Here is a 144,179-nt window from a genome sequence, read left to right as displayed (position 1 = left end):
TATATGTTTACGAGGCTTCAATCGTTTCAAGCGAAAAGAAATCTTTCTGCAAGTTGTTTTTTTTTACGTCTTTATTTCTGCATTTAGTAGGCCGATACCTTGCGGCAGAACTAAGGTGCTTCATGGAGGTTGGGGTGGGGGAGTGGTTAAGGGTGGGGGTGAGGATGGGGGTGGGGGTGAAGGTCGGAGTGCGGGTGGGGGACCGGTGTCCGCTTCTTCCTCGGGGTAGTGTCGTCCCGAGGTCGGCTCCGCGAAGTGATGGCCTGGCCCTTCATCTTCCTTGAAGTAGGAAAGAAAAGTTCGCCAGAGCCGGAGTGCGTCTGATGGCGCGATGTGCGATGGCGGATCGACCCATTCCTGCAGGGTTCCAGGTCGAAGCCCGCCCAGGGACTTGAGTGCTCTCTCCCGTACTGCGTCAAAGGTAGGGCAGCTCCACAGGAGATGTTCGGCCGTGCCTCTGGCAGGGCACGTCGGGCACTGAGGAGTCGGGTATGAGCGCGGGTTTATGAGGTGCAACTTCACTGGTGGTAGAAGCTGGCCGGTCTGGGCTCGGTGAAGGAGCACTGCCTCCACTCTCCGGAATGCGCTATGTGGACGGCGACATAGTTGCTCAGGGTTGGCCAAGTGCTGGAGTATGCTGCGACGATAACGTTGTGCGCGATGCCATGTCTCCGCCCTATCCATATGGGGCGACGACGGGTGCCCAACGTCATCAGGGGGCCAAGAAGCGGAAACGAATGTGGATCCAGGCAAAGTTGCGGAAAGAGTTGCTGCGTGCGCTGCCTGGTGTGCCTTTTCGTTTCCAGTGATTCCTTCGTGTGCAGGAATCCATTTGATAATTAAAGTGTAGCCCTCCTCTCGCAGGCGACGGGATTCTGTTCGAATAGTGTTGAGAACGGCATAGTCAGCTCACCCTGCGCGGCAGGCGGTGTACGCTGCTTGTGAATCTGTGTAAACATGGTAGGTGCAAGGAGCCGGATCTTGTCTTTCTACTATTCGAGTAATGGCAAGTCGTATGGCAATGAGTTCGAGATTGGTGACGGTGTGTTCCTCGGAAAGCCGTTGAACTACAAAGGTATCTGACACAGAATCGTGACAAGCTATAGCGGAGCAATGTTGAAACTGAGCGGCGTCTGTGTATAGTTGGATGGCTCCTTCCTGGGCTAACTTGTATGATGTCTTCTCGTGCCGTTTGGCGGCAGCTTTGCGCCTTTGAGGATTAGCCGAACTCATATTCTTTGGTAATGCCATACCATCTACTAAGTCGATCAGTTCCCATGGCGGGGCAGAGGACGAAAGTGGCTCTAAGTTGTCAACGTTGTAGCCTAATGCCCGCAGGATCTGTCGGCCAGCCGCCGTTGTGAAGAGACGGACTCGCTGGGCTAGCGATTGCTGCTCTGCCAGATCCTGTAGGACATTGATTTTGCTGCATGCGTGTAGGTTCACTACTGGGCAGTACTGCGGCAGACCAGTAACCAGGCGCATCGCCTTGCGATTGATTCGCTCAAGCTGAAGGCGTTGGGTTGCGTTAAGCTGCATGTACGAATATGCGTACAGGATTTTTGATGTTATGAGTGCCAGGGTAATCTGACGGAGCCCCACCTCCTTGATTCCCCATCCACGCGCAGAGACGCGGCGCATAAGTTGTAAAGCCTGATGACAGCTATGCATCGTGTTATGAAGCCAGCTTTTGGCTCCTCCATCCTCGTCAATAAGCATGCCTAGTATACGGATTGTTTGTTTCCGGCAGATAACTGAGTGTCCTAAATGAAGAGAGATAAGTTTGCGTTCGGCCTCGGCTCGTACCCGCGAACCATTTAAGACAACCACATACTCGGTTTTTTCGGGAGAGGTTTCCATTCCACACTTCTTGATGTATTCATGGACGGCATTATCTGCAAGTTGTTAAGTGCTTCGTTTTGCATAAATGTATGAGATGCAGTTTGTTAACTGTTTTTATGTCATTCAGAGCGGCTTCCTCTTCCCCGGGAAATGGCTGCCTTTAATTGTTCTGTTACCCGTTCTCGCAAATTTTCTCGTATTTTAGCACATATACAGAACAGAATGGTCAGTCCTTTTAACGAGGTGGTGCTCTTTGGACTCTAGGAAAACACGCGCGGTGCACTGCGATTCTGAGCCAATCGCTCCTCGCATTTCCTTTCGACGATGCGGGATCGCGTCAGCCCGACACAAGTGTGTCGAAGTGCCAGCACACGAGCTCCCGAACCAATCAGCAACGAAATTGCTTTTCGTTCCAAGCCAGCCGTTTGGGGAGGCGCGTTCCTTCTATACCTGTGGCCACACTGATTTACTACAGGACTGTTTTCCACTGAAGGCAAGCTGCTGTCCTTGTGATCTTGAAAGGGCTCTGCCGGGCCTCTGGGGGTCCGAGGCACGATGGACAAATACGCTGTGGTCCAAGACGCCATGCCTGCTGCGCGCTAAGCGGAGCTTTTACCTTGCTTTGAAAGATCGTTCAAAGCGCTCGCACAGATTTGTTTTCCTTACGTGAATACATTTTTTACCAAAACTTCGGCCTCGATTTCGGCGGTAGTTTCCACGTCTGCTTAGACGACACTTGGGGACAATGTTCTACTGACATTGCTCAGAATTGACTAAAAGCATTTCGCGCTTAATACGACGAGCGTACCCGTGATCGCAAAACGCTAAAAAATATTTACAGCGTTTCGAACGCAATAATTGCAGGGTCGACTACTTTAGACACGAAGCTTTCATGAAGCCAGGAAAAAAAAGACGGGTTCTTAAAGGGTCCCTGAAAGAGTGGCCATGTAGGCAAAGAGAAGTCTAAATACTGTTAGACATTGAACGATTCTTCATCCTGCCGCAAAAATTTTTCATGTACCTTGTGTGGAACCAGAGATAATGGCTATTAAAAATGACCACCAGCCTTTTCCCTCTCAACTCGTACACCGGAGCGAACCATAAAAAATAAAGATTACAGGCCGGGACCATGCTCCGACCACAAATACGTCATCGACGAGATCGGTTTGTTTACTTCCGGTTGACGCGCTCGTTCGCTCCCTCGCTTTCCAGCTGTCTGCTGTGTTCACCTGTGTCTCGCAACCGTCGCTGCGGCTTCTCTCGAACTATGGATCCCGAGCTGAAGGAACGACTTTTGCGGATGAGTGCCGAAATGGGGTTTCAGCCTTAAGGCTGGGACACATGTGCGAAAAGTGTGTGCGATTCGCTGCGGCTCACCGTTGCGAACGACGTCGCAATGACCGATCGCAGCTCTTCGCCTGCATCCAACCTGCTGGATGTCAACGACGAGCCGCGCGCAGCAAGCGCAACGATGGGAAGCGGGAGCCGATACGAGCGCGGAGAGCGGCAGCGTCATGATGGCGTACAGCGCGCTGCTCAGGGCGCTCGGGGCCGAGCCACGCCAGGCCGGCCTGCCAGCCTTGATGCCGGCCGCCGGCGACTGAAAAACGCGCTAGTATTGTTTGTTCTCGTCCATAGCAAGCCCTGGGATAGATGCATGTCAAAAATTCATCATTTCCGACTATCGCTGGCCAATGCCGAGTTGCTGGTAAAAATGATGACTGCGATACAAGCAGATTTCATCCCGCTTTGGTGCTGCTGCTACTTGGTGCGGTTCGCCTGCCGTCAGCTAGCTCCGTTGCTGAAGGCGTTGTGGAAATCGAACATATCTTTTATTATGGAACGAGTTCGCAGTAAATCGATGTGAATAGTAGGCCGTTTATTATAGCGCAGGCGACTTCCAAAGCGCCGTCAGCTGCGGCTTCGATGCGAAACCAGATTGGCCTAGCGACGACTGGGCAACCTGCGCCCAGCGCGCAGTTCGTCGCGCGGTGTTGCCGCAGGCGGTGTCGTTGCCGAAAGATCCACTTTTGCACAGCCATATTGTCGTTGCTCGAATCTAGGAAGCATCTTTTCTGGTATCATGGCTGTTTTGTATTTTCTTGTGCGAACGTGAGGTACGCCGAGCATGCCGGCCGGCCGGCCAGCCTGGATCCCGTCTGCCGGCGTCATAAAAACGAGCTAAAGTGTGTTCTTGACGTAAACAATAAACCCTGGGATAAGAAATGTGAAAAATGTGTCATTTTTGAGGATCGCTGTAAAGGTAACGACTGTGCTGCGAGCAAACTTCTTGCCACAACCGCATCGCACCTGCCGCTGGCCCGACGAAGGGGTCCGGCTCGCCTGGCGCCGCTCGCTTCGCTGCTGAAGGCGTCGCGGAAAGTGACCATACTATTATTTTATTGTGAGATGATGCTGTTGACTGTAAAGCGATGTGTAGAGCAAGCCTTTTATTATAGCTCAGGCGACTTCCGAAGCGCCGGCCACTGCGGCTTCGATGCGAAAGAGGCTATAGGCCTAGCGACGACCACGGTAGCCAGGCAGCAGCAGAGCTCGTCGCCCGGAGCGCCCGCGAGCGATGCCGTTGCTGAAAGCTCGCAACATAAGCAGGCATGCTTTCTCGCTGCTCGAGCAGTCTTTCTGATAACAAGGCGATCTTGTCTTTTCTTGTGATATTTGTACAACATCCCAAGCAGCACTCAGGGCACGGCGGCGAAGTGCGACACCGGTTGTGGGCGTAGCTTGGGTAGATCGGGGCAGCGATGCTCACCGCTCCATGTGTGTCTGCTTGTAGCGGGGCGGAAGTTCGCAAGCGACGATCGGTGCGGCGCGTCGGCCAAGTTTATAAGGACACGCCGTTCAGAAATCCGGCGCTGAACCCTGACGACGACGACAGCTCGCTCGCTTCCATCTTTCGGCAGACAGTGCCGAAGGGCAACATCTTGCCGAACCCTGGCTTTGCCACCAACGACACAGCACGGCCGATCCATTTTGATTGCGCATGCGACGGAGGTCACTACAGAAATCAGTAGTGCAGTGGCTCCAAATCGCACCTCGATTCTCGATTCGGTTCGACGGCGGCGCCGGCGGAGTCACACAAGCGGTACGAGCAGACGACAACATGGTAAACCGGAAGTGGAGTACTAATTTCTTACACCCAACTCACAATAACCGTGTAAACATGCATACAAACGATAACTCTCCTCGCTGAAATGCGAAATGTTCCCAAAAAGAGTAAGAATGTGAAGTACCTAGAGCTTTTAGTTTGTTAAATGCGTGATTTCACGTTGGCACCGCGAACCAATGATAGCCCGGCGCTAGTGACGTAAAAAGTACTAAAGTGACGTATGAGTACGGATTCGGGCGGAAGTTCACCGCCGCTGGTCGCCGCGAGGCTCGGGAGTGGTAGTATTGAAAATGTATTATAAATTATCTACTCGCTCTTGATGTATTGTACGCGGCATGAACGTTCAGTGGCCTACGCTCTACATAATGCAAGTATTTTTTTGGGACCCTTTAAAGATGAATTTTGCGCACTTTAAAGGGCCGCTTGAACGTGGGGAGTCGGCACTACCCGAAGTTAGGACGTCCAAAAAAGTCTCACCCAAGTTGCACTCTGTTATGCGGCACCTGTAGAGATCCCGAACGAAAACAATTTTTCATACAGCGCATTGTTGTTCCTGTATAGCTGCCTCACACACCAGCCGGTGTGTGGCGTTGCCGCACAAGATGGTGGCGCGGGCAGGGGAAAAGTGGCGTCACTCCCTCGGCCGCAGGTCGAGGAAATACGGTGAAGACGATTCGAAGGAAACGGAAGAAAGGCTAAACTATGCACCATTAATTCCTCCGCTCTTGTAGGTTTAGGACATCGCTTCTAAAGGGACTAAAAAACGGTTCTGAAAATTGTCAGAAAAACGCGCTCAATGCGTAGAATGAATGGTTTTGAGCATTCCCGCTAAGCATGAGCAGCGATTTATTATTCATCTTTAAAAATGTGACTTTTACAATTGGCATACCTATTGACCACCGCGTAGTGAGTTTTTGGAACAATTTGCTAAAATGCGTATATGACGAGTGCCGGTTGTTTCATGGCGAGCGACAGGGAGCCTGGTGTTGCCATTTGCTGCTACCATTAAGTCACTACTCCATTTCCGATAGGAAAACAGTCGTCTGCTCTGCACTGGAAAATTTCCATAGTACCGCATCCCTTTCCCCGCGCCGCCAGGATTGAAAGTATGGCCCAATGTTGCCAGAACAGACAGCACGTAGAATCGCATTGAGCGGCGGCCTTCCAGAGCATCGGGACCTCCTCCAGGACCTGCATGAATGTGCAGGGTGCTGCTCAAACGGGTTACAAAAATAATTTTTCCGATTTCTACTCTGTGTTCGTTCACAGTAAGCACGCTCTGCCAACTGCTTATTTTGTCATTTAAAATAACGGCGTTGCGCAGGCACAGGGCACCACACAGGTGATTGTCATGCTGGGAGCGTCAGCAAATGCATTGCCGGCCGCGTACGGTGTGAGGGGAAGGGAAACGACGCACGTGTGCCGCCGCCTCCAGACCCCGGACCTGAGCGAGTACCGTGAGCCCGCCAACGAGTCGCTACTGCCGTTCAGCTCTTCGTAGCCACCGATTTGTTTGCTTGTTCAGTCTATTCTTAGTTCGCTCGACCCCCGCTGGCTCCCGCGTCGGGTGCCTCGACGGCCAGCGGAGGCGACCGGGCCTACCCCCGCGCCGGCAGCGGGTTGTAGCGACTCGTTCCTCGTGTTTGTTGTGCGCCTCCACACCTTGTCTCCGGCCATTTTGCTCGCTGCCAGCCTACAAGCTGAAATCATCGCCAACGATGATGCACTGCTGCGTTCTGGTCTGAAAATCGAGAGGGCGCACAGCAAAGGGGATCTCATTTCACGAGCTTCCCGTAACTGAACTGCGGAACCAGCGGCTCAAGAGAATTTCCCGACAAGCAGAAGGTAAGCTATAGCAACCGTAGGTACCTTCACGCGGCGAAAAATACCTCTGAAAAATTGACTCAAAAGGAATGCGTCCCATTCAGCGAACCTCTTGTGGCATACATACTTACTCACTCCATTTTGACCTCGACATTCGGCACTGCAAAATTTCATACTGGAGTCTACGCTCCAGGCTCTCTTTTCGCGCTCCCGTTACAATTGACGGCCGTGGTGGCTCAGTGGATGTGGTGCTTAACCGGACTAGATCCCGGCCGCATTTCGATGGATCCGTCCACTACAGCGTCCCTCATAGCCCGAGTCGTTTTGGGACGCTAAACACCGTAAAACGAAACGATACAATCAACAGCAATTCGCAAGTCCTGGGAAAAGTCCATGGATTCGTATCGTCCGCAGTAAAGTCTGCAGCCTGCACTTGAGAGAAGACCTCAGAGAAGGCATGAAGATAAAGCTAACCCCAGACGCTGTGCCGTCGGTTTTTCCCCAGTACCAGACGCACCTGCAATGCAAAACCAGTTTCCCCCACACGGAGAGATGCCAAAGCAGAGCGGCAAGTGCTACATTTTAACAATAAATTTTCATTAAAAATTTTAGCTCGATTCGGTGGCTTTCAGAAATCCAATAAACAAATGTTATTTTGCTATCTTTCGTTATTTTCATTCCACGTAAATAAAACTGCATATGATGTTCATGTTTCGGGCTCAATGTAAATATGACTGATAGCTCTCAAGCTGAACTCAACAGCCACTACAATGCCAGCAGCGGACATCCCTGAGCCTCATGAACTGGAAGAAACTACTCAAGGGCTTTCTCTGGAGGCATTCTTGGGATCCAAAAAAGGCATTTTACTTGAGCCAGTACAAGAATCCGCCCACAAAGTTACCCCTGAGAGCACAAAAATGACCAAAATGGTGCATGGAGTGGAGACAGGGCTGACGTTTCCACACGACTTCTAAATGAGCATGCTGATGAGGAAATGCCGGAGACTCCTGAAAAAGATGAGCTCAAGCTGCGCTTACTGTGCTTGGGCGACAGACCAAAAATTAAGAGAACACTTACGACCTGCCTTTAAGGGTATGATGCATTAGCGTTAATGGTGCCCTTCAGCCATTTCTCTTCACACACAGTCACTGTTCTTTGTTCACATTCATCACAATTATCACAAGACAGTTTCCACATTGTTGTGTTTGAACTCTTCCACACTGCACTTTACGCATTGATGTTACTCTAATCAGTACACCTTTTACAGTGCTGGTGGCTCAGTGGGAGGCGAAATCCTCAAGGCCCGTGTACTGTGTGATGTCAGTGAACGTTGAAGAACCCCTGGTGGTCAAAATCATCCAGAACCCTACACTAAGGCGTCCTTTATAGCCCGAGACACTTTGGGACGCTAAACCCCATAAAACCAAAACTAAAAGAAAAATGTTAAGTTACGTGCCAGCAGCTTTCGTCATTTTGTAAACAAACAGAGCTGTGGGGCCATAATCTGTGATGATGCATTTCCTTTCCACTCATTTGATTGATCCTCTGTCTATTGGTCGCTACTTGCACTGACGTAGGGCGCCACAGATATGCGCCCTTAATGCCGCTTGCTCGCACAAGCACATCTTGAGCCCATGTCGCACTGGCGGACCGACGCGAAGCCCACGAATGATGGAACACGAGGGTATGTTTACACATGCACGACGAGAAACTAGGCGTAGTGTGGTTCGTGCGGCTCAACCGGACTGGTTGCGGTGGCAGGAGGCTGGCTAGCGGCAGCACCGTAACCGGGCCGGCTGTGTCGGATTAGCTGTTCGCTTTTCTATACCTGCTGTTGCTTTTGCAGCATTGGCACCAAGGCTAAATAAAATGGAAAATGGAATGGATCATTACAGAATACGACCCTTGGTGAGGGCTCAGGTCTATCCGAGCCATACACAGCCTGTTTTAAAACGTAACCAAAAGCCCCTTTGCTCCTTTAGGTTGGCAAGAGACGAGGCACGCGAAGTGGGTTGCCTACAGTAAGTAGAGGGCATGGACCTGTGGGGTGGACAAGGTCCATGTGTACAGGGGAAGTCCTCGCACTCCGGATAAGTTTGTTTGAAGAACAGAGGAATTCCATGCCTTCCGAAGCTGGTGTGTAGCTTCAGGTACACAGAGAATACAAGCACCCGACACGACTGCAGCATGCACAGGGCATGGTTGATGCACAGAGGAGGTCCAGGCCAGCCGGACCTGCGATGTCCAAGGCGAGGGGTTACGCACGTCCGAGAAAAGAAGTGTTGAAAACATCATGGTCACCCGTCATCTTTCGTGACTTGTGCTGCCACCTGCCAATTGCTTCAGTTACACCACAAAAGGAAGATCGGTGTTTCCATGAGTGACCACAACGGAAATAGAGGTCATTTAGATGTACACATTCAAATGACAAAAAGAACATGGATGAACCATCAGCTCTGTGCGTGCCTTATCTGAAACTGTAGCTTTCAATGTGCCAGCCACGCCAAGTGAGACAGAGTGGACGTAACAGACACAGATGCTGTACCATCAAGAAATTGTGTTTTTAAGTTTAGAGAACAACAGTTTCCGTGACAATAATTTAAAAGCCCACTGAGCTGCAATGGCTAGCAAAAGGCATAATCCGTATGCTTCATAGTCTGCACCATTTCAATAATAAAAGCTCGCATTTAAAGCATCACTTTACATGCCAGAAATGCGTGTCATATGCAAATATTTGAAATCACGTTTAGTTTTACACAGCGTAATACATCGACCAGCCATAAATAGCACTACAAAGACTGCTTCATCTAAAATAACTCGGTACAAATGACATAAGGCTCCATGACCACTAGATGGAACCAAAACACATGCGCTGCTAAGCAAGTCGTATAGTTTCTGTGGGAAAGATAAACGCGGTTTTACAAAGCAGAAAAATAGTATCACTGGGCGTGGATTCACCAGGTGCTCACGGACACCCACTCGTTCATATGTCCAACACACACAGCGGGATCGAGGCACGCATTGGTGGAGTCCTTGACTGCGGTCACTGCGTCCTGGCGAACACATAGTCCCTGGTACGCTCCCAAAGGCGGTACACGAGCTCAGTGTCCAGGTCCGGGTGGCCCAGCAGCGGGGGCCGGCCGTCGCCGCGCAGCCAGGCACGGGCGTCGTCGGCGTCGCGCGCCAGCCGCGGGCCCAGGTCGCGGTGCACGATGCCCAGCCGCTGGGCGAGGATGCCCGTGACGAGGACGTCGTCGACCCAGAAGTAGGGCACACCGGCCGAGGCCCGGTACAGGTCGCGCACCACGTCGGGAGACATGAGGATGGCCCACCCGGAACAGTAGGGCGGGTAGCGGTGGGGCCGGTACTCGCGGAAGCTGACGCGCCACTTGCTGCGCTGGCTGCGTTTGACGTACGGCCTCCGAATGAGGCCGCACATGAGCAAGCCCGGTGGGGCGCGGGGCCCCGTCTCGGCGAGCAAGTGCGCCGTCACTTGGAACAGGTCCATGAAAACGTCGTCATCCGTCTTGAGCACATAGCGCGCCTGCGCGCAGCGGCTCGCCACCCACTTGAGGCCCATGACGTGCTTGTAGGTCAGGTTGTGGTAGCTGTCCACGAAGTTGCCCATCACCAGGTCGCCGTGCGCGGCGCTCTCGGCGCGCAGCGCGCCCTCCAGGCCAGCCGCCGCCCGGCCCACGAGGAAGACGAGCGCCATGGCGTGCGCCGTGGCCGCGGCCAGCGCGCTCGCGTTGCCCCACGTCTCGCGGATGGCGCGCCGCCGGCCGAAGTGCGCCGGCGCAGAGTGCACGAACACGGCCAGGAACAGGTCGGGCTGGTCCCGGCAGCGCGCGCTGTCCAGCACGAAGCTGAAGTCGCGCCGGTCCACCAGGCGGCCAGGCTCGTCCGAGGACACGTTGCTGGGTGCATCCTCCTGCTCCGGCAGCCCGCTGCGCCGCGCCACCGACCACAGGGCCACGAACGCCAGCAGCAGCAGCAGCAGCAGGCGCTCGCGGCCCGCGCCGCGCGGACCCATCATGGCCTGGGAGCAAAAGGAAATAGTGCATTTTCAACAAAGCATTTCGAGGCGACAAAGTTGTTCCCGAGAACTGCCCACTTTCCTTGGGCACGGCAAGCAACAGTGAGACTGAGCGGCACCGCCCTGAATCTGCGGAGGAGCACAGAATCTGTCGCGGTGTCGGGAAACCCAAATGACAATTTTAACACAAGATGCGTTCACGGGGCAAGGCGATCGACCGCGGAGGAAGGTGCTCCCGATCACCTCAGCATCCGAATCCAGTTGAGCCACGCTTCTCGGTTCGCGCCGAGTATAAAAAGAACAAGACTGGACGAAGCGCAATTATTATCAACTGAATTTTAATATGCAAAATGGGACATATAAAGGAAAACATATATGTCCCATTTTGCATATTAAAATTCAGTTGATAGTTGCGCTTCGTCCAGTCTTGTTCTTTTTATACTCAGCGCATTTCTACTACAGCTCAAAAATGAAATACCAACTCGCCCCACTAGTCGCATTGTTGTCTTAAACCACGCTGAAAAAGGCGCACTTAGAGCGACCATTCCGGAGGTTACAGCAGCGCTACCTTAAAAGCCCCGGGACATTATGTATTCATGTAACGCTACCATTACGCGCCCTTACCCTCCCCCTACCTCCTCCTCTCGCGGATGATCAACGGGCCATAGAGGAGCGGGCGCTTTTTTCGTGGACCCTGGCCTCGAGTAAATTTTCTCCCGGGAAATCCTGCTCTGTCCGACAGATTAAAGAACAGCGCTCACCGCGGTGCGAACTACTCAGAGACAACGAACGAAACATGCAAGCGGCGCCGCTGAGCAAGATGAGGTGCTCCTGATGGAAACTCCAAATGGGGGTACAGGCGCACATCTGCCTAGCCGTTGCGGAGAGCGCACTTGTAGCCAGTTTTTAATGACGCCAAGTTCCAGCGAGGTCAAACGTTCAAGAATGTCGGCGTCGGGTGGCAATTTCTGAGAAACAGTTTCAGTTTCCGTAAGGTAGGATCAACTCTGCTATAGTTGAGCGCTTCGTTGACGTCCCATCACCGCGCTGTTCTTCCTTTGTCGCACTTCGCTCCCCCCCCCCCCCCGCCTCTAGAATGACGATGAGCGCTTCGTTACTATCCCTATATGTCCCAACCCCGCGCCGTTCTTCCTTTGCCGCTCCACCCCCCCCCCCCCCCTACCCCTCTTCTTGAATGACTTTGAGCGCTTCGTTGATGTCCCTATACGTCCCATCCCCGCGCTGTTCTTCCTTTTGTAACACTTTGTAACACAGACGACGCCGCCATCCGTGCGTCACAACTTCGAAGGCCCACGTGACCAGAGCTGCTGTTCTTCCCTAGCTGTGACGTCATAGCACACCCCAGCGCTCAGAAACCGAAACCAAAATCGCTCATTATAAACAATGCAGTCATAAATTACCTACCGGGCATATGTGGACCGCGTAGGGTGCATATCACGCGTCCTGGGGCAACACGCACCGTTTGAAACAAAGAACGCTCCAACAGAAAATTTGGTTGGAGCAATATTTTAAACACTTGGCGCGTTTCGTTCGTTTTTAATTGCCTTTACAATTTCAATATTTCCGCCATACTGTTCGACGATCAAAATTCAAATTGCAAAGGCAGTTAAAAACGAACTAATGAAGATAAGTTCCTTAAGCGTCGCACACTCCACCAGTATACTGTCCGCCTCTAGTGGTAAAAATATTGCTGCTGTGTGCCCCGATACAGAGCAGATATTCGTGCCCAAAAGTTTGGTTTATTGGGGTTTAACGCCCCAAAGCAACTCAGGCTATGAGGGACGTTGTAGTGAAGGGCTCCGGAAATATCGACCACCAGGGGTTCTTTAACGTGCACTGACATCGCACAGCACACGGGCCTCTAGAATTTCGCCTTCACCGAAATTCGGCCACCGCGGCCGGGATCGAACCCGCGTCTTTCGGCCCAGCAGTCGAACGCCGTAACCACTGAGCCACCGCGGCGGGGTCGTGGATGGATGGATCGACGGATCGACGGACGGACCGACGGACGGACCGACGGACGGACCGACGGACGGACCGACGGACCGACGGACGGACCGACGGACGGACCGACGGACGGACCGACGGACGGACCGACGGACGGACCGACGGACGGACGGACGGACGGACGGACGGACGGACGGACGGACGGACGGACGGACGGACGGACGGACGGACGGACGGACGGACGGACGGACGGACGGACGGACGGACGGACGGACGGACGGACGGACGGACGGATGGATGGATGGATGGATGGATGGATGGATGGATGGATGGATGGATGGATGGATGGATGGATGGATGGATGGATGGATGGATGGATGGATGGATGGATGGATGGATGGATGGATGGATGGATAGGAGCGCCCCCTTTGAAACGGGGTGGTGGCAATTGCCACCATGCTCAGCTTTTCTTTATTTTTTTTACTGTGTTGGCAATTCTCACTAAAGGGCCACTGACCAGGGTCCGGACATTTTTGAAAAACAAGTCCACTGCATAGATGAGGCATCGAAGATAACCTCTACAAAATACTAGAGCCATGCGCGCCCCGAAAAGCTGCAAAAATTCAAATCAAAGCCCGCTCGTTCTTTCCTTCAACAAAAACGTCTCCGCCCCACTACTCTGAACCCCCTTTACGTCATGGGGGTTACTTTCGCTAAAGGCACTCCATTGGTGCATCGTTCTGACTGACGGGAGAAGGTTGGGCGTAGCCTTGGCGTCGCGTCGTCTGCACAACGCTTTCCGCAGCGCCTTCTGTTTTGGCACATGCTACAAACCCGCATGAAGGAACAACAACAAAAAAAAACTGCGGAGGGAGCGTACGGCGACAGCCTTGAACCCTAGCCATAAAAAGTAAAAAATAGTAAAACTGAGTGAGTTGGCTCGCCCCCCCCCGCCGTGATCACGTCACGAGACGCTCTGCGTGCGCGCTCCCTTCTCAGTTTTTTTTCTTCTACGCAAGCCCCCAAAAACAAGGTTTTAATTACTAGTGCAGCAGAGCCTTTCCCTCGCTAGCCCACTTGACCGCTCCGAACACACCGCTTATCCTTCGTGCATCTTGCGTACGCCTTGACTCCAATGAATGACATGGGCTTTGGAGCGGAGAAGACACACACAGAACACAAACACACATGGAGAAAAGCAAACGGGCGGTTGCCGGGCCCGCGCTTCGCCGTATGTTTCGAACACAACCGACTTCCGCCCTTCCGCTCGTGAAACGGTGTGTAGGCCTAAAAAAAATGAAAAGGTGGCTCGCTAACTGGGAATGACAAACAGATGTATGAAAGGATGCGCTCGCTAACAAGTCTAGCGGCGAAACACCGCGAGGAGACCCAAAGAGCAAAACAAAGAGGAAACCCGCAGCGCCCCCACCCCTCCTCTCGAATAGACCCAGTAGCAAAAACCAAGATAATTCTAGTGAAGGCGGGGCCATGACGTAGACATGTAACGCACTCCCCAGACACCACGCCTCCGGCTAACATCGGAGAAAGAAGGGGTGATTTTCCCTTGCCGAGCCTACTCGACGAGGAGCGGGAGAGAAAAATCTCGAGGACGGAACGGAAGGAGAGAAGGCTCGCTCCACGAGAGGCAGATAGTGTTTTCGACCTGAGGGTGGTCAGTTGCCCTTTAAGATTCGCCATCATCTTTACCTACGGTTTCCTACAATTCTAACCTTATGCCACATCTCTGCTTTCCAGCCACCAATCCTCCAATCGCTTTTTGCTAACTTCCACTGCAGATTTATTTACATGACCATTGGTATCTTTAAACCCTAGGGCCTCAGGAAGAGTGACTGTGGCTGCATCGACATCCGGATGGATACCATCACATTTGATTATGAGGTGTTCAATTGTTTCCACAGATCTACCACACACTGCACATGTGTCATCTTCTTCGTTAAATTTCTTTTTGTAGCTGCGCGTTCTAAGACACCCTGACCTAGCTTCAAAAAGTAGGGCACTGCCTCTTGAGTAATCATAGAAAAATTCTTTCCTGATCTGCCTTTTCCAGTATCGATATAGTTCTACACTATGTTTCTTTTCCATTGAATTCATCCAATTTTTAACTTCCGCGTTTTTACCCTGTCGTTTAATGCTCTTTCTTTCTCCGTCCTCATGACCGGCATACTTACTGGTTAGTTTTCTAGTTCTTTTCCGCCACTGTGAGTCAACGCTCTTTCTGTATAAATATTTAAATGCCTTAGCTGCCCACCTGTTACCGTCCAATTTCCTCAGGCGTTCTTCATATAGTATTTTACTCTTAGCTTCCCGTACTTCGAACGATGCCCAGCCCATATCCCCTTGTACTGCCTCGTTTGTGGTTTTGCCGTGGGCACCTAGTGCTAATCTTCCAACAGCTCTCTGATTTACGTCTAATCTCGACTGAACTTCTGCCCTTAGGCACAGAACCGCATTGCCGAAAGTAAGTCCCGGCACCATTATTCCTTTCGTGCCCAGCGCCGGCTGCGCCGCCTGTCGTCGCTTTTTCGAAGCAGCGACGGGGCTGCTCCCGCTGGCCTTTTGCTGGCGCGTCTCCCGCACAAACTCTACAGAATTGCATGTGCCGCCACAAGCAGGCTTTCGGAATTAAGTGATAATCAGACAAGGCAGCTATTAATCTAAGAGGCGATTCTTTCCTTCCTGCGGAATTCAGGCGCACTGCCTTGTTTACGACTTGAATTGCAACCTACCCCTGGGTAACTATCGTGAAAAAAAAAAAGAAGCTGTTCTCGGGATGCGGCCATCCCTGCCTCAGTTTTCTTTTACGCATGAACACCGTTACGCTGTTAAACACTGTGCAGAATTCCTAACCGTATAGTACACTGGTGCAGCGAGCTTCATTAGTTGCTATGGGTGTCTGCGTCTTATGCTGCCTGTTAGCTCTACCCTATACTGTCCGTGGCATGTTGCGCTTCTGGCTTATTCCTGCAGCGCGCTCTGTTAAACTTATCTTTGCAACATGCGGATGTCAGTTCGAGTTCACCAATATCGGCTTCACTACGGCGCCGGCGCATGATTCTGCGCATAATGATGCCTGACGCTGCTCCGCCGCTCGAAGGGTAAATTTACTGAAGCGTGAAACTCCACAGTGTGCCTATCTACTAGCATGGTTTAGGTCGCATAAGACTAATAATACGCGTACTTTCAAAAGATAGTGATCTCGTTCTGTTTATTTCTTGTGCTTAATGTTGTTTAGTGAGGGGGGAGTGGTGCAAATTATAAACGAGGCGTAACTTGCTGAAACCGCCCGTGCACTGTGAAGGATGGCGGGATCCGAATTAAGTTCGATCATCCGAGGTTCTTTAATGCGCACCGGCATTGCACACTGCGGGAATGCGTTCCGCTTCCGTCGAAATGCGGTCGCCACGGTCAGGATTTGACTTAGGATTTTGGGCTCGTAGCCACGGGTTAGCGGGTGCCTGTTTTGCTGGGCTTTCTGAGCGGCCACACAATGCGTGTTCGTCCACGTCCAGTTGAACAGGGCGTGCCGCGGGCCTCGATTCTGTCACCCTTTTTGTTTAATACGGCGGTGTCGGGGGTGAAATGCAAAAGCCGCCAAGACGAGAAATTTTTGAAGTTTGCTTCCACACTCGGGAACAATGTTATTCCCTAAGTGCGCCACGAAAAACGCTGATATCTCCACGTAACATTTCGTTCATCGGAAGAAATTTCATACCATACTGACTGCTTCCAGCTCTCAGGCGAAAATCAACCACTCAGTGCAGTTGCTACTTTTTTTTTTAACCAAGTACCGAGCGACAAAGGATACAGCATACATTACGCCTACAATATTACCTATACTGCCGTAATTATGAGTTCGAATAGTAGCCATCCCAAACTCTATATTTAAACAGATATGCCTTATTAACCTGAGTTCTTTTTTTTATATTGTATCTTATTGCTGGAAGGCGGTAATGTGGCACTGGGAGAGCGGGTGCACAGCAGTCAGAATATTCCTAGCCGGGATAGTGAGGGCTGGTCCAGACTCTAAAAACTTGACGCGCCCTTCAACTGGTGACCAACACTGTGTGCCCAACGTATCGGTAATGCGCAAGGCAGCCTTCCGCTCGCCTGTGGCCCCCCAGCCCAGATACCTACTACAGCTGTCTCAAAGGGTCACGATAGCGTATCAACAATGGACTCCATTGTACCTAATCGTATCCGTGGCGTCGGAGGCTGGGGCATGATGATTAATCATCCGGACGTATCCCACCCCTGCGTCAGAAGTGCCTCTATTGTGCCCATGCTTGCAATGTGCGTTATCTGAATGAAGTGATACAGGGCAGGCCAGGTCACTCGCACCTCGTCTGGGTAAAGTTCCCAAGCTGTACGTCTCGCAATGAGTATTCATCCATATGGAACGCTTCTACATCATCGACCACCTCGGGGCTTTTCCGCATTTCCAAAGTTGCGCTTCGTTAACCGAAGCAGCGAACGGTGGCAGCTTTGGGGCGTCCTTCATTCTACTGTGGCGTCTTGAAACCGGCAGCGAATAATTCCTTCGGTTACGACGTACAGCCTTTATGAGAATTCGCTTTTAGGGCGTGGGCGTAGCAGGCTGTCAACTTGGGAGCTCCTCTTGCCTTTTGAAAAAGTTTGGCGGTGCATAACGAGCCACACGGCTTGGAGTGTAACGTTTACTCATCCGACATATCAAGAACGCAATGATAGCCAACACCACCAGTGGACGAATGCGCGCAGCCGAGACGGCCACTGGTATCAGCCAAGCCTAGCCGTCGCGGAAACACAATCAAGCATCCTCGGTCGCCGCATGAAAGAGAGCATTTAATGCGCGCTGCTTTTTGCTGTCACTTGACTACTCGCGCACCGGCAGAGCAAAGAGCGACGTAATGCAGTCTGACATTTCTAGCGCTAGGAATGCTTTCTTAGAACCGCTAGCTGTTCACGCTTTTGTTTTTCACACCTTTCGTGAAATATTTGTTTCAGAATAAAGCCAAAAATTTTTCCTGCTTCTCGATGGGTTCACCGGCTGCACGTGCTGCGTCCTTATTCACTGCAACTCCCTCGGCGGATGCACTCAGCGGGGAGGGGGAAGCCCCACGCAGATTTCGCCAGCGCAGGAAAGGACGTACTGCACTTTTTTCCTCTCTACCTTTGCATAAGGGAAAATTTAATACCATTTCCATCGAATGACATCAGTTCAATCTAATACCATTCTTTTTTTTTTTTTTGCGCGCAGCTACAAGGCCAAACTAAGGACGTTTGCAAATAATGGCTATTGCGATGGACAAAAAGAGGCGCACATAGAATATTTTAGTATGCGCTTCAATCTCCACCGCAGTTGAGCGAAAACAAATCTTTACAGCACTTCTGAACGCCTTCTAAGCAGCTTGTAGGCACATCTGCACCAAGTTACTGAACGCGACTAGCTATCACGAGCCAAGCCAAAGTGAAACCATCGAGTGATCGACAGCGCATCGCATCAAGTTGGTTTCCAACGACGGAAGCGTCAAGTTGTTGCTGCCCTTCTGTTTATGGACAGCTGCTGCGACAAATGACCACGACTTACTGTCGTGGTCATTATACATTAGGTCGTGCAAATGACAGAAGGACGTCATCGTCGACACTGCTGCTGCAGCATGTAAACGAACGTGGCCGCCCGACCATAGCTGTTAGCCAGAGCGGCAGTTTTCTATTTCACAATGCTCATCATGTCTAAGACTGACTGCGGAGTTAGACGAACAAAAAAAAATAATATAATGCTTCTGACGCCATCGTAATTTATTTAGGATAGATATTCTCACCCAGTCTCTGGTGTCTCAGCTCGGAGAGCGCAGGGTCCCACAAACTCATTCGATCCCTAGAGTCGGTTTCATCGAATGTCACTTTTTTTTTTCGCGTGACAGCAAACAAATGTCATTTTGAACGAATGTCATACGATAGGAATGGCATGAAATTTTGCCGTGTGTATCAAGGAGTGAATCACATTCTGGGTTCCTGCAAAGGGAGAGAGCTGGCTTAGGCTGGGCGGTTTTTCAGAGACTGTGTCACCCCTCCCCGTCTTTATCGGTCGCCATATCCACAACAGGACCGCAACCTCAACTGTGCAGCCCACCACGATTCGCTGCGGATCTTGCTCTATGTTATCAGCTTAAGAAAACAATTATGACCAATTATTTTTTTTTTTTTTTTGGGGGGGGGGGGGGGGGGCATTCAGGAAAATATGAAGCGGTAAAAAAAGTGGGCCGGTGGAATGAAGGGTTGGCCTGGTGAGACTTTTAAATCGAACAAATTGCACTCTTCACGAAGCACGGTTCCGTGCTAGAGAAACAACTTTTACAACCGGTACGTACGACACGCACGGCGGCCCGAAATATTGTCCAAAGAAAGCACAACGCCAACTGTGCTTTGCACACTGGCATGGGTGGGGCCAGGCGGGACCAATGCGCGTGACCAGGAAATACGTCTCCGGTGTGCGAAAAACATCTTCTGAGAAACCCATTGGGACCAGGCGTGGTTTATCGTTCTTGGATCCCTCGCGGAACATTCCTACTGGCTGTACTGACACTACAGGTGGCCACATTGGATAGTTGTATCCTGACTGCCAAAGGCTTGATTATGCGAGTAAATACGGCACTATATATAGAAACCAGGCCGTGGACATGCATTTGTTTGCTCTGCCCACGTGGCAACCAGAATGGGCAGTTCTTAAATAAAAGTACAGGAAATGCGTATAACTATTGCTACGCTTAGCGCTAACGCTCACATCGTACGAGGTTCGCTTGCCACCAGTACCGATGTTTCATTGCTGATATCCGCACACTCAACCTGTTGCAAACTTGAAAATGGATGCACAGCTCATAGCGACGTTAGCAACAGCCGACTAGACAAAATATTGATGGCTATAGTGCCTTGTGTAGCACGCGAAGAAAGGCTTGAAAAGGCGACCGTTGCTATGCATACGATGTAACAATTCCAATTTTAAAATGATTGCTGAGTCCATTGCACGCGTTCCAACTGTCAATGTATTGTCGCGATCAGAATATTACAGGACGTGGGAAAGCGTGGCAGAACTGCGTTCTGCGCCCCCCCAGCGGCACACCCTCGATCTTTCGCCCCTTGCAGGCATCTCTGTACCGGTGCCGCTTCGATATCTGGCAAGCATCTCCTAAGCCGCTGATGGGTGAAGCAGATGGCGTGTCGCCTTTCGCGCCGCAGCGACTCTTGGTAAAGGAGAGGGAGCGTGTAATTGCGTTTTCTATTTATTTTGGAGCTCCTCGCAGGCGTGACCATCAATTTTCAATGCGCAAGCGCTGAACGAACGGGCCACAAGGCTCCAAATGCCGGGATGACCAACTGCTTATGGTCGCGAAGAGCGTTAGTACACCAAACCCTCAGGGAAAAATGTGGTTACGCGAAAGAGGAAAAGTTTATTGGTTTATTGGGGTTTAACGTCCCGAAGCAGCTTAGGCTATGAGGGACGCCGTAGTGAAGGGCTCCAGAAATTTCGACCACCTGGGGTTCTTTAACGTGCACTGACATCGCACAGCACACGGGCCTCTGGAATTTCGCCTCCATCGAAATTCAGCCGCCGCGGCCGGGATCGAACCCGCTTCTTTCGGGTCAGAAGCCGAGCGCCGTAACCACTGAGCCACCGCGGCGGGAAAGAGAAAAAGTATAACAATGCTCGGCAGGTGTGCTACGCGTGTCCAGCGCTCTGCGAAGCTAATGCCCCGTGAAATGGGCGCCGACGGTGCTTGCTGGTTGTAGTTGAGGGGACGGAAGCTTCAGGAGTCGCCGTTTTGGTGAAATGTCTCTCATAGTGGCAACGCAGGAAAACAAGGAACACGTCACTGCGGGCCCCCTCCCCTTTACGCAAAGCCGCTGCTTCGCGGAAGGTGGCAACAATCTGTTTCGCTCTTCTCAGCTATCCCAGCGGCTGGGGCAGACGCTAGCCGGAGATAGAAGCGGCACCTGGCGCCGGTTCCGATGCGAAACGTAAATTTGACAACGCAGCCCCTTTCAAAGAATTTAGCCTTGCATTACAGAAACTGTCCCCGGAATAACCAACCAGATTTTTCTCATGTACCCCCATTTTTAATTAAACTAGGATCCTGCACAAACACAAAGATAAACTAACAAGGGAAATCAGTGAAGCATTTCATATCCACAATAACATTGACTCGTGTGTGAGCACCCCTCTGTAACAGTTCATGACTGTGAACTAAAGTATCTTGGTTCAGGTGATTGATGTATCACTATGGCTTTGGTGTTGCCATGTGCTCTTGGTTGTCGAAGGAGTATATATTGCGTGTTGTTTCTAATCAACTTTCAGTTGATAGTCAGCACCGGTCCTGCTGTCTTCTTTTTTCTTCGTCCCTCGTCTCAGTGCTGTTTTTTTCCCAGCAGTATGTACCAACTAGCTCAACTCTCCATTTTATTGAACTTTCTTCCATCACTATGCAAGCATCACTAAAACTCTTGCGCAGTACACCTAAATGCTGAAATCATCACACAACTTTCCGAAACTGCTATACGCAAAACCACCACAGTCAAGCAAATTGCTGATGATCTTGGCAAAACACAACACCTCATACAAAGCCTAGCAACCACAATGAAAACCATATCTATCCAACAAACCTAACTTGAACAACAAGTAGCGGCCATCTTGGCCACGCTGAAACACCTCCAGAACCGCCCGCTCCGAACCATTATCTAGGATAAGGGCACTATGGTGGCCGCACCAGAACATTATTGTAACAACGACCTCATCATATGGACATGAAACTGCTGGGGATTCAGAGGCAAAAAGAGCCTTCTGCAAGCGCTCTTTGCCAAACAACCTTCCCAACATCCTACTTCTAAGAAATAAACGGAGCTTATCGCTCAGCAGGTTTCGACAGTTTCACCTAAACCAGCATCGCAAAGCAGAGGCAGACACATGACTACAGAACTTCTCTCTCCCAAACAACCTAACTTGAACAACAAGTAGCGGCCATCATGGCCAGGCTGAAACACCTCCAGAACCGCTCGCTCCGAGCCATTTTCTAGGATAAGGTCACTATGGTGGCCGCACCAGAACATTATTGTAACAATGCCCTCATCATAAGGACATGAAATTGCTGGGGATTCAGAGGCAAAAAGAGCCTTCTGCAAGCGCTCTTTGCCAAACAACCTTCCCAACATCCTACTTCTAAGAAATAAACGGAGCTTATCGCTTAGCAGGTTTCGACAGTTTCACCTAAACCAGCACCGCAAAACAGAGGCAGTCACATGACAACAGAACTTCTCTCTCCCAAACAACCTAACTTGAACAACAAGTAGCGGCCATCATGGCCAGGCTGAAACACCTCCAGAACCGCTCGCTCCGAGCCATTTTCTAGGATAAGGTCACTATGGTGGCCGCACCAGAACATTATTGTAACAATGCCCTCATCATAAGGACATGAAATTGCTGGGGATTCAGAGGCAAAAAGAGCCTTCTGCAAGCGCTCTTTGCCAAACAACCTTCCCAACATCCTACTTCTAAGAAATAAACGGAGCTTATCGCTTAGCAGGTTTCGACAGTTTCACCTAAACCAGCATCGCAAAGCAGAGGCAGTCACATGACAACAGAACTTCTCTCTCCCAAAAAACCTAACTTGAACAACAAGTAGCGGCCATCATGGCCAGGCTGAAACACCTCCAGAACCGCTCGCTCCGAGCCATTTTCTAGGATAAGGTTCACTATGGTGGCCGCACCAGAACATTATTGTAACAATGCCCTCATCATATGGACATGAAACTGCTGGGGATTCAGAGGCAAAAAGAGCCTTCTGCAAGTGCTCTTTGCCAAACAACCTTCCCAACATCCTACTTCTAAGAAATAAACGGAGCTTATCGCTTAGCAGGTTTCGACAGTTTCACCTAAACCAGCATCGCAAAGCAGAGGCAGTCACATGACAACAGAACTTCTCTCTCCCAAAAAACCTAACTTGAACAACAAGTAGCGGCCATCATGGCCAGGCTGAAACACCTCCAGAACCGCTCGCTCCGAGCCATTTTCTAGGGCAAGGTTCACTATGGTGGCCGCACCAGAACATTATTGTAACAATGCCCTCATCATATGGACATGAAACTGCTGGGGATTCAGAGGCAAAAAGAGCCTTCTGCAAGCGCTCTTTGCCAAACAACCTTCCCAACATCCTACTTCTAAGAAATAAACGGAGCTTATCGCTTAGCAGGTTTCGACAGTTTCACCTAAACCAGCACCGCAATGCAGAGGCAGACACATGACTACAGAACTTCTCTCTCCCTAAGTCACCACATATGTGCACATAAACAGGGCAGCAACCCAAGCTGCAACTCACATTAACACCCATACTGCAGAACACGTGACAGTACAAGTGCAGAAGAAAATGCCTTTGCCGTTACTGATGCTGACTGGACACCTTGCAGCCAGACACCCATACTCAATTGGATTCACAAAGACCAACTGAACACACTGACCAGCATTCTCATAGCTGGCGATTTCAACACACACAGCACCACCTGGGGTCACCAAACCTCCACCGAAACAAGTCGCAAACTCGAACACTGCACTGCAACACTATACTCTCCATAACAATATCAGATAATCAACAAGGGTAGGAAACAGTTCTGAACTTCACACCAATACAGATATAAGTTGGTACAAGGGTCCTCTAAAGTGCTCCTGGCACAACACAGGAGAAATCCAAGGATGGAACCATTGTATAATGACTGTATAATGTATACGTGCTCGAGGACGCCTGAAACGTATCCAACACAGTCGAGGGCACACGGATTACCAATACTACTGAATTCCGCAATACCTCAGAAATGGAAGATATGGAAGAAGTACTGAAAGGCCCGTGGCTTCATAAGCAAACTGAAATCACTGAGCCCAGCACAAAAGCCCTTTAACGTCTGAATAAGCCCCACAAATTGACCCACATCATCTTGCCATTGGCAACACAGACACAATGCAGTAAAGACCCTTAAGCTTTGCCTTAAGAGTAGACGCAATATGGCCCTCTCCTCCTTTTTTTTCTCTTTTTATTCCTTTTCTTTCCCATTTCTCACTGATTACCAATCCACAATCACAAAACTGATCCCAGTAATCAATTACAATCACAATTACTGATCACATTACCAATCACCAATCACAATTATCAATTACCAATTTAAAATCATTATCTAGGTTACACTGCATGACATACTACGCACCATTTGTTTGAATACAATGAAGCACCATAACACTCCCTTTTAATTCTGTGCAATTCCCGATGCCTAATTAGCATATTTATATACTTTTTTAATTACTATAACAACAGTACACATCCCAAACCCACATAATCATAACGGCAACAAAAGGAAATTGTATCTGTATTAGCATCCTTGCCTGTGTTTTGAGGATCATGGTGTCAGCTATGACCGTGTTCACGCATGGCTTGCATATGCATCCACTTGTGAGAATGCTACAGCCTTCCAAAGCTTTCCTGGCTCCTTAACTTGCTGCCGGGTGACAAAACTAGTTCACCAAACTAGAAATTCATGAATGCCAACGACGTCGACGGGCGGCCACATGTCCAAATCCATAGTACAGTCATCCGCACATAGAGTGAATGGATCTACGCCGCACTACTTTGCCTTTTGCTCACAGCGCGCCCGACCTTTCAAGCACAGCATTGGCACATACGTTCCGGAAGAAAATGCTGACATCTTCCATACACATAGGGGTGGCGCATGCGCAACCTCGTGCTTGCTTAGCTGAGTGTCGAAGACGACACGGCACTTGGTCAGCCCACTGAAGCCTGGATGCGCGACGTCGACTGCTGCCTAGGACAGCAAAATGGCAGACTACTCAGAATGCATAGCGTCGTCGGTGTTCGTGCAGTCCTGTGGTCACATGCCTTGCTGTGCTTGGCCACTGCGATTTGCTCACTTTGACATTAGCTTTGTGGTGATTCATCCTTTCCGTGAAAGACACTGTTGCCCTAACTTACAACAGGGGCACTCAGAGGAGGCTACTCTTCACACAATGCCTAGGGCCTTTTCTTTACGATGACGGTGTTTTGGGCGAAGCAAGAGGTGTTCAGTGGTGGTAATCAGCTTGAGTATTGTTCGCACCCCTTCCTTTCAGAGAATACGAGCCAAGGTTGTGCTGGCTCCTTTTACGCATGGAAAGTATATGAGTCTTTCACGCTGGCGTAGGCTTGGGCTAGCTGTATATTGTTTTGGTTGCGCCTTTTTTGGTTTCAGGTGATACTTGGAATGAACTAACTGTGGTATCCTTTTCTTTGGAGGTCAGCGAAAATACAGGCTCCATAATTGCTTTTACAACACTACGGAAAGCTGCAATCTCCAATTAACACATCGCCGGATACATATCGACAGCTTCTCCGATCCTCAATCTGTCGTTATGACGTCTTGACAAAGCACAGGTGGTGGCACACTGTGGCAGCATCGGCCACACATTTCTGCTAAAAAAGACAATTCCATTTGTTTTTGCCTAATTTGTGTTCAATATTCGAGTATGCAGCATGAAAAACTGTAGGACACCGTTGCCAGCCCGATTTTCACGAAAAGTACTTCAGTTTCCCTTTAAGGCAGAGTTTAAGTGTCCCCTCCATTTTTTATCACTAGTCACTCCCTCCAGGTTTTCTCCCATGTTAGTGGTGCAGGCACGGACAGACTGACGGATGGATGAATGGGCGGGCGAACGGACAGATGGAGGCTGAACCCTTTAAATCGAGAGGTGGCTCATGCCCACGGTTGAAGAGAGGTGATCTGACAGCAGCACGAGCAGCAGCCAGTTTATGCAACTTTTAATGCACTGCGCGGCCGCAAGGGGCAGTACTGGGGGTCTTTTCTGGAACTTGTTTTGCTGCCGGTTCTATGAGCGTGCCTGGAATGCGCTTGATTTCGATGCATATATGACATCTGCCATCGGAGAGACGCCCCTTTATATCTCCGCCCACATTCCGGACTGTGGTTTGACTCGTGGTCACATGAGTGACTGCTTAATTGGTGATGCTAGCAGCTGCCTTCTCAGCGCACAGTTGCATTCGACTGTAGCTTTCAAGTTTAGGAGAAACTCTTAATATAATGACAGTTACCAGCTACTGACAGCACTCAAGAGAGCATGGTGTAACATGCACTCAGAGGGATGCGAGAGCACCAGATAAAAGCCTACATAGCTGCAGACATGCTGTGCTTTGCTCCAGCTCTCACGTATGTGTCTCGTGTTACGGCACAAACTGAGGGTGTATTAATCATTTTCTGAACACGTAACGCTATAACCAAAGGAAACTTTGTAGTAGCTATTGCTGATTTTTATCTGAAGAAAAACAATGTTAAACATATAAACAGGTCACTGATCCCGTTCAAGGGAACCGGTGTCAGTCTACTTGAATGCTTAAAGCAGAACTTCAAAAAGAGAAAAACTAGAAGCAAAACACAGAAACACAACTAACATCACATATGTTTGATCTCTTTGGCTGACACACGTATAGTACACTGTGGCAAGCTTGGGCCGTATCAACTACCATGTAGCAAGCACATGCCCTTGGTGCCCTCGGTTTTCCAAGGTTCAGTTTTGCGTTACCATATGCTACTGGAAGTATGAAGCCTTGTAGAAACCACAGGCGATAGGCCCTCAAGGATTCCATCAGTCAAAAGTCGGCTGCTTGAACCGAGATCCGTCTTTCACATTTGGTGCCTCAGCTTCCAGCTCAGCGAGCTTTTTCAAGTTGCACAACTTGCTGCTGACAGATCGTTTTTGTTAGCCGAATTGTCGCATCCTCATTGTAATTGAGTAATTTAGTTAGAAGATGTGCTGTTAGATCCACTTCGTTCTCAATGCATGGAATGTGATGAAAGCATTTCATTGATGGCGAGGTTGCACACGTCAGGCTTTGCAGTATGTTTCCAAAAAACTGCTTTGACTGCACAACCACTGTTAACATGCTTTTTACACTGATTTTCACGAAAACACGACTGGTACAAAGAATGGCCTTTCACGATGCTTCCAGGCGAGTTCTGTCTTTGGGAGAGCTGAAAAGTGATACCTGCTTCTAGCAGGCGCGTAGCCGCTGTTGCAGTCAGGCACAAAGAACTTATTGCCAGTTTTAGGACATAACTATGCATTTCTTGCATTAGCAAAATGCACAAAAAAGTGGTAGGAGTTTAACGCAGTTAAACCACATAGACGTGCGAAAGCAGGTGTTCATTCTTCGATTGGAGAGGACACTTAAGCTCTGTATAAAGGGTACGACGTGACAGCTTTAGTGGGTTAATGCCCATATAAGCAAAGTTGGTCATTCTCTACTTAACATTCATAGACAGTGGAGAGTCCTTTAAGCCACTACCAGCGCAGTGGTGAAGTGATGCGCCACTGCACTGGCAGGTGTCTGTTTCTATCACGGCCACCCGTAGGCTTTGTGCAACCCATGCTGCTCTTCCCGAGCAACCTCTCACGACCAATCATTAATTTAACTCCCACCTGCCAGGGCAGGCTATGATGACGCCACAAGGTTACATGACCTAGTGGCGAGATGCCCTCCTAACAGTGACTACAGCGGGCGCGACGCTCCTCCGAACTTACTCAAGCTTCCTCCCACTGGCTGCAAGCTTACCTGAGTAACACGGGTAAGCTTGGGTTAGTTCAGAGCACAACACAAGACGATAAGATTCTTGCTCGGGGTTGATACGTCTGGAGTAGTGCTTTCCCACCAAAAATTCAAGACAGCGGATCAAAGCAACTCGAAGAGAACGCATCACACAGTGCCGCACATTGCCGTACTCCTGTAAGGTGAGCTGCCAGTCACCCAATCAGGGACTGCTATCGATGCCACAGTGTCATGAGACTGCTGTTTAATTGGTGAGACAAAGCAACAAATCACTGTATGTGTCTCCGGTTCTATACACTACAAGGTGTCACGCGTCATCTGCTCGAGCAGACGACACGTCTCTCTGGTAGGAAATCTAAGTACGTGGACAGTAAGCAGTACGAAAGCTTCGACCTGCTCAGAATTGGGCGGTTAAATAAAACAGGCATATACACTGTTTCGGGTCTTTGAAAGCTGACTGAGGTAGCAGATGTTCACTGCATGTGCCACTTCCATAGGAACACCTGCAGAATCGGTGGAAAGGATAGATAGCCCCCTGAACACATACTACCCCTAATGGGGATGGGATGGGATGGAAGAAAGGAGCATTCTTTTTGAAATGGGGTGGCGGCAGTTGCCACCATGCTCGGCCTTTTTTCGTTATTATTTCTTTAATGGTGTTAAAAACCAGTCTACAGCCGCCGCGGTGGCTCAATGGTTATGGTGCTCGGCTGCTGACCCGAAAGACGCGGGTTCGATCCCAGCCGCGGCGGTTGAATTTCTTTGGAGGAGAAATTCTAGAGGGCCATGTTCTGTGCGATGTCAGTGCACGTTAAAGAACCCCAGGTGGTCGAAATTTCCAGAGCCCTCCACTACGGCGTCTCTCATAGCCTTAGTCGCTTTGGGACGTTAAACCCCATAAACCATAACAACCAGTCTACAAATTCGACATCTGCTTTAAATAGATTTTTAATCCTACACTTCTATCCTTATGTCACTACTCTGCTTTTGAGCCACCAATCTTCCAATCGCTTTTCATCTCATGCACCATCTCTTGGCGCAGCAGTGCTTCGCCAAAGTCCCTACACCAATCAGTTGGTGCCATGCCAGCCGACCAATCAGGGATGTCTCGCTCATGGCCAGTATTGTATCCTGTGTCTTCTGATTTAGCAGCTGCGGAAAGAAGCGAAAAAAAGGGTAGAACGATGCGCCATAGAGGACGACTGCTAATCATCGCGTCTTTTGCAGTTTGCGTTAATCAAAGCATGGCCGCGGTGCCTTTATAGTAAGTAAGACAAAAGGCCCAATTTCATCCCACATCCTCAGCAGCTGAGTGCTTAGAAGATGCGGCAGCGAGCTTGGAGTGCACACATGTACACAAAACCAACCACGATCAGCCGCACAGTGTTGGATAAGATATTTGGAAACGACGTATGTAGTGTCGACCGTCTATATTTCACGCCAGAGTTCGGCGATAAATTTTGCATAGTCCTGGAGTATGTGCACGCGACTTTGCATAGTATGTCTGGCAGCGACCAGCACTGCCTTGGATCTCTGGCCATCGTACTGCACATCCAAAGACCATGCGCATGTCTAATACCCGAGCCACATGAACATAAAAATGGTAGTAAATGCTTAAGGTCCTTAAGTTTGTTAATGCCATCATTTTCGGAGTTGGTGCTACATGTCCACGTTTAATGCCATTATCGAAAGTGACGATGATAATGCTTGCAAAGTTTCACCTGAATATAAACAGTGCTATAGAGCAAAATATCTCGGTAAATGTTGTTCAAATGTAATTTAAAAATTACTGTCCAGAAAATACGGCTGCTCTTGCTTATAAAGCCGAAAAAGTAGCCATAAACTCGCACATTGGCACACAAGTTGAAAGTACCTGCCAGGAATTCTGGTAAAAATAGCCTCCTTCACTTTGAAAATGTAGTATGGATACCTCACCTGACAGAAAGTTACGAATTAACCATTTACTACTGGTTAGGAAGTTGTTAGTAACAAAGTTGCATGCTTTTCTGCATGTGGAATGGGGACAAGAGTATGCACTGCGTGGGCGAATGAGTTGTGGCAAACTCAGTAGGTCACGAATGGCAGCAAGGCTAATGCCATTAAATTTACTCATGTGGCACCGCACGAATGCCACTAAAACTTACGGCAGTAAGCGCTTAATGGCATTAAATCTGCCAGTGTAGCACGGTTATAATAGGCTTATTGCCCCCTGCAAAGGTGAAGGTCTGAGCAGGTGGCGATAAGCGGATTAGGCATGCACGCGGCTTTTCGTTGTGCTACGCTCACCAACATGGCTACCATAATACACTCTAGCCGGGACCAGGCACGGACCTAACATACCAAAAGTAGAATGTGACATGACATGCTCCGCAGGCCATAAACCAGCCCGTGGTCCACTGTCCGAAAGGATGGGTCACACAAAGCACACTGGGGCTCTACTGCAACTGTACCGTCTGGGCATTTCTAGAAGTCACTGAAGCTGACATTACTTCTTCCTGAATATGCAATGTTATTTGTATTAAGCACATGTTTACACACTCCTTGAAAGTGCTCAGCTACCCATAAATGCTCATGCTGGGACACTGTTACGTGGCTGGTCTTGAGTGCCCCATTCTCATGCAGAACGTTTTGCCACCAACAGGTAAATCATCAAACGCACAGACCTGCCATTGTGAGATTGGATCCTGGCCGCAGCAGCCCCATTTTGATTGAGGCGAAATACAAAGGCCGCCTGTGTGACGTTCATTGTCAGCGCACCAAAATCTGGAGCCTTCCACTACGACACCTCTTTCTCTATCTCCCTCCTTTCACGTCCTCCTTTATCCCTTCCCTCACAACACAGTTCAAGAGTCTACTATAAATTAGACGATTACTGTCTTACCTCACATGAAAGTCACTGGGCCTTCCCTGCTCTGATAACCAATTATTACTATCCACTGACATGTGCAGACTCTCAAAAACCAGGTTGCAAATCTTTCCGATAATAATCAAATCTTGAAAAATGTGAAGGTTACGAGCAACCAAATGTCAAGATTTTCTACTTAACAATTTGGGTGTTCTTAAAACATGAACTCTATAAATGTCTGCAGTTATCTATAGTTGGTGACACGAGAACATGATGAAAAAGGGCGCGCAGAAAGAGAACAACGATGTCGCCTCTTCCTTATCTTGTTTTTACGGATTTTTTTTTTTTCACGCAAACAGACGAGAGTTCGACTACAAGTGGACTTCCCATATGCGCAGCGGTCAACAGTAGCCCTTCAAATTAAGGATACGACCGGCATTTGCGTCACAAAGACACTAGAAAAGCAGTGGCAGGCTAAGAATGGCGCATGTATTAGAAGTGTAAAGCGACGGAGCTGTCGAGCAGCACGTTTCCGTTGAAAGCTTATTACGGGTAACTAAAGCTGCGCCACGCCACAACCCGTTTCCTAAGGACTGTGTTAACCCGACCACAGGCGTACTTTCAAAGGAAGCGCCTGACGTGACGACGCCGCTGTGTGGACCCAGCCTCGGACGTCGTCTGCTCAACGCCACTTCATCCGGGTTTCTCGCGGTGCGCGCCGGGATTGCACTGCGCTCGCCAACCGCCGGTGCACCACATCAATGCTGGCCACATCGAAGCGACATTGTCACGAGACACTCTGCTTGGCGCTTTACAGGTAAAGGAGGCACAAAACAGACCGTAAGGCGCTCGGTATCTGCGTGCAATCAATCAGCAAAAATGGCAGTTGGCGCGTAAAACACCACTCGCCATGCCTGCTACGTTTTACGCAGTTTCAAAACAGACAGTCGTCACTGAAGCTAGAGGATAATGTGACAGATTCAGTCAAGCGCCGAAAGTCAGAGTGAACATCTTATGCAATAGAGCCATCCTAATATAAAGGACGTAGCGCTACCAAGCGTGGCTGGAATCAACCGAGTGAGGAAGATAAAACAATTGCACACTGGCGACATGCCGGGTAAGCTCCCAGCAATAATCGGAAACACACTAGATCATACAGAAGAGCGAACTGTGGGACTGAAACGCACACGTTTCAATAGACTGGCAACGATATGCCCAAGATGTCATCGCTCCAAACAAACGCACCTCAAACAGTCAGCATGCAAGTGTACTCACTGTGTCAATGTTGCGGTTCCCCGTGGCCGTCCCGCATGGCTGCAGTGTCGACAAAACGCACGACTGGTGGTGCTGGGGCGTCTTCGCGAAGCACTGGTCACCGCTGCTTCTCGCCAGTGGTGGCCGACGCACACGCCCGTAACGCCGCGTCGTCCGAGCCGCGACCGGCTGGCCGGTGCGAGCTTGGGCAAAGCCCCTTCCAGACTCTTCCTCAAAGAAGCGCGCGAATGCACTGCGCGTGCGCCAGCTCCATGGTCTCTGAATGCAGCCACTGGAAGTTCATTCATTGCTATCCAAACGCTGCATAGATGACTACAAGCGCTCCTGCCGGTGGACGCTCGTACTGACAGCAAACGTTGCCGACAGCGAAAAAGTCGGAAAAACGCATTCAAGTGGCGTGTAAAAATATCTTGGCTGGAGTGCGCAGCGGTGCATTGGCTCCGTCTGATCGACATTTTTCTGAAATGGAAACATGCTTAGATTTTTTTTAAACGTCAAGCGCTGCAGGTGCACGCCCACAGAGCGACTTATTACGCGCGAAATTTGATATGTGGCTTCATTTCAACCAAACGATCCCTGCAACACTTTCCTTGACCCATTCAGTTCCTGCGCTTCTTTCAGTCAGTCGTCAGGAGAGGATGGCACACCTTCACATCTGCAAAAGGAAAATTTTCAGAAAAATGCAAACGCAGCGGCCGATGATTGCGGGATTTGGGCAAGTCGTGCGATGAAGGATTTTCGCAGGAATCGTAAGCTCATGTTTCACATGCAATCGTTCAAGTGTGCTTGGTCGGTCTGTGGTGCTACTTGACTTCGGAAATACACTAGCGTGCGTGCGTGCGTGCTGCGTGCGTGCGCGTGTGTGTGTGTGTGTGTGTGTGTGTGTGTGTGTGTGTGTGTGTGTGTGTGTGTGTGTGTGTGTGTGTGTGTGTGTGTGTGTGTGTGTGTGTGTGTGTGTGTGTGTGTGTGTGTGTGTGTGTTGGTTTGGTTTTATGGGGTTTAACGTCCCAAAGCGACTCAGGCTATGAGAGACGCCGTAGTGAAGGGCTCCGGAAATTTACACGGGCCTCTACACACACACACAGGTGTGTGTGTGTGTGTGTGTGTGTGTGTGTGTGTGTGTGTGTGTGTGTGTGTGTGTGTGTGTGTGTGTGTGTGTGTGTGTGTGTGTGTGTGTGTGTGTGTGTGTGTGTGTGGTTTGGTTTGGTTTTACGGGGTTTAACGTCCCAAAGCGACTCAGGCTATGACCCAATGAGCACTGAACGTCCCTTGGACGTACTGAAGAGATCCTGAACGTCCCCAGGACGTCCAGGGGGCGTTCAATGCCCATTGGGGAGAGACGCCGTAGTGAAGGGCTCCGGAAATTTACACGGGCCTCTACACACACACACACAGGGGTGTGTGTGTGTGTGTGTGTGTGTGTGTGTGTGTGTGTGTGTGTGTGTGTGTGTGTGTGTGTGTGTGTGTGTGTGTGTGTGTGTGTGTGTGTGTGTGTGTGTGTGTGTGTGTGTGTGTGTGTGTGTGTGTGTGTGTGTGTGTGTGTGTGTGTGTGGTGTGTGTTGTAGTGTAGCAGCCGCGCTCGCTCACTGTGGGTAACTCTGTGGGTGAAAGAAGACGATTCAGAGGCGCGAAGCTCGCTCGTAGCCCGAACGTTTGGCCTGAACCTTTGCTGGACGTTGGTAGTCGACATAGGCTCTGCTCAGCCACAACTCCCTCTTACATTTGGTGGAGGCTGCTGTACGTTCCCCCTGACATCCTGGAGCTCCGTAGCCGGACCTTACCTTCGCCGTCCGTTATGCCCAAAGTCAGTCACCAGCCAGACAACCCCCATCCCTTCGCCTACCATCCTCTGTTCTGGCGGGCTCCGGCAGCGCGATCCCAGCGTCTTCAGCGGCGCCGACGACCACGACGTCGACGACTGGTTGTCGTCTTACGAGCGCGTCAGCGTCCACAACAAGTGGGACGATGCCACCAAGCTTGGTAACGTCATTTTCTATCTTACCGACGTAGCCAACTTGTGGTTCAGAAATCATGAGGCCGACTTGCCGACCTTGTCGTCCTTCAAGACCAGTTTCTCGGAGGTATGCGACCGTCCGGCTGTGCGCAATCTGCACGCCGAACAACGCCTCCGCTCTCGCGCTCAGCACACCACCGAAACCTTCACAAGTTATATAGATATGTCCTCGACCTGTGCAAGCGCATAACCCATCCATGCCGGAACCCGATAAAATTAATCACATCTTGAAGGGTATCTCCGACGACGCGTTCCAGATGTTGCTAGCAAGGAATCCACAAACAGTGGTGGATGTTATACAGCTTTGCCAAAGCTATGACGTCCTCAGGAAGCAGGGGACTTCTACTCGTCTTTCCGGCGTGCTCGACGAGTCACTTCCTGCACCGGCTATCTGCAGTCTGGTGTCTGACCCGGCCTCGCTGCTTCCCGAGATCAAGGCCTTTATACGGGAAGAGGTGGCCCGCCAATTGTCCCTCCTGCCTGTGTCTGGCGACCCTGCGCCATCCCTTGATCCCACACTTCGACACACCATCCAAGAGCAGATCGCCGACGTTTTGCCCTCCAGCCCTCGGCTTCCACGTGTGACTGCCCCTCTAACATACGCTGAGGTTGTCGCCACACCACGACGCCTATGTTTGCCATCCATCTGTCGCGCCGCTGCCACCTCCGCCGGCACACATTCGTCGTCGTCTGCCACCTCAACGCGCCATCATGAATCCATGGCGCACCGACGACAACCGCCCCATATGTTATGCCTGTGGCTTGCCGGGCTACGTCGCACGGCTTTGTCGCCAACACGCGCCGAGTTACCGGGACGGGGCAGGCCCATTCCGCTACGACCCTGCGCCTCCTTCGCTACCCGTTTCCTCCGGCACCCCTGCGGACTCCTTCCCTCATGACCGCTCTTCATACTCTTCACGCCGGTCGCCCTCGCCGCGTCGCCGATCTATCTCTCCCATGCGCCGACTCTCACCTTCCCGTCCAGAGGAAAACTAACAGCCGCAGTTCCGGAGGCAGGAACTGCGATTATATCGAAATGTCCAAGTCCTCCGTCTTCACCCGCCAATGTTGTCGAAGTGTTTGTTGATGGCGTCGCCGTTCTCGCCCTTGTAGACAGGGGCGCTGCTGTATCCGTTATTAGCGCAGCCCTTTGCCGAATCCTCCATAAAGTGACGACGCCTGTTTCGAACTTTTGCCTCGACACTGCAAGCTCGCACCGCATTCAACCTCTAGCGTCATGCACAGCTCGCCTTGTTATAGTGTGACGCTAGCGCTACAGAAGACGACGACGTGAGGACTGGAAGAGAGGACAACGAATTCTCTTCCGTCGGTGTCGGCCGCGGACGTTCTCGGAAGCCTTCCCAACCGCCTAGTGCGTTAGCGCGTCTCTGCACCGACGTGAGAATGTTGTGTACATCGCCGAGTTTTTCGTGCTGTCTTGCTGTTCTCACGATGTCATTCTGGGCTGTGACTTTCTAACCCTTCATCATGCGATCATCGACTGTGCCCATGCCAGCATTGAACTGTCTCCGCTCTGTGCCACCCAGCCGTGCGACACCTGGTCGCTGAAGATACTGGCACCCCTGCCTCCTCTGCAGCCCGGGTTCCCCTCTCTTGCTTCTGCGATCCCAATTCGACTGTTCTCTTTACTCCGACCGATGCTGCTGACCCCCTCTTACAGTATATATATATATATATATATATATATATATATATATAATCAATTAGCTTAAAGCGATGACATATTCAGTAATATTCTAAACTAATCAACACCGCAAAAATGAATTAATTAAAAATCCCCTGTGCCCCTTGGTTTCTGTGGCTGTTGGCTTCTCTCATATATATATATATATATATATATATATATATATATAGTCTCCCACGTGGGGACGTCGAGATCTTGTCTCGTCGCCACCTCGATGGCCTGCTGGACGGCCCAGAGTTGGTCGTTGAGGCTGGAGCTGCGCAGAGTGGCGGACCACCTCGACGAGAGGGTTTCGGAGTTAACACCGATTAGTTTTGCCTTACACTCCCAGAGTATCTGTCTTGCAGACCTTGAACGTGTTGATGTTATATATTTCGGAGTAGATCCTGTTATACTGCACCGGGTTCGAGTACGTGTTTGTAATTGTCTCCAGGCGCCTAAGCTCTGCATAGTTTGTTGTTAGGCGGAAGGAAAGCACAGCGGGCCAGGTAGAAGGCTTTGGTTAAGTCATTGAAGTTCATAACTTCATATGCCTGTCTCTCCCCCGTCTTCATCATGAATCTCTCCGGCACGGTTCGCGAGACCTCGTGCGGCGAAGTGAGTGAGGTTGGTGAGGTGCGGAGAGAAGTCCCCCATGTGTGCAGGGAACCAAACTAGCTCGACCTTGTTGCCCGGTGAGCGTTTCAGGTTCTTGTTTATTCGGCAGGCTATATTCTCCCCTCGGCGCAATTCTTTATGGCCGTGCGCGAGTCGCTGACAACGACCCCGCAATCGTGATCTGATATATGGCGAGTGTGATGGCGAATTCATCGTCCCTCATAGCCTGAGTCGCTTTGGGACCCCCATAAATCATAAACTATCGGCTAATTAATTCATCGGTCACTTCGGCGTGTCGGGACTTTACGCTGGCGGAGTGGACAAGCGTTCCGGCAGTGACGACGACCACAACGGCGTATCGTCGATCGTCCTGATATTCGGCAGCATCCACGAAGCGCGCTTTCACTCGCTTTTCCGTAGACTCCCAGCAGGGCCGCGGCTCTGGTCTGTCTTCTGCCTTGATTATACGTCGGGTGTACGTATCGCGGGTGTGGGGCGACTAATTGGATGCCGTCCCTGACGTTCCGCGGGATTATTATTGCGAAGCAATACTACTTTCGCTACCACCTCAGCCCGTGCCGTGCCGCGGCCGCATAGCCACGCTTGACCTTTCGCGTGACCTCGCTGCGTGACGTCATACCATTTGCTTAAAAACGGGGCCCCATCTCACGCCGTTGCCTTGCGCGGCGCATAGCCACGGCCGCGGCCTGACTGCGCTCTTCTCGTCAAGCCCATGAGATGCCGTGTGTGTCGTCATTCTTGTCTGTGCGTGTTTACCCATGCCAAACATAGCAGAAACATAGCACAGCCAAGAGTATCACAGCCATACTAGCATAAGCATAACCAGAGCACCACAAGCGGTACAATATAGCAGAACCACGTATTGCTTCGCAATTACCAGGCTTAACCAAGCTAAGCCACAGCCATTTTTTTCCTTTTCCCCTTGTTGGCGGTGATAGCCGATGCCAAGCCGCGAGTATTTGTCGTCCAGCTTCAGTGGTCGTCAGCCTTTCTATAGTTTCGATATATGCTGCGCCTCTGCAAGCTCGTCCAGGGTGTTATGGATTCCCAGTTATAGCAGGAGCTCTGTGCTGCTCGAGTCTGGCAGTCCGAGTGCCGTCTTGTATGCCCTTCGTGTAATCACGTCTATTTTGTTCTTCTACGCCTTGTACCAATTGTGAAAGGCGGCCACGTAGGTTATGTGACATATGACGAAGGAGTGCACGAGTCATATCAGGCTCTCCTCCCTCATGCCACTTCTCCTGTTGGTGGCTATCTTCAGTAACCTCATTGCATTGGCAGCCTTGTGCATGAGCTTGTTGACCGTCTCGCCGTTAACGCCGTTGGATTCGATGACCATGCCTAGGACTTTGATATGGGGATGGTTCCGCTGTCGCTCGCGTGTAGCCTGATTTCTTCATATTCTGTCTTCTGCTTGGATCCGTTGGGTGGTCGTCCCTTCTGGGTCGGACGGTATACAGTAGGAGCTCCGACTTCTTGGGCGAGCATAGGAGCCCCCTATTTCTCAGGTGTTCTTCCACAACATCTATCTCTTAATGCAGTGAAGTTCAGTCCGGCTGTACGTCACTGCCGCGGTTGACCCAGATAGTGATGTCGTCGGCGTAGATCGTAAGTCACCAGAAATTGAAAAACATAACAATATTTAATTCACGACGTTTCGGCTCGGGGACCAGCCTATTTCGAGGTCGAAAAAGGCTGATCTCCAGCCGAAACTTCGTGAATCAAATCCTGTTATGTTTTTCAATTTCTGGTGACTTTATCTAATATTGATCAATCTGTTGCCAAGAAATCACTATATATATATATATATATATATATATATATATATACCTACATGGTCTGGCGGTCCCCCTGTTGTGCCCGCTCTGCACTGAACCCGAAACGATAGATCACTTTTTGTTGACCTGCCGCCGCTTCTCTTTACGGAGGCGCCTGCTAGAGCACCCGTTACTACAGCTCGGTCTAAGTCTGTCTGCTGTGGTTGTTCTGTCTCTTGGTGCTTCCTCCCTTGGGCACAGTAACTGCAATGTGCTCTCCGCCATTCAAGCTTTCCTTCCCAGCAAACCAAAAACCTCTCAGAGACGTCTAGCTAGACGTCTCTGAGAGGTTTTTGGTTTGCTGGGTTTTCAGGCACGAAACGGCTGCCGTCCTAAGCTCTTTCTCGTGTTCAAAATTTATCTGAAACCAAAGCTTCCTGAACTCGGCACGTATAGCCCTGTTCCCACTTTCAGTCACCAGTCTCCCAGTGTTTGATTTGTTTCTTTAAATCAACAAATTTGAATTCCTTTTTATTTATTTACTTATTGTTATTATTATTATTGTTGTTGTTGTTTTTATTATTACCTTTGGAAGTTTTATTTTACTACTTTGTTTAACGTTTTGAGCACCTGTCATTCGCCGCCTGTGTCTTGGCCAATCCCCCGCAGTGGGTACGCGCCATTATCTTCTCGAGGACAACAGCACGCGCCGCAAGACTAGAGCGCCAACTGTTTTCGTCTTGGTGAAGGTTGCGAAATTCCACACTGGAGCTGCGCACCCGTACTCTCGCTACCAGCGTGCCATCCGAAGCCCATCAGCTCTTCGCCGGCACCCGTTGTTTGCCATGGTGCGCCCCGCCAGCGCGACCCTGCCGTCTTCAGCGGTACGGACGACCACGACGTAGAGGACTGGCTGTCCTCCTACGGTCGGGTTAGCGCTCATAACCGTTGGCACGACAGCATGAAGCTCACGCATGCGATCCTCTACTTAACCGGTGTGGCCAACCTCTGGTATAAGCACCACGAATCGGACTTCGGTCCGCCCTCAAGACTAGCTTTCCGACATCTTCGGCAGCCCGGCCGTACGCAAGCTTCGCGCCGAGCAGCGTCTTCGCTTTCGAGCTCAGCAGAATGGTGAAACCTTCACCAGCTATACTGAAGATGTCCTCGACCGCAGCAAGCGCGTCAATGTGTCCATGACGGGGCCGATAAAAATAAACATATACGCGCAAAGGCCCACCTCTGTCACAGGTCTATTCAACCTCTGCCAAAAGCTACGATGAGCTCCGCCGACAGTGCGTTTTCACTCGGCAACCCTCTGCGCAGCCGGAAACAGCTTCGACAGAGGACAGCTCGCTCCTGTTCTATTTGTCCGTGAGGAGGTTGACTGGCAGCTGTAGCCTCTTCCTGCTGTCCCGAGCCCGTCTAACCTGGCTCCGAGGCACTGCCATCGGTTTGCTACCAGCCACCCGTTGCAGCGCCGCTTACCTACGCAGAAGCCGTTACGCAACCTCGCCAAGAACCGTCTGCTTCGTTTCGATCTTCACCGCCGTCGACACAATTTCCTCATGCTCGATCATATGCCCGACCATCACCTCAACGTTTCCACCAATGGCGGACATCGGACAACTTCCCTATTTGTTATGCCTGCGGAATGGCCGGCCACGTAATGTGTCACTGCCGCCGCCGATTCCTGCCCCCTACTGACGCCTCCGCCCAGCCTTCTCACCCTAATTCGCCTTTCGAGAACGTCGACTCCTCCGATCGAAGCCCCTCTGTTCGCCGCCGTTCCCCATCTCCGCGTCGCCGCTCGGTTTCCCCGATGCGCCGTCGTCCTACTTCGCCATCGGAAGACTAGTGACCGCAGTTCCGGAGGCAACAGCTGCGTGTTTCAAGGCCTCGACTTTCGCTGTCCAAGGTTTCGGTGGAGGGCACCGATGATTTCGCCCTTGTTGACACCGGTGATGCTGTCTCTGTCTTGAGCGAGAAACGCACTTCGCCGCCAGCTGCGCAAAGTGACGATGCCGATATCTGGGTTTTTGCTTCGCGCCGCTAATTCGCAACTTATCGCGCCTTTGGGCACATGTACGGCCCGGGTCACTATTCAGGACGTTCGTCGAATCATTGAATTCGTCGTCTTTTCATCGCCCTCTCGGCTGTGACTTTCTCTCCCCACATCGGGCTGTAATCGACTGCACTCGGGCCGAACTCGAACTTCTTCCCTTCGGCGACGACCCGGTGGGCGCTACCGCAACAACGTGCGCAAACTAACTGTGGCTGACGACGTCACGATCCCGCCATGCTGTGCTCGTCTCTGTTGCACAGCAGCGTCCCTCATGGCCTATGTGTCTTTGGGATATGCTGAACACAACAATTTGAATTAAAATCCCAGTGCGAGAAAATCATCCGAACCGAGTCTCTTCGTCAGAAACACGCAATATTTTTTTGTACGTAGTAAAGCTCGAATCTCTCTCTGGGTGTGCTGGTGCTCGTCCAACGGCAGCATACGCGTTTACTGCCCGGGAAGTTGCATTTAAATGTGTTCTTCGACTCGATTCAAAATTGCCCTGTGTACTCCGAAATAACTCTCTTATCTCTGTTTTGAAGGAAATAGCGGTATAGCCTAACCTCTGGGGATTCACGCCAGTCCGCTGTTTAGTTTCGAAATCGGCTGTTTAGTTTCGAAATCGAGCCGGTCACGCCGGCTTCGCCTCCGATATTACTGGTGCGGTACGTACACCTACGTTCGCAAATTCGTCCGCTCCTGCCCCGCCTGTCAACGCCACAAGCCCCCATTCGACCGGCCCAATGCAGCCTTTGCCTTGCCCATTCAGGCCTTTCGACCGAGTTGGCATTTACGTGTACGGACTGCTTCCCTGCACGGACTGCTTGAGGGAAACCGCTAGGTCATCGTCGCACAGACCACGTACTTGACCCGCTACGCCGAAACTGTCCTGCTGCTACGGAGCAGAATGCTGCAGCCTTCCTCTTTCTTGCACCATTTCATACTTCGCCACGGCGCCCCTGCTGAGTGACCGTGGGCGAGTGTTTCTATCTGATGTCGTTTCGTACCTTCTGCAGCAGTGAAACTTTAATAATCGCACCGCTACGACCTACCACCCGCAGACGAACGGCCTGACTGAACGTCTTAAGTGGACATGTTTGTATCAGATTGCAACTTATCAGCAAGACGGTAAGCTTCATGCCTCGTCTTTCCTCGTTCTCTTTCCCTTCCTCGTTTCCTTTCCCACTTTTCATTCGCTGGCTTTAAAAGGGCTGGGAATAAACCGCCTGGGGTCTTTTCGTCGGCGCAGCCTCATGCTGTCATGAGGGTCCGTTTATTTTAGACACACGATACAATGTTGCCAATGTAAGTGGCTGCGGATCATTCCAACTAGGACGTAGTGCTACCATTCGTCACCTACGCCTTCAATACCACTATGCAAAACACTACTGGTTTCTCGCCATATTTCCTTCTGTACGGCCGCGAACCATCCTCACCACTTGAAATCATTCTTCCTTACCATCCTGATTCATCTGTGTCCACAACCGTTTCTGAAGCCTCCCAATACGCACAGTGCCGGCAGCTCGCCCGGTCGCTTACGTCCGACGATCAGGGACGCCAGAAATACCGCTTCGACAACGCAATCTCTTGCTTGGCTCCACATGCCTTTTTCCTCACCCGGTCTCTCTACCAAGTTGCCTCCTAAGTACCATGGGCCCTACCGCGTCCTCAAGCGCACTTCTCCCGTTGATTACATAGTCGAGCCCGTTACGCCCTCGTCCGATCTCTGGCGACGTGGGCGCGAGGCTGTCCGCCTGTCTCGTTCGAAGCCGCACTACGACCCCTGCGCCTTGTTGTCCCTCTTAACCCCCGGGATGGCTTTTTTTCCCTGGGGTAATGAGGAAGACGATCGGCAGCTGCAGCGGCGGAGCTGACATGCGCAGAAAGACTAGCGCCATCTGTTATGGACCCGGACGTGTCTTTTACTGCTCCACCTGGCATTCGCCGGTGACGATCACTCTGACGGAGGCCAGACCCTAGTCTAAGCGTTAGAATAAATACGGTTGTTTTTCCATCGTCTGTCAACTCAATAACGTTGGTTGTCTATACACACACGTACACCATCTGGTGTTTTAACTTAAGCGAACCAAATTTTCTTAAAATAGGCTTTTTCAGGTATGAAGGCGGCAAATTAATAACTGTGTTGGCAGACATCAGAAAACGCAAACAACGTTAACTAGTTAGCCGCTTAACTAATTTCTGATAACCAGCTTTTAACTATAACAGCTAGTTGCAATTAGAGACTTGTAGCCGGCCGTTAGCAACATCCATATAAGTTAATATTTTCCAAAACGCGATTACCCTCCCCGCTTTAGCTCGACAAAATTTGGCATTTTGGACTAGTTACGTGCACTGGAGGTGTTGCTTTGCCTGCATGCTATCGAAAGCGCGTGTATTTTCGCACGATGCAGCCAAATTTTGTCGAGCCCACGGTGTAAGAATAATTTAGGTGTTGACACTGACCGCTCGCCGCGGCGGAGAGCGCGCACAGATCTTGTCCGCCCTATGGTACATGCGCCGACCGCAGCGACCCCGCGCCGCTGCGGGCGCTGCGGAGCAGGGTCCATATGCCACTCAAATGTGATGGTATCCATCCGGATGTCGATGCACTCCTCCTGAGGCCTTAGGGTTTAAAGATAACAGTGGTCATGTAAATAAATCTGCAGTGGTAGTTAGCACTAAGCCACGTTCGCAGTCAGAAAAGGCGGTGAAGGAGCCTGAAGCGCAGGAAGACATACGCGTGTGGTTGAATGCCATTAGTGATAAGCTGGATCAATTGCTCCCGCTGAAGGAAATAGTGGAGAGCTTAGAAGATGCTGTTCAATTTATGAGCGAACAATACGACCGGCTTCTGGCACGCACAGAAAAGAATGAGCGGGAAATTGCGGAAGTGAAAAGCAGACTAGGAAAGCTTGAGGCACGAGATGAGGTCACGCAGCTGAAAACCGAGGTAGACAATTTGGAATGGCAAAGCCGCAAGCTAAACCTAGAGCTTCACGGAATCCCGCAAACAGAGAAAGAAAATCTGCTGGAAAAAATAAACATGTTAGCTGCAAAGGCCGAGCTTCCACAACTCCAGCAAGATGACATTGTAGCGGTCCACCGACTGCCAGCAAAGAAGGACAAAACGCCAGGCATAATTTGTCGCTTTGCAAAACAAGCAAAGCGGGGTGAATGGTGGCGGAACAGACGAAAACTGAGCAGTGAGGATGATGTGTTTTTGCAGGAAAATATAACAAAGCGAACTCGCGCACTGCTTTTTGAAGTGAAAACCTGGGCGAAGATAAATGATTTTAAGTTCGTATGGCACCACAATGGACGGGTTCTCGTACGCAAAATTGAGGGAGAGAAGGCGGTGGCTATTTCAAGTTCTTGTGACCTGGATAAGCTAAAATAACAAGCACGGCAGTTTCTGAGATGACTAACTGATAATCATGGCGGGCGCCGATGGTGAACGTTACGTACTGCCACACAGCCTTGAAAGTCACCTAGGACAAGCCCATAAAAAATCACTGAAGTGCTTTCACCTTAACATACGATCAGTAAAAAATAAAGAAACCGAACTTAGTCTCTTTTTTCAGCAGTTAGATAACATATTTGACGTGATAATGTTCACAGAAACATGGAGCACAGATGACACAAGAGTCTTTCGTTTACCTTCCTACCGCACTTTTTACATCAATCGGGCTAGTGGACGCGGTGGTGGGGTATGCATCTTGATTAAAAGTAGTTACACTTGCGAGTTACTAGAAACTTTCTGTGTAAGCACAAGTGACTATGAATTCCTGTCGTTGAAATTACAAAATACTGTACTTGCGGTTTGTTATCGACCTCCGAATGGAATGATGGCCCCATTTTTAGAATACTTAGATGATTTCTTTTCATTTGTAAATAATTATCACTTAGACGTTATATTTGGTGGTGACGTAAATATAAACATGTTGGTTGGTTTATGGGGTTTAACGTCCCAAAGCAACTAAGGCTATGAGAGACGCCGTAGTGGAGGGCTCCGGAAATTTCGACCACCTGGGGTTCTTTAACGTGCACTGACATCGCACAGTACACGGGCCTCTAGAATTTCTCCTCCAAAGAAATTCAACCGCCGCGGCCGGGATCGAACCCGCGTCTTTCGGGTCAGCAGCCGAGCACCATAACAGCTGAGCCACCGCGGCGGCTTATAAACATGTTAAGCAGTGATTCCGCAAGTTAAACTGGATGTTTTGTTGAGGGCGAATGGCCTTGCAAATGTCATTAATCTTCCAACAAGAGTTACTCTGAATACGTCGACATTAATTGATGTTATTGTTACAAATATAACACTGCAGAGAATCAAAGCAGGTGTTCTAACGGCTCAGTTGAGTGACCACATGCCTATTTTTTTGTGCTGTAGCAAAAAGTTCCACACAAAGAAAAATTCGCCCGCAAATTTAATACAACGTGTTACACCGCAAAATCTTTCCTTATTTCTAGAAAAGATTGCAACAACATCATGGGATAATGTGTATAAGAAAACAGATGCATACGCAGCTTATGAGGAACTGTGTAATATTCTTAAACCCATATATGCGGACTGTTTCCCTTTTGTACAGCCGAAGAAAAACACAAAAATCCGTAAACCATGGATATCCCCTGACCTGGCAGCGAAAATACAGGAGAAAAATACAATGTTTAGCAGGATTATTAAGAGCAAAGACCCAGAAGATTTGAAGAAATTTAGAACTTACCGCAATCGTTTAAATAAAGAGGTGAAACGAGCACGGAAACAGCATTTTAATAACTTATTCACCTCACTTTCTGGACGGTCCAATGCGCTATGGAGTAACCTACACTCACTGTTAAACTACAACGTTAGGAATGAGTCAGTTCGCGAAATTAAAAACAATGGCACCAAGTTGTCAGGCAAAGCGTTAGCTGATGCTTTTAATAATCATATTGTGAACACTGCTGGTAAAATTACAGTGCATAATAATCTAGAAAATGTTTATTGCAATAGCAGCTCAGTTTTTCTTGATCCTGTTAGCGACGCCGAGGTAACAGAAGTAATAGGTAGCCTAAATAATAGCAGCGCTATTGATATTGATGGGTTGCAAGTGAAGCCCTTGAAACATGTCATCTCTTTTCTTGCACCCTGCATAAGTTATGTATTCAATTTATGCCTTGCACAAGCGGTATTTCCACACCAAATGCAGATTGCTCGTGTGAAGGTACTGTATAAGAAAGGTGACAAGAATAATGTCGTGTCCGGTCGCTGTGTTGAATGGAGCGAAAGACGCACACGGTACTTTAAGACTTCGTTTATTTAAAGCCGATGAGGGTGCGACCAGCGTCGACCGAGGCAGGAGCCGAACTGGCCGCCCGAAGAAAGGAGGGAGCGGAGAAGCGTCCACGGGAGGGAGTGGCTTCCCAAAACAGGAGGAGGATGCGGGGGCGCACCATGGGGGGGCATCTGGCGACAGCGTGCGACGAGGGGCAAGTGGTCGTTAGGAGGAGGATGCGAGTGGTCGTTAGGAGGAGGATGCGGGGGCGCACACACACAAAAGCAATAAGGGGACACAACACTTCCTTCCCCCTTAGAAAGTTGCCTGGTATCGTGCAGGGGGTCGGCGCTCACGCGTGGAGGCGCGCTGGCTTTGTGCGCTCGGGGGAGAAACACTTGTAGGCTGGCTGTTGTTCGCTGTGTCTCCTAGGTCTGTCCTGGGCGAAGTCTCTTCTTCCGGGAAGAGGCGCCAGGCTATGTGGGAAGATGGTGCACGTGTTCTCTCCGCTGGCGGACAGCTCTCAGACGGCGTCGTAAATCTACGCAGCTGGTTGAGATGTCGGCGTGCTACTGTGCCATGTATGTTGACGAGCCAAGAGCGCAGGCCTATGCGTCTGACAATTGTAGCTTCCTCCCAGCGTGGCTTTTTCAGAAACTGTCGGGCGAGGACGCGCTGCCCCTCATTAAGCGTGCCGCAGCGCGGAATTGCTTTTTCTTCCCGGAACGTCTCTGCCTTTGGCTCGGGGAGGATGGCTGTGTGCTGGGTTCGCATTTCACGCTCGAACATCATTTTCGAGGGGGTCTCGCCTGTTGTGCTCTGAACCGTCGTGTGCTGCTTGAAGAGAAAGCGCGCAAGGCGGCGCTGCAGCGAGCCTGTCTGATCTCTTTCAAGGGCGCGTTTTAGCTCGGCTACGTAGCGCTCGGCTTGTCCGTTTGTCGCTGGGTGGTAGGGGGCCGATGTAACTGATGAGATCCCGTTGTCGCGATAAAACTTGAGGATCTCCGCAGACACAAACGGTGTTCCGTTGTCCGACACTACCTTGCGCGGCAGGCCGAACGTTGCAAATAGTGATCGGAGGTTGTCAATGACTGCTGCCGAAGTCGTCTGTCCCATTTGCCTTATCTCAAGCCACTTTGTGTAGGCATCTACGACCACAAGGAAAGTGCAGCCCTCAATTGGTCCTGCAAAATCAATGTGCAGTGTGTGCCATGGTGTGTCTGGCTTTTCCCATTCTGGGACAGGAGCTTTCGGCGGGGCGCTCCGGCTGCTCTGGCAAGGCTTGCATTCTCGCACCACTGTTTCGATGTCGTTGTCAATGCCAGGCCACCACATGTAGCTTCTGGCACACTTTTTCATTGCAACGATGCCCCGATGTCCGGCGTGGATGAGAGACATAGCTTGTGCGCGTAGTTCTCTCGGCATCACAACTCGGGACCCAAATATGATGCAGCCGCGATGGGTGCTCAACTCTGTAGCTCGCCTGCGGTAAGCGTCGAAGTTGTCCCCTTTGAGTTTATGCACGTTGCCTTGTTGAACAGCTGTGTAAACTAGCCGGAGAGCTGCGCACTTCTGCGTAGATGCTGCAACTGTGCCTGCTGTAAGCGGAGGTTCTGGCAGTGCTTCGAACATCAGAACGTCTCCTGGTGGAAATGGTTCGTCAACAGTTGCGTCTAGTGGCAGACGGCTTAGCGCATCGGCGTTTTGATGTTTACTCCCATTGCGGTAGACCAGAGCGTAGTCGTACGCTGAGAGTTTGATGCACCAACGTGTCATTCGCGGAGACAAAGTTGGTGGCATAGGCCTTTGTGGTCCCAGAATGCCCAATAGCGGTCGGTGATCGGTTATAAAGGTCACCTTCCGGCCGGCAATGTACTGGTGAAAATGTGTCGCCGCGTAGACGATGGCTAGCCCTTCTTTGTCAAGTTGCGCGTAGTTGCGTTCTGCTTGCGACAACGTACGTGAGGCGAAGGCGATGGGAGCTTCCCTTCCTTGCTCGTCAGTTTGCGATAGAACCGCGCCGACTCCGTACGGTGATGCGTCGCAAGCCAAAAGCAGAGGCTTCCTTTCGTCGTAGTGGCGGAGGACTGTACATCTTCGAATCAGGTCTTTCAGGGCATCGAATGACTGCTGATGGCGTGGCGACCATGTCCATGTCACATCTTTCCGAAGGAGTTGGTATAAGTCGTTGGCCACGGTAGCTCTTTGTTCCAAGAACCGGTCGTAGAACGTCAAGAGTCCGAGAAAAGCCTGTAGCTCCTGCTTGTTTGTTGGAGCTCGTGCTTCTGTGATCGCTCGCACTTTGTCCTCGGTAAGGTGAATGCCTTCCGCATCAATTCGGTGTCCCAGAAATTGCACCTCTGGCACCGCAAAACAGCACTTCGATTTGCTTATGCACAAATTAGCGTTTGCTAGCCTTTCGAGAACGAGCTCTAGGCGCACTGCATGCTCTTCAGTGGAAGTGCCACTGATGATGACATCGTCAAGGTAGACACAAACTCCTGGGATGCCCTGAAGCACTGTCTCCATGAATTTTTGAAATATGGCCGGGGCTGCAGCTACGCCAAAAGGCAGTCGCTTGACTTTGTACAAGCCTTTCAGTGTGTTAATTGCCAATAATTCAGCAGTTGACTCGCTCACCTTCAGCTGCTGATACGCCTGGGTGAGGTCCAATGTGCTGAAGACTCTTGCGCCACGTAGTACACTGAATACTTCTTCAGGTGTCGGTAGCGGGTAAGAGGACGCTTTAGTCGCAAGATTGACGGTGCTCCGGTAGTCTCCGCAGAGGCGTATGGTTCCGTTCTTCTTGCGAACTACGACAAGTGGTGTGGCCCATTCTGAATGCTGCGTCGGCTCGATGACACCTTGCTGCTCCAGTTTGTCCAACTCTTTTTCAACTGAATCTCGGAGAGAAAACGGCACCGGCCTGGCCTTCAGAAATTTGGGTTGCGCGTTGTCCAACAACTCCAGTGTGACCGGGGGCCCTTCGTTTCCTGGAATCTCTTCCGAGAATACTCTTTCGTATTTCTCTTGCAGTTGCTCAACCATGTTCTGGCTCGGCGTCTGGTGTATGCCGCATATCATCACGCCTAGTGGAGAAAACCAGTTTCTCCCTAGAAGGCTTGATCCTGTGCCCTTCACAACAAGCAGAGGTAGCGTATGGGTCTGGCCGTTGTAGTTAACCTGCACGTTGGCAGAGCCCAATAGTGGCAGATTCTGTCCTGACCACGTTCGCAGGTGCGTGTCGTCTTGTTGCAGGGCGGGTGCGTCAGATGGCCATGAAGTTCGGAACGTGTCCTCACTGATCAGAGTACAGGCTGCGCCGGAGTCCACCTCGAACTTAATCAGCTGGTGATGTACGCTTACTTCTGTAAAAATCTTCGGTCGCGTGCCGAGATTCATGGTGTTCAGGTCGTACAACACAGATGGTGTTGCTGATGTTGCTCCATGGAGATCAGATAGCGGCGTATTCTCTGAGGCGTTGACGCTGTGATTAGGCTGGGAAGGTGACTTTATCTTGGCAAGTCTCCGTTTCGTAATGCATGCTCTTTCGATATGCCCTCGCTTGTGGCAAAAATTACACGTGGCTGACTGGAATCGACATCCCTGGGGGTTGTGTTGGTCGTCGCACCGCCAGCAGCGTTGTGCCTTTTTGACCGATTTTACAACAACAGAAGGCTTGCGCACCTGGTTGCTTGTCTGGTGTACCGGCTCGGTGTTCCGGCGAATCCCTCTCTGCTGGTGACCGGCGCTCTCCGCTCGAACGGCGATGTCGTAAGCTTTGCTGAATGTGAGGTCCTTCTCAGCGAACAGGCGCTGCTGCAGTGACTCGTCACTCAGTCCGCACACAAATCTGTCGCGTAACATCACGTCCAAGGGAAGCATGGTGGTGTTAGCAGAAGAAGCTGCGTCTCCCTCCTGCCCGGTAGCTGTTGTCGACAGCGTTCCAAAATTGCAGTCGGCAGCGAGCTTCTTGAGCGCGGCTACGTAGGCGCTCACAGTTTCTCCTCCCAGTTGATCTCGTCGTTGGAAGCGAGCCCGGCTGTAGACCTCGGATGGCCTTGGGTCGTAGTGCTTTTGCAGCGCTTTTACGATGTCGTCGTAAGACACTGCCGCTGGTGTGCTTGGCTGAATAAGGGCGCAGACAGTATCGTAGGTCTGCTCCCCGCACAGCGTCAGCAGGTTTGCCCTCTTCAAGGCTGGGTCTGTGATGTTGTTAGCTTCAAAGTAGAACTGAAGGCGTCCAACCCACGATGACCACGATGAGCCGTTGAACTCTGGTATCTGATTGGGAAACCCTCGCGTAGCCATGGCTTGTCAATAGCGTTGCGTAGCGCGGGTCGAATCCACTTTCTCGTCGCCACTGTCGTGTCCGGTCGCTGTGTTGAATGCAGCGAAAGACGCACACGGTACTTTAAGACTTCGTTTATTTAAAGCCGATGAGGGTGCGACCAGCGTCGACCGAGGCAGGAGCCGAACTGGCCGCCCGAAGAAAGGAGGGAGCGGAGAAGCGTCCACGGGAGGGAGTGGCTTCCCAAAACAGGAGGAGGATGCGGGGGCGCACCATGGGGGGGCATCTGGCGACAGCGTGCGACGAGGGGCAAGTGGTCGTTAGGAGGAGGATGCGGGGGCGCACACACACAAAAGCAATAAGGGGACACAACAAATAATATGGGAAATTACCGACCAGTTTCCATATTACCTGTCCTATCAAAGGCACTTGAAAAAATCATTCTCAAGCGATTTTCAAACTTTGAACAGAAACATAATATAATAGTTGATTGCCAGTATGGTTTCCGTAAACCCTTGGGTTAACCCTTGGGTAACCAGAGAAATCATTCAGCTCAAGCGAAGAATTAGACGTAGGAGGCGAAACAAATTCAGAAATAACGCTGAGATATCATCATTGTCCGGGATTCTTAAGGAGAAGTTAAAAAGTGCAAAAGAAAATTATTACTGCAATACACTAACAAACTTTATGAAGCAAGCACCGCAGCGGTTTTGGCGTCATCTTGCTCCGTCAAAAGAAACAATTGATTATATTTTAGATGATGGATGCGTGATTAGTGATCCGTGTGCTATAGCCCATAAGTGTAATACATTTTTCCATTCCGTATTCGACCGACCACAAACATTGACTGTAAACTTGAATGAACTTGATGTTGAAAGACATGTGACTATGGAAGACGTTATTTTTTCCGAAGAAGGAATTCTTTCACTTTTACTGAATTTAGACACCAAAAAGTCAGCTGGTCCAGATGGCATTCCTAACGAATTTTTGAAACGCTATGCGGAATGGATCGCGAAGTACCTTGTTGTCATCTTTCAAGCATCTCTAGAACAGCACAGTTTGCCTGCCGACTGGTTACGGGCAAGAGTTGTCCCAATCCACAAATCTGGGAGCAAATACAATGTTGGAAATTATAGGCCGATTTCAATAACTTGCACATGTTGTAAAATCCTGGAGCATATCTTATCAAAAAGCATGTTTCACTACTTCGAGAATTCTGATGTCTTCACTGCAAATCAGCATGGCTTCAGACAACGCCTGTCAACAGTTACGCAGCTCACTGAAGCAATTCATGATTTCGCATACGCGATTGACAATAGAAGCCAGATTGACGCTATATGCTTAGACTTGTCGAAAGCGTTTGACCGGGTCGCGCATTCTGAGCTGCTCACAAAACTTTGTTATCTTGGCGTTAACAAAAACATTGTTATGTGGATAAAGTCTTACCTGGCAGAAAGAACGCAGTTCGTAGAAGTACGTGGCGCAAAATCTTGTATGTTGCCAGTCACTTCGGGAGTTCCCCAGGGATCTGTTCTGGGTCCGGTTTTATTCTTAAGTTATATTAACGACATTGTCGAAAATCTGAACACAAAAATTACAGTCCGTCTATTTGCAGACGATTGCCTCATTTATTCAACAATTTCAAGTCAAGAAGACCAGGTATTGTTGAACCAGGGTTTAAACAGTATACAAGAGTGGTGTACCAGATGGAAAATGAAATTAAATCATGATAAAACTGTTTTTGCAAGGATAACTAGGAACACTAAAAATATTTTCCCTTTTGACTACCAGATAGACGGCAAGCCTGTAACACGTGTCAGGCATTTCAAATATTTAGGCGTGACCATATGTGAAGATTTGAATTGGAAATTGCATGTAAATAACATATGTGCATCAGCTGAGAAAAAACTTTGGTACTTGAAACGCAAGCTTCGACTTGCACCAGCAGATGTCCGACTCACCGCATACGTGACTTTAGTACGCCCCAATTTAGAATATGCAAGTGTTGTATGGAATCCTTTTAGAAAAAACCAAATAGATAAAATTGAAAAGGTTCAGCGACGGGCTGCAGGGTTCATACTCTCAAAATACAGGTCAACAGACTCAGTAACGGAAATGCTAGATAAATTGAACTTGCCGCAACTTTCCCAACGACGACAAATAGCCAGACTAAAGTTCATGTATCTAATAAGTAAAGGCCAATTCAATTTCAACACAGAACGGTACCTTCAAACACGATCATCACGTCCAGTACGCGGTAGCCATCCTAGGCAGTTCCTTCCTCTACAGGTAAGAACAGATACGTTTAAGTTTTCGTTTTTTCCAAGAACAATTGAACTTTGGAATTCCATACCATACGACATAATAGAAATCAATTCCCTTGAGCAATTTGAACACTCTATCCTCCACCACTTCGCTGCTGATACATTAACAGTATAGCAGTCAGACAGATACCCCTTCCTCCCCTTTATTGTTATTTTTATTTACGAAGTGCGCTGTAACCTGAAATGTAGCACCTTTGATAGCCCTGTAACCCCCATTTTTGATGCTACCTTTCTACCATTGTGTTCTTGTACGGCGAGCTGACTGGAAGTGTATCCATCAAGAAAATTGTGTATATAGAAAACTGGCGCTGGCTTGAATTGTGCACTTATGTCGTATTTACTGCACTGTGTTTGTGTTGTATATATAAAAAAAAAGTCATTGAATTCCCACCCTGTATCGGCCCAAAAAGGGCTAACAGTATCAATAAATAAATAAATAAATAAATAAATAAATAAATAAATAAATAAATAAATAAATAAATAAATAAATAAAGGCCTTAGCACTGAATCGGCATTTCTTGCACAAAAAGAGTACATTTTAGACCATATTGAAAAAGGAAACGTCATACTAGGCATATTTATAGACTTTTCAAGGGCCTTTGACCTTATTAATCATGATTTGCTGCTTAAGAAGCTAGAAAGGTATGGGTTTCGGGGCCTAGCTGCATCACTAATCCACTCATACTTAAAAAACAGAAAGCAAATAGTAGACATAGAAGGGTTTTACTCAAATTCTCTAGCAGTTCCTTGTGGCGTGCCGCAAGGTAGCATTTTGGGGCCTTTTCTTTTTAATCTCTACATAAATGATATTGTCAGTATAGCTCCAGCAGTGAAATTTGTCATCTACGCAGATGACACAAGTGTATTTTTGTCATGAAAAGAAACCCACCAAGTAATTCTTCATGCTAACGAAATTCTCGCTAAGCTGGAAAAGTGGACAGAAGAAAACCTTTTAAAAATAAATGTACAAAAAACAAAGGCAGTTTTATTTCACGTCAGACAGAGAAGCATAGCAATACATGAAAGTGTCTTACTAAATTCAACCCCAGTTGAAATAGTACCTTGCATTAAAACATTAGGTGTTGTTTTCCACGAGACCTTGTCTTGGGATGAGCATATCAATTATTTAGCAAAGAAACTCTCGCAAGTAGTTGGACTGATATACCGAAACAGAAGTATACTACCTCGTAATGTAATGATGTTACTGTATAATGCCTTATTTTGTTCAAGACCTAATTACTGCCATTTAGTTTGGGCCTCTACAACACAAGTTAATCTTCATAAAATTCATATTCTGCAAAAAAGGTTCCTACGTGCTGTTGCAAACGTTCCTATGTGCTATCCCCCTGAACCCTTATTTGCAGCATATAATGCATTACCTGTTACTAAGACATATGACTATCGCCTCAGCAAACAATATAAAAAGGAGGTGAAGAATAATACGTGTTTTTTTAAGCCGCCTAGCAAACCTAAACACTCACTCCACTACATATAACACGCGAAAGTTTGAGCGATGGCAAGTGGACACGTGCAGGACTACGTATGGTTTGCAAATGCTAAAAAACCGGCTTCCAAGATTGTTAAACGCACTGCATAAGGACAATATAGAACCCGAGAACATTACTTTCAAGAAACTTCGTGAGCACTTTAGTCATTAAAAAAAAGCAACTTAATATCCCTAGTTCTTTCGTTGTAGTTTCATTTCCGGCGATAAACACTTGTCGGAATTTTATGCTCTCTTTCCTAATGATGCTTTGTATAGGTTATCTGTCTCAATGTAATAACTTTTGTTTGGTTGATTGTGAATGCTGACTTTTATTTATTTTTTTTCCCCGATGTATGGTGGAATCTCAATGCATGTAACTTATAGTTCCTGACCTGTAACGCGGTTTTCTGAAACGTTGAATGCCGTCGTTTTATGTTTTTTCCCCTCTCTGTGCTCAAAATAACTAGTGCGAATTTCTGTGTTTAGTTATATATTTTGCTGACCACTGTGCGATGTTGCCAGTGCGGGGGCATGTGGCCTTGTCAAGCTGCCGTTGTGACAGCTTTTTCCGCAGGCCTCCGGCATCATGTATGCATGATGTGAATAAAGTTATTATTATTATTAAAAACGATTGGAGGATTAGTGGCTGAAAAGCAGAGATGTGACATAAGGTTAGAAGTGTAGGAAACCGTAGTGAAAGAAGATGGCGAATCTTAATGAGAATCAACAACACAGTTGAACAAAAATAATGAAAGAAAAGCTGAGCATGGTGACAATTGCCACCACCTCGTTTCAAAGGGGATGCTCCCGTCCGTCCGTCCGTCCGTCCGTCCGTCCGTCCGTCCATCCATCCATCCATCCATCCATCCATCCATCCATTGAGTCCATTCGCTTGCAGAGCGGCTTACACCGTGAGAGCGGCGGATGCGGCTGAGCAGCTGAGCGGCGTGCCCCGCTTTCGGTGCCCTTTTAGGTTTTGTTTTTCAGTGTTTTCCGTTGCAAATCGGACGCAGAGCAAGTTAGGGATGTATTCTTTACTATGTCACCGGTTTTTTGTGCAAAAAAATGCGACAATAAACTAGTTGCTCTACTTCCTAATCGGCCTTCAACGTAAAAAATAACTCTTTTGCTAAAGCAGCTCTCACAAATGAGGAGAACAGAAGAGGTCTTACTCATCCTAACTTGAACATATTTTATCTTCTGAAGCAAGCAGAGCGGCTTTTTGTTGAATATATGGTTATCTGGGTACCGATCGGCCACCGTACACCTGCATCCTCACAGTGATCCGCAGGGACGCGAGAAGGTTAAAAAAAAAACATGCACTGGCCGCAAACACACCCGACTGCTGACATTCAAACAGTGCACCGTAGAACGCTGCGCGCTAGAAAGTATCTGTGGTGGGGAGGCAAACCGGGGACAGCGTTCTGGCGACGATGCCGCCAGCAACAATAGAGCAGCCACCGACATGCGTCGCGTCGTGCGTCCGCGGTTCCATGCCCTGTGCTGGAGGCTGCAGATGACACCGCAGAAAGTTCAGCGAACTTAACAGCGCCCGTGTGCTGTGCGGTGTCAGTGCGCGTTAAAGATCCTCGTGGCCGAAATTATTCCGGAGACCTCCACTGCGGCACCGCTTTCTCTCTTCTTTCACTCCCACCTTCCTTCTTTTTCTTACGGTGTGGTTCAGGTTTCCGCCGAGATATGTGAGACAGATACTGCGCCATTTCCTTTCCTCAAAAGCCAATTTACCATTTTAGTTATCCAAGATAGCAGACGACGGCGCAGGCTGCGACACGCGACATTGCTGCTCTGCAACGCTGGCTATGTAGCTTTTGTGGCCATTCAGTGGATGCGACAAATATCCAACTGCGAGGTCTAGTGCACATCCATTAGTAGGGGTAAAGAAGCACTTTTGGTGATCTATAGAATATCTTCAGTGTGTTCCATGGACAAATTAGGATATCCATTAGAAGAACATTATATAATCATGGATATCCCCTGGATGCGTCAAATATCCAACCATTTGATCTAATGCGCATCCTATGCTAGAGGTACCGATGCATTTATGATGATCTATGGAACATCTCCGGTGCATTCCGTGCACTAATTGGGATGTCTATAAGAAGTACACAATGTCCAGCACTAGGCATTCTTAGGATGTTCAAAGGACATAAGTGGTTATCTGGGATGCAGACTGCCACACGGTGTATTGGGACACCTTAGGCGCGGTGATTAATACATACACGGTGACTTTCCCATGTACCGACCACAAGAAAGAAATAATCGCACATCTTCTCCACCATTACATCAGCATCCGTATGAGGCAGCATTGCAAGCACACGAAAGCAATCATGACAAATCAGTCTCAAGAAAAGAAGAAACAGGCCAAGCTGTGTTCAACCTAGATGGTGGAGGTTTCATTACTCAGTGCATCGTTCAAATAGACGGTTGCAGTGAAAAAAAATAAATAAAGAAAGATTGCTGTCACGGTCTTGCCTCTAGACTACACAAAAGTAGCCCAGCGAGTTGTGATTGTGTTTTGTGAAAATACGCAATCATATCTCTCAGAAAGGGCATACTTGTAGTAATTAACTTTGTTCCACAGAATGGCTATTCAGGTCTCAGTTTAAAAAAAAAAATGCCAATTGTGACGTTTAACTTCCGGAAGCGACATATGGGTATTAATGGATGCCGCATTGGAGGGCTCCAAATTTGGACTACATCGGATTCTTCACATCACACAGCACACGGGCACCTTTTGCGTTGTTTCGCGGCCGCCTCAACCGGCATTCAACCCTATAGTTCTCCGTCTCAGTAGTCGAGCTTCCTGGTCATTAAAGTATCCTCGGGCTTAAAATTCTGGAGGTCACGAGGTAAGCGAATGAAATAATTGAAGCTACTAGTGGCGGTCTGGGCTCTCTGTTTCTATGTGGAGGCAGCCACTATTTGAAGAAGCATCTACAGAGACACACTAGATGCGACATGCCGTGGCAGCGGAGCATTTAATTTCCTTCGGTGATCTCGGGGCCAGTTCCCACCCGCTGTACATTTTGGTGCCACAAAACATGGTGGTATGAAAGGCAGAAGACATGCCGGTAATATTTATAACAAATATGCAGCTGCATAATTTTGCCAGACCCTAGAACGCTCGATGGAGGTTTTCTTGGCCCAATATTATTGAGGTCAACAAGTCGCTGGAATTATTCTCAACTGACCCCCGCCAATCCCAGTTTAGGGTCGCGTAAATATTTGACCTCTGCGCGTATACACCGGTATTTCCTTGGGGGAGACAACACAGCTCAGCATCGTCGGTGTCGGCGCAAAAGATGAACTTGGCAAGAGTACGCCAGGGGTTTCCACTAGCTATTTTCGCGTCGCGCAGCTAAACGTACACTGCACTTGTCAATAAAACGTCGTAAATGCACACTTGGTTTCCTTTCGGTCCCTGCGCTCATGCGTATAACACTGGAGGCGTTCCGCAACTCACCCCAAGAGCGCGGGTTATATTCCTTGCTGCGGAGGCAATCTATCGGACGGAATGCGGAAACGCCCTTGAGGTTTCTCTGCACATTAAAAAAAAAAACCAGTTGGGCGAAGTTAAGCATGTTCTCTAAGCGGCGGGCATCATGTCATAGCGTCAGCGCATTACACTGCTCCAGCAATGTTTGAATGTACGCACAGGCTCTTTGGCTCAAATGTGAGAGCGTGCGCGTTGCGGCCGACCGTTTATATTTAAGAGTCAGTACAGATAACTTTGCAATGAACGCATTTCGATAACAAGCTTGGAAGGATCGCAAGGCCGCGTCCTCGCTGCTGTTCCGGTTTGGTTTGGTTTATGCGGTTTAACGTCCCAAAGCGACTCTGGCTATGAGAGACGCCGTAGTGGAGGGCTCCGGAAATTTCGACCACCTGGGGTTCTTTAAGTGCACTGACATCGCACAGTACACGGGCCTCTAGAATTTCTCCTCGAAAGAAATTCTAGCCGCCGCGGCCGGGATCGAACCCGCGTCTTTTGGGTCAGAAGCCGAGCACCATAACCACTGAGCCACCGCGGCGGCGTCGCTGCTGTTCCACCCATTCATACAGTCCCATCAAGTAAAACATGAAGTAGCCTAAAATTATTCAGTGTCGGCAGCAGTTTCGATTCTCCTGCGCCTTGCCGTACTTAACAAAGCGCAGATACAGGCCGCGGCACCGAACGATCGCGCAACACCTGCATTACGGCCGCCGCAACTCGGCGACCTTACAAGACCATATCGCCTGGCGCCATCTGTCGGCATTCAAGAGAAGCGCAAGGAGGAGCGAACATAATCTGGTCGCGCCGCCAGATTATGTTCTTACACCGTGGTCGAATATAATATATTCTTACACCGTGGTCGAGCCACAGCGGCGAGGGTAATCGCGCTTTCGAAAGTCTTAACTGATATGGCTATTAGTAACGACCAGCTACACGTCTCTAATACCAACCAGTGGCCTATCTGTTATAGTTAAAAAGGGTTATAGTTAAAGGGTGCGGCGATGGCGTAGAGGTAGAGCATCCGCCTCGCGTGCAAGAGGACCGGGGTTCGAATCCCGGTGCCACGCAATTCTCCACCGGATTAAAAAAAAAAAAGAAACTCCGCGTGTCGATGGAATTGCATAACCAGGCTTGGAGTGCGGCCTGATTTCGGTGACCAGAACCGACAATGCACTTCCTCACCAGAACAGGATTTGGCCACCCTGGTGTAGTACTTGGCCACAACCTTCTATGAACAAACCAATTAACCCTCGGCCCTCAGTCCCCAGCGGCTGCGGAGCAACTGACCAAGGCGGCGGTCAGAACTGTGACGCAGCGGAGGGTGCTAAGAATCTCTGGCTCCGGACAGGCCGCCATTGGAAACTGAACCTGGCAACGTTTAACGCAAGAACCTTATCAAGTGAGGCTAGCTTAGCAGTGCTATTGGAGGAATTAGCCGGTATTAAATGGGATGTCATAGGGCTTAGTGAGGTTAGGAGGACAGATGAGGCGTATACAGTATTAAAGGGCGGGCATGTACTGTGCTATCGTGGATTAGTAGATAGGCGAGAACTAGGTGTGGGATTCCTCATTAATCAGGATATAGCTGGCAACATCGAGGAGTTTTACAGTATTAACGAGAGAGTGGCAGCTATCGTAATTAGGCTTAATAAGAGGTACAAGCTGAAGGTGGTGCAGGCCTACGCGCCTACATCAAGCCATGGTGACCAGATAGTTGAAAGCTTCTATGAGGATGTGGAATCAGCAATGACCAAAGTAAAATCACAGTACACTGTACTGATGGGCGACTTTAATGCAAAGATAGGTAAAAAGCAGGCTGGAGACAAGGCGGTAGGTGACTATGGCATAGGTTCTAGGAACAGTAGGGGAGAGTGATTAGTAGAGTTCGCAGATAGAAATAATTTACGGATTATGAATACCTTCTTCCGCAAACGAGCAAACAGGAAGTGGACTTGGAAGAGCCCCAATGGTGAGACTAAAAATGAAATAGATTTCATATTGTGCGCACACCCTGGCATCGTAGAGGATGTGGAGGTCCTCGGTAAGGTCCGTTGTAGCTACCACAGAATGGTAAGGTCTCGTGTTAGCTTAGATTTGAAGAGGGAACGGAGGAAACTGGTGAAGCGAAAGGCTATTAACGAGTTAGCATTAAGAGGGAAGGTAGAGGAATTCAGAATGTCGCTGCAAAACAGATTTTCCGCCTTAACTGATGAAGACGACCGCAGTGTTGAAACAATGAATGATAATCTTACAGCTGTCGTTACAGAGTGCGCCGCAGAAGTAGGTGGTAGGATGGTTGGACAGGATACCAGCAAGCTATCTCAGGAGACCAAAGATCTGATTAAGAAACGCCAAAGCATGAGGACGTCTAACTCCACAGACAGGATAGAACTAGCAGAACTATCGAAGTTAATAAATAAGCGCAAGGTAGCCGACATAAGAAAGTTTAACATGGAGAAAATTGAGCATGCTCTAAGGAACGGCGGTAGCCTAAAATCAGTGAGGAGAAAACTGGGCATAGGGCAAGGCAAACAGGGCAATGTCATCAGCAATATGGATAAGATAGTTGAATTAGCCGAAGAGTTCTACACAAATCTATACAGTAGCGAATGTAATCATCAAGTTACTGAGGGAGGCAGTCAAGCACAGCAATGGGACATCCTGCCAGTAACGAAGGAGGAAGTAAAGAAAGCCTTAGGAGCAATGCAAAGAGGGAAAGCAGCTGGTGAGGATCAGGTAACAGCAGATTTGTTGAAGGACGGAGGAGAGATTGTGCTACAAAAACTAGCCACCCTCTATTCGCAATGCCTTGTGACCTCGAGAGTACCAGAAGCTTGGAAGAACGCTAACATTATCTTAATTCATAAGAAAGGAGATGTGAAGGACTTGAAGAATTACAGACCAATCAGCTTATTGTCCGTTGCCTACAAGGTATTTACTAAGGTAATCGCTAATAGAGTCAGGATAACCTTGGACTTTAGTCAACCAAATGATCAGGCAGGCTTTCGTAAAGGATACTCGACAATAGACCACATTCACACTATCAATCAGGTGACAGAGAAATGCACAGAATATAACCAACCCTTATATATAGCCTTCATTGATTACGAGAAAGCATTTGACTCGGTGGAAACCTCAGCTGTCATGCAGGCATTGCGGAATCAGGGTGTAGAAGAGTGTTATGTGAAAATATTGGAAGATATTTATAACGACTGCACAGCTAATATAGTTCTCCATAAAGTCAGCAATAAAATTCCAATACGGAAAGGGGTCAGGCAGGGAGACACGATCTCGCCAATGCTCTTCACTGCCTGCTTACAGGAGGCATTCGGGGGACTGGAATGGGAACAGTTGGGGATAAGAGTTAATGGAGAATACCTGAGTAATTTGCGATTCGCTGATGACATTGCCTTGCTAAGCCACTCAGGACAAGAACTGCAAAGCATGATCAATCAGTTAGACAGGCAGAGCAGAACGGTGGGGCTAAGAATTAACATGCAGAAAACCAAAGTAATGTTCAACAGCCTAGCAAGGGAACAGCAGTTCGCAATTGGTAGCGAGGTGCTGGAAGTAGTAAGAGAATATGTCTACTTAGGGCAGGTAGTGACCGCAGATCCGGATCATGAGAGGGAAATAACTAGAAGAATACGAATGGGGTGGAGCGCATATTGTAGGTTCTCTCAGATCATGAATGGTAGCTTACCAATATCCCTGAAGAGAAAAGTATACAACAGCTGTATCCTACCGGTACTCACCTATGGGGCAGAAACGTGGAGGCTAACAAAGAGGGTTCAGCTTAAGTTAAGAACAACGCAGCGAGCTATGGAAAGGAAAATGATAGGTGTAACGTTAAGAGATCGGAAGAGGGCGGAGTGGGTGAGGGAACAAACGCGGGTTAATGACATCTTAGTTGAAATCAAGAGGAAGAAATGGGCTTGGGCAGGGCATGTAATGCGAAGGCAAGATAACCGCTGGTCCTTAAGGGTAACGGAGTGGATTCCAAGAGAAAGCAAACGTAGCAGGGGACGGCAGAAAGTTAGGTGGGCGGATGAGATTAAGAAGTTTGCAGGGATACAGTGGCGGCAACTGACAAAGGACAGGGTTAATTGGAGAGACATGGGAGAGGCCTTTGCCCTGCAGTGGGTGTAGTCAGGCTGATGATGATGACACGTCTCTAATACCAACCAGTGGCCTATCTGTTATAGTTAAAAAGTGATCAGAAATTAGTTACGCGGTCAACTAGTTAACGTTGTTTACATGTTTCCTGACGTATTTTTCTGACGCCGAAACGGGCGTCGAAAAGGGGCATGCATGCATCTCCATGTTCCTGGTAGGGATCGAGGCACCCTAGATCCTGGTGCTGGCTAGCTCCCCCTCTTGAGCCGATGCAAATAATGTACAAAAAATTAGCTGAGGTTAGCTCTGGTTAAACCGGGCAAGTTGCGTAAGCAAGCATCAACTGTTTTGCCCGAGGCGAACGCGCGTATTTATTCCCCATTTCCCTCCCGCTTCCTCTCTCCACATCCCGACACATGCGTCGAGAGCGCGCGACTAGGCGCGCGGCAGCGACGGCGGCGCAGCGATGGTCCTGCCGCCTGGCGGAGCGCCGCTGAAACGGTTGCTATAGCAGCGGCGCTCCATCTGTTTGACCTCGGCCACCACCTGGATCTACGCGACTCGAAACCTGGCGCAGTATTGCTTACGCAATAAAAGGCCACCATATACGCGGCAGCATACTGTGTGTTGTGTGTAATGACCTTTGGGAAAGGAAGGATGCGCTGCGGCGCGGCCAACGCCGACGTTATTTCTTTACATTGTATCGTCGCTACTTCCTTCATGGCTATTGAGCTGGTGCCGTGAGCTGGTGCCTCAGGAAGGGGCGGGGAGGTGGGGGCGGTCGTAATCGAGGCCCACTGGTTCCGGCGCGCTGTGGTCTCGCTCTTGACCCCCCCCCCCCAAAAAAAAAAAAAAAAAACTGGCCGCACACATCAGGTACTTCGCTTTGACTTCGCATCCGCAGTGCGTACCCTCGCCACTCGCGCCTTTTGCCGTGCACATGCACGGCGAAGCATCCGCGCAATCTTCTCAACCTGCCGCCGCTGCCCGTGCGCTATTACCCCGGGTCCCCCAACATTCGCAGGAACATAATTATTTTGAACCACTCTTAAGCTATAGGGATTTACTCCAACATTTGAGATTAACGAGGAAAGTATACGCCTATACTCCCTTTCATACATAGCATCCATCCGTGACAGTCGCGCCATGCGCCAAGATGGTCGCACACAAACAGGCCGGCTTTGTTCGAGTAAAGTACTTGCCGAAAAGTAAGGCTGTCTTCTATGTCTGCAAGGCTGCGCTGCCTCGGGAACGAACGAACGAACGCAACAAAAAGATTCTGAGCCCAACATTATTACAGCAGGGATTGTTGGTGGACTCGCCGAAGCGCCATCTCTCTAAGTTCTTAGCGAATCCAAGGTTTGTCGGAGAAACCATAACGTGAGCGAAAAGAACGAAGAGCTGGAGAAAAAAAAAAAACACGAACAAACCGGGTCTTGTTTCTACTTGCCTTTTTTTATTATTCCTGCAACTCGCCTCTGCGCGCAGTGTTCAGCGGGCCTTAAATGTTCTCTGCGTGCCGAATGGCGAGTCGGCGTGGGCCGCACCATATTGCCAAAGATACGAAAGTAGTCTGCTGCAAAAAAAACGAGCAAAATGTATCCGTCTGCCTCGCGTCGTGGCTGAGTCTGCCAAGGGCTGGCTTCGTCACATTAAAATTCATTTAGGGCCATCAAAGGCTCCACCCTTGACAACCACTCGGAAGCCTCGCCAACAGCTTTGACCCTATCAACAAACTATATCAACACCAAGTGTTCATTGTGTCCCGCCATTTTGTTGTGTAACGTCAAAGCCAGGCAATAAAGAAAAAAAAAGCGTCGTGGCTGAGGTGGTCAGCCAGCACGAGACTGGCTTCGTCAGCTTAAAATTCCCGCAACATACAGCTCTAGTCTTGAGAGCCACTCGGGAGGCTCCGCAGCTGTTTTTGGATTGCAAGAAACCAGTCCATGCTTTCCCGAAAATACATTCGGGCCGGTCGTGCGTCTTTGTCACAATGGTAGCCTGCCATTCTGGAGCGCCATATACAGTGGAGGCCCAAGAGCATTATGAGATCAAAAGGTGCCCCATCCTCATTATCAGTGCTTAAATAACGAATTCCGTGCGCGTCAAGTGGTAGGTCTTTCTTTATGGTCCTTTGTCGTATGTTTATAGCGTTATGTGTATTTTTGTTGTGCAATGTCAAGAGCCAAAGCCAGGCAATAAAGAAGAAAAAAAGAAAAAAAGCGTCGTGGCTGAGTGGTACGAAGCGCGCGCCTGTCCATTTTATAAGGGACCAAGGTTCGACTCCCGGCTTCGCCGTTTTTTTCATTTATTTTTTATTCTTCTTAAAAGAATCATTAGGTAGAAAGTCGAAACTGTCAAACTCTAATGCCTACTTTGAAAAACACAGCACTGTTTACTTATTTCGAAGGAAAAAGGCAGTGTGGTGTATTGGCGACGGACGTGATTGCGAAGTGCTGTTCTCGGGCGTTCAGTGACTTTTTGCATGCGGTACACAATGAGTCATTAATTGTGTAGAAAACTGAGCTAGTTGGTTCATACTTCTTGGTGGGAACAGCCGAAATAACAAAACGCAGACACAGAAAGGAACACACAGAACGTAGACGAAGCTGTGTGGTGAAAGAATTCAGTGCGGTGTCGATTATCCGGAGCAGCCTCGGCAAGCGACAACCCGGCATTGATCGGTGTGCGCAGCGACTTTGAGGTGAGCAGCGCCTGATGGTCTCCTCTTTGAGCTGTTGTCACAAGGAAAATTCTTTGAAGTGCTTCCGTTCGTAGTAATGTTTTGTATCAGATGTCGGATTCGGTGTGTTATGGGTGTGAGCTAGTGCGGGGAGATCGGGATTGTTGAAAGCTGTGCATTTGGGCCCTGAGCAGAGATTCCGCTGCGCAGGCCATCGAACGCAACAAGTGGTGCCGTATATTAGCGCACTTGCCGCTGCAGTTGACACTGTTATTGTGAGAAGCCGACGATGAGGTTCCATAGTTCATGAAGAGGGCGCACGAAGTGGTTGACGACGCTCGCTGTTCGTTCTCCTCACAGTAGCTCGTTGTCGTCCTCTCGCCGCCGCGGTGGCTCAGTGGTTATGGTGCTCGGCTGCTGACCCGAAAGACGAGGGTTCGATCCTGCCGCGGCGGTTGAATTTCTTTGGAGGAGAAATTCTAGAGGCCCGTGTAGTGTGCGATGTCAGTGCACAATAAAGAACCCCAGGTGGTCGAAATTTCCGGAGCCCTCTACTACGGCGTCTCCATAGCCTTAGTCGCTTTGGGACGTTAAACCCCATAAACCAAACCAAAACAATATAAACGAGTCAAAATTCGGGCTTCTTACACACCAATGAATTGTAAGGGCAGCGTGAGTGAACGTTGTGGATGACATTTAATTGTTGACATCTGCCCTCGTGTTTTTAATCTTTGTAAATATTGTCAGTGTTATTAATCATCTTTGTAACTAAAGTGGTCCACTTGTGCTTGATCGTAATCTACTCTCATTGATTTTCACTGCTGCCACAACTAACAAGAGTTTAAAAACTGGTGCTGTAGATTGTAGAATGGTATATTTAACATTTCCTACGAGTATCATGTGAATGGCCTACAGCAGTTGTACGGACGGTGATTTTTACAGCAAAGAGAAGAGTGCACCCAAATTCTCTTGCTGAAAACTGCTTACATGCTTGAACAAGTGAGTTTTATAATACTAGTCAGTGCTCTGTTACGACCCAACTTGAGACCCGCGATGATCACGGTGGCGTATTCAGCAGCGGAAATTTCGATGTCGTTTGACCTCACCAAAAGGATGACTAGCTGGGAAGTGGTCGATGGAGCTCTTCCCACGCTCGGCTCGGTGCGAACGACCTTCCCTTCTAGAAGCGACCGACGATGGACCGACGACAAGGGAAGAAAGGATTCACCTCGTCTGAGAGGAACCGGAACGAATCGGAGGAAGCCGGCGCAGATGCGGCCGCGGCGCCAGCATGTCTGCGCCACACCTGTATTCGACAGACACGTGCTGCTTGCAGTGATGTTGCACCGCAGTGCGAAAGAGTTGCGGACTTGCGTTTCCTCCTCGCCAGTTCCCACGCGTGGACTCTGCACCAGGTGCCTCCGTGCTGTGCTGTACTGTGCCGATCTGTGTGTCGTGTTCAATTGCCGCCTGGTAAAGGGGCGGAGCCTTAGGGTATATAACCAGCGCCCTAAGTGAAAACGAACGCTCTGGGTCTTGGGTAATAGGCTCATCCAGTTGCTCGACGTCATGAACTCTTGAAATTTTGACTCTTTTCTCTTTGTACAGTATGTAAATAAGCGTCTTAATAAGTGCCATTAAACCTGCTTGTTTTCGTATCCTCCAACTCTGAAGCTTCAGCCGTTCCTCATCTCGGACTAGCCCCAAGGAGACGCAACAACTGGTCACGCTACCCGACTTATGACAACTGGTGGCAGCGGTGGGATCCGAAGACCCAACAACTGTGAATCAGCGACGGGGACCTGAAGCTACAAGCGGCAACAACGGTCGGCCAGCGAGAGTGCAGCTGTCTCGGGACATGATCACGTGTGTGAGTGAGTGCTTTGTTTTTCCTCGGATGTGGACCAGGTTCTAAAAGAGGGTTAAAATTTAGAACTGGTAGACACCTGTGCTTAAATCCTAGAGGTTTGGTATTTTTGCATAGTTGTTTTGGAAATAGCTCAGAATCAGAACTATCATGGACCTACAGAAACTGCAGAAGCCGGACCTGTTGCTGTTGTGTGAGGAATTGGAGATTGAGACAAAGGGTATGGCACGAAAACCCGTGATCATTCAGGCAATTACTGATTTGGGGGCAGATGATGAGGAGCTCAGTGAAGCGTGGAGCCTCGATCGAACAACAAAAAGGAAGAGCAGCTCAGACAGCAAGAAGAGCAGGAAAAAGAGCAGCTCAGTCAGCAAAAAGAGCAGGAAAAAGAGCAGCTCAGACAGCAGAACGAGCGGGAAAGAGAGGAAAAGAGCCGTGAGCGTGAACGTGAGAGTGAAGCAAAATTACTGGAGCTAAAGGCTGAGCTCAGTAAGTTATAAATGGAGTTGAGCAAGAGGTCGGGCGGTTGTGCCCAGCAAGTGGTAACTCTTCACAACAAGGAGGCAGATGAGACGGGTGAAACAATTCTGCAGCGGGAGATTGAGCTCCGTAAGTTAGAAGAGTTGAGCGAGAGGTCGGGCAGTTGTCCCCAACAAGGAGGTAGGCGAGAAGTGTGAAACTATTCCGCAGAAAAGCCTCCGCGTGGAGAAAGAACAGGAAAGGCGAAACCTTCGCGAGGAAAAAGAAAGGTGTGACACGCTTACTGTTAGACCTGAGACAGATGGCGCGTTGGCAGACACGACAGAGGTCCCGCGCCAGAAAGAATGCAGTGAGGTTCGGTGTAAACGCAATGACAGAGCCAGAGAAGGGACACCGCTGGTGCAGCTGGCGAGCACTAGCAGTCAGGAAGTTGAGGCTGTACTAAGCGCCACAAAGAGTGAACGGGAATCACCTGACAGCAGTAGTGAAGCGCCAGGCAAGAGCGCAACGTTCGCTGAAAAGTGCCGTACAGATGAGATTGATTCTGTAACCCTAAATGGGGATGCTGCTGCTTCCATAGGGAGACAGCAGGAAAATGAGATTTGGTGCTCAGACGGAACCACAAAAGTGGACGATTCGACAGTTGAGCCGTCGCCCAGCACTGAGAGTAAAGCGCAAGTAGAGTCACTCCGCAAGAAAAATCGCGAACGCGACAAGCGTTTGAGAAATGCTTGGACAGGTGTTGATGCGGAGGCAAGGGCAGGCAGATTAACACGGGACGGCACCGCGAAAGCTAATGACCGAAAAGGAAAATCAACAGTGAAATTTTCCCGAAGGCGGATGCGCACAGTGAAAGCCAAGTTGACTGCCCTTGCGGGGCGAAAGCACCCTTCTCCATTGAGGGAACACAGGCGGCATTGACCTTGGACACGTGACGCATGCGGCGTGCTATGGAGAATGGCGCGCGACCGCCACACAAAGGGGCGCCTCAGAGAGCGCGTGAGTCGGAGGGGGACGGGACAGACAGGGACCCAAAAGTGGAAAAGGCGCCCCTTCCGCAGTAGGTCGCGCGGAGGCGGAACTAATCAACCCCGCAGTTTTTTTGAAGCATCGGCTCATAGACTAACCCTACGACCACGACCGCGCAGGGCGCGGCTGAAGAATGGCAAGTTCCGAGAAAAAGTTTGCCTTTGCCTTTTTTTTTTTGTTGCATTGACTGAACAGGGGTGAAGACAAACGAGTTTCCAGTTTTAGTGGTAGTGCTGAGTGGCGTTTGTAAACTTAGTGATTTTCGCTCAGTTGTGCAGCTTGCCTTTTGTAAAGTGCAAGAAGGGCACATTGCATGAAAATGCGGACGTGCTTAGCTGTCCTTTCTAAGCGGTCCGGGATGTTCTTCAAGAACCAAAATTGCTACTACGTTTTTTGTGCGTTTTTAAAGCAGGTTCGGTTTTCTCAGCTTGCGTGGGTCCTGAGAAGTTTCGGTGTGAGCTTTCTCCAACAGCTATAGCACCGAGATTGAATCCCTTTTGAACTGGTTTACTCGGAGGGGAGTTGAGTGCTTGCTCGGACATATGATTTAAGTTTCAGAGATGCCTCAACGAATTTGGCCGACGTAATAGAAGACAACGTTGCGAACGGCAGAGGGCTTTTGGCGTACTTCTGCGAGCAATTAGCCCCGGTCGTCTCTTCGTGCAGCAGCGGTGACTGCTACCCGCCGAGACTCGTCTGGCGGGGGAGGAAGCCGTTACGACCCAACTTGAGACCCGCGATGATCACGGTGGCGGATTCAACAGCGGAAATTTCGATGTCATTTGACCTCACCAAAAAGGATGACTAGCTGGGAAGTGGTCAATGGAGCTCTTCCCACGCTCGGCACGGTGCGAACGACCTTCCCTTCTAGAAGCGACCGACGATGGACCGACGACAAGGGAAGAAAGAATTCACCTCGTCTGAGAGGAACCGGAACGAATCGGAGGAAGCCGGCGCAGATGCGGCCGCAGCGCCAGCATGTCTACGCCACACCTGTATTCGACAGACACGTGCTGCTTGCAGTGATGTTGCACCGCAGTGCGAAGGAGTTGCGGACTTGTGTTTCCTCCTCGTCAGTTCCCACGCGTGGACTCTGCACCAGGTGCCTCCGTGCTGTGCTGTACTGTGCCGATCTGTGTGTCGTGTTCAACTGCCGCCTGGTAAAGGGGCGGAACCTTAGGGTATATAACCAGCGCCCTAAGTGAAAACGAACGCTCTGGGCCTTGGGTAATAGGCTCATCCAGTCGCTCGACGTCATGAACTCTTGAAATTTTGACTCTGCTCTTTTGTACAGTATGTAAATAAGTGTCTTAATAAGTGCCATTAAACCTGCTTGTTTTCGTATCCTCCAACTCTGAAGCTTCAGCCGTTCCTCTCATCTCGGACGAGCCCCAGGGAGACGCAACAACTGGTCACGCTACCCGACTTATGACAGCTCACACACAAAAAAAAGGCTACACTCCAGGTACTCCAGGTGAACCACTCAAGCAGACATGACCGGCCAGCCTTGCTGCGAAAACCTGATACAGAAGGGGCCAGAAAAAAACCAAAAAACTAAGGCACTCTGTTTTGAAGAACATAAAAGAAAAAGCAATCTTTTTGCAAAACAAAACACTTTTATCATTATACTGCAATATTGACCAACATTTACTTTAATTCTAAGTTCATTACGATTTTTACTTTTGACGCACTACATTACGATGCGGACGAGGAGTGCGAACAGGCGCCGCAGCCTTGGCCGCGTTGACTGCTATGTATGAAACGGAGTATAACTGCACAAAAATTTAAACAGGGAGCAAGGGATCATTTCAAGTCGGGGTGTGCGAATATTCGAAATTTTCGAATATTATATTTTTAATATTCGTATTCGATTCGAGATCCAAGTATTCATGTTCTTTCGTATATTCGACCCGACGCGAATATTCGTATCGAGCCGAATATTCATTGTGAGCACCGGCGTTCATTTCGGACCGCATGCCCTATCGACAGAGACATAACACGGCGGCGCCCAAAGCAATGCGCATGGATGAAGGAAAATTTTTCCTTCTAATTTTTCCTTCAAGGAAGGAAAGTTTTTCCTTCCTTCAAGGGCCATGCCATACCTGACTGCGCTGGTGAGCTTTTCTGTGGCTATACCTGCAAAGCTGCTTTGGTCAGAGCTGTGCACGAAGTACCTCGCCATACGTGCCAGTTCAGTTCCAAGTGAAAGGGCATTTTCTGAGGCTGGAGGAGTCGTTTCAGCTAGACGGGAACTACTTCTGCCTGTCCATGTGGAGCAGCTGGTTTTCCTTCACGACAACCTTTCATGTTCATCCCAGCAACGCGCTTTTGTGCTGATGGAAAGCTAGCCTTAATCAATGCTGTGTACTAGCCATCCTCTCCGATATTTCCACTCTTCTAAGAATAATGTTCGACACTTTGATACTTTTTATGCAGCCACACACACCTTTCGTGTTCATTTAATCATCGATAGTTGAACTGTGATGTTCTTGGGTGCTCAAATAAATGCTTTGTAGTGGTTAAATGCGTCTGTCCTTGATTATTCGATATTCGGTGTAAAGTATCGGTAGCGTTCGCGGGGGTCATAGGAACGCGGCTGGGAGCGCTCAAAGCGAAGCGTCCCCTTCTTGGAACGCGGCCGCTCGCGAACGCGCCAGGAAGTACGGGTGTCCACCCGCCCCGCGGTACCGATTCGCGCACGTCCTGGCACGAATGTCTATTTGTGTTTGTTTTTATTTTGTGGTGGAGAGAGTGCTTTACCTTGTTGAAGCCGGAGGGCTGGCCATGCCCTTGAAGAACCAATGATGTTAACAGCACAACATGATTGGAAGCCACGAAATGTGGGCCGGGCCTTTAGGGCTTTAAAACCGGGCCCCGGAGCTGGAAGGAGGTTCTGGGCTAAGGTGAGATGCAACGCATCTTCGGCAACGCCGAGTAGGGGCCTCCCCTAGTATTAGCCAGATCCACCTTTTTGTTGTTTGTCTTTTGCCGTTTAATTTGTCTCGAGTGTCTAAACTTCTGTACGCTGTAAATATCTGTACATAAACCTCAGTTATTGCCCTTTTTTTATGTTCGACTCCGCACGTGCTGGCACGACCGTGCCTTTGTGTTTGTGGAAAGGGCGTTTTGCCCTACGGAAACTGGAGGGCTGGCCATGTTCTCGGTCAACCAATCATGTGAGCAGTGCAACATGATTGGGTGCTACCAAATGTGGGCCGGGCCTTTAGGGCTTTAAAACCGGGCCCCGGAGTCGGAAAGGGGGTTCTGCGCTAAGGTGAGATGCTACGCATCTTCGGCAACGCCGAGTAGGGGCCTCCCCTAGTATTAGCCAGATCCACCTTTTTGTTGTTGTTTGTCCTTTTTGCTGCTTAATGTGTCTAGTGCCTTAACTTGTATCTATTGTAAATACTGTACATAAAATTTGAAGTGTTCGCCTTACCCCTGCGTCTCAACTGAACACAAGACCGTCTCTGACGGGGCACCGCTGGTGCGAAGAGCTTCAGTCTTCCAGTTGGAACAAACCGTCTCTGGCGGGGCACCGCTGGTGCAAGGAGAGTGAAAGAACCTGTGTGAAACTTTACTGGCGCAGTCGACAGGATCCTGCGGCCATCGGAAGACGGCGCAGGAAGAAGAAATTGAACGCAGGGATAAAGGCGACGGCCAGGCAACAGCAGCGTTCGAGAAAGGACCTGCGGTGAGACGGCGGCAAGGACGCAATGACCACAGCAGTAGTCCAGCGACGCGAGACTGCGTCCGGTCAAGGATAAAAACGCGTCGACAACTCGACGGTCACCGGCGGGTCGCAGCAAGTGACGACAGCGGGCACAGGACCAGCGGCGTACGGCAGTTCATCGCAGCGTCCAGTGAAAATGGCGGTGGACTGCGACGCCAAGGAGCTGGCAATGCGGATCGACGCATCGAAACTGTGAGTTTCCTTCGTCGCATTGTTAGCGTCTCTGTGCAAGTGTTCGAGCCGGTAGGACAGTTTAGGGGTACAGACGGCGGTATGGAGGGTTATCCATGCCGGCCCTCACTCGATGTGAGGTACCAAGTGGAATTAGCAAAGGCGCGCTTAGCGTACTTTCAGGCTGAACTTGCGAAAGTGAATAGAGGAAAGGCGCCGCTGTGCGAGGAGAAACCTCAGGATGTTAAGTGCGTCTTGGATGAATTAGAAGCAAAGCGCCAGCAGCTAGCGCTGGAGCTCGCTGAGCTCAAGGCGTCTAGGAAAGCTAGTGAACTAACCAGGGAGAACTGCTCCGAGTCCCGAGAGGTGAGGCAGCCTGTGCTGGAAGACAAAGGAATATGCTTGTCATGCACAGGTCAGGGAAAAAGCAGTGAGGACGCTGAAAGCAATCAGCCGGTATGCGGGAACGCATCTTTCTTAGGAAACGCTGCGAAAGGTTCAGGAAGTGAAAACAGGATTCCTGAAGGACGCGGAAATACCACAGCTTTTCCGCCACCGCGGGCGGCTAGCAAAGAACAGGAGCAGCCCAATTCTAGTGATCTAGGGCCAATCGTGACCAAGGTGTCCGATAACAAACAGGACAGCGGTGGAATTCCTGTAGGCTCTATAACTAAGATTGTGACCTCTGACGCGGAGCTAGTAACAGCCAGTGAAAATCTGGCGTTGCCGCAACCGCACACTGTGTCGGGTATAGAGCATGAAGTGCCCCGTATCGTTTCTGGTGGCAAGAGCCCTTCATCCGAGGCAAAGAGCGGAGGTGGGCCTGTTGGGCCGACCGGGCAGAACGCCGCGCAGTTGTTCAACGCACCCGGTGTGTGCCCGACCAGGTCAGTTGAGGACCCGGAAATGAGTGGCGACTTGCCGCAAGGCAAGCCCGGGTCAAGTGACTGTCAGGGAGCTCATGGAGCCTCGGAGTCAGACTATGCCACGGGGCCAGCGGGCGCTGATCAAGCACGGAGCGGCGGTTTCAAAGTTTGCTCGTGCAGTCAAGGTGCAGATGGCCCCGGGCGAGGTGGAGTGGCAGGAGGCAGGTGCGTGGCTTTCACGCTGAAAGTCGACGCGAGGAACAGTATGTTCCGTGCTAGAGGTCGGCATATCAAGTGTAGCAAGACTGACTGTACTGCTATATTTGGACGGGCCAGGGGCTATGCTCTTTACGCACCACGCGTGTCGTACTGGTGCGCCGGAGAGAGAGTGCTCTCAAGTGCGTCGCATGGTCAGAGATTTTCACCTATCGATGACCAAGACGTTTTTGATCCTGGAGGGCACTATCTTTTCAGTTCACGCCCCGTTGTGGCGCCAGCCTAATGAGTGAGTTACCGTTTAGGCGTTAATTGTGTTACTGACAACACGTGGTGGCTCGAATGTACTACACAGGGACGCTCGGTGCGACTAAGGAGGCTCACGTGGGCATTGGGCGAGTGCTGTGAACGCTCCAGTCGCGAGTGTCTGTGTGCTCATTCGCGAGCAGGACGACGGCGTGCATGCAGGCGAACTGGGTGCAACGCACCAACTTGGACGCTGTGTTACGGCGCACGGCAGGCATGCCACTGTGTGTATTTAAGTGTGCATTTTGCGTAATGTTGTGTTGGTGCCCGTGTACAGTTTGTTGTTTTTGGTTTTGTTGGTGCAACTGGTCGCAGCGCGACAGCTTGGACTTCGGTGAATGCGCTGGTTTTACAGGTGTGAAACGCGCATTTGAATGTGTACGTTTTGTTTATGTTATGTCACCCGAAGGGTAGTTTCGTGTCAGACACCGATCCCTTTTGTTTGTAATTCTAAAAGTGGCATTTGAGCCCTTTGTAGAATCTTGGGAAGGGCGTGTAAGGTATCGGTAGCGTTCGCGGGGGTCATAGGAACGCGGCTGGGAGCGCTCAAAGCGAAGCGTCCCCTTCTCGGAACGCGGCCGCTCGCGAACGCGCCAGGAAGTACGGGTGTCCACCCGCCCCGCGGTACCGATTCGCGCACGTCCTGGCACGAATGTCTATTTGTGTTTGTTTCTATTTTGTGGTGGAGAGAGTGCTTTACCTTGTTGAAGCCGGAGGGCTGGCCATGCCCTTGAAGAACCAATGATGTTAACAGCACATGATTGGAAGCCACGAAATGTGGGCCGGGCCTTTAGGGCTTTAAAACCGGGCCCCGGAGCTGGAAGGAGGTTCTGCGCTAAGGTCAGATGCAACGCATCTTCGGCAACGCCGAGTAGGGGCCTCCCCTAGTATTAGCCAGTTCCACCCTTTTTGTTGTTTTGTATATTTGTGCCGTTAATTTGTCTCGAGTGCCTTAACTTGTATCTATTGTAAATACTGTACAAAAAATTTGAACTGTTCGCCTTACCCCTGCGTCTCAACTGATCACAAGACCGTCTCTGACGGGCACCCCTGGTGCGAAGAGCTTCAGTCTTCGAGTTAGATAAACCGTCTCTGGCGGTGCACCCCTGGTGCAAGGAGAGTGAAAGAACCTGTGTGAAACTTTACTTTCGGAATCAAGCATTCGTATTCGATTCGTATTAGAAAATTTTGATGTTCGTACACCCCTAATTTTAAGGAAATTGCAATCGAATACTTGCATAAATCCCATCAAATTCAACTATATGTTTCGAAATTCCTACGATCTGCATTGCGCCTTCTGCGGTGAAGTGGCCAACATATACCACATGGTATGGGCCTGCCAGAAAAACCCGGCTATGCAAGGAATCAATGACCCAACAAGTGAGGACTGGGAGGTGGCGCTGTCTGGCTCACACTCGGAAGACCAGCTTTCGCTGCTGAACCGGGCAAGAGTGGCGGCAAAAGACCATGGGCTCCTGGAACGAGGGCCCACCCAACTATTCTATGCATTGTTTTTCTCTCTCTCTCTGCCTTGCGCGCCCACATGCATGCTGGTGGTCAGGCGTGAAAGGTGCGTAAAATACGCGTAATTTTTTTTATTATACAGACCCGGGTAATAAATTAGACGTGCCAAAATTATGCGAGTGAATACGTACACACGATTCCCTCTCCCTTATGAATTCCAGGTAGGCCTTTCAAGTACAATAAATTATAAGCAAAATAAAGTGTGCCCATCTGCTACTTTCATAGCAGTGTTTTTTGCAGAAGTGCATTAGATTTAAATGCCTGTCTATATTCACACCTATATTTGACATTTGATTCAATCCACAACGAATTTTTGTTATTCACATTTGTTTCACAACCAAGAATTTGGTATTTGCACACACCTAACAGTGAAAAGCCGGCTAGTAGGTTGTGCTGTGTTCCACCACTCTGCACCAGAGGTGTTGCTAGGGCAAGTGGCACATGGTGTGTGGCCTGGTGGGTAAAATACCCCTTCCTTGCATGCCACCCTCAGCACCGCACCCAGTGTGGTTACACTTCCCTAGTGACGCCTGTGCTTTGTATACATGCTCCATCTGGGCCTCACTACCGAAATTCTCACATTTCCTCCTTTTATTTCTCAAGGGCCATCACTAAGCCCTGCTGTTCACACAAACATATCTGAATTTCCATAATGCAGGTCATGATGTCACAATATTCAGTGTACTCCCACTGTTTGGCTGCAAAATACATGCCCCTCATGTCTGCTGTGGTTCAGAAACATGTGCCAAAAGAATTCTGCAGTGCCATCATGTTCACGTTCCCTTACGATCAGCTGCTGCCCAGCTAGTTCAGCTTAGCAATCCAAATGTGCAGCGGTACCTTGTGCATGAGCCAAGATGATGCACAGACGACATCATCCTCTCATGGCTCAGATTCAAAAGCACACACAGCTTTGGCTACAATCATTCAGCTTTAATGGTTCAGGTCTGTAGCCCACAGTATTCAATGCTCTATGCAGATGCATAAAACATGCTTTGCTGCAGCGAAAACACTGCCAATAAATAATAACTTGTTCCATGCAAGTCTGCCATTGTCCCCTGCACAGGAAAAAAAAAACACGTCTGGTAGCCAAAAAGGGAATGCATTGGGTTGTCGGAGCTTACTCGTAAACACAGTGACAGTGAACTAGCGTAGCTGCAGGATGGAAAAAAACAGCCCATGAACATGCTGCACAAAAATCACTACTACTGCCTTCCACAACAAGCCAGAGCCCATCTAGCAGTACTGGAACACGTCCATTCAAGCAGTGCACAAGTTCTGCAGACAGCAAGTCAAAGAACGGTCCATGACTTGTCTGTTGTGAAAGGACCTGCCAGGCCAAGCTGCACAAAGCACTGCTACATGTGAGAGAGTACACCACTAGTAGGTCTCTCTGACCTGTCCTACCTCAAGAGCTGTGCAAAAGCCTCACCAGAGTCCCATCAAGTGATCAAGTGCACCATTTACATTATTAAAAGGACCACTGGCATAAAAAAAAAGCATTGAGAACACAGTCTGAAGCTGGCCACTTTCTTATGCACTGCTGCAAGTACCAGCTGTGACAAACCCAGATGACTCAGGTACAGCGGGAGGATTCCACAGATGCGTGGTGTACGTGAACGGTACCATTGTTCTTCAGTGCACCATTAAAAAGGTCCCTGCGACACTTTGTTCACGTACGATTATTACACTCCCAAGGATTCCTTATGCAATGCTGAGACCAGTGCAAGTAGGAATTCCCAAAAACAGTGCACGCCAGCTATCCAATTCATAGAAATCAAAACACACGCAAATGAAACAACCATGCTTCACATTTCCAGTGACAACAATGGGCACTACCAATCAGTACAGAGACTTCCAAACATGCAGTGGAAGCTTAAATGCCATGGCTGCTTCCCCAGAGCAGTCCATGTCCACACTGCAGGCATGCTTTAGACAATGTCATCACCGTGATGTTCAGGCAGGTCAGGTTTTATTATAACCTTTTCTTAGCTATGGAGTCATCTGATTTTTTTTTTTAATGCTATGTTCATGGTGCCTGTAGTTCATGCAGCAGTGCTCACCTCCAACAGAATTTAAAGTCCCTCACATTAGTGTAGTCCTTTTCATTTGGTTCGAATGTTCCTTCTGAGCTTGTCTTGTAAGCAAGAAACAAGCATTAAGGAATGAAATGCAAACTGTACGCTCAAGCAATTGCAGAGGCAGTGCCAATAACATTGGCCACCTCAAATCAGCTGCCGAAAGCCACCACTATATGGCGACACCAGCAGCCCAAAACAAGCACTTATAAACATCACGATCTCTCCACCCTCATGACCCAGAGGCATTACCATATGCAAACAAATCACAAGAACCTGTGTTGCAGGGCTTTTATGGTGGTGACGTGTCTGCAGGCCTGTTGCGACTGCTGCCAGACAAAATGCAGCTGCAGTTGGCAGCCCTATTCATAAGAACCGAAAGGCGAGGCACCCACAAGGAATATGCCCCATGGGGGCTTTGACCAAGCAGATCCTGTCAAGCAAGGGAATTCCCCTTTTCCAAAGCACATCTCAGCAGGAGCTCCTCACGTGCCTAATTGCATATACATGAAGATGCTCCAACAGTCGACAGCTCACAACAATGAAGGATCAGAACACCAAGGCAATGACCATTACACCACTAACAAGCATGTCCTACTGCTAGGAATAGCTCCTCTCTCAGTGACCCACATTCAGGGCCAAAAACAGGCTTCAAACATTTTCAAGGCAGCCAATATACCGTATTTACTTGTGTAATTTGCGCACTTTTTTTTCTTTTAAGGCTTCAAAAGGGAATATGCAATTTACGCTGAAATTTTCTGAACATGTCCTAAGAAACTTCACAAAGGTAATAACGCACAATATATATTGTATATTGTTGTCTATACAAAGGTCTCCCATTTCACGCCCCTCGCTGGGCAAAAAAAAAACAAAACTAACTTTGACTTCAAATATAAGACACATACACCCTACTACCCCGTACCATGTTATGTAGCTTCCTGCAGCATGGAATGACGGCCCGTGCGCAGCTCAAAGCAATAAACACGCAACGATACAATCGCGAAGCCAGCATTGGGAGGCAAAAAAAGATAATGGGCAATAAAATGGTGCCATTGTGGGCGGCCCGGTTGACTAGCGACAAACCAAACAGCAAATGCTTCAGTAGCTTCGAATCCAAGGCGCATGTGCAACTGTTTGTCCGGGAAAGCGACTACCAGTGCGAGCGAGCCAAGTAAACAGCGCACATTTCGTCGCCTTGCCACTCGCACCTTTTGCAACTGCACACGGGGACGCGGCCACACCTATCTTCCCAAGCCTGCCTTGCACGCACCCGTGTACATGCTGGTGGCCTGGCGCAGCAGAGGCGCAAAATGTGCGAGTAAAAGTTTTTTTTTTTATTATTCAACAATCCAGGTAAAAAGTTAGGGGGTGCGCAAATAACGCGAGTAAATACGGTAGCAGTACAACAGGTATTTGCAACCAAAAAGCTCACAATGAGCGCAACTGAAAGATGCAGTTTCACTCCTACTCTTTGCACTCTCTATTCTCAGGCTAGCATGCCTAATCCAGGCAAAACGCTCAGAAGAGCCTGGCTGGCTAAAGCCAAGATCTTTGCACGGCAAGCCTCCCATCAGACCTCTGGGACCCAGCAAACAGAGCTGCACTGTAATAATAAATAAGTAAAAGGGCATTATGCCATCTACCTTTTCTTAGCAGCAATCATTCTGGGGCTCAAAAGCTGTGGGATGACTGGTCCCATATTGGAACTGGACTCCTTTGTTCACTTTCAAACATGTCTTGGAATGTCTGATGAGCATTGGAAAACAATGATAGTCTGAACAAAAACAAGACTAAAAAAAAAAATACAGCTCTCAACACAAATAATGTGCGGAGGTGCTTGGCATGAAAAACCGGCATGGTCTGCAGTCTGCACTGTACACGAGGTGTCTACCAGACGGTCGTCTCTGTGTGGCCCGTCTCGCTGTTCACATGTGACTGGCTGGGTGAGCTGTATGTGTCGCTGATGGTCGGCAACGGGTTCTGCACAGGCAGGGGCCACTGGTTAGCACTTCAACAATTTCAGAAACTGCATGCGACACTAGGTCACAGATTTTTGTCCCAGTCTGCATGCAAGCCAAACTTGCTGTATCTTTTCTGCCCATAAGCCTAACTGTATTTGCATTTACAAGACAAAGGCATGTCAAACGCGTACAGTAGACTCCCTTCAAGAGAGGCCAGAAAATCTTTAGAACTGCAGATTGGGCTAGTTGGTGTAGGTTCATAATGATGGTTCAACAGCGCAAACACAAACACAGAAAATCTTTTTGTCTTAACAGAAGTGCCCCTGGAAAAGAAATGTGAGCATGGTAGGTGTGTCCATATATGTGTTACGTGAAAACAATGAATAAAACTGTATTTTAGTGAGGATAATTGCACATACAGCATTTTTTGCATTATGCATGAAGTGAGCTGAAAACTAAGAGCATAAAACAAGCTCACTTTACCCCACATACAAATCGCATAGGTCTAGTTTCCTTTTCCGTAGTCTTTCTTTCTCACAGTGAATGCTGTTTGCACGTTTGTACTTTGCTTTGTTTTCCATCCTACCCACGGCCTTCAAAGATGCCCAGCAGGGTAGGTGTGTGTCTCTCCTATCTCACTCCTTCTTCAGCGCAGTTGTTACCAACTACTATACGAGTAAGCATACCATGCGCCTTTTCGTACGCCAGAGGCAATGTGCGTGGTGCCAATATCTGACCATCTCTGCGCCATGTGATGCCACATCAGCTGAAAATGTGGCCACGAAGTTTTTAGGACTCAAGTCAACAAGAGGGCGCATTCTGCGCATACATTCCTTTTGGTCCATCGAAGGCAACGCACAGCACGTGGCGTGTGCAATGCCGAGATCTGACCATGTCAGATCTATGCACCAGTGGAGGCGCCCCAAGGAAGTGTGCCACTGCAAGACGGCTTCACCGCAGTTTCGTGTGAAAGTGTGTGGAAGCTATTTTGTGGCAGTGCTCCTTCTTGAATTTATGTAATATTTTGCTTTTGTTGACAGTGCCGTGTAGAGACTCTGTGAGTTCTGTTCAGCAGGATCATCGTGGTTTGTGGTTGATCAAAGTTAGTCTTAAAGGGACCATGAAAAGAATTAAAAGCCACTTGTAAATGTTAGAAGTGATGCTCAGAAGCATTGACACCAAGTATGAGTCTTCGGAACTCAGCCGGCAATTTATTATGAATTTTTAAAAACCGTGTTTTTCAAAATTCGCGGGCCGCTTGGTGTCTTCGTAGGGAGAAATTCTGAAACCAAAACCGGGAAGATAGGCGTCACTAGTCCCATGACGTCGGCAGGCCACCACACGCTGTCATTCGCTAGAGCCGCGGCAGCTTCGACGTCACGGGCACACTTCCGGTAGCGGTGAAAATCGTCTGCTCGAGCTGCCGCGCGACCCCCTGGGGCAAGCGCGAGCGAGGGCATTGCCTTCGCGCATATGGTTTTAATTTACCTCTGCCGCCTCTTTCTGTCGCGAGTTCAGGAGCCTCTAGCAGTGCCTTTTTCGACCGCCCAAGATGAATACGCCTTGCTGTGTCATCGGCTGCAAACCCAGTGACTGGCGAGGTGTTGAACACAGGCATGTTACTCCTAGAGACGTGTGTGAGCGAGCAGCCTGGATGGAGCGCATCGGACTGCCAGCGTCGCACGCACGCCGAAGACTCCGCGTTTGCGGTCGACACTTCGCACCTGACGCTTACTACTATAACCCAGCGCTCGTTCGATAGTCAGGCATGAATGTCAAGCACCTGAAGCTTCGACCGAAGTCGCTGCCGACACTGTTTCTTCCCGCCGGGAAGGTGAGTTTCCAGCTTACAGCGATCGGTATGGACGTTTACACGATATGATCTGCGATGGAAGACAATTTTATCTACGAGAACTTAAAAAAAGGTGCCGCATCTACTTAGGGCACAGGACGAATTCGAAGCGTTAGCTGTCGCGGAGGGCCTTGGCCTGACGGCTACGTACTGCTGCTGTTCACATTCGGCTGCTGCTTCGACATGCAGACTCGGTCCCGACCTTCTTTGATTCTCCCGTCCGTTTTACGACCGTAATACCGTATGTTCCTTGTGTTCTAAGTCGGGCGGCGCGATTTTGCGATCCCGCAGCCGGGTGTCCAACATCATTCTAGAGCTAGGCTCAGTATATGCACGGTGTTTCACACCAAGACTTGGCAGCATCGGTGTGACGGCCGAACCAGCGCACAAAAAAATAAAACATTGTGTGAGCCGGGAACAGGTCCGGGTCCATTCTGCCAACTAGCAAAGAAACCCGACGCGCGCCGCAATGCCAGAAAGCGCCGAGACCGGAGAGACGCTGCCGACGCACGCTGCTCCTCGCGAGTGCGACAACCGGAAGTTGTAAACCGAACGTCAGCGAATGACGTTTTCATGGGCGGAGCCCAGTCCCGGAGCTGTTTTCTTTATTTTTTTTATGGTGCCCCGCGCGTACGAGTTGAGGGGGGAGAGGAGGAAGGTGATTTTTAATCGCCTATAACTTCGTTGTTATTGATGCTAGCTCAAAAATTCTTGCGCTGGAGTGACGAGTGATGGATTGCCTATCTTTACATAATCTCAATAAATTTGTTTCATAGTCCCTTTAAATGAAGGAAACACAAAACAGTTCGTCTTAAGCGTTTTTTTTTTTCTCCAGTGAGTCCAGTGGGAAACCAACCAAATGGTCTCGCATTGTTCATCTTATCCAGGAATTAATCCTAACAGAGTTCCTCTTAACAGGAGTCTACTGTATATTCACTTCATGATCTACACATACACACATACTGTGGCAAACGCATATTGCTGACTGCTTGAACACAAAAAAAAAAAAAAAGAACAAGAGATAATTTTAAACTTTCCCAGTGAAGACGTACCCTTGAAGGAGACAGGAAGCAAGGTGGTGGAACTGAATACAGTAAAACCTCGTTAATTCGAACTTCAAGGGACCGGGAAAAACGTTCCAATTATCTGAAAGTTCAAATGATCAAATGACCCCCAAAAAAACTGTCAAGGACTGCTTGCACCACTGTAAATTTATTTGGTAAAGAGTGGGCAATGGCTGCCTGACTGTGAGACGAGAACAGCATGGAAATGACTATTTCCAGAGGCACCATTTCCAGGAGCATCAAAGCAGAACTGCTCGAAAATCTTAAGAGTCTCCTGCATCCTTCACAGGGTGACTCAGCGGAGCTCCATCACTAGCGTGCCAGCACCGCCATGTGTGTAGAGGCTTCATTGCACAAACAGCAAATGGCATGTGACAAGTGCACACTTTTGGCACACTAGAAGAACAGAACCATGCAAATGGAAGTGAAGGAAATGGCTCTAAAACAGCGATGTGGCTAGAAAAAAAAAAAATGGGGAAGAAAACACCAGCGACTGGCAATCAGTATCCAAAACAGTGCTCATCTAGGTTAGGTTGCCTGGTAGATGCTGGCTGATAGCGCTGCAGTTGCTACGCGCCGGCGCAAAATTCAGAAAAGCGAAACCGAAACTACACAGCCGGACTGTTCTTAGAGATGGGCCCCGGTAATTAGTCAACAAGCCTAACGCTTTGCGCACACCAGAGGTGTGTGAGTGACTCTGCAGCATGGATCTCACGTTTTCAGAAGTGCTAGTTTGACGATTTCGTGCCGCTCCTGTCATACCTGGACGCAGCCTCCTTTGGGAGCCTGTTCAAATTAACCGGTAAGAGACCCGTAGTGTCCGAATTCGCAAGCGTCTGACACCATAGATTTACATGGTCGGCTAGGGCCAAGCAGGCAGTTTGAACTATCCGGATTTCCAAATTAATGGGGGTTGAAATGAGCGTTTACTGTAATGCAGCAGCTACCCTGGTGGACATGGCCCAGATAACCTGACAACACTCGGAAACAGTCTTTTTCGCTCATTACCTCATAATATGAACATTCTTTCCAATGCCTTGAAGTTCGAATCAATGAGCTCTTACTGTCGCAGTCAAAGTTCGTGGAACTCATCTGTGCAGTCTTTTCACCAAAATATGTGAGCGTGAGCAGCAAGCGAAAGAAATTGGCGCTGCTTTTCAAAGCGAGGAGCTTGCACCTGTACCCGCAACAAAATGCATCGCAGCCCCGACTGTTCTATTGCAACACCGCGAAAACTGGCATTATGATGACAGGCAAAATGCCTCTTGTTACATGCAAGCCACCACAGAGTGCATACAATAATGAAGCACAGGTTCAAAGGTTGGCTTTCAGCTCTAGTCACTAGGCCCGATTACAAAGGCCAATGCTGACGGTGTGCTTGCTTCTGCTGTTTGTGGGTTCTATTTTTACTGCTGTTTTTGCTTTTTAGTTTAGGGCCCTTCCCACACAGTAGCTGCAATGCACTTCCCACAGCAATGGTTTTGCGTTCGTATCTGGACATAGTCCTAATCCGTGCATTCCGTGGACCTGCTGACAGCCGTACAGCGATCGAACATCGAGCTCACGAAAGCATTCGCTGCCCACAGACTGCGCAAATATGTGCAGCAAGATTTTAGAGTCGTGAAGCTCAAGAATGTGCACAAAACTACTGTCCCCTTCTTTATCATACTGCTAATAGATTTTTTTTTTTTTTTTTCACGAAATTTGATTTTTAGGCCTACCTGATTTTTTGGATGTTTCTGTGGTCCCTAAGAGTCCAAAATATCAGATGGCGAGTGTATTCAATAGAGCTTTCCAAAAAGGGCTCCCTGGGCGCTGCCATATTGTTCCCTGGACTACAGTGGGCACCTTGCGCTAGCACGGTGGAAGCGTCGAAACGCCTCCTCTCTGGACTGCTGGAAACCGGTTCCGCCGCCGCTTCCACCGTGCTAGCGCAAGGTGTCCACTGCAGTCCAGGGAACAATATGGCAGTGCCCAGGGAGCCCTTTTTGGAAAAGTGAATATATCTGGTTTTGATATACCTAGAGGTCGAACTATTTTTTGGAAATTTGGCGGATTTTTTGCTTTCATTTCAAAATGGAAGGTTTTTTTTTTTTTTCCCCGGTGAATAGTATTTTCGATGAATGGAATACTGTTTTTTCGGTAGTTTAATGCAGCAATCCTGTGTGGTCAAAAGTCACTCTTGGTGTTCTCGTTAGCATGAATATTTACCAGTAATTAATGTAGAAATAGTAGTGCTTGGAACTGTGCTTGTGTAGAAATCACCACCAACAATAAAAGAGCAACCCAAGTTAAACGAGATAGTCAGCGGAAAAATAGAACGCAAGTGGGACTTTACTTCTAAGGACTAGGTTATGTTACTGTGTGGTTGTTGAGCTGAACTGAGCACGAGGGCGGGGCATCACGCGTGTTGATCACAGTGATGGAACTTCTGTTCCGCCATCACGGCAACCAGAACACACTTATTCGTGACGTCCAAGCTCGGTTTCATGCCAGTGTAGTACATGTGGTTGATTAACCTGCTTAAACAACTAACTGCCACAAGCTGGTGATAATAGTGAACAAACAGTGCTTAGCAGGCAGTGGGGAGGTGGTGCTTCCCAAACTGCAGAGGTGTGTAAGCTAGCAGAGCAACACTTTAAATCACACTACTGCGCTTTAATCCAATAACACTATCGCCGCATCATGACCCTGGTTTCCTTACTTAGTTCATTTTTAACTTTGCTGTAACTCTCATTCACCAGCTGGATAGCTATGCCTTGCAAGCGAAGAATACTGACCTTTCTCAGTTAAACCCGAATTTTGAAAACTGAATTTGGAGTACTTTTATTGGCTTAAACCGAAAAGTAAAACCAGACTGCGCTGTGCATCATGCAATGCACCAACACAAGCAGCTTTGCCGCACCTAAGCAGGCAGCTGCTTGAGAGCCTATGGAAATGTGACCTCCTCTTCGCAATGGAAGAAGCAGGACCTACCCGCTTGAGACGCAGCGGCGGACGGCGCGGGGTGCGCCCGCAGTCACGCACGTCCGGGTTGGACAGGCTGGACAGCAGCTCGGCGGGGGGACAGCTGGAGCACTCACTCGTGTTACCCTCCTCCTCGGACAAGTTGCCTTCCGAGCTGATGGTTGAGATAGATTGACCGCTGACTGCCTGCCGCATTTTCGACAGCTGCCTGCACATTGACCAGGAGTATGCTAAGGGTGGCACTTAATCACAGATGGCCAGTGAACACGAGATATAACATCCTTGCAAAAACAAAAACTGTTTTCTCAAAACAGTTAATACTAGTTTTTTACTTCCTAATTCTCCCTGTACAAAGCAAGCCTAGCTCTTCTGTATATTAAACTCTTGTCGTCTTGAACAATGCCAAACAACCAAGCAAAGCGCACCAGGGGCTTGGGCACCTGTCCTGGAAACAGCCTCACAAAAAATACGGTCCAAGTTTTCAGCTCACATTCAATCATGCTACCTAGGTGACAATTGCTTGAGATGCATAAGTGAATCTAGGTTATGAAAAGCACTGACAACACAATCAAGGTGAAGTCAAAGAGCATCTGAAAAAGAAAAGCGACTCGAAAAATGTATTCCACATCCAACTGCCGTACACAACAGCACAGCTCCACAGCAACAGGTGTGACCTACCCTTGCCGTGCAGTGTACTCGTCGTCCACTTCACCTTCCTCTTCTGAGGTCGTCAAGTCCTGCGCAAGAGCACAGGTCAGCCCTGCCCTTAGCCTTTCGGCTAATTTGCACCCACTGTTTTCACTGCTCTCTTGGTGCTTTCAGCTTGCACCTCACATCTTGAAAACCACATAATTTTGATGCTTTGGCTGAACTTTTAAACAAAAGCTACACAAAATGCTCACAAGGAAATATGCAGCTACCAGGCCCAGGGAGAAAGCACACAGCCAGGAGCTAGTTGGTGCAAACTATATGTGCTGGGACCAGGCCAGCTGGACCAGCTAGCAAGTGCACTTGAGAATCTTGACTGCAATGGGCCAAGCATGCTTGAATAAAGTATGACTGAAGCTGAGTGCCTGAGAGCTGGCAAATGTGCACTAAGTTTTATCAGCACTGGCTTAAAGGTGCACTGAAGAGGAATCTGAACTTGTCTTTTTGCCGCGGGAACTCGATCTGCACGTTCCGAGCATTCTTAGAAACCTCGATTTATTGCCCTGTGTGGCTGATTTTCCTAATTAAATCGAATTACCGTCCGGCTCCCGCCTTTTTTTATTAATTCTCCCTCGTACGGTGGGCGGAGTTGACCAACGCGTGGAGTGCCTTTCACCAAGTCCCGCGGCGGCTTTTCCGCTCTGCCATCGGCGGAGTAATACATAGTAGTCCGTAGAAGCAAATAGTCCGCGCGTATTTTTATTTCTGCGGGCTTATTTTGCGGCTATATTATCTGCGAATGAAACTATTTATTCACGGAAACCTAAAAAAACAAAACAAAGCGAAAGCAAAGCCTCCACGGAGCTGGCTGCAAGGCACTCCACGCGTTGGTCGACTCCGCCCACCGTACGAGGGAGAATTAAAAAAAAAAGGTGGGAGCCGAACGTTAATTCGATTTAATTAGGAAAATCAGCCACACAGGGCAATAAATCGCAGTTTCTAAGAATGCTCGGAACGTGTAGATCAAGTTCCCGCGGCAAAAAGACGAGTTCAGATTCCTCTTCAGTGCACCTTTAAGCATGGTCAAAAGCCTAGCCTATAGAAAACGTACTCCTGTTGTTACAGAACAAAAAGAAGACACAGGGACAAAGAATGGAAGAGGCTGGTTCTTGTCTTTGGTAACCAATTGGGGACTGCAGGTGCCAGCAAGACAGCAAGAGACATGGAAATACACTATTTCCTTGAGCCAATCCAGAAGTAGCAAAAGAGGAGGAGCAAAGAAATTTGTAACCTGGCTTCCCCTGCCAAGACTGCTGTGTGCCCTGCTGGGTGACTCATCGCTGTCCGTCATGGCTCGCTTGTGGCGACTGGGGGGAGGCAGCACAGGGCGCTGCTGCTCACAGGGTGTGTCGGCCGTCGAGGTCTGCACGGGGGCCCGATTGCTGTTGAGGTCCTCCTCCACAACGGGGAAGGCATCATCGCTCTGGGGTGTGCTCTCGGGCAGCACGGGAGAGGCCAGCGAGGGTGAGCTGCTCTCGCTGAGCAGCTCGAGCGCATCCGTCTGCGTCTCGCTGTCCACCATCACTGTGCGGCAGCAGCTGCTGCTGCCAGAGCCACTGCGGCGGTGTGTGGCTCGTCGAGAACGGGCCTTGGTGGAGGGTGAACCAGCTTGCTCCAAAGGCTCTGGGCTGCACATGATATGCCCCCAAGCATTCCTACCAGCACTATTGACATTCCAGCAGGAAGAAACCTGGACTACAGGTAGCCTAAACGCTGCCAAGGATAGTTAAAACTAAAGAGCATGGCGAGTCCCTCATAACCTTTAAACAAGAGCACAAAAACCAAGATGTAAAGGGAAGGACTACACAAAAAAGTTGGGCTGAGGCTTAGCTAAAGTGTTAAGCCTGCATATCTCGAAGCGAAAAGCTTTGTGGCGATGCTCGTGGTTTAACTTAAGGTTTCATACATAGGGTTACAATTTAGGTATAGCTTTCTAGCTTTTCCAAAATGCACTGTCTTAGGTATACTCTTTATTTCTTCTTCGTCAATAGACACAATGTCTTGCACTTTCTGTATGGCCACAAAGACGGCCCGGTGATCAGAGTAGTAGCAAGCAGCTGGCGTGCGACGTGGCACGCGGCCTCTTTTATGGCCGCCACCGCCGCCACCGCCGCTCACGCGTTCTCGCAACGCCTTGCGAAAGAGCCTTCTCCTCTTGGGACGGCAGCGGCGAGGGGTAAACCGGTGACGAGGAGAAGTGGCAACGTAGCGCGCGCCGCAGCGGCGCCGAGGGGTGGCTCACGCGAAGTGCGGTGTTGACGAGCCTAGTGAAGCTTTTCGCTTCAAAAGGCACGACGTCTGTAACACCACACAGGATGCCCCTGTGCATCTGGTCCTTTGCTCACTCCAATCTGGGTTTTGCCAATGCATTTCTGCACAGTGTATTTTGCGAGGAACGCTTTTCATGGCAATAAAGGAAAGGTTTCAGGAGCAGAGCGTTTGAAACTGTGTCATTCTACCAAATAGTCTGGCAGTACTACAGCGTACCTGGCCACCGGGCGTATTGCTCTCCATGGTAGCTTCAAAGTAGCTGGTATAACTGACGTCATCTATGGAAGCTTCTTGTAACAAGACACGCCATGCAAGTTTGTTGTACAAGAAAAATGTTTTTCCCCTGACTTTCTAATGCTACATGTCGGAAGTTGTGCTAGAAATATGCCTTAGCTCTATCCTTGCCATGAGTAAAATGGCTTTATTTTGTGGGTTTTTGTAATTTTTTTTTGTCCAAGAACTATCAGGTTTAAAATTTAGCGCAGTACATTAAAATGACGCCAGTAAAACATTTTTTCTAATAATGTGGGCTTTGTTAAAATGTTTCATGTCTCATTATCAAATTTTACTCATGAAATCAAAATGTTCAGATAAAATTTGAACAAAACTTGCAGAGATACTTTGAAGGAACTTCAGAATATATAAATGTTCCCATACCCAACAGGAAATACCGTATTTACACGTAAATAATGCGACAATGACTATACCGCAAGGGGGGAGTTTTTGCCAGTCAGAAAAAGAAAAAAAATTTACAATTTTAAAGCCAGCTCAGAGCTCTAAGGGCAAGGGGGCATAAAAAAAAAAAGAGACTACATACAAAAATTCAGCATACAAGTACCTGTCAGTGGTTTATTAATATGGGTAGCAAAATATTTAGTAATACTTTTTAACAAGTCATTGTCATCGCACACCATTCCTAAAGAATGGAAACTAGCTAAAGTGACACCTATACACAAAACAGGAAGCATATCAGATCCCTCAAATTTCAGACCAATTTCACTAACAAGTACTGTATGCAAGTTACTAGAGCACATTATCTTAAAGCACATAACCACCTACTTAGAGGAAAATCAAATTTTAACACCTTTTCAGCACGGCTTTCGGAAAGGAGTTTCTACAGTCACACAACTAATCGAACTTACACATGACATATCCTTCGCTATTGATCAGCAGAAACAAATCGATCTCATTTTCTTAGACTTTTCGAAAGCTTTCGACCGCGTTTCACATTCCAAACTTATTATGAAACTTAATGCAACCCTTGGAGCTGGCCCTATAGTAGATTGGATCGTTGATTATTTGACTGACCGTACTCAATTCGTCGAAATTAACAATGTTAAGTCCGAAACAACTAATGTTACATCCGGCGTGCCACAAGGTAGTGTTCTTGGCCCAGTATTATTTTTAATTTTTATAAACGACTTACCTACTAGTATTTCTCACAATATTAAACTTTTTGCTGATGACTGTGTACTTTACCAGGAAATTAACTGCGTCAATGACCATATAGCTTTAAATAACGCTTTAACAGCAGTGACCAAGTGGTGTGAAGAATGGCAGATGACTATTAATGTTAAAAAATCAGTTGCTTTATCCGTAACCAGAAAGATACACAAATCAAATTTTCAGTACACATTAAACAATATTCCTCTTGATTCGGTGTCCGAATATAAATATTTGGGCATAACACTAACCTCTGACCTCAGATGGGATTCTCATGTTAACAATGTCACATCAACCGCCTTAAAACAGTTATTTTTCATTAATAGACGCCTCAAACTAGCACCATCAGAAACAAAGCTTCTTGCATATAACACATATGTCAGACCAATTCTAGAGTATGCTAATGTTGTTTGGTTTCCTTTCACTAACAAGCTCACTAAACAAATAGAAGCAGTGCAGAGGAAGGCGGTCAGATGTATATTTAATAGACACAGGTTGACAGACTCACCAACAGAACTAATCAAACACGCAGGACTACTAACCCTTCAAAACAGAGCAAAACTAGCGCGCCTTAAAACCATGTACCAACTCGTACACAATCAATTAAAAGTCGCCACTTCAAGATACATATCACAATCACAAACGCGACAAACACGTAATAAATACATACACACTCTAAACGAGTTTTCATTCCGTACTGACACTTTCAAATATTCATACTTCCCTCGTGCTATACGCGAATGGAACACCTTGAACACATCCATTGTTAGTAGTCCATCATTGAATTCCTTTAGCACACGTGTGGAAAATCAACTACTTATATCTTAGTATTTATTGAGTTCATATATGTCATTACCAAGTTATTCCTTCCGTTTGTGTTTTCATTTGTGGTATTATTGTCCGCCAAAATCATGTCACATGCTCCTCACTCTGGTTTATTTGTTATTCGTATCTTCTAATGTATAATCTCGTGTTATATTTTTCATGTACCTTGATTAATTACCATTGCTATTTTTTTTTTGTGTGCCTCTGTACTTTGAATGCCCTCCCTGTTACGATCCCTGATGGGATTGACAGTATCGAATAAATAAATAATAAATAAATATTCACCCTTTAGTTCCTTATGGCTGTCTGCGAACACGACATCCAGAGCTGTTGTCGGTGTGAAGCTTGCTGCCGAAGCCGCACTAGCCGCACCATCAACCATTGCTACATGGTGCCATGGGTTTTGCCCTTTCCAGTAATTTCCTAAACCCTACGGTTATAACCTGTCTTCTCTTTTTCAACCGCCACACCTGCCCCTCCCACTTTCACAGCCTCTCAATGCGCTTCATTCTACAGCCCTGCCAAAAAGTTGGTTTCTCCTCATGCGCCTGGTGGTAGAGCTATCTTGATGAGCTGCCAAAAAAAGGTATCTTGATTTCAAAACACCGTAAAAACCAGTGTATAATACGAGTTTTTTTTCCGGATTTCGGCATGCCAAATTTCCACCTCACATTATATGCGGATCAAAACAAATTTCGGCCAAAATACGCTGTTCCAGTTTCTTTATTATCGAGCGCCGTTACCGCCATGCTTCGAGCGAGAGGAGGCGCTATCTAACGGTGGCATAGTTTGGTAGTTTCAATTTCGATGCCAGGTCACTATGCTGACCTGACCTCGCGATGCCCAAGACGACTGCACCTCCCATGGTGTCGGGACCGTGAAAGCAGTCCTTGGCTGCTTTTAAAAGGGAAGTAATTGTAGCTGCCGAGAGCATCGGTACCGCATCAAGCGCTGCTACATGGTCTGGATGAGGTAGGGAGAGCCTGCAAAGTAACTGCAGGCTCTCCCTGCCTGCAGTTAAGGGCCTCTCCAGCAACACCGTGCAGTCGGATGGTGGATGCTTGGGCTAGAACTCCCGAGGAGCTCACCGGTTGTAATTTCAAGAAATGCGGGATATCATTAGCGCTCCATGGTACCGAAGATGTGTTTCTGTGAAAAGATATCTCTGACGAGGGCTTTTCGGAAGACAGTACACCCGACAACAATCACTAAAGCACCGACTGTGGTCACCTCCAAAGCGTGTGCCTGCGCGCCCCCGCATGTGCCGGAACCGGTCTGCGCGTTAGCACTGGTCATCGGGGACGCGGTCATGGGTGCAACGGGTGCAAAGCCCTGCCGCATTTCACTCCAAAATCGCCATTTCTGGGCTTCGTAGGCATGAAATATATAGATATTTTAGTAAGCAGTTAAGGTCAAATTGAACTTTAGAGTGTATTGATCTCGAATATGCCATCTTTGCAAAATCAAAATTTTCACATTTGCTTATCATTTCAAGACCCGCGTCTCCCCTTAAGGCTGGGTCTATGCCAAGTAGGAGAGCACACCCAGTGTGTTCACATCTGAAAATTGTGCCATCCTGAGTAAAGAGGCCCTCCTTTTCTTTTTCCCACAAAAGTGCAACTTTTTGCGATACAGCACTCGAATAAAAAGACCGCTTTCGCCTGCCTGCGAGACACCTTCTGCACCATGGATGACATTCCCAAAGCACTGGCAGAAAATGTGCAAACAGAAGTGCCACAGCAAACACAAACAGCCTATTTTGTCCATAATGCTGCCACAAGTAAGTGTTACCTGCCCACCAAATTGTATCCAAGCACGACAAATGGAAAGGAGACTGACATGCAGCATTCAGCTGCGGAGTGCCTTGAATCAATCAGGCTCAAAGGCTGCATCCTATTCATGGTAGTACGTTTAATCTGCTTTGCATTACCTTCAAACCACAACTGCAGTAAAACTCATGCAAGCGTGTGCCAGATCAATAAAAAAAAGCTGGTGTTGCAACATGACTTAGCAAATGAAACCTGCAAGTAACTGCTGAAGAAACTGTAACAAATGCTAGTATGGTATGTGGGCTACGAAAGATACTACACTGAAGGGCTCCATTTCACTTTTACCACCCGGCACGTATGTTGTATTTCGCCTACACAGAAATGCAGTCACCGCAGTTAGAATTTAATCTTGTGACTTTGGGTTCAGCAGCCAAACGTCATAGCCACTGATCGTCCGTGGCAGGTAAACTGCAACAAATGCAAGTGCATTTGCTTCAAGCAATAAGACAGTCCCACGCAATTACTGCAAAATAGCTTGCAAGCTTAAGAAACAACCAGTACAGAAAATTAATACCCAGAGCAAGGTCTCCATAGGAACTGTTATCAAGTAAAAAGTCATCGACAGTTTTCTCAAATTGTCCTGAAAATTACCGTATTTTCTGGTGTATAAGACGCAGCTTTTTTTTTCAAAAATCTTGCTGGCGTATCCTATACACGGGCGCATCTTATGCACGAATTTTTCGTTCTTTTTTTGCGAGTTCAGAAATTACTCAGGTTCATGCTCAAGCTTTTTCCACCGAAAAAATATCACTACCAATCACGCGGTTGCAACACGGTTAATAGGTACTTCAATATGGGGAACGCGGTACGCAACTTTTTTAGGTGAACTTTATCATGAAACAACGGGGATGACGACTTCCGGGATCACAAACACGCAGCCGTTTCGGAGGCCCCAAGCAAAAGTAATGTGAAATTCCGAAAGATGGCTACAATCGCGCTTCTCGCCATTATCAAGACAAGCCAAGCTGGTGTTCTTTTTTAGTCACCCTTTGCAACTTTCTTTGCTCCGTGTACATAGTACGTCTGTGTTGGTGACTTCGGCGTGTGTTTTCCACTACCTGTGCCTGTCGTGCTCGGCCTTACTACAGTATGCCACCGAAGTTGCACAAGAGCTACACCGCAAAGTTCAAATTATCTGCGGTTGAGTATGCTAGTGAAAACGGTAATCGGGCTGCAGGCCGCCATTTCGACGTCCCCAAGAAGACGATTCGCGCGTGGTGACAGTCGTCCACCAAACTGCAGGCGATGAAGAGCGGAAAGAAGGCTGACCGCGGGAAGAAGGCGTGGTGGCCTGAACTTGAAGACCGGCTCCTCAAGTGGGCTCTTGAACAACGAGCTCAAGGTAGGGCTCTGTCAACCGTGCAGTTGCACTTGAAAGCACACACTTTGGCGAGTGAAATAGGTGCCGCTGATTTCGTTGGTGGGCTGTCATGGTGCTATGGATTTATGCACCGCAAAGCCTTGTCAATAAGAGCATGAACGACAATGTGTCAACAACTCCCAGATGATTTCGGCGAGAAAGTGGAGAAATTCCAAGAAATTGTGAAGAAGGAAGTCGGAAAGAATAACATCATCGACAGCCACATCGTAAACAGTGCCGCTAACATTTGACATCCCTATGTCAAAAAGTGTCGCTCAGAAAGGTGATAAGACTGTCACAGTACGAACAACTGGGCACGAAAAGTCTCACTTCACTGTTGTACTTGAGTGCTGTGCTGACGGAACAAAGCTGCCGCAGGTGATAATTTTTAGAAGGAAAACAATGCCAAAAGAAAGCTTTCCGCCTGGCGTTATTGTCACAACTAACGAGAAGGACTGGATGGATGAGCAAAAAAATGATGGGAGCCTGGCTCGAAAAGTGCTTTTCGAAGCGCCTGGATGGATTTTTTTACTCCCGGAAAAGCCTTCTGGTTATGGACAGCATGCGTGCGCACATTACTGACTTGACACTGAGACAAATCAAGGTGAAGAACTGCACCCCTACAATAATACCCGGTGGCATGACGAAGGTTCTACAACCTTTAGATATTTCCGTCAACCACAGATTTAAAGCTGTTTTACGACGCATTTGGGAGGCGTGGATGACGGAAGGCGAGCACAGCTACACCGCAACTGGACGTATGAGGCGCGCTTTTTTCAGCGAAGTTGCGAAGTGGGTCCATGAGGCCTGGAGTGCTATTACAGTGGCAACCATAACTGCAGGGTTCCGCAAGGCTGGCCTGCTAGCTTCATCGGCTTCATCACCAACCGAGCACGAGCATGATCAGACCAGCGATTCTGAGTATGAAGAGAATGCTTCAGCCGCGTTGCCTCCAAAAATGGGCGAACTTTTTGATAGCGCATTCGAAGATGAAGACTTTGAAGGTTTTAAGTAGAAATAAAATGTTGTTATGGACATGTGAGAGAGTTCTTTCGACATTTTTTCTTTCTTTTTTGCTAAAATGTGGGCGGGTATGGCGTGAGCGTTGCCTTTTTCGATCACTTAGCGTTGCTTAAGAACTTCTAACAGATACAGTTCATTTCGCGATGGTTGCGCAAGCATGTTTAATTAACCCTCACTAGCCTAATTGGGTAAATTTTGGTGCGTCTCATATACCAACTTTTTCAATGAGAACCTGCATATATGGCGGGTGCGTCTTATACACCGGAAAATATGGTACCACGAAGGAATTTCATACAAGCCCCAGCCAGTGAGTGCCCGTTTGTGTCTTAAGATATTTTTTATTTTAAATGAGGACTGAGCCGTTTGCCCCTGAATTGCCGAGCGAGCACTAGGAGAGCTGGCACCGACCTGGGAGGGTCGGTGGGGAGCCGGTAGCTTCGCTTCTTGCCAAACCGTTCCTGAGCCTTGATGAGGGGTCGCACAATGCGCTTCTTGTAGGGGCGGTAGCCAGGACCCATCTCGAGGCTCTGCTCGCGCCTGCAGTGACAGACCAACCATCAGCAGACCATCTACGAAAAAGGGTGGACTCACCGAATGATCTCGCGCTCCCGCTGCTCCAGCTGCAGCAGGCAAGCGGTGAACTCCATGTAGAGGTTGTTGGTGCGCTCTAGTTTACGCTCGTAATGCAGCCGGATGTCCTGGGCATGGCGCAGCTCCTCACGCCGTCGCCGGATCAGCTCCTGCTCACCCTGTGGCCCATGCTGGCTGTCCTGCTTGATGGTTTGCATGTATCGTCGAATCTCCTCCTTCCATCCAGCTTGTGCTGCAAAGTAGCTCTCCTTGGGTGTGCTGAGGATCTCTACAGCTGCTATGTCCAGGTGCATCAGGATGTGCCGGAAAGAGGGCCGGTTCCGTGGCTTGGGGCTCCTGAACAAACAGCAACTGATGCTGCAGGCCCACAATGCCTGCCAAGCGCACCTCGAGCAAGGAACCCTCCTCCAGATCTTACTGATGCTCACAGACACCTCTTTAATTTCGATGTGAGTGCCAATGACTTCACACACCATGATTTGAATCTCTCAATCTCAATTTCTTGTGGTGCCTGCAAGGCTTACGGTCTCACAGTGCAAGAGGTGAAAAGTGGTTTTTGTTGTGGTCAGTATGTGAGTAGGCAGCGGTCACAATTACACAGTTTCAAATGTGCACATTTACCGCATTTGCTCGCACAATGCTCACACCCCCTCCACATTGGCTGTCTAAAATTGAATTTTTTTTTTCCTCGCATAACCATTGCACCTCTAAAATTACTGCTGCAAGAGTCGACTGCTTGTGGTAGCAAGCACCATCTTCCAAACGCTACTGAAACTGGTTGGCCCAGTTGGGCGTGTGCTACCTACCAGGCAGCGTTAGTGTGCTCTGCTCCCTGTGTGCAAAGGGTCCCTTTGCATACAGAAACAGGTTAGGACACAATACCAATGAGACTAATTCCATTACTTGGTAAAGAAACAAGAAAGAAGGAAAGAAAGAAACACGAAAGATGTATTAAGTTATGTACTGAGAACTAAAAAAATCCGAGCAAGCTGGCAAGAGAGCAGAATGAGCATGATAAACAAATACAAAGTTGAAACACATTGCATTAACTTCTATAGGCATCTAACAGTTGATGTAAGTATTTTATGAAATAGCAATGCAAGCCATTTTGCAAAGATCAACTACAAGGTTGGACTGAAGAGGCGGAGGTTTTGGGAGAACAGCAGAATGAATTCAGAAAAGGACGTAGACTAGACGACAACTTGTTCGCAGTCACTCAGTGCATTGAAATTGCTGCAAGAGAAGAATGACCACTGTGGATGGTGCGTAATTTAGACATCAAAGGGGCTAACGACAATGTAAACTTAGCCCTGTTATGGCAAATTTTGAAAAGGGTGTGGGCTGTGAAACAATCTGTTTATTAAAAAGAGTTTACAAGGAGAACAACGCAGCTGTGAACTGGCAGGAAATGGAAGGTGCAGACACAGTTGTGGTGAAAAGGAGACCTAGGCAAGGATGTCCTTTATCGGCACTCCTATTTATATGCTCTACATCAGGGAGATTGAACGGAAGATAGAAACGAGAGGATAAGGGTTTACTGTGTCGTGGCAGCGAAGGGTCAAACTGGTGACAAGTCGCATACCAGGACTGATATATACCGATGACATCATTCTTCTAGCAGACGAACTGACAGGCCTTCAAGACTTGGCAGAAATTTGTGTAAAAGAGGTGGAGGCTCTAGGACTGAGATTTAGCCCTGAAAAATTGGAAGTCATGGTTTATAATGATAAGCCTGGCGTACAAGTACCTTGGTACTTGAATAAATGATGGCAGAAACTACATGCGAGATCAAGAGAGGAAATTATAAAGAAAGCAAAAGGAAACTCAGGTGTCATGAAGAATTGCACGCTCGGGGGATATAACAAATATGAAGTTATTCCGGGAATCTGGAGAAGTGCAATGGTACCGGGGTTTTATGTTGCAAACACTGTGGTGTGCTTTGAATCTGCCACAAATTCGGCACTTGAAATAAAGCAGAGGGTAGTCGGTAGGCTTGCCTTTGGGGCGCATGGAAACATTACCAATGAAGCAGTTCGAAGTGATATGGAGTGGTCAACATTCGAAGCAAGTGATATGACAAGTAAGGTGTAGTATGAAGAACTGTTGAGGCATATGAATAACAAACAATGAGTGGCAAAAATTTTCAGGTACTTACACCGATGCACTATCGACACTACATCGACGCGAAGGACTCGATGGATTGTTAATAAATGCAAATGTCAAAGGAAAGAAACAGACAGTAAAACAACCTTGAAACAAAGATCCTCAGAAAATACTTACTAGCAAAAGAAAGCTCTATAGGACAGTTAAATCTAAGATTAAAAGTAGGGGTATGCAAATATTGAAATTTCTGAATACAAAGATGAAGAAAAAATGGCTTTGAATATCCAATACCTGTTGAGCAAGAAAAAATATTTCAGAAAACGATAAACAGGCAAATGTTGTTGCCTCTGAAGATAGTGCAGGTCTTTGCAACTGAAATAAACAAAGCTAGTCTGACTCAGCACCATATAGAAAAACATGATGTGCATAGAAATCTATACTATTAAACAGCATAATAGTATGCAACCTGTAATGCGATCATGCAAATTAAAATAATGAAATGACACATGACTAGCTACTAAAAATAACACGATGACCAATAAAACCTTATTAATTCTGATTTTGAGGAACTGGATGAAATGGCCGGATTATCCGAAGGTCCATTTACAAAATTCCCCGCACCCCAGAAAAAAAGAAATGCCGAAAATGCGAAAATGCATGAAGCCCTATGAGGAGGCTCCATCGCACAAACACCAAAAAGCCCATGACGCAGCTTCTGCATGCTGGGAGAACAACGCGGACGTAAGCGAGGAAAATGTACATTGACGTCGGAAAAGCAAGACTGCGCGGCGAAGCTCAGAAACCCGAACTATACGGGCAGGCTATTTTATGGCTTAGCGACCGAAGCCCTCCTATCGTCATTATGCCTGCCATTAAGTGCATTTAAGAGCTGTGCGGGTTACAGTGCACCATTCGCGGAATTTTCACATCATCACTTGCCCTGCTGTAACATGCTAAGTTCCGCAAGTGGGCTGTCCCACATATCGCAGTTGACCAAAACGAGATGGTGGAGCTCACCCTACGACACTCAGGAAGGCAACAAGATGAATGCCATGAGTGTGGGCTTTAAGTATGCAACACATTACGCTTCCCCATTGTGACTGTTTGAAATGGGCGGTCGGCTATCTTGTTCATATCAGGTGTCATATGTGGAAAAGCCCCCTAACAGAATTTCGCATGAGGTCAAGCCTAGCAGCGTCCGAATGTGATCGGTCCAGACGATAAACGCTGGAGAAGAAAGCAAAGAAGACGCCTTTCTATTGTTTTCCTGACACTTTAAGCTTGATCGTCAGACAATTTGTCCAGATATCATGGTTTTGCCATGGTCAAATTTATGAAAGTCGGTGATGTGTACAATCGCTGGCGAGTATTAGAAAACTTTTGAATATTCGGGAATTTTCTTATATTTGGAAATTCTCGAATCTCATTCTCTCATGAACTGAATACCAAACATATTCGATTCATATTTGAAATTAAAAAGAAAAACTTATTTGACAATTAAAAAGGGATGGTTTACTCTTCAAGACTAGGGCTGGGTGCTTGAAGACGAACTGTTGCCAGCAAAAATTTGACACCATGGATGACGTTTGCTGCTGCTGCCCACAAGATAGGGAATTGATAGAATACACTCTTATCCAGTGTAAGACTCTAACCCTCAATGCATGATGCTGCCGCAGGAATCCGCAAAGCACTATGGTTTTGGAATAGACAGGACATGCTCAATTTTCAAAAAGTAGAAACAAGTAAGGGATGACTAGAGGAATGGTGAAGAAGGTCAAGAGAGTAGTTTAGAAATGGGAGGAAAATACGCAGTTAATCTGAAGATCTTGAGCACGCTAGACATTACGGGCTAGGTGACCTGCCTGCCGGCCTACCTATGTCTGCTCCGTGTCCGTGGCAGTAGAGAGAAGCAAACATTCCGCCAGTTCCACTGTTCCACCGTTTTGTGAAGTCTCTCGCTGGCCTTGTTGGCATTGTTCCGCACTTGTTACTTCTGTCACCACGCTCTTTGTGCCACATTGCCATGGGTTGGCATGCAAGCTATACAGCTGCTTTCAAGCTAAAAGCTATTGAGTGCGCGTTAAAGCACGGCAACCGCGCTGCCAGCCGACACCTCAATGAATTTAGCGTTCAGTACTGGAGATGGCAGCACAAACAGCTCGAGACAACAAATAAGACGTGCCAGGGCTTCCGTAGTCCGATGAGGGGAGAGTTTCATGGTATTGAAACATTACTCCTAGACTAAATCAAGGCTCAACGAGTGGATGGGTGCACTGTGTCAATAGAACTGTAATTGCAAGGAAGGAGGTCATCCCGGTGCAAGATTTCCCAACAGGTAACAGGTGGGCCATGCGATTCATGTGGCGCAATGGACTGTCTCTTAGGAAGGCAGACAACGCTTTGCCAGCACTACCCACAGCCTGTGAAAACAAAGTCGTGAACTTTCACAGTTTCACAATAAGGATTAGGCAAGAAAAAAAAATTCTTGCTCTTGCAGATCAGGAACGCGGACAAAACGGCGCCTAATTTTCATATGCCAAGCAGCACGACAATGGAGCAGACAGGTGCACAGTCTGTGCACATAAGGACAACAGATGCCGAAAGGCAGAGATGCAAGGTGATGCTAGACGTAACAGCGGTTGGGCAGAAGCTGGCCCCCTATGTGATTTTTAAACGCCCAAAAAATAAGCCCCCCACCCCCGCCAGTGTACATGTGCAGGTGCAAGAAAAAGTTTGAAAGACTGCGGAGCTTATGATCGACTGGATCAAGACTGTGTGAGGATGGCGACCAGGAGCAATTTTTTTTCCGTTGCTCCTCGTTGATAGCTTTTGCGGCCGCCTTCTGCAGTCAGTTCGCACGAAGTTGACAGAATTGCCCACAGACCTAGCAGTGATACCAGGTGGCCTCTAGTCAATGCTACAGCCTCTGTACGTATCTTTGAACAAGCCGTTCGAGGATAACATTTGGAGGCTCTATGCAGAGTGGATGGCCAAAGGCTCATGCTCCGGCGCAGGGTGGTAAAATCAAGAGACCATCTGTGGAGCTGCTGTGCAGCTGGATATCGGAGGCATGGGGCATGGTTGCTGCAGACGTGGTCACGAGAAGCTTCAAGAAAAAGGAATTTTTAACGCCCTGGATGCGATTGAAGACCACTTGGTGCAGGACGAGGATGAACCATCAGAAGAAGGCTAGGAAGAAGCTGAAGGAGCGGATGAAGCAGCGACTGACACGTACTCACTGCAGAACTGTATGGACTACTGTCTATGCAGGATGCTATACCACCAAATGTGAAAGTAGTGATGGTGAAGTTACGGGCGGCTAGCCTTGGCAAATAAGGTGCTTCTGGAGTTCGCGATTATCTCACCCTGTGCTTTTACTACAAAGGTAAGTCCTGCTTGAAAGTAATGTTTTGGTTATATTTACAATAGCTGGCTTGAGAATCCTGATTCACAGCCTATTTAAATTTGCTTTTAGCACTCCAAAACATTGGCTCGAAAATTTTCCCTATGTAAATATCACACCCAACAGTTCCGCATAAATTTTCCGCGAAAAAAAGTGGGAGCATTATGTGAGTAAATACGGTACTATCTTGATGGCACCGCAGTGCTAACGTGACTCGGTGTTTGCTCCGACGACTTTGTGAGTCGCAGTCTGCCTTTAATACACGTGATCAGAGCATGCGCAGTACCCTAGTGGTGCGTGGTGAAATGATCTGGATGGCAATGCTCTGTGCCGCTCCCATAGGAAATGCATGGAAAGCAACCAAACCGGCGTTGCCGCTGCCGAGTCTTCGCGAGCACTTAGCAGTGGTACCAACACGTGAGTGAAAGAGCTGAGCAACACAAAAAGCTTGCTGCTCAGCAAAGCAAAGCCTGGTGGAGGCAGTGCAGCAGGTGATGCAAAATTGGAGTCTGGGACGTCACTTCGACCAATAGCCATCGCCTTTCACTTGGCTCCAGCCACAGCCGTGCTGACACAGCTGCTCTGACTTCCGTGCATACTGCTGCTGGTATATGCTTCTAGCTTTTTTTTAACCTGCTTCGCAAACAGATCCTGAATTAGCTGGACGAATGTTAATATCTGCCCAGAGAGTGCACACTCTCCTCAAGAAAATAGCAAAGAGGGTTTCAGCACAATATCGTGAATGTTTGTTAATATAGTAGTTCGTTAAGAAAAGCATGTTCTTTGCTTGATACAAGATGTAAGCAGCATTCTGCTCGGTGAACAATGCCATGACATTAGCAACAACAAATATGCTTTTGTCATGTGATAACACTACAAGAAGCGATGACACGATCACCATGCTCGAAAGTGCTTCAGAGCCCATGCAGTTTACAAGACCGGCTTGGCTGTTCTAGCTCAATCTCCTTTCATCCTGCAATGCGGCCAATATTTGATTTTCATTAGATGAGTGCTCTCAGCAGTGCCTTCAGTGATCCTGCTGACCTCGCATAGAATCGGCGCTTCCAGCATGCGCATACTGCAATGTAACATACTGTTGACTTTAGGTAACTATTCACAAAACAACACCAGTGCACCATTTCCAGTGCGGAAAATTGCTGAATAAGCCCTTCACAATCACAGCATGAAAGAATTCCACAGATTAGGCTTATATTGCCCACAGAACTACACTGCCTGCTATATTAAAATATAAAGGTTGCGAAAATGTTTACTGCCAGTGGGTTTCAAAGAGGGAACCTGAAACGGTGATGGTTGCTTCAGACCACCCAGGTTTTTTTGGAATCACCGGCCTGAGCTCTTGTCACCGTGCAACAACATTCAGACAGCAGTCACGCTGGTGTAATTGTTGGGAAGTCTGCCAACATCCCACTGACCGACGACGCCAGTGTCGAGTCTGCCTAGTGTAGTTGCGTTTCCAAAAAAAAGCACAGTGATTCAGTTCGTCTTCCTGTAATGCCATCATTGAGAATGCAAGTCAAGCAGACAGTTGCTCTAATCTCTCCGTTCGCATGCAGATTGTTTACAATGCTACTCACTCCCGCCCCGCGATTTGTACTTTTCTCTGATCTTGATTTTTCAAGCTATTCTCGTCACAAACTTGCGCAAAACGTGCATTCGTTACTTGACCTGTGGTTGTCTTCCATTAAACTCCATCTTTTCTAGTTATGCAGTAGGCCGCTGCCCAGCTTGATTCCTAGTGGCTCCCGCGTGACGGCGCCACATCCTCATGCAAAAGGCGGATCCTGATTTGCGTTAAACTGTACCACTGTTGCACACTGCTAGACGATGCAGCAGCTACCACCACGGTAGGGCTCTGATGCATATGTACCTGAAGCGGGCCAATTTTACCTTAAAGAGAACACAGTTTTTCGGTATTGACACCTCCGTGCATGTGTTCTCCAACTTTTAGTTGCTGTGTAGCTTTGCTTCAAAGACTGGGTCAGATTGAGGAGTATGCCCAAGTTTAAGGAGTTTCAAGGGCCCCTTAAGTATGTTTTTTGAAAATCAAGGGTATTTTCGAGGGCCTCTCCCAACCCTCTCAGACTAAGACTGTCCAATGTGCATGCTGCCACTGCTCTACAGGCAACCCCGAGGTGCAGCAGATTTGTACACTGTAGGTGCATTCTAGGAGCTCGGACACTGGCTCTGCTGACATTTTTTATGGCAAAACTCCAATTCCCAGCATTGCCACTTTGTCCAGGGTAGTGCAAGCACTCACCAGCACTGGCGCATGAGCAGCCGGAAGCCATCCGGACAGGTGGCTGGCACAGGCAGGTGCAGACTGTTGTTTCCCACTCCCCAGATGATGGCGTTAGAGTCCACGTCCTTGTAGGGTGTCTCACAATTGAGCAGCTCCCACATAACCACGCCATATGACCTGTGTTTGGATGCAGGCACAGACCACTTCCTTCGAGAAGCCCTCCTCAGAGCAGTGTGAGGGTTCGTGCTAAGAGGTAATCCATGCAAACACTTATAGTGCTAGAATAACCACATGCGGGCAAAGGAGGGAAGAAAGTAGTGCTTGCGTACTATGTTTCTTTCTCTGCCTTGTCCACGTGTTTTAGCACTCCACAAAGAGGCGTTCAGAGAAACATCTCATATCAGCACACTGCTTAAAACAAACTCTTTCTGATTACAGGACCTTACTGTTCTATGCTAGTGAGACTAGAAGTCCTGCCATGGAGGCTGATCGCATATTTGCTGACGGGCACTTGACGAGTGTGAAAGCCCATCCTCACCACCAAATTTTAAAACAAGTGTTTTGAAATTTCGCCTTTATCATGATGCATTCATTACGAACAGGTATCAAGCCTGCGCCTAAGCACTAAACAGCACACCGCCAGCCACAGCTGCTGGGCCAACATAGGGAGTACGGGTTTCAAACAGAAAACAGCCATTTGCTGCAATAGTAAGTGTAAAATGAAAAAACATTGGAACCCTATTCAGGTCAACAAATGCATGTTCTACAGGAGCTCCCTTTGAATGAGGAGTCCACACTGTGTAAAATAACCAAAATAATGCAGATGACATTCAGTAATATTTCTTAATGGGCCCATGACCTCCCCATGTGAACTGCGATAAATATTTTGGAGACCACTGAGCACCTTACAAGCAATTTTGTTTGAAAAGAATTATTCCTAAACGTGCAGCAGGAGCGGTACGATTAAAGGTGCAACCCCCTTCTTGTTCGTCTGTGTCCCCCACTTGCCGAGGTCACTGATAGCCAGGAAAATTAGGTTCCATTTATAGAGAGAATGCACAGAATGGAACATTAGGAGCACAAACTTCACATAAAACAGGAAAAATTTTTCAATTGTACAACTGCTCTTCCACCAGTTAATCACTTTCAGCAGTGATAAAGATTTTACATTTGTATGTTTTAGCTCTCACAGCCAGTTTTTCTGAATGGTGTCATTCATACTTTATAGGTTGCACAGAAACACCTCTGAACCTTGCTCTCGCAGCAAGGAGTTTCTGCCTGCACTGGAAACAAGAAACCACATAGCAGTGGTGTGTGCCACGATGGCACTGAGCTTTTATACCATACTGAACGAATTCTACCATGCATTTTTTAAATGAAACCCGAACCCCAAATCGGCATGCGCGTCAGTCTAATACAAATACAAAACCATGCTGCAATGACTGCCACCACAAGGAGGCAGTTTGGCTTTTATGTTGGCATGTTAGGAGAGGTTTTCCTGCAGGCATAGGTGGCATCTTGACACTAAGCCCAGCTACATATTTCCAAGTAAAACTACACCTATTTTCACACAAATGTCTACCCAAAATTTGGAGGGTGAACCGAGGGTAGTACAGTAAAACCTCGTTAATTTGGCCCCCGTTATTTGGGATTTCAAATAATTCAGACTGCTGCCGAAGTCTTGCCAAACGCCCATGCAAGCCTATGGCGGCATCGGAAGCTCGTTTATTCGGATGCCGCAGGGCTCACATCGGTCAGTTCGGACAGGGCCCCTGAAGGGGCGCCGTGTCGAGATGTCACGTATACGAGATATGAGATATTTGTCCACTGGCCTGAACTGCATATTACGTGGTCTCCCACACCCCTAGAAATGTGAGCGCAAAGGCAGGCTGCCACTGATAGGCAGGGAGACAGAGTCCAACCATGTAGTTTTGTTTTTGGAGCACGATATTGGTATGCTGACAGTTCCTAAAATGTCACCTGTGTTTCACTCTCTTATCCACAGGAAGCGCTCAGAACGCCCTGACTGGTAAACAGACGAGGAGCCCGTCAGCCACAGCTGGACCGTGGCCCCAACCGCCACCGTTCATGGTTTCAAACCTTCACCTAAAAAACCTTTTGCCACGGTGCGGATGACAGCTTCGGTATGGGGGCTAAAGGTACATGGCGGCACCAAGCACCATCACCTTGAGACTTAAGGTGCCCTTGCGGGGACCATGTAAACTGGCTGAAATGCTCCCAGCAGTGCTGTCCATCTGTTAAATGTGACAACTTGCCACGCTCAATGAGGCTTAAATGGCTCCTGAATGATAAGACCTATGAATGCCAGGGAACATGCAGCATTTGAGATGAGTTGGATTTGCAATTACCCATAATGCAGCAGCAGCTAAAATGTGAAACATGACAAACATGCCATCCTCATGGCCATTTCAAACAGTACACACCACACACCGCGCACCGTGCACCAGCCAAAGCATGCGGTGGGAGAGAAGGAGTGAGGCGCACCAGATGTCCACCTTCTCGGAGCATGGCTCGTTGCGGATCACCTCAGGCGCCATCCAGGCCACCGTGCCAGCAAAGGACATCTTCGTGCTGCGCTCACACCACTGCCGGCTCGTGCCAAAATCCGAGATCTTTAGCACATCGTTGTAGCTGATCAGGATGCTGCCACGAAACAGTAAGGCTCAGGTTACTGGACATCTTGACTGCATCACAGCTACAGTCGAATCCGGATACATCAAACTCGAAGGGGGCCACGAAATAGTTCGATATATCAATCATTCGAGATACAAAAATGGCAATTAATAAGCTTATCTGTAGCCTAGAAGCAAATACACTGCACCCACGCTATTGACGCGCTCCTTACAGTGATGTGCTGCCCATTGGCGTGCTGGGAGAGCAGCGCTCGCTAGGTCTAACCTGCTTCGCATTGAAGCCACTGCGGACGGTGCCACTGCCCATCATATGATGTCTAATCCTGCTAGGTACACCTGGTGAGGGCCGCCACTAGGCTGCAGTTAGGCTGGCATGGAAAATGAGTGCAAGAGACTGAAGGTCACTCTCAAGCACACCCCACATTCAGCTTGTCACACAGTTTCACAGCCGTAGCTAAGAGCTGACCTGTCTTCGCATGCGAAAAATGATCCAAAAGATCCATTAGGAGACTCACCACTTGCAGGGGCAAGCGCGCAGTTCAATACATAGAATGATCGGCAAAATTTCAGTTGGACATAGTGTACGGCTTTCCTATACCTTTATACAGGTTTTCAAAGGGATAACCTGTGCGTTCGTACAGCCAATAGTTTGAAATATCCGAGTCAACTATATCCAGGCTCGACTGTAATACACTGAGTGCACACCATTTTGGCACCTTGTGCAAATACTCAGCACGAAGGTTTTCGGCATGCATGATGCCACATATCTCGCGGTGCTGACAGCAAGCCAGATATTTCAGAAAATGAGCTTAGCACCCTACTGTTAGACAGTTGAAGATATGCCACAGTATATGAAAAAATCAGCAGCAATGGTACCTTGTAAGTGTCAGGTAAGCTGCAAGAGAAGAGAGCTTCCATACACCTGACCAGAAAAAATCTCTTAGTTTACACACAAGCGACACAAAAACTGCCATGATGCTCACATTCCAGACAGGTGTTTAAGACTCTTCGCCTATGACAACTGATGATGCAATGTGCTTGCTTTAGCCAGAATTTGTGTACTTAAGCAACCGCATTTAATCGTGCCATGCCCTGGAATGGCCAATACAGGCTCTGAAGCAACTATTGGAGTAGGAAAATATCAGTTCTGAAGCAACTGCGGTGCAGAAAAAGTGTGCTTTGTAGCAGCTATGGAGTGGAAGTATATTCGTTTTGTAGAGCAACTTAAGAGCACTAACGCAGTCAATCTTCATTAAAACAAACTTTCGTGTCTCTAAGTAGAGATGTGATTGAAAGTTTATGTGCTGCAAAATAAATTAGCAAGCCCTGTGTTTATCACCACCTAACTCGAAATGTTTTCGCGATAAGACTCAGATACTATATATATATGGAAATCTGGCATATGAAATTTCAAACTACTAAGTGCTGTCAGCCAGCAGTTAGTGCAGTGCACGGGTCACGCTGCATATTATGCCACAAGCCGACCAACACCTGCGCTCACGCACTGCAAACCAAGCCTTTCACCGCCACTCAGTACTTCAGACAGTTCTGGCTAAGCAGAGCTAGGCAAGGACACAGGCCGCTTTCAAAGAAAATGATGGCTGGGCAGACAGAGAGCAGGTATGTAGAAAGAAGCGCATGCCTTTGCGCTGTTACTCGGGTTTGCTCTTTCAGGGCGAGAGCCATTGAGCGCTGGCGGACAACTAAATATTTTCAAATAATTTCAACTTTATGTGAAAAAAAAATACAGGCAGCTTAAACAAAAAAATAAACGTTTTTCACAAAAAACACCCAACACAACAGAGCATCACTGTGTCACTGAACATTACTGCGTTCAGTGAAATAGTTTACGTAACAATGTACTGAATCTTGAAGCACTGTGAGGTGACAGGTATTTCCTCACCGGCGGAGTGATGTCAAATGCTGCTATCGGAGCGCAAGGACACAACGCAACAAGACATGCCAGGAAACAAAAAGCAGCAACTTTAAGTTGCAATGTATCATTCCTTTCATGCTTTCTCGCGACGCCTGAAGGCAGAGCACCAGTTGTGGGATGCAGCCTCAATGTGCACCGTTCTCAGGACAAACTGCCTAGCCCTCGCGCATCAATATCGCAGCACAGCAGTAGGATCTCAATGATACGATCCTGGCTGATGCGAACTTCGGGATGATACGAATTCGTAAAATGCCCTCGCCAGCCAGAGTGCACTGTGTGCAATGGGCATTACTTCGGATGTTAGGAACCACCCCCCGCCCCACTGAGGATGATATCGTATTTATCCGAATCTAGGCCAGTAATTTTTTTTTAAAAATCGTTTATGAAAGTCAGGGATCGGCTTAGATGCGGTTTGCCTGTAACCACTAGACACAAAACGCCACCACGCAGCCACAGACTTGAAACTTGCAGGTTTGCAGGCTCCAGTTTGCTTGTTCGAAGGTTGTGAACCATTTGTGAACAAAGGTCTCGACGTCCCGTGCTTGCTTGTGTTTGTCGCCGCATGACCTCCAGAAGCGTTCGTGTTCACGACGCAGTGGCGCCCACCAAGCAATGCCATTACACTACGGCTTTTAAGCCGAAGGTAGTTTTGGAGGCGGAGAGAACTTCAAATCTACAAGCACAGCGCGACTCTGGCATGGACAAGAAGAACGTGCGCCAGTGGCAGAAACAGCGAACGAGCTTTTCAACTGCGCTGCAAAGCGAATGACCTTCACTGGACCCAACAGCGGGCGACACTACAAGGTGGAGAAGGATGTCGCCGACTTCCTTAGGAAGCAAAGGGGAAAAGCAATGTCCATGACGACGGAGATAATACAGGTAAAGACGAGGGAGATCGCATAGAAGCATCGCACGGACCCAATATAAGGCCAGCAGAGGCTGGGTCACTCATTCCATGAAGCGTTTCTGGTTCAACCCGCAATGATGGACTTCCGTGATCCAAAACCTACCCTCTGACTGTGAGGAGAAGCTGGTCGCATTCCAGCTCTTCGTTATCAAGAAGCAGATGGAGAAAGAGTACAGAATGGACATAAATTGGTAACGCCGATCAGACCCCGGTGTACTTCGACATGCCTATGGCATACACAGTCAATGAGAAGAGTGCAAAGCAGGTGAAAGTAAGAACTGCTGGGTACAAGAAGCAACGTATTACCGTGATGTTATGCTGCATGGCCGGTGGGCGAAAACTGCCGCCCTACATCATTTTTAAGCAGAAGATGCTTCCAGCCGGAGAGGTTTTCCCTAAAAACGTCTTTTTTTCATTTGGCTTACATTCGAGGTCAACTTTTTATTATTTTCTGCCCTCCTTAATTTCGGGGGTCGGCCTAGAATCGAGGCCAGCATAGATTCGAGTAAATACGGTATGAACAAGGCGCACCCTTGAGCACCAATTATTTGCTGCCTGTATATTACTGATGCCACCATTGCAGTCGTGTGGTACCTGCTACAAGCAGTGAGCATCAGTGCGCGACCAGCACAGCGCCAAAATCGTGTCAGCAGTGGTGCATGGCCGTATGTCAAGCTTGCGAGCTGAAAACAGATTTGTGTGAATTCTTCATACAAATTCTCTTCATTTTGGATGATACAAATATTTTTCGCGACCCTGTGAAATTTGTATGATCAAGATTCTACTGTATTAGTCGCACGACGGGTGAAAATGCTGTCATAAACCAAATGTGTGAAAACGAAGCTACGTCATCACGAAATGCAGCATGCAAGTCACATAGCCATCCACTTTTGTCTTGTCCCTTGCAGCTCAAAACACACAGCTGCTGGGTTCGAATACACGAAAATAGTGTAGCTGTCAGCACAAAACGACCGCAGCTCTACCCATTCTGTGACCTCACTACGCGTTCCCACGCGAGTCGTGTCTCTCATGGTATTGTGATCGAAAATGATTGCGGCACTGACACTCATTCGCTTTCTTCGCCAACGCATTCGCCGCCACTCGTTGACTGCATCGTGGCCCAATGCTACGATATGACGCGTAGTGATGACCCTCGTTTCCTGACCTGCTAGTGCACTGCGGCCGCGCCAGCTCAACCGGCTCTCGACTGCCATCGATGCACTGCTTTCATGCACAGTCTACAATTACAGCGCATGCTGACCGTTGATTTCATGATAGAAGATAAAATTAACCGAAGTGACAAGCATGAGATGCTGCAATAATGAACACTGTCTGGATTCCACAATGGCCGGCTGCATGTTTGGATGAACAAAAAATCATGTAATTCCAGAATATTAAGAAGGATTGAATGCTGTGATAATTAACGTGCGGTGTGGATTGAATATTGCAACTTGGAGCAATTTTAGCCATTGGTGCAGCATGATGCAGAAATCACATTTTTATGAAAATGATGCAATTGGCGAAGCTGTTCCACCCCTTCAAGTGCACCCATATGATGTAGTACCAGTATTGAACACATGCAACTCTCTTATACCCTTTGCAAAAGTATACTTACCATGTAATACTACTCATATACAGTAAAAGCTTGTTAATTCGACCCCCATTAATTCAGAAATGCGGATAATTCAAACTGCTGCCTTAGTCCTGGCCAACGCCCATGTAAGTTTATGACGTCGCATGCTAATTCAGATGCTACGGGTCTTTACACCAGTTAATTCGCTGCACCCAGGCATGACCAGCGCAACGCGGCAAGATATCATCGCCCAAGTTTCATGCTGCACAGTCGGTTGATGCAGGTGTGGTGAAAAATGGACGGCTCCGGTCCGAGAGCAGAGCAACCGGTTAGTCTCAATTTCCTTTTTCTGAGACTTGCGCCAGTCCACAGCAACAGCAGCTTGAACAGCCAGCCAGACAACCTAACCCAGCTGAGCACTGTTTCGGATGCCGGCTGGCAAGTCACTGGTGTTTTCTCATCATTTTTTTTTTCTCACTGCTTCGGTGCAGTTTGCTTCACTTGCATTCGCTTGGTTCCATTCTTCCAGTGTTCGAAACTGCATGCTCATCACGTGCAGCTGCCTGTGCAGTGAAGCCTCCTCATAGGCGACGGTTCCACTTACGGGGGGTGTGACGCGGTGGAGCTCAAGCGCTACTATACCGGATGCAGGAGGCCCTTACGATTTTAAAGCAGTTCTGATTCAATTCCCCCAGCAATATGAATGCAATAAAGTATGGCAACCATTGCCCAGTCTTCCACCAAATAAATTTAGTGCGATGCAAGCAGTTCTTGACTGATCATTTTGGGGTTATTCGATAATTTGAACTTTTGAATAAATCATTTTTTCTGGTCCCTTCAAGTTCGAATTAACTAACTTTTACTATACTGTCAGATCTAGGTGAAAAGACTTCTAGTACAAAGTAAAAAAATAAACCCGTTGCTTATGCTGTGTTCAAAAGAGTGCAAAGTCAGAACAAACAGACTGTTACACACAAGTAAATACACCCATGAATTACCTTTGCTTGACATTCAAAAAGCACCAACTTGATTAAAGAAATATTCTGCTGCCGACACAACCCATGAAAATGTTTCCAGAATTATCCTGCTTTTCTAGTGAAGTTACTGTTTCCCAAGCAGCTCAATAATGTGTTGTTTAAACTCTCCATCCAAAAGACATGCACGGCACGTTAAGAAGGTGCTGCACTACACTTCATGATGCAAAGGAACAGGTTATTCTATCCGAGAAGGCTTCACAAGTTGCTTGCTGCATGACGTGACCAAGCACCAGTCACAGGCGCTTACTTGGGTGACTTGAGGTCCCGATGGATGATGTTTCGTGAGTGGAGGTAGTTCATGCCAGATGCTATGTGCTTGCTCCACTCAACCACGGTGGCAGGTGGAATGATGCGGCCATTCTTGAGAGCATCATAGAGCTGTCCATAGGGGCAGTACTCCATGACTATGCAGAAGCACGGCTCTTGAGTGCACACACCTCTGCACAGAAAGCAGACAAGGCACACCTTGCATTCACAATGCTTAAGGCCCCAAGTTTCATGTGATGGCGCGAAAAATGGCGGATTTAAAAACTGTGTATGTTAGCAGCCACATTCTCTCTTTAACGCAATAGCATTAAGGGTCTCGTTCAGCCCACTGTCCTGGTCCCATTGTCAAAGATGAGAAGGTGCAAAAAGAAGAGGCAAAAGCAATTTTGACCCGTTAAAAAAAGAGCTACACCTCATGGTGCATTTGAACACTTAAGAAGCATGGGCATTCATATCAGCTAAGTCTGACTGTGCTGTCCAAGAAGTTGAAGCATTTGTTTTTTTTTTCTTTGTAGAATTGGTTGCAGAATGTGGGCTCCAAGGCAGGCTCACTTGAAGGCCACAATATTGGGGTGGTTGAGCTTGCGCAGGTGCCGGATATCGGTCTCAGCCAGGCTGGTAACCTTCTTGACAGCCACAGTCTCATCCCGCAGCTGGCCCACGAACACGGCCCCCTGGGCTCCACTGCCAACAAACTGCAACTGGCTGATGGCCTCAAACGGGATCTCCCAGCTGTCCCCTGCATGGAAAGAGTTGAAAGCATTCAAAAAATAAGCAAGAGTTTAACATTAAAGTTGGCTGACTGATTGGCCTCGATATCTGAGGAAAATGCAACAATGGACCATCAGGCAGCAGGCGGACTGTGCTCACCAGGGCCCTGGCGATCATCTGTCTTGTGCAGAATGCTCCAAACCGGGCGCAGGCATCCCAGCAGGCCGTCCAGCCATCCACCAGCAGAGGCAGCTCCACCTGCCTCCCGGTATGCCACCTCCAACTCTGTGGCTGACAGTGCTTCCGTACGCACCTCCTCCTGAATGCACAGCACCCCTTTGCCAAAGGTGTCTTCCTTGTCAGTGCTGCAGGAAAACAGCATAATGCCCCTTGATTCCACCAAGATCCCACACTATGCAAATTCCATGCAAGCACTGCCCCCACCCCCCTGTTGCAAGCATTGCAGCTAAATTTCTAAAGCTTTTCTTTCACATGCAGACTACATGCACAGCTTGTGCAGTACCAAAGTACAGCAATGTTAAGTGCTCTGAGAAGAGAAACTGCTTCAGCAAATACAGGGCAATGCAAATGACATGCATTGCACATCTACAATAAGCACTAGTTCAAGGTTACATGTATTAAGGACTATGCTTACAGGCCGCCGTGGTGGCTCAGTGGTTATGGTGCTCAGCTGCTGACCCGAAAGACGCGGGTTCGATCCCGGCCGCGCCGGTTGAATTTCTTTGGAGGAGAAATTCTAGAGGCCCGTGTACTGTGCGATGTCAGTGCACGTTAAAGAACCCCAGGTGGTCGAAATTCCCGGAGCCCTCCACTACGGCGTCCCTCATAGCCTGAGTCGCTTTGGGACGTTAAACCCCATAAACCAAACCAAACCACTATGCTTACAATGCCTTACACTGCTGCTAGTCAAAAATTCAAGTGTTTTGAAGCTTCACATGTTTCTTCTCATTGGACCAATGGCTGAACCTGTAACCAACTGGCCCATAAGGTGATAAGAAAATGAAAGCTGAAAAAGCTACCAACAGCATGTTTAAAGGCCTCTATTTTATTTAAATGGCATAGATATTAGAAAAGATATTCAACTCAAGGACCAAGTCCTGTAACGATCTTTCTAATAAAGTACACAAGACTCAAATGAGTGCCTTAATTATATAAAGTAAGCACACAATCATGATAAGCTCCTCTTATTTTCAGAGGTTGTTGCTAACACATTATATTAAGGGATGGAAAAGAGAAAAGAAGTACTAAAGAAAGAATCTTGATACTCCAGCAAATTCGACTAAACAAATATCTATCTTTAAAGAGCTTGGAACAAACTTTAAACTGCAAATAGTTTAGAAGCAGAAAAATTCCATACGTTTAGCATCCCCCAAGCAGAGATGCTCTGGAACAGCATAACAGCATTCCACAATACCCTTTTGGGACATGCCTCATCGAGGTAGGCAAAGCGACATCAATTACATTTAACCGAACTGCACAAAAAAGCCAGGTTTGCAAAACAACTTTTTTTAAAATCGTGTGTCTATTGACAACACTGACGGATTCCACGTGCAACCACTAGAAACAAGGGACAAAACAACAAGCTAGCACAACTGCCTAGTGATTAATTGTTTTATCCCTTGTTCCTAGTCGTAGTGAATGGATTCCATCAGCATGTACAACCAACCAACCGCAATCGCTGCCTTGCTTTACACAACACTGCTACAAGCGTCAGTGTGCTGCTCCTCTATTTCATTTCCTGCATTACTACCGCATCTACATGATAGTAGGTCGACCTATTTTTTAAATCTGAAAATCCGAAGTGGGAGGTCGACTTACAATCGAAACCAAAGCATGCCACCATAAATAAAGGCTAGACAAATGAGGTATCAGGGATGCCAACTGCGTGGTCGCATTTTTGCTGCGGGGCTCCATCACATCCCTCTTGGTGCTGGCCTTGAGCAGCTGCTCTGTCAACAAGCAGAACCGGCACCACTGCCTTGCGCGTGGCTGCCGAACTGCCGATGCGGTCATTCCAGCTCCTATAGGTGGCGCGGCGGCAGTTCGACATGGCGGACGAGGCACTACCATGGCGTGCGCATCTTAGAAGCAAAGCGGACTCTTGACGTTGCGGCATCTTTCTTGCGAGATTTAGCATTGAGACAAGCAGCAGTAAGTCATTTTCAGATATTAATAAGAACCTTTGCTGGAGTATGGCTGCATTACAGGCTCGAAATAAATGTTGTTCAATATGAGCATGTAATCGCTAGTTTGTAAGTGCCGCAAAAGCTCCATTGGCATTGACACATGAATCAAACTTTGCAAGTGTGACAAACACTTTAAACTAGCTTTTCATAGATTTTACTTTCTTTTTCTTTCGGTGTGTTACTGCAGAGTGACTGCTGTATGAATGCGAGTAAGGGACAAACTTTTTTTTGTAATTTTGGCGGTTTTCAGCCTTTATCCGAAAACGGAATTCTACAGTTGAGTTTTTAAGCTATTTTCTGAAGAACTACTTTACTGACTTATACAGTCTGACGCTATATTTGGCGCCTACATGATTGTGCTGCTTAACCACTTATATACGAAATGTGTATACACTGCATGCTGATCTTATGCTAAATATCTCGGCTTGTTTGTCTACAGTGTACATTGGTCGCATGTGGTAATAGAAGAGACAATGTGTACTGTTTGAAGCGAAAGCCAGAGGGTCATTTGAGCTACGTGGAAAAGTCCGAACTAGTGCTCGAAAAGTGTTTTTGACTAGCAGAGGAAAAGCGCTGAGATCAAGAGAACAGATGACAGTCGTTAATAAACATTTGCGGTTATTCAGCCACTTCGAGCATTACATCCAAGAAATGAAAATACAACTATGAAATTCTTGCCATTCATAATGCCATTTCGCGATCAAGTTGTGGCCAGAAAGCCACACTTAATCTATATGTGAATCGACTGAAGCTGGATGACAGCTGTAACGAACAGGTGCAGCACAGCAAAATACATACGGGAATCAAGGAAAAATATTCGCTTGCTGCAAACGTCCGGCACAAAATATCAACAATATACTTCACATCCACTCAGTGTTCGAAAGCGCACTGGTTTAGTGCTGCTGCAATTCGATACAATAGCCTTATAAAGAAAACTCCGAACAGGAATGCATTTATGACGCAGTGCCATGGCGTCAACAAAGTATGTGGCTGAGAAACACACAAATCATGGGGTTGGAACGCCTCACCAACCTGCCCAACGTACTCAATTGCTGCTTTCTGCACTTTTTACTTGCTTGCAGGGCCAACATTTTTCTTTTGTCGAATGTTCATTGATTCGAAAAGCGTGGAATAGCAAGATATTCTCATTTTTGAAGCGTATGTTCATGCTCCAAACCACTGTGATCGCCTGTGTCGCGAAGAGCGATCACCAGCTCGCTGCTTCAAACAAGGCCACGTGGTCCCACCACTGTCGCTAAAATGACCGAATTGCGGCTGCTGATAAGCGGCGGTGGCCCAACAGCACTGTTGTGTTTTACTCTTAAAGGCAAAGCTCAAATGTTCTCCAAGTTCTTTTTTTGTTTTTTACTTGCAACTGTGCATTCAGCGCTCAAAGGAGTGTCGACAGTTGGTGGAAGGACCGCTGCTTCAATCATGGCAGCACTGCCACTCGGAATGGCAGCAGTGCCAGGGAGAGTCGGTAGCTGACGGAAGAGCCGACATTTTGGCTTTGACGATCTATCCAGACATACTAAGCTTCATCTTCACTCATTCTACACACATACAATGAACTCAAGAACACTTTCAGTTCTACAAGGAAAACTCCAGAAAAGATCAAGGGCACAGCCAAAGAAGGCTGACACACAGAGTCAAAAGGCATCCACATAAGAATATGCGCACCTGGCTCCGAGATCCTCTCGGTCGATGCTGGCAGTGAGGGCTGGTGGCAGGCTCTGCAGCTCTGTGCTGGCCTCCGCATCTGCCACCACGCCACCAGACATGCTCTTAGCCCCGGCTCCTCACTCCAGACATGGCCTCCTGCGAGCCCCCGTTTCAAATCGTACAACCTCTCAAGGCAGACTTCAATCCTTTCTTTACCGTGGGAAAGCAGGCAATTTCAGGGTGATGTGATTAAAATTTGTTTCACCCATTAATTTAAAAATTGTTCTTTATTGCAGCAAATCATAGAGTAGCTAATAGAATTCTCTACTCAATAATAAAAAGATGAAACAAAATATATGTTGCTTACAAAGGAAAAAGTCTTTGATAGGCAAAGTTCGAGAGACTCGCACAAAAATTTGCAAAAAATTTAAGCACACTCATTCGGAAAATAGGAGAATAAAAAATCTACAATATATGGTTTAGTATGCCAAAAATGAGTATTAAAAGTTACAATACTTTTCATGAGCAACTTTCTGGTCAGCAAAATAAAAAAATAAACACTGCTCGAAGGCAGTGCTTTGGGCTACTCCGCAGTGCAGTCCCAACATGGACCCCAGGCAGTCATGCACAAAACTGTGTCTGCTAGACTGCTGGCAGCATGGGATCATTGAGAACATGCCCAGTACCTTCAAGGAGGTCTGCAAAGCAGTGAATCTCTTCAGCAAAGATGGAAACGAAAGTTAGAGACAGGCACCTGTCGATAGTCTGGGCTCGGCAGAGCAGTCATCTCTGTTCAAACACACATAAGATGAATGCACATCATCTTTAAGCCCAAAGCTCTCGCTTGCACCTACAGAGTCAAACGTCGATCTGCGAATCATGAGAACACCGTCGCTGCTGAGCAGGGTCAGTGTGAGACGAGGATTTCACCTTGGCCACCATGCTTGCCACGATCACCTCATAAGGCTGACTTTAAAAAAACTGATACCGAAGCTCAGTAATACAACTGATAAAATGGAATTTGGAGCAATATAGGAGCACTAAAATTTACAAAAATATGTAGCACTCTGGAGCAGAGGAACGTCAATTCAGCAGCAGTTCGGAATAACACCATCTGCCGGGCTAGTTGGTTGCAATCCATATGTATCAGCAGCGCGAACACAACAAAGGAAGAAGAAGAAGATAGTACAGATAGTACAGAGCAGTTCAGAGCACTAAAATCTCGAATCTGGAGCACTTTGGAGCAATAAGTACTCTCTGAATTACCAGCCTTTTCTTCTTTAAGCTCCGATGACATTGAGCGTGCACATCGGCTCGGACGTGCCGGAGAGAATTCTTGCAGGCCCATTATCGCCAAGTTTGTTCATTCCAAGACCAAGAATTTAATTCTGTCCAATCGAGACACGATAAAAAAGAACAAGGTTTCTGTCGGCGAAGACTTCTGTCCCTCAACTAGGCTAGCTAGAAAAAAGCTTTTACAATTTGCCAAGACTCGCAGCACGTCATACCAATTGAAGTATAAAAGGCTCCACATGAATGGGAAGTGCTACACCTACAACCCTGCCACGAAAACCGTTATTGAATCTCAACTAAACAAGCCTGTGACCACCGAGAAATCTGTCGCTGACCTTACGCTATCCTCTAGCGCTTCTCCCAGTGGCGTCATCCAACCTTCTAGTTTATCACCGTAGCGGTCACAGAGGGGTCGTGGATCTTTTAATGAGCTTTCTGTTGTGTATACTAATATTCGAAGTGCCCTGAAAAACCGTGAACAGTTAAGTTCATTTATTGATTCTTGTGCAGCCCACGTAGTAGTACTAACAGAAACATGGCTCTCAAGTAAAATACGCGACCATGAAATTTTAGAATGTAACAAACACAACTTTTACCGTAATGATAGAAATTGCAGGCCAGGTGGCGGAGTATTAATTGCCGTAAACCATAATATATCCTCATGCGCAATACATGTGACAAGCAATCTAGAAATAACGTGGGTTTTATTAAACATAAAAGGCAGGAAGATAACAGTCGGTGTATGTTATCGTCCACCACCCAGAGACCTCGAATTCATTAACAACCTCCACGATGTCATTAATCTAATCTGTGTTTGGTATCCTGGATCTCCTATTTTTCTTTTGGGTGATTTTAATTACCCTAATATCTCCTGGGGCGTGGATGGCCCCAGTAATTTTCCTACTGATTCAGAATCTAAATCTTTTATTAACTTGTGCTCAACGTTCCATTTTTCTCAAATCGTCACACTGCCTACAAGATGCCCTAGTCATTCTGAAAACACTCTTGACCTTATCTTAACTACATGCCCTGAATCAATTTCAAACCTCAGCATTCTTCCAGGACTTAGCGACCACTCACTCCTTGAATTTACGCTGGGATTCCCTGCCCCCCAAGCTGGAAAAAAATGAAGATTGTTAGGAATTACAGCCGAGGAAATTACGACGAAATTAATCGTGCATTATCTTCTTTTTGTGACGAATTTTTGAGCAATTTTGAACATCGCAGCCTACAATTAAACTGGGACTTGTACAAAAACAAAACAGCCGAGCTCATCAACAAGCACATCCCCATACGAGTAATTAAGTGCACCAAATCACCATGGTATAATAAAGCTCTCGGAAGACTAGCCAATAAAAAGAAGCGTTCATACCGCCTAGCTAAAACCTCAAAACTACCAGAGCAATGGCAAGCCTATCGCACCGCGAATGCTAGTTACAGTCTCGCTTTACGGGAATCCAAACGCTATTTCTTTCAACACACCCTCCCCAATCTACTACGTTCTAATCCTCGACAGTTCTGGCGAACAGTAAAAGGCCCTGAAAGCGATAGGATGATTATTAACTCCAGCGATGGTCTACCGTTAAGAGATGAACAATGTGCCTCTGCATTCAACAATTTTTTTGCAGCATCGTTCTCTAGTCATGCAGACGTCCCTAAACCTCTGTTCGACATACCTTCGCTATCGCCAATGCCTCCCATCACAGTTAATCCAGCTGGTGTCGAAAAGATTATCGATTGCCTGAAGCTCTCTTCTGCTTCTGGTCCTGATGGTATCACGTCAAAATTCCTTAAAAACACCAAATTTTATTCATCTATCATCTTAACAAAACTTTACGACCAACCTTTATCCACCAGCTTGGTTCCTGATGATTGGGCGGTAGGGAAGGTGGTTCCCACACATAAAAATGGTGACAAGCATGATGTTGAAAACTATCGCCCCATATCTTTGACATGTGTTCCATGCAAAATTCTTGAGCATATCATATCATCCCAAATTGCTACCCATCTTGATTCTCAATCTTTTTTTCATAGTTCCCAACATGGCTTCAGAAAATATTATTCATGTGAAACGCAGCTGGCATCTTTCACTCACTTTCTTCACAGCGTCCTCAACCACGGCGGTGTTGTAAACTGTATATTTTTAGACTTTTCTAAGGCTTTTGACAAGGTATCACACACTCTACTGCTCTTTAAATTACACCAACTTAACCTGGATCCCAACGTTTTTGCATGGTTGAGAAGTTTTCTTACTAATCACTCCCAATACGTAACGATTAACGAAATCGACTCTCCAATTATGTCCCCGTTGATTCTGGCGTGCCACAAGGCTCCGTTCTTGCTCCCTTGCTCTTTCTAATTTACATAAATGACTTACCCACCAAAATTCAATCTCGCGCTGGCCTTTTCGCAGATGACTGTGTAATTTATCGCGAAATAACCAATCCTAATGACGAAAAGATTCTGCAATCAGACCTTAACGCAGTAACTGCATGGTGTCAGGATTGGTTAATGACTTTAACTCTAACAAGTGTAACTTAATGCATGTATCTCGAACTAACTCTAATGTTTCTTCTTATATTCTTCAGGATTCCCCGCTTGAACATGCAACATCTTACAAATACTTGGGCGTCTTATTTTCATCCAAATTATCATGGGAACAGCACATCACCTATATAACTAGCAACGCTAACAGATCTCTAGGCTATCTGAAACGTAATTTTGCAAACATTTCTTCATCTCTTAAATTACAATTTTATAAAACACTTATCCGTCCAAAGCTTGAGTATGCTGCTTCTGTATGGGATCCCGGCCTTTATCCTTGTGATGAAAAATAAAGGCATTATTATTATTATTATTATCATCTGGTAACAACCATCGAAGCTCTTCAGAATCGGTCTGCTCGCTACATTCTCAGTAATTATCATCGTACTGCCAGCACAACTAACATGAAAAACACGTTACACCTACCTCCACTCTCCTTGAGACGTCAGATACAGCGACTTTGTTTGCTCCATAAAATATACTACCACGACACACTTCACGATCTTTTACTCCACCGGCCTTCTTATGTGTCACATCGCGTGGACCATCGTCATAAAATTGGTTCTTTCGCATGCCACACAAATACCTTTCATAATTCATTTCTCCCGCCCTCAATAACAGAGTGGAACCACCTTCCCGAAGATCTTGTGTCTATTACTGATGTTACATTGTTCAAAAATGCCTTAAAAGCTCATTTTGATGTTCCTGATTAATAGTTACGCACTGTTTATTTATTTTTACCCCCGTATTAATACTTGTATTGTATTCTACAGTTATATTTTGGTGTTCCTTACTTGTAGTACTTGTATTGAATTCTTGGATGTTTATTGTTACCTTCTGGCGTTCCTTACTATTTTTGCACTGTTTTTGACACCCCTATATACATACATTATATATATATATATATATATATATGACAGAAGCCAACAGCCACAGAAACCAAGGGGCACAGGGGATTTTTTTTTTAAGTTATTTATTTTGTGGTGTTGATCAATTTAGAACATTACTGAATATGTTATCGTTTTAAAGATAACTGATTAGAAAAGCAGGAGGTCGTGGGTTCGGATCCCACCGGCGGCAGGTGGTTGTTTTTTCTTCTGCTTTTCTAATCAGTTATCTTTAAAACGATAACATATTCAGTAATGTTCTAAATTGATCAACACCACAAAATAAATAACTTAAAAAAAAAAATCCCCTGTGCCCCTTGGTTTCTGTGGCTGTTGGCTTCTGTCATATTTATAACGAGCCCCTCATCCCCTTTCCTTGTTTGCTTAATTGCTTAGCGAGGGCCTCGATTCTGGCAGCCTTGAAGCCTTAGGAAGCATAAGAGGGTTCTCACGCAGCTTCCACCCTCTCCGTTCGATGACGTTCTACGTCACACCTGCGGTAACTCAGGACGTTCTACGTCCGCCGCTTATGAACGTGGGTGGCGCTGATGAACACTCTCAAGGTTAGGTTACTTGTAAACATAAATACCCCCGAAAGCAGAAGAATTGACAGCCGTCGCCGTAGCTCAGAGGTAGAGCACCGGACGCGTAATTCGGAGGTCGTGGGTTCGGATCCCACCGGCGGCAGGTGGTTGTTTTTTCTTCTGCTTTTCTAATCAGTTATCTTTAAAACGATAACATATTCAGTAATGTTCTAAATTGATCAACACCACAAAATAAATAACTTTAAAAAAAAAAATCCCCTGTGCTCCTTGGTTTCTGTGGCTGTTGGCTTCTGTCATATTTATAACGAGCCCCTCATCCCCTTTCCTTATATATCTTTTATCTTAATTATGTTGTGTATTCCACTCCCCTCGGTAACGCCCGACCCGGGCCCTGAGGGTATTCGAAATAAATAAATAAATAAATAAAACATGTTGGTTTAGAAGAACTCTGGAGCATGTATAGCTTTTAGTTTCCAAATCCCCTAAGTTGGCAAGCAACACTAGAAAAGTCTGAGAGTGATGTAAAAATGTCAAAACCATTAAGATTATAATTACTGGCACATAGGTGCACCTGGGAGGTCTTCAATTCCATTTTACGCAGTATAATTTTAAGAGGAGACACCCCCGCAAAATATGTCATAAGATGTTTAGTTGAACAGCCCATACATACACTGCACATACTTTCGAGCACAGCAGCTCAAATGTGCTGATGTGTGGCTCTTCACTTTTCTTTACAAAGCTTAAAAAGCTTTATTATATCTCCTCTACATCAAAACATCTCGGTTTTTCATTTATGTCAGCAAGTTCAGTCACGCTTTCTAGCGCACTTGTGCTTGCCTTGCTCAAAAGCAATTAATTAGACTCAGTTACCTCCTTATCCTTTCGAGACAGGGCTACATTCAATCAGCCCCTGTGCTGACTGAAGCATCGTCAACATTTCTGCCTGTAGTGCACACAAAGCCTGCACTAACCCTGCACGATGTATACAGCTACATTAGTTAAACAAATTGCAGAGTGCCAGGGTCACCATGTTGCACAATTGAAACGAATGGCAAAGTGTAAATGCAGCAACACCACGCAGCTGAGCCCATTTACAACGAACACTGACCTAGCACGAATGAGGTCGACGCGGAAGTTACAATATGCACAGTCGCTATGGCACTCAGTCGGATAGATTGAAAGTTTCCAGACGTGCTGCTTGTAACAAAGACACAGGCCACAGAAGCCCACGCGAGGGAACGCACCGCGTGGCCATGATCTTCATCCCGAATATGTGCGTCAAAGCGCACAAAGTGAGAACGATGGGTGTAACACATATGCCACAGAAAGCAGGAAAAAATCCTCCATGTGGTTCTAGCATTGCGCTGTCTCAAAGGAACTTCGAGCGCACAGCGAGCCAATCCGTGCCAATCTGTGCCAATCTCGTGGAACGGATGCGGAGTATATCAGCATTACAGTAAAAGCTCGTTAATTTGAACTTTGAAGAACCGGCAAAAATTTTCAAATTCTCAAATGATCCCGACAAAACTGACAAGAACAACTTTTATCGCGATAAATTTTTTTGGCTAAAGACTGCACAATGGTCGTCTGCTGTTTTGATGGGCACAGCGTGACGGTGGCTATTTGACACAGTTCCATCAATTCTTAATTGCGTGCCCACTGCAGGAAGCGTGAAAGCAGACCAGCTCCGAAATGATAAAGGCCCCGCAGCATCTTTCACGGTGCAACGCGGTAGCGATGGAGAACTCTCACAGGCGGGCGTGTCACGAGTGAGATGGTTTGAGCACCCTCACTAAAATGGTAGAACCATGTGAAGGGAGGTGAGGGGAACACGCCAATCAGCGCCCAAAGCAGCTGTGCTCAGTTGGCTGGCTGATGCGCGACCGATAGCCACACCGCCATCGCTGCAGGCTGGCGCGAAGCTCAGAAAAGCGAAACCGAAACTATGGTGCCACATTGAAAAAGTGGTCACAGGAAGTCTAGTCAGACTGACCTTGGAAACGGGGCAGTTCGTGCTTCATAATGCCTACCACTGTGCACACTTCAAAGGTGCACGGAACACCACAACGTGCAATTTAGATTTTACTAGGGCTAGGGCTTCTTTTGCGTTAACCGGCGCAAGACCTGTAGCGTCCAAATGAGTGAGCGTCGACGCCACAGGCCTGCGGACGCTGGCCAAGACCATGTCAGCAGTTAGAAATGCACATATCTCTGAATTAACGAGATTTCCCTTCTTTTCCTTCCCCATTCCTCCCTCTCCCTAATCGGTCAGCCAGTCGGAATCAAGCCGACAAAAGGTAGATTCTAACGACATGCAAGCCTGTGGGCATCAACCGGCCTCCATATCGATGTCTGTGCTGCTCATGTTTTGTAAGCTAGAAAGAAACACGCAGCGGCTTGAAAACACATGCCAAAATTTGGCCGGCCCAAAGACTGCTCACACATGCATATGACACAGTTCACCAGCCTGCGTCGCGACGTTCGTTTTTGTCCATTTACTGAAAAACTTCACGCTTCGTGACAGTCACGTTCGTTACAGGTGGGCTTCAACAGACCTTAACTTTATGAAACTGCAGCCAAATCTAAGATTATGTCTGCCTGGACAGTCGGCGCAAGACACCGTCCAATTTGAAAGCAGCATGTTTGGAGCAGTATGGCGCAATTTTCGCAATTTTTATCAGGATGGCGCAGCTTATCTGGTTTGGTGCATTTGGCGCAACAGTGGGGTCACTGCGAAACTGAAGCACAGTCCATTTGTAACATGCTGAATGGTATTACTTGCCCAGAAGCGGTCTGGATTGCACAGAATTGGGCATTTCACGTCATCGTTCAAACTGACCAATTTGAATCGACACAGTAAGGAAAGAGTTAGTGGCAATAGCAGAAACAAGGGTTAGTGTAGATTGCCTCAAGAGCAGCACGACGTAAACCCTGCCAAGCAAGAACTGAAGTGCCCACCAGCCAGCTAGCCCAACAGTTTCCACAACAGCCTTCCCCTATGAAAAGCACAGATGTTCAGCGACTAGAGTACAAGCCCTCAACTTCAGCAGTGTGGCATAGAGGGCTTTGAAAGTGGCCACTATGCATAACCAATTTACTTCAACTGCCACAAGCTGTAGGAGGCTTCACTTTGCATCTGCTACCATTGCCAGGAAGGTGCCACAACATGGCAGCTAAGATCAGCAACAAAACAACACACTCCAAGCACATCCACACTTGACCATGTTGACAGGAATGCCTTCTTATTTCTTGCTCAACAAGGCAGGAGCAGAAAAACCTGAAAACCAGTCTATCACCTAGTGCAGAGTCACCCTTTAAGCACAGCACCAGTCTATCACCTTGTGCAGAGTCACCCTTTAAGCACAGCCGTTCCGTCTCACTGCCCAATCAGCAGCACCCCTTTAACTGATTCACTACTATGCTTAACATGATTTGCAATACATTCCAAGTGAACAAACTCGTGTTTCCATTTTATAATAAATCAAAGTGCCTTCACACAAGACACCCAACTTGCATAAATATTCAGCGCATTTTATAATAAATCAAAGTGCCTTCACACAAGACACCCAACTTGCATAAATATTCAGCGTCATTTATTCTTTGCACTGAGGGCTATCTGCACCAATTCCCAGTACAACACAGCTTGCATGGCTTCAAGAACTGAGCTCATACTGAGCATGATAGTACATGCACATAACTACCCATATACGCATACATGCCCCCCCACACGCACGCACGCACGCACGCACGCACGCACGCACGCGCGCGCGGGCAGGGAAATGGCAGCTATTTGTTTCTTTGGGGCTCTGATAGACATGAACACATGCACTGCCTTGCTCCTTAGAGAGCTACCACAATTCAAAAGCACAACCGGCTAAGCATCACAAAGAACCAACTCAATTACAGACACAACTCTGGTATGCTGCCTAGCAATGAAGTAGTACAATACTCAACACAGCAACGGACACTGCCTCAGTATGCAGCATAACACAACATAGCTCCAGTTGCTTGACAAATGACATAAAAGAAAATGCCACTCAATTGATAATGGCCCACAAGGACCAAACATACCTGCACATCTACTAGGAATACAAATACAGTCAAAACTTGTTAATTCAACCCCACTTAATTCGGAAACCCGGATAATCTCAACTGCCAGCTCGGTCCCAGCCTATGGCCATGCTAGTCTGTAACATTGGACGCTCACGGGTCTCGCACCAATTTATTCGAACGAGCTCCCGAAAGGAATCCACGTCCAGGTATAACCAGTAAGCAAGAGATTGTCGAAATAGTGCTACTGAAAAACCTGAGTTCCAAGCTGCAGAGTTGCTCGCACACCTGTGACATGCGCATGACGGCAGGCATGACGAAAACAAACAGCTCCATCTCCAAGAACATAGGTCCTAAATTTTATCTAGAGAGAAAGCTGGCACCACCTCCTATACAAGTTTCTTAAAAAGGGTACTACATCCCCAGTGGGAATGCAGGTAAGACGAGGCACCTTATTTGGCTTGGCTAGTGTTAACCCTAAAACATAACTATGCCTGCAAAATACAAATTTTTGCAAAAAAAAATATTGCAAGGAAATTTTGCTTTACAATAAATACGTCTAATAGATTATACTTATTGTACACTGCAATAAATGAGCAGAATAGTAGACAGGTGTAAACAAGCACCGAACTTACCTATGGTAAGAAAGGGCTCTCTCTTCATGTCACCAAATATAGCTAACCGTCATAAACAACTTTTTCCATTTAACAGACACACATTCCAGAGAAAATATCCTTTCAAAAAAATTGTTAGCATTTGAAATAGTACACTCTAGGAGCTTCCGTTCTGGCACAGTGAAGAATAGGAACGTTTCATTGGTGTTGCCTGCTATTGCGGGTTTGCGCCCGACTGTGGGGACGCCACAGATGCAACAATGAACAACACCTTCATCCTCCTTGTACAGGTCACGCTGTGGTCTTTGAGCGATTGCGCATCACCAGATACTGCCACGTGCAGTTCCATTGCACTAACTCCGCTGCAAGAACCCCTGCCTGCATATGCCAACCAAGGACCAATGATGTAACCCATTGACAAGATGACTACGACAGTGTCACTAGTCTGGTATAGGACTGCCCGCTACCTGAAGTTTCAGAGGGCACGGCAGGACCGCCACGAATGCAACAATGAACCCCTTCGTTCTTCTTGCACAGGTTCGCACAAAATATCCACCACAATGTTTCCGCAGTGACAACAGGGGTATTATTGTCCTGCCGTGCCCGGCTAAGTGTCTTGCTAGGCTTGACGAAATGTGCACTGTTATGCTGCTGTTGCTTGCAGGCGATGTTGAGCGTAACCAAGCCCCATCCAACGATGAGATCACAACACTTTTCAAAACCTTGTAGGTGTCACGAGTGATGATGAATGTAACCCAGGCCCATCCAACGATGCGATCACAACGCTTTTGAAAACCATGTAATCTTCTTTGCAGGTGTCAATAGATAAGGTTTTTGCTTCACAATCAGCACTTGAGGATACTATGAACAGGAGGTTCCTCGAGCTGAATGAGACACTGAAAGTTTTGTCGCAACACATGATAGAAATAGTGCAACTAAAGAAGTTTCTTCGCTCAATGATCTTGCGATTTCCCAGCAAAAAAAGCTCACTGATCTTGAGGATAGACCTCCTCCGTCGGAAGCTTGCGATTTTTGGGCTGAAAGAAGCATCAGATGAAAACCTGAGCTGCTTAAAAGAGAAGGTTCTAAATTAACTCTTCCTTCAATTAAAACTAACTGTAGAAACAGTTGAAAGAGTACACAGCATCTGAAAAAAAAAAACACAGGACAAGCCAAGGCCAGTGACATCAAACTTTTTTGATTACAACGAAAAAAATGGACGCCATGAAAAACTGCTCAAAGCTGAAAGGATCGGGAATTTCTATCAGCCATGATTACAGCAAGGCAATGTAAAGTAAACGAATGAACCTGTGGTGGCATGGCAAACAGTTCAAAGATGAAGGCTGAAAAGTCGCTTCGGACTATGATCACCTACGTGTAGATTATTTTACGTATGTTTGGGATGAAACAACTTCCAGATGGTAAAGCTGCAGCAGGCTGATGTAGCCCAGCCTCCTTGCTGACAACACGTTGAAACATTTCGGGTTGCCTTGTTAAATGCCAGAAGTATAGTAAGCAATTTTAATCACTTGGAATAACTGCTCTTTTTACATGACCCTAATATCTTAGCAGTCACTGAGACATGGCTACCGTCAAGTGTTACAGGCTCAGAAATTATTCCCCCATTACATAAAATAATTACGCAAGACAGGGAGGCAGTGTTGCGCTAATAGCAAAAAACAATGTCACGTGCGTTCAGCTTGACGATATTCCTGAACAAAAAAGTGCTTGGTGTGAAATTAGGTACTGGATGGATGGATGGATGATAATGGCTTTACCCTTTGTACCGGGCGGTAGCTTTCGCCACCTAGCCTATACTTCCCCCATTGTTGATTTATTTTTCCTTTCCCTTTCTTTCCCTTTTGCTCTTACACTGAAACTTTTTTTCCCATTGTTGGCGTTGTTTACAGGCCTCTAAAGAGCCCGCCATCCTATTTACAGTCCTTAACTGATCACATTCCACAAATACTCGGACCAAAACATAATTAAATCTTAACCCGAGATTTTAACCTACCATGGACAGACTGGAACAGGGTCAACATATCAGGTCCCCCAAGAAGCTGCCGATACCGCGCAGCTACCTTTAGATTTAGCCTTTTTTTACAACCTCACTCGGGTGGTCTCGGTACCAACTCATGTCACTAGCACATCTGAATTCATTCTTTACCTTGTTTTTCTAAACCTTCTGGAAGAACGTGCAGTAGAAATAACGGATGGCAATGCAGACCACAGTTTAGTTAACAGCGGTGTAAATATAACAACGGAAACAGCACCCCTAGTGATACGCCATTTTCTCGACTTTTCATCCCCCGATGACGAATCAGGTGTAGATAACCTACCCTTACACCTGGAGGAATATGAGAAAGGCAGCGATGTTTCACTCCTCTGGGGATGGTTCAAGTTCTTGATAACAACTTACATAGAAAAGTTTGTCCCTATCCGTTAGAAAAAATTACACAGCAACAATCCATGGGTCACTCGTGAAATTATTCACCTGAAACAGCCACTTGCACGAAAACGTAAAGCACACACGAGAAATGTAGCCGAGATTGCCAATCTCAAAAGCGATAGGGTTGAGAAACTAAGACACGCACGAGCACAGTTTTATGGGTGCACGCTGCCAAATTTCCTCAGAGAATTCCCTCAAAAGGTGTGGCAATACTTGTATGACAAAAAACATTCCATCGACCAACTTAAAATAAATGGCATAATGTGTACAAATTTCAAAGAGGTTGCAGATGAATTAAACTCCACATTCAAAAAGGCTTTCACAAACCGCCATCTCCTATCTGCGTATACTGTTAGTTTTGATGAACACAAGATGTCGGACATCGTCATTTCCCGTGAGGGTATCTTTCCCCAATTCTTAACCTTAACATAATAAATCTTGCAAAGCGGACGATATACCCACTGCATTTCTTCATTGATATGCTGAATTAATTTCTTTTTACCTTTTCGTCATTTTTAACAATTCTCTCAAGCAAAGTTCAGTACCTGATGACTGGTTAATTACAAGGGTAATGAAATCAGATCACAAATTTGAAGCTGAAAATTATAGACCAATTTCACTTACCAACACGTGCTACAAGGTTTTAGAACACATTATCGCCAGCCACATAAATATACCTTGAAGCAATTAGCTTTTGTTTATTACCAACATGCGTTTCGTAAAAATGTCTTCACCATAACGCAGCTTGTTTCTGTTCACGATTCTGCTTCCACAATCCACAAGCAGCTTCAAATTGACGCTGTCTTTTTAGATCTGTCCAAAGTATTTGACTGCATTCTGCACAGCTTGCTTATAGAAAGGCTAAAAGAAATTTGACTCCCTGACTCACTCATTAACTGGATAACAGCATATCTGCAGAACCACACACAGTTTGTAAGTTGAAGGAATCAAGTGAAACAAATCAGGACTCATGTCAGGGGTACCACAAGGTTCCGTGCTGGGCCCATTACCGTTTCTGATCTATGTTAATGATAATGGAAAAATGTGGATGACTGTATAAATGTGAAATTGTTTGCTGATGACTGTTATTTATTCTATTATTAACAGTGTACCTTCCCAATTATTTCGTAATAAAATCTTTTAAGCTCGGGGATTGGCACGAGCGCAAAGGAATGCAAATTAATTTTGCTAAAACTGTTTCCACGCCGATTACAACAAAAAAGAATCCGCTTAATTTAATTTATTTTATCAATGGTCATGTTATTAACAGAACTACCTCAATTAAATATTTGGGCTAGACGATTATGAGCAGGATTAATTGGTAAGTGCACATCCAGAACGTATGCACGAAAGCTTACAATAAGTTATGTTTCCTGCGCAGAAAACTAACATACGCCCCCCTCCATCATTAGGCTCGAGGCTTATCCCGGTTCTCGAGTATGCAGTAATTGTGTGGGACCAGTGTTATGCAAAAAATATTGCCGTGTCAGAGCGGATCCAGCGACTTGCAGCCAGGTTTATCCTAGCAGACTACAGGCCAATGTCATCGGTATCTAACATGCTGATGCGGCCTGGGCTAGAGCCACGCCAAGCACGATGAGCTGTAGTAAAACTAAAATTCCTGTATTTAATCTACGATCAAAAAATAAGTTTGCCAAGAGATAAATATTTGCTTCCACCCCGAAAAGATCATCATGCCTCAACCATTCCAGAACCATACGCCCGTTTTTGCAAGGACCAAACTCTCTCAAAAATCCTTTTTCCACATACCATTCAGCAATGGGACTGTCTGCCATTATCTGTTGTTGAATGCACTGATATTGCTACGTTTGGAAACTCTGCAAAGACACTCCTCCTATAACCTCTCTTGCTTGGGCAGCAGCGCTGCCCGCAGTATTGTGGAATAAAATAAAAATAGGCTATGATTAGCAGCTTCAGAAATTTTCTTGAACCCTACTAAGAGAAGCTCATCTGCACATGCTCACTGCAGGCTCTCATCACATCCTGGCGCTGTGCTTACAGAAAGAAAAACGAGTTAGGAAGCGGAACCCTCTCCTACCACAAGTAAGTGAAGGCCATGTTCATGCTGACGCATGCAATCGCTCTGATTAGCAAGGTTGTGTTGAAGGCCAGCTGGTGATCCATATCGAAAAAGTGCTTCAGTGGCGCAGCAAACGGAGATGAGATGATGGAAGAAGACATGCTGTGTTGTGTTTTCTTCCATCGTCCCCATTTACTGCACCGAAGCGCTTTCACAGTGACAGCTGTTAAGTGCCCGTTGATGGGTTTCACAGCGGTAGTAGTGAGTCGTAGTCTGTACTAGTTGTAGGCATCAACTGCTAGGTGCGTTGCTATGGGAACCACTCACAGGGTGGTTACCGTGCAAGAAGGAAGGTATGACATCAGCGGAGAAATGCGTAACCAGTGGGTGGCTACCCCAGGAACCATCTGCAGGGTGGTTACCGTGGGAGGAGGAGGGTGTGGCGAGAGCATAACAAGGTGAAACTGGCAGGCAGTTGCCACGAAAGCCACCCAGAAGGTAGTTACCCTGGAAGGATGAGGAGGATTACCATGGAAGGAGGCTTTACAGCGAGAGCTTAGGAAGGTGTTATGGTTACCGTGGAAGGAAAAGGGTGTGGTGGAAGCAGAGAAATCCCCAACCGAAGGATGATTATCGTGGAAGGAGGAGGGTACAGTGAGAACATGACAACATGCCACCGGTACATGGTTGCCATGGGGACCAACCGGAGTGTAGTTACCCTAGAAGGAGGAGGGTCGCTGTGGAAGAAGTGCAAGGCAAGAGCGTAGGAAGGCATAGAGCACTGCACGGCCTTAATCTGAGGCCCGAGCCCAACCCGGGCCTGAGACCTGAAGCCCGAGCCCGGCCCAGGCCCGCAACTTCAAGCCTGGGCCCGGCCAGGGCCCGCTAAATTATCGCTCCAGCGAGCCCAGCCCGGCCCAGCCCATGAATCCCGGAGTGAAGCCCAGACCGGGCCTGGCCTGGCCCGTTTCACAGTAACGCTTGAGGTATACTGCTCACTCTGAACAAGTAGACTGCTCCTAAATTGATAAGGAACTGGCCGACAAAGATTCTGAAACCACAGTTTGGCTTCCAGAAAGTTGGTTCTTTTTAACCCAGAAGGCAGTGATTAAGAGTAGTGCTCGCCAGGCCCGTCTTTTGGAGAGTGATCTCGCGTAGGTGGGCAAAGATAAACTCGGAAGTTCCGAGAGCTAAATAAAAAGGGCTGCATACATGCGTAGTAGTCTACTTTGTGTCCCCCATGATTGTAATCAGCTCTATTCTGCCGCCCGTGAAGTACAAAAATTAAAGATGCCTAGCAAGCAGTAGGATGACATTTTTTTAGTGAATGCGATCTCACAGGTTGAGCTCATAGCCGAACTGGTCGCCTTTCAGCAGAGAAGAAAATCTAAATGTCTTCAGTATTTCATGGTGTGTGCTTGAAGACTATAAGCGTCCTAAACTAATATGTTCTTCCCGAATGAATTTCTAATAGTGTATAGGTACGTTTTTGGATGACGAACGATCAATGGCCAATTAAGGCCGGTTGGATTTTACTCAAACTACACCGCGGCATGGAAATAAGGAAATAAATAAGTCAATGAATAAAGCCTAGTTTTTTTCTCAGCGCGTACTATTGATGCCAGCACTCGTGCAGACGGAAGCGCCTCTCAAGAAGAAGAGGAAGTGTGTGTGTGAAAGTGAAAGTGATCTGGAAGCGCACGTCTGTTGACCCGCTGTGGAGAATTCAGCTGGGGAGGTGGAGTTCGTGCAGCGGCGGAGGCAGGTGTGTCGCAACGTCGGTTCGGCTGCGATGGAATAAAACGACGTGTGACGGCGGCGCAGCTGAGATTCGGTGGCTGAGGCTGCACAGGGCCGGCAACAGGTAGTGCTGTACAAGTGCCTAGAGCTTGCTGCACCTCCTCACGGACAACGTCAGCAAGAGTGCTAGGCGGAGGTTTTTCCTTGTCCGGAAAGAGCTTTGCCAGTTCCTCCCTCACAATACATCGTATCATCTCACGTAGACTTCACCGTGGCGTCCTCCACAGTGGCCGTGAGCATCGACACTGTTGTACGGTCGTACTGCCGGGCCCTCATGTCCAAAGACTTTTCGATGGTGCTCGCCTCCTTTACGAAGTCAGCTACCGTGACTGGAGGACTTCGAACCAGGCCGGCGAACAGCTGCTCCTTGACACCTTTCATAAGGAAGCTTACCTTCCTCTCCTTTCCTCTCCTCCGACATGTTTGGGTCGGCATGCCGGAACAGCCTCTTCATTTCCTCAACATACACCGTCACACTCTCGCTGGGGAGTTGATGTCTGGCCTTTAAAAGCAGGTCGGCCTTCTCCCTGCGCGACGTGCTGTCCTTGAAGGTTTGGAGGAACTCTTGTCTTGAACGTATCCCACGTTCCAAGGCCAGATTCATTGTTCAGAAACCAGGTCCTCGCGTAGTCTTCAAGGGCGAAATAAACATGCCGCATCTTGCAGTCAGCGCCCCAACCATTGTAGATGGCCACCCGGTCATACTGGTCCAGCCAGTCTTCGGCGCCCTCGTGTGGTTGACCGCGAAAATGGGGTGGCTCTCGCTGGTGGTGGAGCAGGACCGGCGACACTGTAGCTGGAGGATTCATCGTTGTTGGACCTGCCCTCCGTGAACAATGGGAAACAGGGAGCAGTCCAAATTCGGGAGGTAAGCCCTGTAATCGGCGACTGCCCTGGTGGACCGGCGTGTCTACCTTCGGTATTTGTACGGGGCTCGAATTGCGGCTTGAAGGGGGCGTACGGTGCATTAACGACGTACCCAGCACCTCCACCAGATGTCACGTTGGTAATCAGCGGCTGAGGGTCCACAGCGGGTCAACAGAAGTCCGCTTCCAGATCACTTTCACTTTCACACACACACTTCCTCTTCTTCTTGAGAGGCGCTTCCGTCTGCACGAGCGCTGGCGTCATAAGCGCCTCTCAAGAAGAAGAGGAAGTGTGTGTGTGAAAGTGATCTGGAAGCGCACGTCTGTTGACCCGCTGTGGACCCTCAGCCGCTGATTACCAACGTGACACTATAACTCATAGCTCATCCGTGTCGCTGCTTCAATGCCACAGTTGTGCACTTCCCTCTGCAATAATGAATGAAAAGTCGGATGCCAGCCGTTTCTGTACGGACCCAAGCCTGGCTCGGGCCCGCAGCTTTAAGCTCGAGCTGGACCCGGGCCGGCGACTTCAGGCCCGGCAAAATAAATCATGTCCTGGACTGGCCCGAGCCCGTGCAGTGCACTAGGAAGGTATACCACGGTAACCATCCGGAACATGGTTATCATGAAGGAGGAGGAAGGGAGAGCGGAAGGAATGTAGCACACGGTCCATCTGCGGCAGCTGCTGCTAAACGCACTGTCCGAGGAGCAGATCATTGGTGGCACTGCGCTTCTAGAGCGGCAGACTGGAGAGCAGACTTTTGACGAAAAACGACTATGCCTGGAAAACTAAAAAGAGCGCCCTAGAACTATACAGAAGTGAGGCCACTCTCATATTCTCACCACAATGTATCGTAAGCCTTAACAGCTGTCGCTGAATTTTGCGTTAACAAGTGGTAACCGTTCTGTCAATTTTTTTTCAACCTTTCCTGAACCATGCTTGAACTGAACCACAGCAATTGATGTTCGTGAATCAATAGTGGACTTGCGCTTATCGCCCAAAACACCTCTTAAACCCGCAGTTCACTGAAACAGCATTATCGGTGCATGTTCAGGAAGAAAAAAATTAACAGATAATTGTGATAGTGGGTAATACAAAATCACCGCTGGCAGGTGGTGTGTTACCCTGCTAGCCATCCTACGGGACCTTCCCGTGGCCGCCACCGTCTGCTTGTCTGTTCCTCCGCTCTCGCCACGGTAGGTGGTGTTTCGCTCTGCTCCTGCCTGCCACGGATGTCAGGAGGTGTGTTACGCCAATGCTGACAACGCGGAATCCTCAAACGGGTGCCTAAGAGCTGCACTCTAAAACCAGATTGCAGAACACGCGCACTGTTTTTGCAAATGAGACAAGCAGAAGTTTTCTCAGCAGCCATCATTAGTTATGTCTATTTAAAGTTTAGTCCCTGTCATTAGTCTCTCCCAGAAGCGCATGCCAAAGAGAAACAAAAGACTTTCCGTTTCTCGACCACACAGCTAGAAACAACACAGACGGGCAAGCTCATGCTTGACTTCACGTAAAATAATTGACACTCTTCACACTGAAAGCACACAACAACTGGCAATTTTACCACACAAAACCAGAGTTACTCTGCCTGCATATTCTTTATGATGGCCAGCCGCCGCGGTGGCTCAGTGGCTATGGTGCTCGGCTGCTGGCCCGAAAGACGCGGGTTCGATCCCGGCCGCGGCGGCTGAATTTCTTTGGAGGAGAAATTCGAGGCCCGTGTACTGTGCGATGTCAGTGCACGTTAAAGAACCCCAGGTGGTCGAAATTTCCGGAGCCCTCCACTACGGCGTCTCTCATAGCCTTAGTCGCTTTGGGACGTTAAACCCCATAAACCAAACCAAACCATCTTTATGATGGCCATATTCACTGCAGTGCAGCTATTGCAGCCTTCAGATGTTTGGATCTCATATGACCTGCTTGTGTAGGTCGATAACTACACCACCACAAAGCGTACCAAACGTCAATGAAAACGAAACTGAACAACCAAGAAATCCAATCCGTGGAACAGTGGAACAAGCCACCAAATGCCAATCCAAAGCCTCATCTTCCTGGCATGCCTCGGCCATCCTTGGTGGATGAAGTGCAGGGCTGCCAGCTTTCCCTCTAGTTTACAGTAAGAGACATAACTAGTTCACAGTAAGGAAGAAGTAAGAATAGTAAAATAAGAAAAAAAATGTTTGAAAACGGTTCAACCACACAGTTTCAGTTTCACTTTCCTGAGTTCGCCTGACCGCGGCAGCGGCAGCTCGAGCTTTGGCCAGCCAACCTAACCCAGTTGAGCACTGCTTCGGACACTGGCACGGCGCTGGAGTTTTCTTTGCCATTTTTTTTTTCTCTCACCACTTCTGTACAAGTTCTTTCGCTAGCATGGCGAAACTGCGTGGTCACCACGTGCCATTCACCATATATGCGGTGAAGCCTCCTCACACATAACAGTGCAGCTTTTGATGTGTGTGATGCAGTAGCAGTGGACCTCCATTGCGTAGCATCCTGAAGGATGTGGGAGGCCCTCACGATTTTGCAGTTCTGTTTTGATGCTTCCGACAGTATTGATGGAAACGTGAAAAACAGTCACTGCCGCGCAGTTCTCAACTCAGAATCAGGCAACCATTGACTAGTGTTTCGCCAAATAAATTTACTGTGATGCAAGCAGTTCTTGACAGTTTTTTCACAGTCATTCAATAATTCATACTTTCGGATAATAAGAACATTTTTTCCGGTCCCTTGAAATTCAAATTAATGAGCTTTTACTGTATAAAGTGAGCATGTAATATCAAAAAAAATTTCTGGGTTAACTTGCATTCTCACTCATCATACATTAACCCTCCAAAAAAGTGAATTTCGCTCCACTGCCAAGCAATGTCACTTTAAACATCTGAATACTGGGGCCTTTCATGAGGGCTCCTAATAAGAAATGCTACTCATGCAGCTGTCATCCTTGAATGCACTTTCCAGTAACATCAGCGTAATCTCATCCAACTTTGAACATTGTCTTTATGTGTCCTTGAACCGCTTCTTCTCTAGTAATATGTCTCAGGCCGGTTGGTTCACTGCTGTGCTAAGTTCAAACTGCATGAAAAAGAGCATGGATGAAGGACGAAATACATATACCACCTGTAAGTGCTACGATGACTATAGGTGATCACTATCGTCTTCGTCCATTAACTCTATCACTCCTTTCTACTCAGTCTTCCAACTCTTGGTACCACTCATGACGATAATCTGTCCCTTAGCCTTCATCCATTCCTTCCAATTGCGTTATCTTCTTTGCAATGTTTGTTCCTTTTAATTTTGCCCACAGCACAATTGCTTCTTGCCAGTTCACTCGTGCGACGTATTCTCACCTCGCATAGCCCACTGTCACCTTCTTAAAACCCACTGCAAAGAGGAGTTTCTCCATGTCTCGACCTTCTCGGCTACACCAATCACGACATTAATTCTATTGTGATGACATTATTTCCTCTCCCTCAACGGTTTCATTCCATATTCAAGAGAAGAGGTAGCATATGGCTCTTGTGACAAACTTTGAGGGCATGCTTTGAGAGTGAGGATATTGGCATATTGTGTGCGTCTTCCACAGGTGATGCATTACAAGGCATTTTCTCAGAAAAGTTGTTGATTATGCCATATACAAAACTAGTTTACATTCAAAGCATAACTTCAATCTCACTTCAAGGCTTGCTGCCTAAACTAACACTCCTCCCGCTAATCCGATAACTTCCAAGTAAAATGTTCAACCTCTCTCCAAAACCCACAACTCCTAACCACATACACGACAGACCTGCCTGGCAGGCGCAAATCAGCTTCCTGAACTCTATGCCGCGCACATCTGTTTAGTCACCCTCCCTTCCATCCTTTATGAAACATAAGAGACCTCCACTGGACGCTCAAAAGCAAAAAATCGGTGATGGGGTCCGCATACGAGAACGGGGCAGCGAAGGCCTACAGTCCTCGTGGTGAGAATGGCTGGGCTCATTAGCTGACCTCGACGGAGGATTAGCTGGCACCTGTCTAGTTGTACATGGCAGCCCATCTGCATGCACAGAGTCGTTTTTCTCAGCAAGAGCTGCTCTGCTCAGTGGTGCTTGAATGGTTAGAGCTGATCAGTCCACAAACTGCACAGTGGCGTCTTCACACCATCAGCCGGTGGAAACCCAAGAGGCTTTCCGGTGTGCCAACCACAACACCACTCAGTTTGTCCCATTGTCTATTTCCCCACCCTTCATTTTCACCTTGGGATTACTCAAATATACGAGGAAAAGGAAAAAAATAAGCATCACACCTCTCTCTCATATGCTTTTTTGGCACTTTACTTTTCTGCTCCACTCCACATGACAACGGGTAGTGCAAAAACTGATGCTGGGGGAGGGCCCTTACTTGGCTACATGCCTGTACACAAGACCGAAGAAAATGAGGTTTGGTGTGAATTTCGACTACCATGGCTACACAGTTAATTTTGACTACATAGTTAATCGGTAGTTGACTACACAGGGGAATTCTGGCTACACAATTAATGTACAAACCACACAAACAGCAGCCAAAAAGCTTTGGAACGCCATTTGTGTCACGCAGCCTATAATGTGTGAATACAGCCTATTTTACATATAGCAAGCTGGTTAATTTCCGGAGCCCTTCACTATGGCGTCCCTCATAGCCTGAGTTACTTTGGGACATTATACCCCTATAAACCAAACCAAACTAAACATATACAAAAAGCACTGCTAGGTCCTGAACTATTTCTTAAACCATTAAGAACTTCTGCATAGAGTCGTAGCAGCAAAGCATGAATAACAACAGTCTAAACAAAAAAAAGAAATACACACTTAATAGAATAAGCATGGATTACTCAATCTTTTAACTCTACATACCCCCTACAAGCTTGCACCACTATGGTTTAGAAAAGATGCAATGACAAGTGACTTTGTGACCAAGTTGCAAGGTAGTTTACAATCAAACTGGAGAGCTCCTATCTACAGTTCTGGAGACAATGAGGTCAAATGTCGCCTGAACTGAAAACAAGAGCACCAAAAATACCATACTGATTGTGATTGAAAGATCAACAAGCATACTGAGTAAATCCTGTCATTCCACACTGCTCATAGGAAAGTCAATCTGCTTTCGATAGTGTTTCAATCAACTGTTGTAAAATTACCTTCTCTGCACTCTGGTGCAAAAATACAATGCCAGAATACATTACAGTGCAAAATTGTAACAAACTTCCACAAGAATAACCACAAGTAAAAGCTGCTACTTTCACAACAAAATATCCGCATCACCATACTCCAGTTACAACAACAGCAAGGCAAAGGCTTTTCCATAAATGCTCTTCTTTTGTGCTATCCATAGCCTGCGTATTTCAGCAAAACTCCTCCAGATGGGCCTCTATGACTCTTGGCTACATTTCGTGGGAGAACTTGAAGCTGGGTTAGTAAGTGCACTAAGAAGGACGGATAGCTGGGCAAGTTGGTAATAACAGTTCATTGTGGGTGATACTACACGAAACAGACGAAAGACAAAGTGCATTTCCAGCAAGTTCAAAACAAACATAAAAGATTGGGTGCCTCCCCCTGTTACAGTTTTTAGCATGCTACCAGTGGTAATTCCCTTGCCTTATGTCACACTAAATGACCACAATGTTATTTGTTACATGCATTAGACGTCCCAAGTAGGTCTATTTTCCTTTTTTTTTTTTATTTCCAGCAAGAATGTTAACAATTCACTTTTGTTCAGCAACTGTACCTGCTCTGTCTGTTCCTTACATTTACACATGCAAGTTTACTTTCTACGAATCTCTGTGCTCTCCTCACACTTATATCAAGCGTTCACGTTATATTTAAACTTTCACCTAGATAGGCGAGTACCGGGACAGTACATGGATTACTTTTTATTTATTTGATTTTAAAAAATATTATACTAAGTGCTGCACATCGCAATTTGGGAGCCCCAAATGAAAGCGCACCACAGCCCATTCATAATGTGCTGATTTTTTTCTCTCATGGCCCAGATCTTTCATATCTACTCACCCTAGATAGACGTATTCCCTCACTAGTTCCAATACTTCACTTCTTGTCTCAAGCTGTTGCTTGCTCTCCATACTGCAGAACATAAATCATTTGTTAATATAAATATTATAGCTTGTGACCTATAGTTGCATTTTGTCAACACAGGAACTCAATCACTTGCACTAATTAGGTCAGTGTGATGCTTAGCAGGTCAACATCATCAGCAAACACTATATTGATCAAATGAAAGGTCTGCCTAATGTACTGAGGTCAATTATTCCTGTTCTAAGTAAATGACAATACCTGCACTGAAACAGCTGACTCAATTCTGCACAGACATGAATAAGTAGCATATACAAAACGAAGAGTAGATAACTACAAGGTCAGTGCAATATGGCTCTAACCGTCACTGCAGAGGACAACAAAACGTTACACATTGCAAAAAGCGCAACCAGTATCGCGAACTAGTAATTGTGTACCAGGAAAACGATTCGCGCTATGTACAACCAAACTATGTTGTGGAGCTACGAGCACCCTACCAACGATCGAGTTTCGCGGCCACAGTTTACTAACGCGCGGAAACCAGTCACCTTTTTGTGGCGACCCTTTGACACGCTGACACCGCGATCTTCAGGATACGGAGAAATATCACCGTTCCGAAACCAATGCCGATCGAAGGTAGCGACCAGAGCTCTCAGCAATCAGTCATTCCAGACGCCGTTTGTATGCTGGCACATGCACGGCGAGGAACCAGCAGGATATACAGCGCGAAGCGAAATCGCCATTGGCGGCGTTATGTCGTAGGCAGCGGTCGATACCGCGCGTATATCCTCGGGTGCCTTGTCGCGCTTCTGAGACAACCACCACCAACCAGCACAATCGGGACGTACAGGAGGGCCGACATCGCAACAGCTCAGCAGTAACAGCAGTACCACACCACATCCTACGGCAAAGCGACTGAAGCCAGTCGGCCAAAACAAACGCCATTCCTTGGCGCTCCAGCTAGGGCCGACGGACGGTGTACAGCCCCTACCTAAGGAATTTGCACGCAACAACCACCGGGCACACCCGGCGTGGTCTACTCTTCCGTACATAAAAGCGGAAGAAGCTACGTGAAAATGAGACAAAAGTAAAGTGCGGACGGTGATAGATTAAATACGTACTCCAAGCAGCATCCACGCACCACAAACTCAGGACGATGGGGGGTTTTACCGTCTTACCACCAGGGCAACCAGAGGGCGCCAACACAGCTTGCTCGCTGATTTATTCAAAGCATTGATGGCATTGGTGCATTGCAGTTTAAGGATAGTAGAGGGAAAATAGGCTTTAAGCAGGTAGAAATAACCAATCAAGTGTTATCTGACTGTGGTTAATATCTAGGTAAGAGCGCTATTTCATGTGCACTCTGAAGGAGGTTGAGAAATGGCTTAACGCTTAAAAAAGCCCTAACGCTGATTTTGATACACACACTGTTTATTGCATTTAATTCCCAGCACGTAAAATTACAATTCCCCGAAGTTTCAGTTCATTTGACGAGGTAAATATTTTTAAAATGAATTTTTTTCGTTTCATTTGCACAAAGCTTGCTGGTCTGGCAACGTTTAATAACTGACGTCACAAATGCAAATTGTTGCTAGGTTATAGCTGTAGTTATAGGGTCCCTAGACCATGCCCAACGTTTCTAGATAAAGACAGTTGGAAAACTCTCTCCGGGTATGCGGCCCCTTTCTGTCGCCGATTTCATCTCAAAGAGATGCGATCGCCATCTCTTGGGTGGTGGGAGTACCGCGTTTGTTTTCTATGGCCTCCGTGACCAGCTCAAGCATCGGTACCCTAACACCGCGCTTGATCTCAGAGGCCACGATTTCTCTTCACCGCCGCGGCGCCCATTGACTGCGCTTGGTCCACGGTGTAAGAAGAAGCTACTTCGCTGCGCGAATGATTAACGTTAGTTCGCGCCTCGCATCGTCTGCGCCGGGGGCAGCTGCTTCTAGCCGCGCTCATCTACGAATTGCGACGTCCGCGTGCGCTCCACGTCTGGGGTACGTGAGGGCAGGATGCTCGAGGTTAAGCTTTTGGCTGTAAATATCGGAGAAAACTGGAAGCCCTTCTTTCCGCGGTTTAGAGAAACATGACGTACCGCTTGCCTCCTCGTAGTTTATGTTGATAATATTCCTCGGGTGGGTAATATTCCTTAAATACGTTGTTTTTTTAACGGACGCGAGCCATCTCCTTTCAGCAACCCTCAAGCTGGGGGTAGCAGACGACGCGCTCATCCTAAAGCGACCGCAGCGCCACCGCCTAGACGGCGATCGCGAGGAGCCGCTCTGTTCCCTGGCTCGCCGGCGCAGTTTCCCAACTGTCTTTATCTAGAAACGTTGACCATGCCCTAGACCCTACTCCCTACTGCTTCTGCCGCTGCGGAGCCGGGCGCGACTTGTCCCTAGGTGGTGTTATATTGAAGCTTGCTTGCTTGCGAGTTACGCCGCTCGCGGCGCGAACGGCGCGGCTGCGTGTGCGCGCTTGTGGATTGTACGCAAGTTTGTTTTGAGCGGTGTGTGCTGCTCCAGCTGCTCTTTGTCGTCTGTGCGTCATCAGCGCGTCGTGACATTTGGCAAAGAAGTGGTCGACACGCTGGGACGAGGAACAAGCTAGGCCGCAGCTTATTCGTCGCTTTTGGTCAGCAAGTGCACGGAGCATATGCGAGTATCTCGTGGCACGGGAACTACATCGTGCGCTACGATGCGCTGACGTCCATCCGGCATGCCGACGTGCTTTGTTCCCGGTTGTACCCGTGCGTGCAGGGAAAAGAAAAGCGACAGTCCCTCCCTCCCAAGTGACTCCTAGCTTCTTCAAAAATGGGCTACAGTCGTTGCTCGCGCAGATAAGCTGCTTGGGAAGACGTGTACAGTGTGATGTCCACTTTCAGCCTTCGGATATCGCGAAAACGTAGTCACATTATTAACGGCAAAGTCGTAGGGATAGAGCGGGGGGAGACGGAAATCGCCGAAGGAGAGGTGCATGCCCTGCGAGCCCCCCGAACTTGCACTGAACTGAACGCGGAGGAGGTTACATCCAGAGTAGAGGCCATCAGCCTTGCCATAGTTATTGAGAATGACGCGTCACTGCGGCTGCCGAAAAACTGGGCCCTGGCAATTTTGGAAGAGGAACAGATGCACCGTAAACGTTTTATTACGCGGGAATGCAGGCAGGTGCTTACTCTGTCCTCCAGTGTTTAGTGATGATAGAGGTACATAGTTTCCGGCAGCATAAAGCTTTTGTAGAAATCGCCTGTTGATGTCCCAGACTGCTGACTTGGAGTTGTAGAAGTAATTTTGCAAATCATCCGCAACATACTGTCGGCTGCCCGCAGCACTGCGGTCAATTCGCTGCTTGCGTTATCCATTTCTACTTCATAACGAGTAGCACTCTTTTGCTAGACAAAAAACCCATGAGCATGATTGTGCGGTGCGGGCACAGCGGGAAAAACAGAAGGCGAAGCTTATTTAAGAGAATGTGCTCGCGCGCACGTACGCAGATGAGACAGCTGCAACAACAACAAAAAAAAAAAGGGTGTGGGAGGGGGCGGGGGCGCCACCGTCTGGAAGACGTCAAATAAATGCCGGCTCAGTTCCGAAGACTCATACTTAGTGTGAATGCTTCTTAGCATCATTTCTAAGCACTGAAACATTTACAAGCGACTTTTAATTCGCTGCATAGTCCCTTTAAGCTACGAAAACGATGAAGAGCGGCAGCTTCGAAAGCACATTGGAAAGGCGCATAACTAGCCGCCTGGGACAGTGGACACCTCAGTCGTTCTTTAGGCGGTAGTGACAGATGCACGCTGCATGCGTTGGCATTGACAACGTTGTGGCAGAAACGTTCTCTTTTGCAGCGAAATGCTCACGCATGCATATGGCAGCCTTCACCGATGTGCGCCTAGTGAGCCTTTGGTTACTCATACGGTGATGTCGTCGGCGTACATGGTGTGTCGTACGTTTTCGATTTGCTGTAGGAAGAAAGACTACAAGAGGCCGCGACATGCGTAGAAGGCTGTGTCAAGGCAAGAGGACTAGCCTGCTCGACAGAGAAGTCCGAGCTCCTAAGAGTATGGCGAGGCAAGAAGGACCGCACTGTCCCCGAGGAAGAAAACCTGAGGCTAAACGTCCGACTCGAGGGACAACTAATCCCGGAAAAAACACTCATCAGGATATTAGGAATGTGGATACAATCGAACCAAAGGTGCACCCACACCCTAACAATACTTAAAACAGCAACCAACCAAGTAGCTCGCATGATAACAAGGATCTCGAGGAAAAGACACGGCATGAAAGAAGCAGACACCCTACAGCTGGTCAGAAGCCTGGTGGTAATCAGAGTAACATATAGCCTCCCATATTACCACTGCACAAAATACGAAATGCAACAAGCGGACGCAATCCTGAGGAAAGCCCTCAAGACGGCGCTTCGTCTACCACAATCAATATCAACCGACAAACTGGCTCTGGGGCTACACAACAGTCTCGAAGAACTCCAAGAAGCGCAAATAATAGCACGAATCTAAAGACTAAGACTATCGGCAACGGGCAGAAGACTCCTGAGCAGATACGGCGGTGAAGCTACGATAAAGGAGACACAAAGCACGGAGACGATACCAGACGAATACAGAAACGCCATCAAAGTAGCACCGATACCAAGGATTATGGACCCGAACCTACACATGGTGCGAAGAGAAGCAAGAGCAGAGTATGTACAAAGAACACTGGCAACTAGAAACGAAACAGTGTACGTAGACGCCGCTACATACACTGAGGACAGAAACCACAAGAAAACCAAAGTGGCAACGGTGATCAACTCGGACCTAAAAGAAATCACCAGCGCATCAATCCTGAACAGTACGGTAGTCGAGGCCGAAGAGGCAGCCGTGGCTCTAGCGGCAGCGGAGTGCTACCGATCCAGCAGGTCCTTAACCATACTCACCGACTCACAAGCTGCATGCCGCAACTACCTAAACGGCAGAATCAGCCCCAGCGCGCTCCGCATTCTCCGCTCAAGTGGCAAAACCGAAAACAACCAGGCCAAACACACGATAGTTTGGGTGCCGGGACATACCGACATTACAGGAAATCAGAAGTCGGATAGGATAGCTCGAGGGTACGCAACAAACCGAGCATCCAACAATCCCGACCCCGCTGAGGAACCCGAGGCGGTGGCCCAAAGCTATACAGAGATTCTTAACTATACTACAGAGGGATCAGACGAAAATACCCGCCCCACACAAACAACTCAATAGAGAAGACGCCGTAGCATGGCGACAGTTACAAACGGGAACATTCCCGTGCCTAAACATGCTAAGTAAAATCTACCCCACGCAGTACAAGAGCGTGTGCCCGTGGTGTGGAGACAAACCAACCCTATACCATACCACATGGGCTTGCCAGAAAATAGACGAGCTAGCCACAATAGAAAACCCGAGTGCGGAACAGTGGGAGAGGATGCTATCCAGCGACATCCTGAAAGTCCAACAAGGACTAGTAAGGCGTGCACGCAGGGCAGCTACCCTCAGCGGAGCACTGGACTAGGGGAACCGACCCTGAAGAGAAGATGGAAGACCCCATCTGAAGCCGCAAAAAAAAAAAATACTGCAAAATAAAGCAAATAAACGCTTCCAACCACCACCACCGATTTGCGCCATAAAGGGCGTAGCGGTGGCGTGAAGGGCGTGGCCGTGGTGTTCCTGTAGGTGTCCCGGTGCCGACTGCCAAATTCTTGCCCGCCCGCTCTTCGTCGGCTCGATAATTGGTCTATGGGGTTCAACGTCCCAAAGCGACTCAAGCTATGAGGGACGCCGTAGTGAAGGGCTCCGGAAATTTCCACGACCTGGGGTTCTTTCACGTGCACTGACATCCCACACTACATGGGCCTCTCGAATATCGCCTCAAATTCGAACAAGGTTGCGTTGGAGTAAAACTTTCGGCCCGGAAGGAGTATAGATAACTGCCGAATGCGACGGAGCTCCCCGCTGCATATGCACACTTGAGTACTATAGCTGTGTTGCTGTGTCAGTCTAACATACATTATATTCAGCCGGTAGAACCCTTTTGCAAAGCCCAACGCGACTTGAATGTTTTACGACCGGCACTGACGAATAGCCGCCGCAGTCTTCATTTCGCCCCGGCGCCGCGCGACTGCTCCGGAGGCTACTGCTTGCTTTTTTCTGCTGCCTGTCAAGCGAATAGCTCGCGTATTCGCAAACTGGGTGCTTTAACGCAACAGTACATAATTTAGAATTTACCGTGCGTGAGCGAAGTTCCCAATGCACCGATTAGGACGACTGCGCAGCCTCTTGTTTCATGGCTGCGCACAAAACAGCACTGCATAAATCTAGCTGCCTCTCCTCATCTTAAATATTACCTTCGCTTGCTCACAAGTTGGAGTTTTACTCGTTTGTGCATTACGATAACAGCGCCGATGACGCTATCCCCTGAGTGGCTACGCGTTGGACCGGCGCTTCCCGCTATTGCATATCTGCTCCGATGTCACCAATTAAATTGCTTTGTCAAAAAAAAAATGTTTGGCGACCATTTGAATTAATTAAAAGAGCTAAATTTGTTGTCCACAGTCAACGCCGACGATAATTTAACAACACGTTTTGCTGGGCAAGTTGGAAGTAATTCATATTGTGGACCAGCGCAAAACGGGCAAAGGATGAAGGAAAGAGAAGACGACACGGGGCTTCTCTTTCCGTTTTGCGCTGGTCCACAATATGAATTACTTCCAACCAGCCCAGCAAAACGTAATGTC

At 47.9% G+C, this 144,179-nt stretch overlaps 3 protein-coding genes across 6 annotated transcripts; 1 reads left to right on the top strand and 2 right to left on the bottom strand.

The window, feature by feature from the left end:
- Positions 1-8,872: 8,872 nt before the first annotated feature.
- LOC149349432 (beta-1,3-galactosyltransferase 5-like) lies at positions 8,873-31,842 on the bottom strand. The gene is made up of 2 exons (XM_089578370.1): positions 31,566-31,842; positions 8,873-10,832 (listed from the first exon to the last, which is right to left on the bottom strand). Exon 2 carries the CDS (start codon positions 10,827-10,829, stop codon positions 9,837-9,839), a length of 993 nt encoding a protein of 330 aa, XP_089434496.1. The 5' UTR covers positions 10,830-10,832; positions 31,566-31,842; the 3' UTR covers positions 8,873-9,836.
- A 3,997-nt stretch (positions 31,843-35,839) lies between these two features.
- Positions 35,840-43,186, top strand: LOC149349431 (uncharacterized). Its single transcript, XM_089575454.1, has 3 exons — positions 35,840-35,894; positions 38,329-38,543; positions 42,420-43,186. The coding sequence occupies exons 1-3, from the start codon at positions 35,840-35,842 to the stop codon at positions 43,119-43,121; spliced, it is 972 nt and encodes a 323-aa protein (XP_089431580.1). The 3' UTR covers positions 43,122-43,186.
- Positions 43,187-74,497: 31,311 nt separating this feature from the next.
- Positions 74,498-138,649, bottom strand: LOC149349430 (mitogen-activated protein kinase kinase kinase 13-like). 4 transcript variants are annotated; one of them, XR_016290073.1, is made up of 14 exons: positions 138,539-138,649; positions 114,296-114,433; positions 110,568-110,773; positions 110,250-110,436; positions 109,678-109,869; positions 103,829-103,987; positions 101,342-101,500; positions 93,558-93,893; positions 93,375-93,503; positions 85,447-85,843; positions 84,186-84,244; positions 83,517-83,715; positions 77,307-77,643; positions 74,498-74,643 (listed from the first exon to the last, which is right to left on the bottom strand). XR_016290073.1 is itself a non-coding variant. In XM_089578369.1 (14 exons), the coding sequence occupies exons 3-14, from the start codon at positions 114,394-114,396 to the stop codon at positions 77,551-77,553; spliced, it is 2,217 nt and encodes a 738-aa protein (XP_089434495.1). In that variant the 5' UTR covers positions 114,397-114,433; positions 137,397-137,468; positions 138,539-138,619; the 3' UTR covers positions 74,498-77,550. The 4 variants fall into 4 exon arrangements, 2 of the variants coding, with proteins under 2 accessions (XP_089434495.1, XP_089434494.1); XM_089578369.1 differs by adding an exon at positions 137,397-137,468 and having other exon boundaries at positions 74,498-77,643; positions 138,539-138,619; XM_089578368.1 differs by having other exon boundaries at positions 74,498-77,643.
- Between the last annotated feature and the right edge of the window lie 5,530 nt (positions 138,650-144,179).

The sequence above is a fragment of the Amblyomma mixtum genome, chromosome 3 (assembly GCF_055824585.1).
Source record: "Amblyomma mixtum isolate Tamu chromosome 3, ASM5582458v1, whole genome shotgun sequence".
NCBI classification, from domain to species: Eukaryota; Metazoa; Arthropoda; class Arachnida; order Ixodida; family Ixodidae; genus Amblyomma; species Amblyomma mixtum.
This window is presented reverse-complemented; position numbering and strand designations above follow the sequence as displayed.

Coding starts and splice junctions, on each gene's coding strand:
- LOC149349431 (XM_089575454.1), top strand. CDS start 35,840: ATGAATCTCTCCGGCACGGTTCGCGAGACCTCGTGCGGCGAAGTGAGT. Junction 35,895..38,328: donor CGGCGAAGTGAGTGAGGTTG/GTGAGGTGCGGA, acceptor AATCCCCCGCAG/TGGGTACGCGCCATTATCTT. Junction 38,544..42,419: donor CGACCCTGCCGTCTTCAGCG/GTACGGACGACC, acceptor CCACGTTCGCAG/TCAGAAAAGGCGGTGAAGGA.
- LOC149349430 (XM_089578368.1), bottom strand. CDS start 114,396: ATGTCTGGTGGCGTGGTGGCAGATGCGGAGGCCAGCACAGAGCTGCAG. Junction 103,988..109,677: donor CGGGACCTCAAGTCACCCAA/GTAAGCGCCTGT, acceptor GTTTCGTGGCAG/CATCCTGATCAGCTACAACG. Junction 93,894..101,341: donor CTGCTCATGCGCCAGTGCTG/GTGAGTGCTTGC, acceptor CTGTTTGTTCAG/GAGCCCCAAGCCACGGAACC.
- LOC149349432 (XM_089578370.1), bottom strand. CDS start 10,829: ATGATGGGTCCGCGCGGCGCGGGCCGCGAGCGCCTGCTGCTGCTGCTG.